The sequence below is a fragment of the Diplotaxodon limnothrissa genome, linkage group LG16, assembly GCF_057381915.1.
Source record: "Diplotaxodon limnothrissa isolate DT_005_m linkage group LG16, D_limnothrissa_male_GT1.1, whole genome shotgun sequence".
Taxonomy (NCBI): Eukaryota; Metazoa; Chordata; class Actinopteri; order Cichliformes; family Cichlidae; genus Diplotaxodon; species Diplotaxodon limnothrissa.
The window spans coordinates 27,572,975-27,717,153 of NC_140611.1; the positions used below are offsets into that span (position 1 = coordinate 27,572,975).

General features: G+C 40.0%; 3 protein-coding genes across 6 annotated transcripts; 1 reads left to right on the forward strand and 2 right to left on the reverse strand.

Annotated features, from left to right (window-relative positions):
• Positions 1 to 17,796: 17,796 nt before the first annotated feature.
• On the reverse strand, positions 17,797 to 83,974 carry cps1 (carbamoyl-phosphate synthase 1, mitochondrial). 3 transcript variants are annotated; one of them, XM_085373722.1, is made up of 39 exons: positions 83,492 to 83,974; positions 82,253 to 82,362; positions 81,830 to 81,974; positions 80,247 to 80,336; positions 80,108 to 80,164; positions 79,926 to 80,018; positions 79,713 to 79,802; positions 78,979 to 79,107; positions 78,684 to 78,790; positions 78,392 to 78,533; positions 78,073 to 78,150; positions 77,323 to 77,421; positions 77,098 to 77,193; positions 75,534 to 75,723; positions 75,087 to 75,244; positions 74,696 to 74,824; positions 73,400 to 73,544; positions 70,593 to 70,803; positions 70,130 to 70,328; positions 69,864 to 70,040; positions 67,356 to 67,477; positions 63,022 to 63,163; positions 61,967 to 62,032; positions 58,988 to 59,051; positions 58,566 to 58,747; positions 55,712 to 55,906; positions 53,371 to 53,438; positions 51,048 to 51,123; positions 49,881 to 49,958; positions 44,016 to 44,123; positions 43,189 to 43,278; positions 42,623 to 42,793; positions 31,807 to 31,885; positions 31,538 to 31,632; positions 26,411 to 26,470; positions 24,499 to 24,611; positions 20,467 to 20,596; positions 20,212 to 20,364; positions 17,797 to 18,824 (listed from the first exon to the last, which is right to left on the reverse strand). In XM_085373722.1, exons 1-38 carry the CDS (start codon positions 83,612 to 83,614, stop codon positions 20,251 to 20,253), a joined length of 4,521 nt encoding a protein of 1,506 aa, XP_085229848.1. In that variant the 5' UTR covers positions 83,615 to 83,974; the 3' UTR covers positions 17,797 to 18,824; positions 20,212 to 20,250. The 3 variants fall into 3 exon arrangements, with proteins under 3 accessions (XP_085229848.1, XP_085229847.1, XP_085229849.1); XM_085373721.1 differs by lacking the exon at positions 17,797 to 18,824 and having other exon boundaries at positions 19,033 to 20,364; positions 83,492 to 83,973; XM_085373723.1 differs by lacking the exons at positions 17,797 to 18,824; positions 20,212 to 20,364; positions 20,467 to 20,596; positions 24,499 to 24,611; positions 26,411 to 26,470 and adding an exon at positions 42,480 to 42,534 and having other exon boundaries at positions 31,576 to 31,632; positions 83,492 to 83,973.
• Positions 83,975 to 93,380: 9,406 nt separating this feature from the next.
• On the forward strand, positions 93,381 to 98,789 carry myl1 (myosin, light chain 1, alkali; skeletal, fast). The gene is made up of 6 exons (XM_085373724.1): positions 93,381 to 93,624; positions 94,260 to 94,287; positions 95,945 to 96,088; positions 97,148 to 97,321; positions 97,422 to 97,499; positions 98,219 to 98,789. Exons 1-6 carry the CDS (start codon positions 93,490 to 93,492, stop codon positions 98,245 to 98,247), a joined length of 588 nt encoding a protein of 195 aa, XP_085229850.1. The 5' UTR covers positions 93,381 to 93,489; the 3' UTR covers positions 98,248 to 98,789.
• Positions 98,790 to 100,443: 1,654 nt separating this feature from the next.
• map2 (microtubule-associated protein 2) lies at positions 100,444 to 140,860 on the reverse strand. Of its 2 annotated transcripts, XM_085374119.1 has the most exons (19): positions 140,650 to 140,860; positions 131,881 to 131,970; positions 130,574 to 130,648; positions 128,375 to 128,590; positions 125,173 to 125,454; positions 120,933 to 124,037; positions 120,593 to 120,835; positions 120,173 to 120,310; positions 118,759 to 118,820; positions 117,585 to 117,716; positions 117,242 to 117,383; positions 116,767 to 116,823; positions 116,313 to 116,620; positions 112,781 to 112,915; positions 110,776 to 110,868; positions 107,061 to 107,153; positions 103,599 to 103,680; positions 101,901 to 102,013; positions 100,444 to 100,665 (listed from the first exon to the last, which is right to left on the reverse strand). In XM_085374119.1, the coding sequence occupies exons 1-19, from the start codon at positions 140,858 to 140,860 to the stop codon at positions 100,444 to 100,446; spliced, it is 5,799 nt and encodes a 1,932-aa protein (XP_085230245.1). The 2 variants fall into 2 exon arrangements, with proteins under 2 accessions (XP_085230245.1, XP_085230246.1); XM_085374120.1 differs by lacking the exons at positions 107,061 to 107,153; positions 110,776 to 110,868; positions 112,781 to 112,915; positions 117,585 to 117,716.
• Between the last annotated feature and the right edge of the window lie 3,319 nt (positions 140,861 to 144,179).

Below are 144,179 nucleotides of genomic sequence, written 5' to 3' on the forward strand. Positions count from 1 at the left end.
ACAATTAATTATATGCCTCTAAGTATACATGGTTAAACATTTCCTAATACAAATAACTACAAACAGCATCCTACCATAAGCAAACTTATATCACTAAAAGATTATACTGACTACTAAATACAATTTTCCATTGACAGGGTACTTCACGTAATCTTGGTAACCGGCTACGGGGGATCCAGGTTTCAAGCTTGGCCATGAAGGGGCCCAAGCGAGCCCCAGGCTCCAGGCCCCGATAAGCGGCCGCCAAGGAGTGAGCCGGTGTGTACCTGGACGCCCACCCCCAGACACAAAGAACCACCAACGCACCGACACCTGAGGGAGTCCACCACTGGCAGGGGAAGTGGTGGTGGGCGGAGATAGGCCTCCAAAACTTGGAGGGCCTGAGGTGTCCCCAGAGAGGTGGCGTCTGATACCCAACCTGACATATAGACACAGACATACAGGCACACAGGGTAATTATGTCATTGGCATCGGTGAGCCACTGTCAATATGTGACATATTGAAATCGCGTTTGAATTTGCGCTTGTTTTTTTGCTTTCACTTTGCAATCGTGCGAACTGTGTATAGAGAGCGACAGCACTGATCTGTGAGTGATGATAATTTGCGCACCAATTCCTCTGACATCGTCTTATTAATCGTTAGCTTACTATGCAAACATGACAAGTGAAATCTCCCGCAGCAAGCTTAAACATGTGAGAGGTTGATCGCGCAGAGAATCGCTGAGCTTATGTGAGTGCGTGTGTAAAAGCAGCAGGATATATATTTGACTACGATGACCTGGATGACTGAGAACCTTCACAGACAGATATATATTTTAGTTCTGCTGAGCCAAATAAGACAGGTCAGGGTGAAGAAGTGACAGCCAAAGAAAAGCTTACCACAAAACGGAGAAGTTATGACAAATCAGACTATAAGGCAAAAAGAAAGTGCAGCTTTATGGTTTCATGGACAAAAGAATTTCTGTGGCTGCAATATGACGAGCTAAATAACCAGGGCTGCACATAAGTGGTCCGCAGGTGCGCATTCGCTGTCAAAATAAAAAACACGCACAAGGGTTAGGGTTAAATTTAAAAACTGTACTTTTGAGTTAAAATATATATTTATAATTTTAATAAATGACAAATTAAAAAGGCATGAAAATTTTTTTGTATCGTAAAAATATCGAACCGTGACACCAAAGTATCGAACCGAACCGTGAATTTTGTGTATCGTTGCACCCCTACTAGATATCTATATATAGATCTAGATATCTCTCTCTCTCTCTATCTATCTATCAACCGGACATAGTGGGCTCGAGAGAGGATGTGGAGGGTGAAGGTAACGGTGGTCCCCGTGGTAATCGGAGCACTAGGTGCGGTGACTCCCAAGCTAGGCGAGTGGCTCCAGCAGATCCCGGGAATAACATCGGAGATCTCTGTCCAGAAGAGCGCAGTCCTGGGAACAGCTAAGATACTGCGCAGGACCCTCAAGCTCCCAGGCCTCTGGTAGAGGACCCGAGCTTGAAGGATAAACCGCCCGCAGGGGCGTGCTGGGTGTTTTTGTTTTTTTTTTAATTAAAAAAATAATAATAATAAAAATAATATATATATATATATATATATATTTACATTTATTTATTTATTTTATTTTGAATACCTTTTGAATGATTCCATCCAGTGTTCTGAATCTGCTAGTACCTTCATAGCACAGTAATGTGGTTATACTTAGCAATTGAGCTTCAAATCTTAGTTTTATTTATGACTTGAATTGATGGTATAACTCTAATGGTAAGAGTTGTCCAGTGAGAGTTCTATGTGAAACTGTAACACTAGTCATGTTAAACCAATTCTTAGAAACTCTAAGTAGAGACATTACCTAGAATTGACCACATGACTATAACTCAAAACTGCCATTATCCAGGAAACTCACTGCAGTTACAACTCATCCAAAATTCAACAGTCTGGCTTATGTGTACTGACTAAGAATTGGCTTTACTTTCTGGCTTACCTCCAGCCTGGATTTCAGTTGCTTTATTATTTTATAGCTAGAAGATTTGTCTGCATCTGCATCCACTCACACAGTATCACATGTGATCATATGATCTTCCCACATCTAAACTAGGAACATGGTGGGCTGCCTCTGAAACATAATTAAAGGATGCAATCAACTGTATTGAGAGCTAATCAATAAGTGATATTATACTCCTTCTTTCAACCATTAGTAACTTATCACCCAACCACCACCTCATACCCTTGCTGTAGTAGATGTTATTGTTCCCCTTTGCCAGGTAGTGTCAAATTGAAAATGGCTGACACAAGCTGCCAGGCATCGGATCACAGAGCAGACCTCTCTCATCATTTAGTTAGCTTAGTACAAGAAAATACTGTGGCTGTCATGTGCTGAGACTGCTAAGGAGCCAAAAGAGAAAAAATAAATCAGAAAACGTTGCAAATCAGCTATAATAAACTTTAAAGATGCTTAACATGATCTGATTTAAAAATGGCAACAGCTTGGGTTTTTAGACTGCAGACTGCAAGCTTCATCAAAAGAGGTTGAGGGATACTCTCAGTGTGCCTCAGAAAACAGAGGAGAGGCTAGGGATCAGACTTAACAGTAGCCTATGGTGAAATATTTACATGGCCTAGATTCATATCTAATGAGCTTAAAGAAAACCAGTTATGCAACATAGCCAAAGTTAAATGTTTTATGTTGTGTTGTTGTGAAAACACTGAAGAGACCTACACTCATCTTTTTTTTTTTTTTTTTTTTTTTCTTAAATGACATCAGAAACAGCAGTATGCGACATTACGTGATGGCAGAGCTTCAGTTCATCCTTTGTCATTTTTTTTTTTTTTTTTTTTAATAAATAGGACAGGGGGAATGAATGAGAGAAAGAGGGGGAGAGAAAGAAAGAAAACCAAAGGGGAGAAGAGACGGTGAGAAGGGGGGGGAAGAGAGAGAGAAAAAAAAAAAAAAAAGAACTCCTGGGTCACCTGTATGGAGAAAAAAAAAAAAAAACAAACAAAAAAAACAAACAGAGGAGACAGCAAACAACAAAGAGCAACATAATAATAGAGAAAACAAAGCACCATCACAATAAACTAGCTAGCCATAGATATCAATATTTACTAAATAATAAACGATATTGTGCAGCACGCAAGATAGACAGCGCACAGTGTGCTTTGAGGTAGCAGCCAAGAAAGCTTTAGTCCGCGTCTGTGAATACCCATGTGTGCATACCTGTGTGGATCAGCATGCTTGCATTCCAAAGGTTTCTCCATGTAATGATCTGCTAGGGAGTGTGGGGGGGCCACAGCCCCGTCCTCCAGGGTGTGAAGCGGGTATGGAGGAGATCAAAACTCCAGATATCCAGAGGCCCCCAGAACACAAGAGACCATGGAAGACCAACAGAGGGGCAGCCGCGCCACTACACTCATCTTTAAATGGGTTCATCTCTCTGGTTTCATACAAGAATTTTGCAGGGTTTAAAATGAGCTGCGCAAGTTTCCTTCTTATGCAACACTCAGTCATCCTCTGGTATGACGTGACTTAATAATCAATGGTTCATATTCAGACTTTTGCTTATTCACTAATATAACATCTACTAAATGACTTCAAGTGTTTTACAGTGTTGTTGCTATTACTAATTATGCAATGTCAGTTGAACTTCTATAGTTCCCTGATAAGTTAGAAGTTTTCCTCCATATGTCTATGAAGAGTATCTCAGTGGGAGCCGTTTGGTGATATGAGCAGCACTGAGCCATTGTTCCTACACTTCTCTAATTAGCTGTGAATGTACCAGCTCTATTCATGTAGCTTGTTTTAAAGTCCCACACTTTACAGGACCCATCCAGCACTCATCTGTGCAGATCTGTACCCCAGGGCCACAGAAAGAAAGCAAGGATAAAACAGAGACCCAGCTGGTGGCAGAGCTTTTGATGAGGATAATAATCCAACAAAATGTGTCATTTTCATGAAAGGTCTTTTTGATTCTGTTTGTGAGGCCTTTTTTTGCCTGGGCCATGTGTCTGTGTCACTAAAGGCAAACTGGCAGAAGATGAGGTGCTTTGAGACTAATAAAGCCCTATGGTTCCTCAGGAAATGTAGCTAAAGTGATTCTGTTTTGTAAAATTTGCTTTTGTTGTGTCAGTCTCTGTTTCGAGTCTGACTTTGCTAACCTTCTTCAACTATAAAGCACTAACTTATACAAAATCTAATCAGACTACATTTTTTGGCTTCGGATCATCTGCCATGTGATAATAATATGCAGGGCTTAAATAGACTAATTCTTACCTAAACTTAACTTTGCCCTGATCAAAAACATGGATGATACAGCTGCCACAGGTACATGGAGCCATGGCCTTAGACTTGGAGGTGCTATACCCAAAAAGTTACCCTCTTGCCTTTTGCCTTGAAATTTTGTACATCAGTATTAGAAACATGAGTGGAGACAAAGGACAACCCTGGCTTATATGATTCACACAAACATAAATATGTAGCTGGGATGGTTGCTGCTAGGAGTGTTGATTAATTTGAAATTCCAGGAGAAGATGTTGTCAGGACAAGCACTCAGTTGACATTGGTGGATGTACAAAACAGTGCCAAAACTTTACTCATTATCCTGACTATTTAGAGCTGAACTCGAAATATTTCTGCTCCTTAATGATAAGGGCATTTTGATGTAATGGAGCAGAAATTAGGTGACATTAACTTAATGTGGAGCATCAGCAGGAGAGAGAGAATCCCAAAAAGTGTCTTGTGTTCTGTATTTCAGAAAGCCAATATATTTTTTATACTTAATTTTTCAGCCTACAGTGGTAAAAAAAAAAAAACAGTGGAAAAAAAAAAGCATGTGCTGCACTATATCTGTCTATCTATATAAATTAAAAATAGATAGGTATCCATATTATATACACACATTATTTATAGATATAGATAAAAAATACACTCATACATAAATTTACCACAGAGGGACTCCAATCAAGTTGTAGAAACACCTAAGGTTGTAACATGACAAAATGTGGAACAAGTGAAGCATTGCAGATACTCAATGCACAACTCAAAATGAAGGCTCCAACACACGAAAACATCCATAAACAATATTATAGCCAATATTGTCCTATATTAATAGACATAAAACCTTCCCATCTCCAGTAAGCTGACTAAACAACAACAGGTGGTTATGAGCTATATCAGTTAATATATATTGCTTCCCCCCCCCTCCTTGTATATTGTTTTCTTTTCTTTACTTTGCACCTTTGTGGTCCAGCTACCCAATTTCGCTGTGCAAGAAACCGCACAATGACAATAAAAAGCTCTAAGTCTAAGTCTCTAAGTCTAATGTTAGAAAGTCTCACTTATGTCAGCTGTGGTGGCAAGCCACACATAGTAAGCTCCACACCTCACCACTAGTTGCTTCACTTTAGTTTACTTTGCAGTCACTACTTTAAATATATTTTTCTTATTGTCAAATATATTGTTTCTTTATTAAATTAGTTTAATGTTTATCTATCACACCTTCCAATGTTTAAATGGAGTACACACATATCTACAGTGCAAGGTCAAACTTCTGTTCTATGTTATATTAACAGATCTTTTTTTGGTTGAGTTACCTGGTGGGTCTGGCTTCTCCTTCCTGGTTAGCAAAAGGTGTGGCAAAGGGCCGGGGGATCTGAAGTACTGCTTGCTCACAGCCTCATTGGACTAAACCACATGCTTCATTGCCTGCCTGGGGGGTGTTTGGGAGTTTGTTTAATTGTTTTGTGTCAGTTGATTATATGGCAGCCATTTTGTTTTCCCCTTGTGTGTCATATGGTTTAGCTAAGCCATTATTTAAGTTCCCACATGTCAGTTGACCTCTTTTCTTTTTTTTAGTCTGCCTGTTTAGGTTTTAGCTTTGTTAATTATTTTTCATATTTTTGGGTCAATAAAACCCCCATTTTTGAATTAAACAACTGTGTCCTCTATGCTTTAATGCTTGGTCCCTGACATCCGCTAACAGTGGCAAAGACAGCAATGCTAGCCAACAGAAAAGTTCAGGATATCCTCAGCAACTCACCTCAGTATCGCTGTGAACAGAAAAAAGATGAGCTTCACTGATTCATCGTATCTGACTCCTTTCACAAAGTTATATTGCCTCCAGAGTAAGTACATATTAGGCTAGCGTCACCTAACAGCCTACACTCACAACAGATGAACAGCGACCAGAGTTGTTTGCAGTGTTGCCAACTCCTCAGTAAGGAAAATCGCTATTGGTTGTCCTAAAAGTCGCTAGAAGTCGCTAAATGACGTCATCGCCTAATTTGCATAATTGGTCATGCTAATCTAATTGTAACCTATGTTGTTGGAGAGAGAAATAACATCTTGGAAGAGACAAAGTGAGTAAAAAACGTCCTAAATGCATTTAGAGTTTATTTAGAACTACATATTGTGGCGTGTTGGGGGAGCGGCTAGTTCTCTCCCATCATGCCTTGGGACTGCTGTTTGGATGTTCTTGTTTTGTTGTTTATGGTTACACTGCTTTTAACTGTTATCTTGAATGTTGTGTTTGTACTGCGGTTCAAAGGCACTTACAGTTGTTGTTTTATAGAATGAATGCAACCATGGGTGAGTTCTGTTATGCTGTTGATGACCCTCGAAGCACAGTGTAGCATCAGTGTGTGTTGTAATAAAGAGCTCCCCCTACCAGCTTGGGGTTGAATAACAATCTCTGTGAGCTTCTTTGTAAAGATTCCTCTGCATGCCACATTGGTGTCAGAAGTGGGATTCCAAGAGCATGGCCACTATTCTGAAAGAGGAAGAGGAGCTGAGGAAGATTGAGGAGCTTATCACTCACCTGGAAGCAGTGAATGGAGCACAATCGAAGAAGTGGGGAGAGCCCCGGGCAGAATCAAGCCAGCCAGGGGAAGATCTGTGGGGCTTACCAGATGGAGCCTCACACCCCCGCCCACTGGGGAGCTGTCGTAGCCGCCAAGGCATGCTGCAGGCTCCAAGACCACGAGCGACCAGCCAGCCTCCACTCAGGGTGATGCCTGGGAGCAGCACACCCTCATCGTTGGCAGCCGAGGGGGACAACGCCAACTGTCTCCAGGACCAAGTGCAGCCACCACTGCCATCAGGGGCTCCTGTCCGGGGGAGCATGAAGCTGCCACGCTATAATGGGGAGGCACCTCCAGAGACCTACCTTATCCAGGTACAGCTGGCTGCTCAGCTAAACGGTTGGTCAACAGAGGAGACAGCTGTCCAAGTTGCCCTCGCCTTGGAAGGCAGGGCCCTGCAGATACTCACAGATCTTCAGCCAGAAGAGCGTTTAAGTTGGCCTGCTGTTGCCAGAGCAATGCAGAGCAGGTTTGGCCTCCGTACACATGCAGATGATGCCCGAGATAAACTTGCTAGCCGCCCACGGAGACAAGAGGAGAGTCTGGGTGCCTATGCTGCTGACCTACGTCTTTATGCACGTAGAGGGTACCCTGCTTTTGATGCTGCAGCACAAGAAGAGCTTGCTCTCCAGGCTTTTGTCCGGGGTCTCCAGCCAAACAGACTACAAGAGCACATCCGTCTGCATGCACCAGAAACCCTGGCGGCAGCTCTAACTGAGGCCGAAAGAGTGGAGCATGTGCTCAGCCCAGGTGCACGCAGCCCTGGCATAAGTCACCAAGTGCGCCAAACGGACTACGAAAGGAGCGACCAGGAGGAGGAGGCCTGCCAAACCACCAACACACCACCCTGGCGATCTCGGCGAGGGAATAGGCGAGCAGGAGGCCAATCCAGGGGTAACTGCCATTGGTGCGGAGAACCAGGCCACATCGCACGCTACTGTCCAGCACCAAGCCCACAAAGCTTGGCACCCCAGCAGCCGTTAAACTAAGGCGGGGTGGCACAACGGAGGAACTGCCCCCTGCCACCCCGCTGTCCTCCGAATCACACTTGCGGGTTGGCCGGCTCGGCCAGACACGGGGACTGTATCTGGACTGTGACCTTGCCGGCACCACCTGTAGAGCCCTGATAGACACTGGATCCACGCTCTCCTTAGTACAGGCTGGAGTCCTCCCTGGTTCTGATGGCCCAATACCGCAGGGTTGGCAGCCTACTCAGCTCCACATCACCACAGTCACGGGGGAGCGTGCCAAAGTTAAGGGGGAAAGATCCCTCCCGGTGACTGTTGCTAACTGCACCGTGGACCACCAGTTCTGGCTAGCCAGCATCCAGGACCAATGCATCATTGGCCTGGACCTGCTAGCCAAATGGGAGGCCACAGTGGATGTGTCCCGAGCAATCCTTTACCTGGGCACGGAGGCTGTGAAGCTCCACACCACAATGGAAGTCCCGCTGCCTGCCTCCACTTTTTCAGCCAGCGTCAGGAAGCCTGAGGACCTGTCACCGCTGGCTGGGGAAGGGGCCTCGCCTTCACCAGCAGTACCGCAACTGTCTGCAGAGACCAAGCAAGCTGTCGAGGACCTACACCAGAGGAGCTGCGAGGGTCTCCAGGCTGATCAGCGACGGCAGCTGCGAGAGATACTAGACTTGTTTGCCGACATCTTTGCAGCCAAGGATGAGGACTGCATGCAAACCAGCCTGGTACAACACGACATTGACACTGGGGATGCACGGCCCATCCACCTCCGCCCTCGTCGCCTTCCCCTTGCCAAGCGTGCCGCAGCAGAGCAGAAGATCAGGGAAATGGCAGAGGCGGGCATCATCGAACCCTCAAACAGCCCCTGGGCAGCCCCGGCTGTACTGGTTCGGAAAAAGGATGGTACCTGGCGGTTTTGTGTCGACTATCGTCTACTCAACAGCATCACACGCAAGGACTCCTACCCATTGCCCCGGATTGACGATGCCCTCGACGACATTGCTGGGTCCTGCTGGTTCAGTTCCCTCGATTTGCGCAGTGGCTACTGGCAGGTGGAGCTGACACCAGAGGCCCGCCCAAAGACTGCTTTCTCCATTGGCCAGGGACTGTGGCAGTTTAAGGTGATGTCCTTCGGCCTCTGCAATGCCCCAGCCACATTCGAGCGCCTAATGGAGAGGGTTCTGGCTGACATCCCCCGCGACCGCTGTGTGGTCTACCTGGATGACCTCCTCGTCCACGCGACAGACTTCGAGAAAGCCTTGGCTAACCTGACTGCTGTTTTCCACGCTATCCGCCAGGCTGGCCTTCGCCTCCACCCCAAAAAGTGCCATCTCTTCCGAAAGGAGACGACCTTCTTGGGTCACGTTGTGAGCGGAGCAGGGGTTTCCACTGACCCTGCGAAGGTGGCCGCTGTGAAAGACTGGCCCATTCCGGGCAACACCGCTGAGTTGCGGAGTTTCCTTGGCCTGGCATCATACTACCGGCGTTTCGTCAAGGACTTTGCTACCATTGCAAGCCCCCTGCACTGGCTCACACAGAAGGGCCGGGAGTTCCATTGGAGTCAGGACAGTGCCGTGGCATTTGATCGGCTCCGATCTGCACTGGTTGAGGCACCGGTGCTAGCCTACCCAGACCTGCAGCTCCCTTTTGTCGTGGACACCGATGCCAGCAACACAGGGGTGGGGGCTGTACTGTCGCAGGAAGGCCCTGAGGGGGAGCGGGTCATCTCCTACTACAGCCATTCCCTCAGCAGACCGGAGAGGAACTATTGTGTCACCCGTCGAGAGCTGCTGGCCATCATCCTGGGTCTCCGCCATTTCAGACCCTACCTCTACGGGAAGAAGTTCCTCCTGCGCACAGACCATGCGTCCCTCACTTGGCTGCTCAGCTTTAAAGAACCGGAGGGACAGCTAGCCCGGTGGTTGGAGACGTTGCAAGATTACCACTTTGAGGTCCGTCACCGGGCGGGACGTCTCCACACCAATGCAGATGCCCTCTCCCGACGCCCTTGTGAGGAAAAACAGTGCAGGTACTGCCAACGCTTGGAGGACCGGGAGGGCATGACTTCAGTGATCGCGTCACCACAGGGCGGCCCTGAGAATGACTCTGTTCCAGGTGGGCATTGTAGCAGTCTTCAGGTTCAGTCCGCCGCAGGGGATACTGAGGGTCTGGAGGCCATGGATCCCTAACAGCTGCAACACGACCAGAACCAGGACCCTGCCATTTCCCAGGTTCAGTGTTGGATTGGAGCCGGTCAGAGACCATCATGGCCAGAGGTATCTGCACTGGACCTCGAGACCAAGGCTCTCTACTCCCAATGGGCCAACCTCACAAACCGAAACGGCCTCCTCTATCGCCGCTGGCAGGCTCCCGGGGATCACCGAGAGGTCTTCCAGCTCGTGGTACCTCAACAGTTGCGGTCCAGGGTGCTCCAGCTGGTTCATGGTGCAGCGGGGGCAGGACACTTTGGAGTTACCAAGACTCTGCGGCGACTCCGGTCTCGGTTCTACTGGCCCGGGTGTCGCCAGGACGTAGAGCTCCATGTCCATCGGTGTGATGCCTGCACGGCTCAGAAAGGGCCTTCCCAACGCTCTCATGCCCCCTTGCAGCAGTATCAGGTGGGGGCTCCCATTGAGCGGGTTGGTGTGGACATCCTGGGACCCTTCCCCACCACTGACCAGGGGAACCGCTACGTCCTGGTTGCCATGGACTACTTCACTAAGTGGCCTGAGGCCTATGCAGTCCCTGACCAGAGTGCTGTTACCACTGCTGAGCGTCTGGTCAACGAGATGTTCTGCCGGTTCGGGGTACCAGAGGAACTGCACAGCGACCAGGGCCGGAATTTTGAGGCTGCGGTGTTCAAGGAGGTCTGTCAGCGGCTGGGTATCAGGAAGACCCGGACGACGCCACTGCACCCCCAAAGCGATGGGTTGGTGGAACTCTTCAACCGCACCCTGGCCACCCAGCTTGCTATCCTGACCTCCCACCAGCAGCGTGACTGGGATCAACACCTTCCCCTGGTCCTAATGGCCTACCGTTCTGCAGTCCAGGAGTCTACTAAGTGCACTCCAGCGGCCTTGATGTTTGGTCATGAGCTTCGTACCCCAGTGGACTTGGTGTTTGGATCTCCCCCCAGGCAGGAAGTGTGCGGGGATCCCGGGTTGGACTACCTCCACAACCTCCTCGCCCGGCTCCGAGAGGTGCATCAGTTGACCAGGCAGGCTCTCCGAGATGCAGGCTCCCGGCAAAAGCGAGCTTATGATACCCGCTGCAAGGGGGAAGGACTTTCGCCCAGTCAGCATGTGTGGGTCTACAGCCCGGAGAGGAAGAAAGGGCTTTCTCCCAAACTAATGAGCCAGTGGGTTGGACCCTGCACTGTTCTTGAGAGGCTGTCTGACGTGGTCTACAGGGTGCGGCTGGTCAAACGGAACAGGGTGGTCGTACTCCATCGCGATCGCCTGGCACCCTATCAGCCCTTGAGTCCATCCAGGGAGACGTCAGGGTCCCAGCTTCAACTGCAGGCCCCCAACCTGGCCTCGGAGGCAGCTGGGGGACCCACGGAACGTCCTCAACGAAGCCGTCGCCTTCCCCAACACCTCAGAGACTTTGCTATGGACATGCCGGTTGCTGGGGACAGCTAACCACTCAGGTGGGGGCTGTGTGGCATGTTGGGGGAGCGGCTAGTTCTCTCCCATCATGCCTTGGGACTGCTGTTTGGATGTTCTTGTTTTGTTGTTTATGGTTACACTGCTTTTAACTGTTATCTTGAATGTTGTGTTTGTACTGCGGTTCAAAGGCACTTACAGTTGTTGTTTTATAGAATGAATGCAACCATGGGTGAGTTCTGTTATGCTGTTGATGACCCTCGAAGCACAGTGTAGCATCAGTGTGTGTTGTAATAAAGAGCTCCCCCTACCAGCTTGGGGTTGAATAACAATCTCTCTCTGTGAGCTTCTTTGTAAAGATTCCTCTGCATGCCACAATATTAAATTTCTTTTAGCAATTATTGTTTTTTTTTAATGTCACAATTACACAAACCTGCTCCTTTACCCGGGCTTGGACCGGCAAAAGTGACCCGAAATAGGCACTCTGGTGGAGTTACTTTGTGTGTGTGTGTTTATAAGTAGTTTTAAACCTTGTGATCCACAAAACAGCATATGAGTAAAAGAAGAACTGACTGCGTTACAGCACCTGCTGCTTGTTGAGAGTAAAAGCGATACGCGCTTTCACGTCTTTTTTTTAGCGACTAAGGGGTCTGAAAACTCGCTAAATATAGCGACAAAGTCGCTAAGTTTGTAACACTGGTTGTTTGTCCTATAGTTGGGAGGGGTTAAAAAAAAACAAAATAGAATTCAGTTCATCGCAGTCTGCGAACTACTGACATCTAGTGGTGAGATTTTACACAGTGTACCTTATGTGACACCAGATGTAATATTGACTAAAAAAATACCTCGACCCTAAAGACACACAAGAAAAACAAAAAATTTAAAAGGATGGTGTGTATATTTACACTCTTAGTGCAGTAAAAGTAAAACATACAATGTTTTGTACTGCTCTTCTACAAACCCTATAGGTCACCTGTTGCACACGCAATCCAGGTTTGTTTGGTAGAAGAGTGTGCTGTAGAACTACCTTCCTCTGGATAGATGTTGTGCTTCTCCTGAGCTTTCAGATCCAGGGAACTACCGTCTAACATTCATACAGTCCCCAGCTATTGCTAAAGGAGTTCTGCCTTGTTTCAAAAACATTAATTTTCCTTCAGGTGCTTCATGGATCTAAAATTTCATATGGTTTCCAAAGAGAATCCAATGCATAAAGCCTCCACTAATGCATTACTCACTTATCAGGTCTGGTAATTCCTGAAAAAATTAAGTGGTTTAGTCTTTGTAAAATCATACATTGTTAATACATTACCCACAGAACTTTGTGCAACTGCAACCTCATGCTAATTTGCTCTGCTTAATATATCTGGCCCTAAGACACCTACTCATTCCTAAAATCACATTTCCATTCACTTGTTTTGGATGAAAGTTCCTCCATAGTTTGCACAACTGTAACAGCTTAATGTACAAGTAAACCCATGCTTGAGTGCAGAATAGTTAGAGGCTTGGAAAGATAATCCTATGATACTTTGAGTAGAGCTTCCCTGGGAGCATGTTACAGAGGTTGGCTGTGAGTTTTTAGCAGACTACACAGGTTTCCTCGAGTTGCACGGTTGCATGTACATTTGGGGGAGTGTGTGTGTTGAACAGCACACACCTCGTCTTTGACATTCCAGACAAAGCCTCAGTTACAACCTTCACAGACTGTGCAGGGAAATCTCCTCTCTACCACTAGAATACCAACACCCTTCCACATTGACATTTAATTGCCACCCTCTTTCACTAAACAAGGGGCGTGATTGAGCTTAGAGGAAGTTCTGTAATACTGATTGCAAAACATACTCATTAAAGAACTCAAAGTCCTCCCTTGAAACCTGCAAGGTGGGAAAAAAAATTAACAAAAGGGAGTTCGCCATCACTGCCGTTTCTCTTCCAAAGTGTTTCTAATTGTGTGTTAACAAGGAAGTAATCTAAACGTGGGCTCATCGGGGAAGCTTACAAATACAGGGATCTGATGTGATTCAGGGCTAGAGTAATTAGTTTTTTAGGCTTGCGATACATGTGCATGTCAAAACAATGAAGAAGAATGTACAATTTACAACAGACACCTTCTGCTAATCAAGATTTAAGAGATAGTCACACTGAACCGACTCAAAACACCTTAGTTGTATGAAATCACTTGACAGTATTACACTACTTAGTTGCACCACACTTATAGGTGTGACAAATTGTGCTTATTTGCTGGGACTTGCCATTGCTAAGATAACATTGCTTCACTTATTATCCTGGGTTTTTCTGTATTCAAAACATCAAAACAACTGAGCACGTTAAAGCGAACAGACAATCAACTGTTACTTTTATTTTCTTGCAGGTTTAAATCCTGTTTGTTTCTTTGTCTATACGTACTTCTGTTTTCTTGTTCTGAGGTTCCACGCAGGTCAACAGTTTATGAAGTGACCTGTCCGGCTTTTCTTGACTTTCATGGTGCTGGTGATGTCATGTTCAACATCACTGGGCTAAACCAAGCAGGTGAGTTTTCTTTCTGGAAATGTCCTCTCTTTTTTGTTTTTATGGATTTTGAAATAATTTTATGTAAGTGTTTGTCTTTATAAGGAGCCTTTTAACTATATAAAAGAACTAGTGATGCATTGGTAAGTTTTACTGGCTTGAGCCAATAATTGGGTGTGAATTGGGTGAACTGGGTGTGAATTGACAGCCCTATAGTCAGTCAGAGGTTGCTTCAGGTAAAGAACCACTGGTAGCCAGGACAGGCTCCAGTCCACCCAATCACCCTGGATTTGTAAAGTGGAAGAAAGTGGATGGATGCATTATTGTAAGCAGGACTTATGTGCTGTAGTTGGTTAAAAGTGAAACTAAGATTAATTGCTGTATATGGGGATTAACTAACTATCTAAACAGAAAAAACTTTGACTTTGTCCTAGTAAAGTCCATCCATTATTGGAGGCATGGCAAGCGATTTAAACTCTCATGAGATGAACAGAGGCTGTTAAACAATAGGTGACTATGCTGTCGCAGTGTGGGAACACATTATGACAATCGTGTACTTACAGATGGCAACTCGAACTGTTTGATGGCCTGGGAAACAATTAAGCTGCACAATCACAATTGAATTTGAAAGCTACTACAGCTAATGGGGTGGTGTCTTGCTGACAGAATGGTATTTAACACTCATCAAAAGAGAGCAGTTGAAGAAATTAGACTCTGCAAAGCATTAAGAAGACTTTCTGGGCTGATTTGACATCATTATTTGTATTATACGATTGAAAGTTTGTATATTTGTGTTAGAGAAAGATAGAGGAGGTGAGGGTGGAGAGCTTATGTGTATTTTAATAGATAAAAGTTGTCAGCATTTGCTAAATGGTGTGTTAAAACTACAAAATGTAATGCAAGAGAAATCTAAAGAAGAAAAATGTCTTTTTTTTAAAAAAAACAAACAAAACAAAAAAAAACTATTGCTGTGATTTATCTAATCAGAACAACTGAGTCCCTTGCAAATCTTTTGTGCACACTTGGCATGCATGGCTCTGTCTCCAACTACTATATGACTTATCCCACTGTGATGCACTGTCTTCTAAGCCCTGCTTGCTCCTCACCTCCATAAATTATTCATTTAGCACAGCATGAAAAACGCATGTCAATTAGCCAGGTTTATTTTTTTTCCTCCAATGAAAAACAGCGGGTTTCTCCTCATGCCAGCTAGAAGAATTATGTAGTGAAACAGTGCATTATTTATCATTTTTGGACATGACTGCTCAGGCTACATACCCTCATTCTTCTTTAAAAGAAAGGAACAAAGTCTGACAATGTCAGTTATTCTGTTTGATTTGAGCAGACATATATCTATATGTTTGCAGATAGATACAGTAGATGGACAGATAGATGGATTTTTTCTTAAGTTGGAGTAGTTTTTAATTTTGCCTGTTGTATTAATGCTGTGATTGATTGAAATCAATGCTGGCTGATGAACGCTATGACTGAAGATCTTTGATGAACTTCCTCATTTCGTCCTTGTCCGCCTAAGCATGCGGTAAAACTGAGAATACATCACAGGATCCTTTTAGTCAATGTAGAAATGTGTATATAGTACCAAAAATCCACTATATGGAGGAGTACACCCAAAATACTTGTCAGTTTATCCCCATCCTAGTTGAAACTATATCTGTACACAGTGAGATATTTAAATAAGCCATAGAGCCCTATGCACAACTGCTAAGCAGTAATATTTAGTTGCCAAAATCTAAAAATGTTTTAATTTCAATATGTTCATGTATGTTTACATAATTTGCATTTTTATGCTTTGATTCAGGTTATAATAACCCGAAGATCCAACAAAATACAATGCTATTTCATCTTTAATTAAATTATCAATTAATATCAGCTGCAATTTTACCTGCAGGTCAACTTACTATTTAAATTACACATAGCAGAATTTCCCCAAAATATTAAACCTTTCATTTGAAACAGATATAAATGATTAAAGAATTTAAAAACATTATTCAAGCATTGGAACAATGGCATGCTCAACAGTGTGATCTAGCAAACTTTCATGAGTTTAAATTTAAATTAAACCTCATTATTTATGATATTTAAATACTAAATTAGCTATGTAAAATATGCCTAGTTTAATATGTATTAATATGTGGTATGTCTAACACCATTCCCAGGTAATTAGAAAAATAGAAGTTTCAAAATCTGGCTGGAAAATATTTTCTCTCAGTTTGTAAAGTGGAAAAATACAACCTTCATGACGCTTAAATCTAAGTTTTAACCTTCCAAAGAACATTTTTGTTTATGGTCTTCATTTGCTGTCTTTTCTTTCATTTTGTGCACTCAAGGAAGCACTTGGCCACATATAGAAACGAACACCTTGATACGCTCGTGGATGATTCAGAGTCAGCAGACCCAACACAAAACAACCATGTTTCAAATAACAGAGTGAGGTTAAATTTAGCAACACTATATTTTAATCAAAGCAGGATTTGGTGAAATACTCCTGAAGACACAGGGGTCTGTGTGGAAGTTATTGTCAGCAATGAGCACCACGCGCAGTCCTGTTGCTTAGATACTGTACCTGCAGTGATTCATGACTCTGATGGCTCTGGGCTGCTAAGGTAGTATTAGCTCAGCTGAATCAGAATTGAGATTTTGCTTATAAAGACCGAGGTATTTTTTTTTATGTGAGACCCAAGTGTCGTTGGGTTTTTGTTTTTGCTGTTTTTACCCCCGAGAGTCAAAAACATATTCTCCCCATTTCACCTTTTCTCTCCCACACCAAAGCAAATAAAAGTAAAACTATAGCCCTGACATTGCACTAAACCAAATGTTCAGCATAGGGTGACACTATAAAGCATATGTTAAACCCCAGATGTGCTTCTCCATCAGCAGTAAAAAAAAAACCAAAAACAAATAAATGCTTTTTCCCCCTCTCTTCTAATGGACAAATTTGGTTGTGCATTTTTCCCATACTCTCTCCACTGACTGCCAGCTATGGGACATTTTACAACTGCACTATAAACAAACACAATATGCCCCAGGCTGCATTTATGAATACAATTCTTAAAGTGTTTGCTTATTTGTGGATATTACAGTGCTGTAGGCAGATGAACAGAATGGTACTTAAAGAAAAATGGTGAGGTATTTTAGTCACCTGTAGAAGCAGAGGCACAGGAGAAAAAAAAACAGTGTGGGTCAAACTGCAGGAGGAAGAATATGTAGCAGATCAATATTAGCACTCTTTAGAGAGTTTAGTCTAGAGACGAAATCTGTAGCAGTTAACCTCTTAAGCCCCAAGCCTAACTGATCTCCTGCCTTTTGCCCCCGTATCAGGGGGCGTTGGGGTTTAAGAGATTAAGCTATAGGGGTACAAAATAAAAAAATAAAAAACTGCATAGTCCAAGTGTGTAGGCCCTATAATAGCATTATTGTGTGAGTCTTTTGGACTTGATGTGCAGGTTACCTCTTTGTTCAGCTGTGCTCTTGTGTGGAAGAAAACCTGGAGGGTCTCAATAGGTGGTAAATGCAGGTGTGGCAGCTATTCATACATTTACAAATACATTAGTCTATATTTGCAATATTTTCTCTCCTGCGAAAGTGGAGGAAAAAAGTTTGGAGGTGTTTATTATAATTGTTATACCTTGTGGCCCTTAAGGAGAACACACACACGGTACAAATGCAGTTCTCATCCACCTTCATGTACCCGTCAGTGATTTTTCCCCACCAGTCTCAAGGGGTAATAATGAGCACATTATGGCTTGGCACTGCACAATGAACAACACGGCACAAGAAAACCCATTTAGGAAAGTTGACACTAAAGAAAGATTTATACTTTTTTAAATTGCGTTTTATTTTTACAAGAGAAAAGACCATAACAAAGCTCCTTCCCTGAGCTTTTCTGCGGGGATGATGAACTGCACTAAACCTTTTGTTGTTCCTTACTTCACTGAAATAGTTACACTCCGACTCACAGCTGTGATCAAAAGTTTGCATACACTCCTCATGGCATGAATGCCATGATAATTTAGGGGTTTTAATAATTTGTTTATTATTTATCACTTATTTATAACTATTCTTATTCCAGGGTGCAATGACTTTTTCAGCATACATCTTTAATGACAAGAATTGCATTTTCTTCTCATTTAAAATTGCACATCGAGTCAAAATTACACATAAAAGGTTCAATTATATGCATACACCCCCACTAATATTTGGTTAAATGTTTAACAACTTCCATCTTGACCAAATGTTTTGGTAGCCATCACGTTTTTGGCATAAGTCCTGTTGGAACACCCAATTATGTCCAAGTTTCAACCATCTAGCTGTTGACATGAGGTGAAGTTGAAGAATTTCGAGGTACTACTACTTTTTGATTATCCCATCCACTTTGTGCAATATTATCAGTCAACAGGTGGAAAAACAATGCAGAGTACAATGAATCCATGGCTATGTTGTACAGTGTTTTTAGGTTTGAAAGTCTCACCTTTACTCCTTCAAACACACTTTGTGGGCAAATACCTCAATCTTTCTATTATCCGACAGCAAAACTTTTCTTTTCAGAAGACATTTAGCTTGTCTGTGTGGACAGCTGTAAATTTCCGTTGAGCTTGTGTATTTATTCTGGAGCAGGGGCGTCTTTCTTGATTGGATGGATTGAGAGGATGCCAACGTATTGTAAAACTCATTTTATTGTAGTCATCTTTCCTAACCAACTTATTCTCATCTGAGGGTGACAGAGAGGGGGAGAAATGCAGCAAAGGGCCACGAGTCACACTGGAACCCGGGCCGGCCACTCTCAGCCGTGCGGCATATGGTCGACTGCATATCCAACCAGCGCGCTTCAGCATCACTTCATGTATGCATGTCTAATTTTGAGCCTGTGTGGATGAAAGAAAATCCCAAATAAATCCAAACTTGTACATGACATTCTGACATTAAAAGTCATCTTATTTGTCCATGTAAGAACTGTATTAACACATATAATAGTATTAAACAAATTTAACATGTAGTGTACAGTGCCACAGATATCAAGCCTTGTTATAAAGTTGGGATTTTTGCTTTTACGTCATACACATTTGCAGTAAATATGACTTAGATGATCTGATCACAAGCTAACAACTGGCCTTAGAATTAACTGTCGCCATTATTAGTCTTTCTCAATTTGACGTTTTAGTGCCAAATTAATTTGTGTGTGTCTGTGTCCGACGGGGCTCTTAAAAGCATCTACACTGATGTTAGAGTGACAGTCATTTTAATGCACGACCATCACAAGCGCACTGAAAAACACCAACACAAAGAGCATCCATTATGTGAAATAAGTCTTTATTGTGTTTCACTGATTGTTAAAACAACTATTACCAAAAGCACGTAACAAAATATGAGACTATTTCAACACAACGTCTGGTTGAATGCGTTTTCACTTTGATGCATTAAAATGCACAGCAGGTTCACATGCAGACTGAATTTGAAACATATGGCATATACAGAGATCGATCCAAATATATAAACAGGGAGGTTGCCATCTTCTTCAAACTTCAAAGTTTGTGTTCCAGACCGATGCCCTTGAAAATAACAGTGATTTCTTACCAAAATGGGGGAAAGTCTATTATTTCAGTTTGTTTATCTACACTTATGTTGAAAGTTATGGATATAGTACATGCTTTACATACAGTACATCTTTAGCACCATCCAAACTACAATAAAATGCCTCAACAAGAGCAAATTAGTAAAGTCTTTTGGCCAAGCCAGTAGCATTAAAATTTACTGAGGGGAGCTGAGAAATTGAAAATTTTCATTTCATTACATCCAGCGAGAGCCATAAATGAAACAACAAAAGAACAAACTCTCCTTAGGGATTTACATAATTGAAAATCCAGTGTAATTACCTTCGCTGGTACCCCTTTATAAGTCACCCTTTAGAATTGGTTTTGCGCTCCAACGAAAGGGCTTTAATTATTAGTAATTAGTTCTATAATGCTTTTTAGCTTGCTAGCTATTAATATTAACAGTTTTTGAATTGCCAGGTTATGAAGAAACTCGATGGCTGATGTTTATCCTAATTCAGTACAACACTCATCTCTTTCCTAGTTCGGGACATTTATTCTAATGACCCGTCTGACCTTTTGGGAAAGGCAGAGTTTAATTATTGTAAAAGCCCTGACTTTAGGAGAATTCTGGTTTATTTAAAATGGGCTTATTTCCCCATTAATGTGGAAAGCTTGGCTCCAAGTGTTATAAGAAAATAGTACAAAATATTGCTCTCACTTCATATTGCTGTTTGGCAACAGGACTGGAGAGGAAATTCTAACCCTGCTGGCCAGACCCTCTTTGTTGGCTTTCTTTCTGTCGGTAGTGGAAAAGACTTGTAGTGTCCAGCTGAGCTGCATAGTGGATCGCCTCAGCAAATAGCTTTACCACCTAACGCAGAAAGAAAAAAAATGAAACAGAAGTCAGTCAGTTGTCACAGTGAGTCAGATTGTAAATAAAACCACAAGTTTTAGTTGGCAGCATAGTACTGACCTGAAAATTGGTAATGAGTGGGACTCCATGGTCAATGGCCATTCTGCGGATGAGGAAGTTATCCTTCACGTGTCGAGTATTGTTATTGGGCAAGTTGACCACCAGGTCGATATGACCCTCACTGATCAATCTATAAACAAAAAAAAAAACAAAAAAAAAAAAAAACACATGCAAAAAAAAAAATTAAAAGAAATCATTCAATTTAAACCCAAAGCACAGAGTAAACTTTGACTCAAACAAAATGTGATGGGGTGGATGCAGCTCAGGTGGTGGAGCAGACTCGACTATCTGTAGGTTTGAAGGTTTGAGCCCTGAACCTTATGTGCCAAAGTTTCCTTGGAAAATGCAGCAAATATTTCTACACCCACAACTGATGTGTGTGAGAGTGAGTGTGTCAATCTGTCAATGACTTAACTCCTTTGCATTAACTCTTAAGAAAATTAAATGTTAAGATTCTGAGCTGCTACATGTAAGAATATTATGAAATTTTTTTATAATTTAATTCAGAAAAGATTTTAACCTATTTTTATTTATGTAAAATGAAATATTTCATTCATTTTGTGTTTTAACTTTGGTTATGGATTATAGAGGACTAAAATCAATAATTAATCTCAGATTATTAGAATATTAAATTTTAAATTTGATTAAATTACTATTCAAACATTAAGAAATGATATTTACAGTCTAGTTCAGTCTTGCACATTGAAACAGTCACTGGGAAGACAAATGAAACCTTCAACAAGGAGGATTAAGCCACAGAAAGTCCACAGATTGGAGAGTTCACTGGAACAGGAAAGTGTTGTTGGGAAGGTGCACAAGCAACCAGTGACCATTTGATTCAAGAACTTGGGTTTCACAACTGGTGTCAGTGTATCACAAGCCACCATGAACAGATGTTTTCAGGAAAGGAGCTACAACCGTCACATTCTTAATATTAAGCCACTCCTAAATCAGAGATGTGAGAAGCTTCTTACTTGGGGTAAAGAAAAAAAAGAAAAAAAAAAAAGAACTAGAGTGTTGTTCACTGGTTCAAAAATCCCCCTTTCAAATAAAAGTAAATTCTGATTTGATTTGGAAATCCAGGACCTAGAGTGTGGGGGGAGAGTACAAGAAACAAGAGTTGAAGATCATTCAAGTTTGAATTGTCCACAGGTCGTCTGCCAGGAAGTTGTAGAGCTTCCAGCTGCTGACGAGCTTTATGGAAATACCCATTTTTGTTTTCTAGCAGCCCTTAGTACCTGCCCATAGTGACAAAACATCTACCAAATGGTTTGTTATTACTGTGCTTGATTGGCAGCCAACTCGCCTGACCAGAACCGCATAGCTTTAGGCCATATACCCCACAGATTCTCTACAGTGGAAACAGATTCTTGAAAATCAGATTAGACAAGATGACTTGACTTTACATTCTAAGCAAAAAAGACAAAAAAAAGGAATCAGTGAAGGACGAAGACAATTATACAGAGATGCAGCAAGTTGAAATGACACAGATACTTTACAACTAGGAAAAGAACAGAAAGAACAAAGAGAGCTATGAAGAATTTAAAAAAAAAATGAAATAACTAAAATCAGGTTTGACCATGTTGCTGACAATGGCATTTTCTCCTGCCTGACTGATCAGTCTGCTTCAGATAATCATTATATCAGCTCTTGATTGATAAAACCATAGTTTAACAAATATTCAAACACAAACACAAGTCCACATTGATCACACAACTGAAATACTCATAATGCAAGTAGAAAATTACAGCTAAAATTATAATCATCAGCAAAAGCTGAGTTACAAACTTGCAAACATAAAGCCCAATCATCAATGAAATCAGCTTGAAGTTGTGGGAAGATCTAAGATCTCAAAGTTGTATTTGCTGTTGTAATTGCTGACTTGTATGAAGCTGGAACAGTTGATGAAGAAAGTCTCAGTCATCAGTTTACAGGTGGATGTAAAGACAATTTAGCAGAGTCTACTCTGTGGGAATGGTCACCCAACTATAATACAATATTTTTAACAACTTAAAACAAGAATCAGAGACAAAAAGTTGGAGATGAAGAGGAATCAATACAGGAATATTTTTCAGTGATTGAGCTTTCTGTACTGTATGCAAGTTAACCATAGTGTAAAAGAGGGCTGCTGCCAAAATGAAATCATTCACCCAAAAGTCAAACACAGTGGAAAGAGGATTTGGGGTTGGTTTGCTCCTTCTAGACAGCTCAAGAGCATTTTACAGGATAATATCAGAGTGGCTTCTCCACTAGCTGAAGCTGTTGTAGAAATTGGTGATGCCGCAGAAAAGAAAAAAAAAAAAAAAAAAAAGGACTTTAAACATAAAAGTAAATACACTGTGAAAAGAAAGAGACGCTGAATTTGCACATTGGCCAGACAGAACCCAGACCTTGAGACTAGAAATGTTACGGAGCTCAGGTCAGTTGTTCACTCAAGAAATCTTAACAATGTGGCCGAGATATAGGAACGCTGTAAAAAAAAAAAAAAAAAAAAAAAAAAAGTCTAAAATACCTTCTGAGAGCATAACAGGCCTGATGTGAAGCTACTGAAAACACTTATTTGAAGTTACTGCTGCAAAAGGATGTCCCACCAGTTATTAAATCCAAGTGTTAGATTTTTCCTGCCAATAATCCAAATGTTGGACAAGAATGTTCAGAAAAGACAAAAAACAAAAAACAAACAAACAAATATTATAATTATGACCAAATAAGCAAATTGTGTTTGTATACTTCCAACATAAACAAAGATCAGACCAAATTTTCTCTGTCCCCACACACACACAGCCCCAGTCTCTTTTTACATTTTCACCTGAAGGCCTTCGACAGACTGCATAGAAATAAGGCTGAATTCTAAATGAACGTGTGTGATAGACAGTGACAACAAAGGTTGTGAGTTTTTTTCCTTCTATAAAGAATTGGCCTCTATGCCACCTTGCACAGATGATGCCAAATAGTGTTGTGTACATCTGTATGTGTTTGTTAGTGTTGGTCTAGGCTTATTACATTTTTCGTACCTTCTTTTTCACTAGCTGACTTCCGAACATATGGTCCAGATGGCTTCATTGTGGCATGATCATTACCCGTTTGTGGAATCGTTACCTGAACACCGTCACAGTCACGGCTACTGTGCTACAATAATTCTCTCTATGTAGAACTTTCTTAACAGGTTGTACTACTGGCAACTGAGCAATTCAATAAAAAACAGACCAATGTTAAAACAATGTACAGCAATTCGTCGCCAGACATGTCCTGGTTAAGATACCAAGAAAGTGAAATGCTATTAAAGAATGCAATCTATAATGTTCAAAGTTTTGCAACTCTAATTAAGCTTCCACTGCAAGTTTCCCTACAATGTTTCACAGGTGTGGCCAACAGCAAAATATATCACTATCTACCTAATTTGTGCTATTTTTGATTTTCTTTGGTTGTGATAGTTTCTCTCTGTGACCAGACTTCAGTGTCAGTATTTTACAGTGTGCTGTGTGTCTGGAAAGTGGAGCAGTAGTACACGAGAAAATGATAATTCAATGACAAGTCATTAGTGTCGACCAACCAAAATCAACTTAGGAGACACGCTATAGGACCGTAACAAAGTGTCAAAAAGTGGAAGAGTAGCAGCGCCATTTATGGAAGTTGTGCAAAATATTTGTTCAATTTTTGTACTTTATTATTGCCCATAACTGCTTTAACTTTATGTTACCCTTATAAATAATTTCATCATTCTCCCTATTCAAGTCTTATACTGGTCAATGTAATGACTCTGGACTTCAGAGTCTGCTAAATCTTCTTTGATCTTTTCACATCTTACAACGATAATGAAGAGGCTTTAGATCTTAAGGCAGCATACTATGCTGATTAGACATCTTGTTTTTAATCTAATATGTTACAATTCATTTAATGCTTAAACACTTCCTCTGAAAACCACAAGCTTGGCTTCAAAGTTTAAAGGCCAAAGTTTCACATGAGCCACTTCAATAAATGTGCCAGAAGGGTTTAACATCAATTTAGTAATCTAAATGAACATTTACTCACCTCTTAATACTGGGCAAGCTGTTGTCTCCACCCATCCCAGTGGGCCAGGCTACTGGAATGGCAGGAACGTCATTGGCACACAACCAAGCGGAAGTGGCTTCAGTAGCATAGAGCTAGAAGAGCAATATACAGGGAGTGCAGAATTATTAGGCAAATGAGTATTTTGTCCACATCATCCTCTTCATGCATGTTGTCTTACTCCAAGCTGTATAGGCTCGAAAGCCTACTACCAATTAAGGTGATGTGCATCTCTGTATTGAGAAGGGGTGTGGTCTAATGACATCAACACCCTATATCAGGTGTGCATAATTATTAGGCAACGTCCTTTCCTTTGGCAAAATGGGTCAAAAGAAGGACTTGACAGGCTCAGAAAAGTCAAAAATAGTGAGATATCTTGCAGAGGGATGCAGCAGTCTCAAAATTGCAAAGCTTCTGAAGCGTGATCATCGAACAATCAAGCGTTTCATTCAAAATAGTCAACAGGGTCGCAAGAAGCGTGTGGAAAAACCAAGGCGCAAAATAACTGCCCATGAACTGAGAAAAGTCAAGCGTGCAGCTGCCAAGATGCCACTTGCCACCAGTTTGGCCATATTTCAGAGCTGCAACATCACTGGAGTGCCCAAAAGCACAAGGTGTGCAATACTCAGAGACATGGCCAAGGTAAGAAAGGCTGAAAGACGACCACCACTGAACAAGACACACAAGCTGAAACGTCAAGACTGGGCCAAGAAATATCTCAAGACTGATTTTCTAAGGTTTTATGGACTGATGAAATGAGAGTGAGTCTTGATGGGCCAGATGGATGGGCCCGTGGCTGGATTGGTAAAGGGCAGAGAGCTCCAGTCCGACTCAGACGCCAGCAAGGTGGAGGTGGAGTACTGGTTTGGGCTGGTATCATCAAAGATGAGCTTGTGGGGCCTTTTCGGGTTGAGGATGGAGTCAAGCTCAACTCCCAGTCCTACTGCCAGTTTCTGGAAGACACCTTCTTCAAGCAGTGGTACAGGAAGAAGTCTGCATCCTTCAAGAAAAACATGATTTTCATGCAGGACAATGCTCCATCACACGCGTCCAAGTACTCCACAGCGTCGCTGGCAAGAAAGGGTATAAAAGAAGAAAAACTAATGACATGGCCACCTTGTTCACCTGATCTGAACCCCATTGAGAACCTGTGGTCCATCATCAAATGTGAGATTTACAAGGAGGGAAAACAGTACACCTCTCTGAACAGTGTCTGGGAGGCTGTGGTTGCTGCTGCACGCAATGTTGATGGTGAACAGATCAAAACACTGACAGAATCCATGGATGGCAGGCTTTTGAGTGTCCTTGCAAAGAAAGGTGGCTATATTGGTCGCTGATTTGTTTTTGTTTTGTTTTTGAATGTCAGAAATGTATATTTGTGAATGTGGAGATGTTATATTGGTTTCACTGGTGAAAATAAATAATTGAAATGGGTATATATTTGTTTTTTGTTAAGTTGCCTAATAATTATGCACAGTAATAGTCACCTGCACACACAGATATCCCCCTAAAACAGCTAAAACTAAAAACAAACTAAAAACTACTTCCACAAACATTCAGCTTTGATATTAATGAGTTTTTTGGGTTCATTGAGAACATGGTTGTTGTTCAATAATAAAATTATTCCTCAAAAATACAACTTGCCTAATAATTCTGCACTCCCTGTAATGCAGCATTACAAACGCATACATATATAGAATGTAAAAATACTGAAGGAAAGAAATTCTTAGTTCTTTTCAGTAAATCTAAAGAGCAGGAATCAGAAGAGCTTCATTAACCGAAGATCATAAAAAGGAAGCCATTTCTGATTTTCAATGACCGAAAATCACAAAAAGGAAAATATTTCTGATTTTCAATAACACGTCTCGTCTCTTATGTTTGAAATTGCAGTCACCTTGAAGCCTTCCTCTTTCAGCTGGTTTGCTGTAGCCAAGAAACTGGGTCGGAACGAATGCTGGAAGGGAGGGAAGCAGACGGATATTTGAAAAACTGATACTGATACTGTATGAGACAAATTCAGCACTGTATCATTGAAGGTTTGTTCTTCTTTTCTGTCTCACTTTCCCTTTCAAATCACAATCACACTGTATTCATGATACTTCCCTACAGAAAAGCGGTTACAAAATAAGGCACAACTTGTAAAATAATTGAATTTTTAGATGCCCAATTAGGACTATATAAATATTCAACAATAATACAAATATTGTCATCCCTTTGGAATACCCACATTCCCCCCCCCCCAATTCATTTAACATTTACAAAGGCAATAAAGGGTTGTTCCAAATTAAGACAACATAATGACATTCTGGTTTGGTAGGTAGGTGTGTTATATCAGTCAATTTGAAGTTAAAAAAGAAAAGAAAAAAGGCAGCATTGCAATTTCTAGACAACAAATCTAAACAACAGATTCTCTGATAAGGAATATGATAACTGAGGCAAGCTAAGGAGCAGTTTTGTTTTTTTCTTTTAAAGTGTGACAGTCTATTTACTTCCTCACTCTGGTGGGATGACTTTGCCATCTGTCTTTTGGCAACAGTCAACCAATGGAAGATTTCTCAGAGAGTACATGTGTTTGCTATGACAACAGACACTGACTGCATAATTTATTTTCAAGCTTACCAGGAACTTCAGTTGTGCTTAAAAAATAAATAAAAAATACTGAGAAACCATTGTTTTAAAAAAAGAAAAGAAAGAAAGAGACAAAACACAAAAACAACAATACATATTTCTTGAGGTATCCTTCTAGATTCAGAACCCTTGATAATGCGAATCTATAATAATCTATAAAACAAGGTATGAGCAGGACAACTACATCTAAATAGACCAAACTGCTCTGATCTTAAGGATGTGATTGTAACTAGGTGTTCTTTTTCCTTGGAACAGTCTGACACCACTGATGCTAAAAATGACCTTGAAGTCATTTTTAGCATCAGTGGTGTCAGACTGTTCCAAGATTGGCACAATATGACCTACCCTCCATTGACCTGAAGGAAAAAGAACACCTAGTTACAATCACATCCTTAAGATCAGAGCAGTTTGGTCTATTTAGATGTAGTTGTCTTTTGTAGATCTATAAAAGGAAAACACAAACCAGCCCTGAAACGAGGTATTCAGTTAAGTATTAAAAGGGTTACTCTTGTTGTCTGCAGATGCTTGTTTGATTGTAACTGTGGTAGTTAAGACTGTTCTGTCAGAGGATTATAAACATGTTCAACCATACAAGCAGTTTACATGATGTCAGTTTTGTTATGCAGTACACATTCATTCTTGTGTGTTGCTCGAGTCTGTTTTATGTAACTCATGGACATTCGGTACAGACAATGCTGTGCACTTAAAAAAAAAAATCTATTATTTAAACAGAAAAGAATTTCAATTGTTCTTTTTTTCCATGAAACAAGCTGACGTAAAAAAAACAAACAATTTTGTTGGAGATCAACTTCAAATGACCCACTTAATGGATTCTACCAAGCGCACAGAAGAGTTTTCAGCACTTTCAGAGTGTTTGCTCCTGATTTGCAACTGATTATGCTCACACTGGGTGCCCTTCAGCTTAGTAAACAATGCGCCTGCTGAAGTCACTGCTGTCTCATCAAAAGCATTGTGATATGGTTTGATTTGTGTCATGTAACTACATTAAGCCTTATATAACACAGAAGTCTGTACTTAGATGGGCAAATCTGACATACAGCTAAAAATGAGGGCATGACAGGTTAGGAAAATAACAAACTTTACCAATAGTTATTGTTAATATAAGTAGTCTGAGTGATTAATCTAATTTTCAATAAAAACTTGTTTAAACAGCCTTAAAGAAAGAGTATCTTGAACACAACTGTTTAGTTTTTGTCTGTTAAGACAAACTAAACAAAGTAAAACAAAAAAACTTTACTTTTGTAGATCCTGCAAAAATACTGAAATGCTGAAGACATTTGATAGCTAAGCAATCCATTTCTAGACAAACAATTTGTAAAATGATCTGCCGTAACACAGAGCCGCAGACAGCGGTTATAATATTTTCAGACCTACATACATATTTCCAATACAAAACCAGATCAAAGAACTTTGTAGAGTTTGTGTAGAGTTGCAAGAAAACATTTTTGAAAACCATCGGTATTGTCAGGGTTTACGGATTAATTATTCAAAATGTTTAAGCCTTTATTGGGGAAAAACAAAAAAAAACAAAAAACCAAAACTAGTATACCTCACAGTACATGCTGGAAAAAGTAAACGCCTCAATTGAGCAACCTGTGGAACATCCATTAGCAGGAATGACCTCAGACATTTTCTGTATCTGCTAAAGAATCTTGTACCGTATCTCATGCAAACGTTTAACATTTCTGCATCGTCTTAGTTGAAGATCTTTCTTCTAGTGGTAATTGGTGTGTGCTTTTGGAGTGCCTTTGTTTATCATTTCACTCAACATTTTGTAAGATTGGTCCTTTTTTTCTGTAATTTCTTGATACAATTTGGAATTCAGGGTGTACACGCTGGTAGTAAAGTTTTCAAGCCTAATGTAGCAAAGCATCACTGTGGTTAGAAAGAGGCTTTGATGGTGCTGTGCATTGCCTTTTCTCCCTTTGTGGATTTTTTCCATTAAGTTAACTTACGTCTGCTTTGTGCATTTCTTATAAGTATCTAGTTTCTTTTCTGAACCTTAGAAGTTTCCCCTTTTTTTAACCCAATAGGGATTTCTTTTGCGGTGTCCTTTCACCGATTAACACCATTCTTATTCAGTGTTTTTGTATATTAAAGACTGTCCACTATATGAAAAATTGGTATGCGTGCTCAGTGTGAGTACACAACCCATTTAATTCTGTATTTTGTAGATATTTTTGCACATCTTTCAGGACTGCTTATTGTGCTCTTGGTGTGGTCTTTGCAGGACAACGACTTCTAGGGAGAACAACCATCCCAAAACAACTCAGCTCTGATTTTTATCTTGTTGTGGATTCATCCAGCATCGATCACAGCATGAGAACAGCAAACCTTGTCAGTAACCAGACGTATGTGCTTCTTTGTAGGGAGGGGCACCTCACTTCCAATTTCATCTGTTCACTTACTCTTTCCAGCCTGCACCGTGAGCCTTGGCTCAGACTGTTCCATAAGAAAAAGGTACAAGTCTTTGTGTGTTTGTTTAGTTAGATTGTGTTTATAACTGTCACTTAGTTATCCATCAGACAACATGATACGAGTAACCAAAGGAATTACAATAGAAATAGAACCCTAAAGGGTTTTTGCCACTGTGCTACAAGTCAGAGAAGCTGCAAGTTGACCTCCTGCTGGTCCTAAGGTAAAGCTACAACCATTAAGTTAAGCTAATGTGAGGAGCGCAACAGTGACTGCATACCTTTTTTAGGGCCTTGGTTCCAGAAGGGAATTTTCCAAAAATATTCCTTACATTTCAGAATTTTTTTATATAAAAGCTTGAAGCCTTCAACTAAGTCAATCACCTACAAGGTGAATCATTAAATGTTTGAACATGGAATAAAATAAGTAACAAAAATTAAAAACAAAATGGTACAAGATTTTGTACATATTTACTTTGAACAGTGACAGAACTGCTAAGCCATTTGTTTATTGAAAGTACCACTTCTACCTTTTTAAATGTAATACTTTTCATTATTGTAGTATTTTAGAATTATAATTTGGAAAATACTTTGTAGTGAAGTATAGCCTAGTTATCGATATGGTATAGTGCTTCTTTCCGCTCATGCAATTTCTGAAGTTCCACGCTCACTCAGCTTTCTCACCAATCAGAGACAAATTAGAAATTTGCCTAGAGCAGTTATTTTCCGCAACACGGAATAAAAAGCTTTCGTACTGAAATACGGGAGCCCATGTCATCTTTTCACAATGTCATAAGTTAAGTTTTCCTTTGATGGTTACAATTATATTATATGACTATTATATGTTATATTCATGCTGAAAGAAAAAAATAAACGTGTGATCTTTTATCTCTCTGTTGCCATCTCTGGCATTTTAGTGGATCCATTGTTCTTGTGTTACTGCACAATAGGTGATTGGCTTCAATATGGAGGATTGATAATGCTGCATGAGAAGAGCACAGTATTAAATTGTAATGAAGCACTGAACTCTCCCATCCCCCGCCTCCTCTACTGCAGCTGGTTGGGTTTAGGAACTTTTCTGCCAAAAAACTGTGATAGGCAGAAACCAAGAGTCCACTGTGTACACTGTCAGCAGAATATCCATTAAAAAACTCATATCAGCATCACAGAAATGAGCCTAATATGAGTACATCATTTCAGAACTCTGTGTGAAACTCAGATGTTTACCCCACCCTCCAGCAGACTTCTTCACAAAGATTGCTCAATCAAAAAGACCATTTTAAACTCCCCTACAACTAAGTTTTTTTGTTTTTTGTAGTTCCATGTGTCTGCATTCTCTGGATCCGTCAGCCAAAATTGCTGCTGTTTGTCAGCCACGTTATAGTCTGTATATGACCCCAGGCACTTGCCTTGAAGTGGACCTGTTCCCCAAGAGCACCAATTACACAGCTGGTGCTGTGAGTGCTTTGTTAAAGCTGCATTAGTGAACTCGCAGTTTGGCAACTCTGGGTAGCAGCAAGACTTAATTACTAGAAATCATGTAATGCAGTGGCAGAAAACAGTCCAGCTTAACATTTTGTTCTTTTCTGTGACTGCAGATTGGAAAAACTTCTGTGTTTTGCAGCAATTTTTTCATTCTGACATAGCATTCTGATAAGTATGTAAACAGTTTTCTCCTTAACTAATGTGACTCTTATGTCAGTGGTAGTTCTTAGTCATTTATGTAAAAAAGCATCAGCTCTATAACTAAGAACTTTTATCATTTCCATATTATGTATTGCAGCCTTACTGGGTCATTCCCCAGACTGCCAGAGTTGGTCATAGTTTATAGGTCAGTGAGAGTAGTTAGACCTGCATGAACCCGATAGCCTGAAACACTTGTCTACACATTTGATGTCTTGTAGGGGAGCACCTAAAGGAAACAGAAAGAAGTAAAAGCATAATAGTTGGAGCCTTACCTGAATCCCAATCAGGATGCCCTTCTGAGGCAACTTAAAGCCTGTGGACAGCATAGCTTTCAGGAAGGCCGAGTAAATGTTTGGTCCAAAACAAGCTACCTGCATCAGAACACAAAAAAGGAGAAACATGAGAATGTCTTTGAACTAATTCTACAATTGAAACACAATAATAAAGAGAGATAGAGATATCCACACACATCTCTATATCCACACACATCTCTATATCCACACACACACACACACCATTGAGTTGTATATTTGCAAGGGACCTACTTCTCCAGTGGAAGCCATCTCACAGCGAAGTACAGGATCTGCATCTCTCAGTCGTGGCCAGGAGAACATGGGTGCCTGGTAAAAAGATCGAAAAGAGCAAGAAGTTTATTTTGACAAGATTGTGAAAAAAGAAAAGAAATGTCACCAAATGTGAGCTAATACTAAAGCTCTGTCACTTGTTTTTTTGAAGAGACTCCAGTTTACAGCTCTAACAAGCTAGAAGATTAATATTAGGTTTGTGGGATAAGTTTCCAAAAATAAATCAGTAAAATCTTTAACTGAAGTTGAAAAAATGGTTTCCAAAGAACAGAAAAAGAAAACTACAAAAAAGTGGCAGTCAATTAAGAATATTCTTTAACATTATTGGTCAGTATCATGCATTATGGTTACAGTCTACTGAAACCATTTCAGAGATTTCATGACGCTGCCACCTACAGGTGGAAGAAAGCTTGTCATTAGGAGTAACAGCTAAACCACGCAACAGCTGTTTGTTTATGGACTACAGAAAAGAAAAGGCAAATACTGATAAATAGAGTGTCAAATTAATACCAAGTAGAAACAATTCTTTCTACAGAAATGAGAAGAGGAGGCATGGTATAATACAAGAGAGAACTGCTATGACTACTGCCGTGGACAACATGAAAGAGAAAAGTAGTGATGCTTCTCAAACTGCAGACCACCACGAATAGGGTTGTGGCATTGTCTGTCCACACACACACACACACACACACACACAGGCAAGGGCCACTTGGGGGGCGGGGGATTCATCCTTGAAGTGAGCTATCTAATCAGTGAATGTAATGTTAGCATACTAATGTAAGAAGGGACGAAGAGAGGGGAATGCAGACAAGGGACCAGCATCTTTATCGTGCCTTTGTTCAAAGAGTCAGAGAAAGGCAGGGAAGTATGCAGAGATAAAATGGCAGAATGTAAAGAAGAAAGAAAATGAAATGGAGAGAGGGCCATGTATTGAGAATGAACAACAACGAGGGAAGTTTTAATGACGGAGACAAAAACAGATATAAATTCAGAAAGACTGACAAAGACACATTTGAAGGTTTCCGAGTAAAACGGTCCATTTGTGAGTCAAATGAAGTACCAATTTTACCTGCCACAAAACTGTAAAGACCCAAGCAACATCATCCAATTCTAAATCATTAACACTAAGAAGAAGAAATGAAAATGGAAATATAATGTAGGCGCAAACAAAAGGGGAAACACAGGGACGTGTTTAAAAAAAAAAAAAAAAAAATGCACTCACCGACATCTGTCAAGATTTAGCCGTCACGAGATACGAGAAGACAAGCCTTCATAAACAGAGTTCTTAAAAAGGCTGCCCAGTTTGGCCTATAATTGCTTGTTCTTCAAATGCAATTGAGTGTGTGGGATTGTATGATTGTTACAATATTCCAGCTTTTCCAATCTCAACATCCTACCACTCGAAACAGAGTAGAACTGTGAGTGTCCACAACATGAATCGTGTTATCTTCGGGCACCAGCTGAGCTCCAGTGGAGAAGGACATGAATCTAGCAAGACATTTTCATGTAACATTGCTGTTGTTGTTGTCTTCTTTACTAGAAAAAGCACTTGTATGAATGTCTTTATACTCACAGATAAATGGAACTCAGGAACTTGGCAGATTCAGGATTCTTGGAAGACATTTTAACAAATACGAATAATGAAGACAGTTTTCTGAAAGTTGACGGCATCTTCATTCTAAGAAGTAAAACGACTGCCATTCTGAGTAAAGTGCTTTTTCTATTACAAACGCAATTATGTGGTAATTTTGAAGTTTTTAACTGGCTCATGCTAGTTGGTTGCATGGCTGTAAGGATTCTAGGAAACAAATAGTGCCTGGATAGTGTTCTTGGTAAAGCTGCACACTTACTGCCAACTAGGGGTAGGCCCTCTGAGGATTGTGTTATAAGTAGATAACTGGGGTGGTGTCAATACCATTAATGGGCAGTACCAAGTTACATAGCATTGGATCCTAGAGAACTTAATTGTTGCTGGTGTGAAACAAGTGTTCCTCGGTGCCATTTATCATTAGAACAGCTATAACACAGTAAAAGTTTCATCTTCATGGTGATGACCTTTATATTTTGGATATTTAATATAAATTTTGATGATACTGAGGGATTCAAATAATATAATTAAACGATTAAAAAATAAGAAAAGACTTTTTAAAACTTTGTGAAATGCAATTTAAAAAGAATGCAATTTCTGGTGAGGAATAAATTAGGACACTCCCACACATAAAACACTTAAAATGGTTAAAATCCCACCGGTGTATCACGTCAGGTGCACATGATCAGTACGTCATTAACCAGCATTTTAAAGGAGCCTTGCCCTATTTAAACCTCAGATTTAGTTTGGTGTGCTCCTGACTGTTGAAGTGAGCGCTATGGTGAGATCTAAAGAGCTGTCTGATGCCCTCAGAAGATTGTGGCCACTTATGGGTTTGGTAAGGCATTCAAAAAGATCTCAAAAGAATTTGACATCAGCCATTCCACCATCCAAATGTTTACAAGTGTAAGACATTCAAAACAACTGCCAAGATTCCCAGGGCTGGCCGTGCGAGCATATTCATCCCCAGAGCAGAGCGCAAGATGCACAAAAATCCTAAAATGTCATCACAGGAACTGCAGCAGGCTCTGGCTACTGTCGATGTGAAAGTGCATGACTATCAGAAAGAAACTACACAAGTTTGACTTTCATGGTAGGTGTGCAAGGAGGAAACCTTTGCTCTCTAAGAGAAACATTAAGGCCAGACTGAAGTTTGCCAGAGCGAACGTAGAGAAAGACCATGACTTCTGGAATTATGTTCTTTGGACAAATGAGTCTAAAACGGAATTATTTGGACACCATGTTTGGCAAGAACCATCGCCTTAGATCGAAAAGCGTGGAAGATAATCGTTGGTCAAGCAAGAGAACCTGCGGCACCTACAGCAGCGTACTGGTTGCGCGGCAGACCACCGCCGCTGGTCGCCCGCTAAGGACAAGAAGAAGTACGGCCTTCTAAGAAAAGAACCTCATACCAGCTGTGAAGCATGGAGGTGGCAGTATCCTAGTTTGGGGATACTTTGTAGCAGCAGCACCTGCAGCCCCCCATAATAGGCTTCTCTCAATGACTATCGCCCTGTAGCCCTCACCTCAGTAGTGATGAAGTGCTTTGAACGCCTGGTCAGAGACTTCATCATTTCTTCACTACCAGACACACTGGACCCACTACAGTTCGCTTACCGTCCAAATCGTTCCACAGACGATGCCATCTCTCATCTCCTCCACACATCACTCACTCACTTGGACACTAGAAGGGGGAATTATGTTAAAATGCTCTTCATAGACTACAGCTCTGCATTTAACACCATAATTCCCTCCACACTCACCACCAAGCTGGAGCATCTGGGACTCAGCTCATCTATGTGTCAGTGGATCTCCAACTTCCTAACTGGCAGACCACAGGCAGTAAGGATGGGCGGACATGTCTCAGCCTCCACCACTCTCAGCACTGGAGCCCCCCAGGGGTGTGTTCTGAGCCCCCTGCTGTACTCTTTGTACACATATGACTGTGTGGCCACTACCAGCTCCACCACCATCATCAAGTTTGCTGACAACACCGTCGTGGTGGGCCTGATCTCTGATAACAACGAGACGGCCTACCTGAAGGAGATTAGGAATCTGGAGAACTGGTGCCAGAGGAACAACCTCCTTCTAAACGTCAGTAAGACAAAGGAGCTGATAGTGGACTTCAGCACTGAGCAGGAGAGGAACTACCAGACCCCCGTCATCAACGAGTGCCCAGTGGAGAGAGTGGACAGCTTCAAATACCTCGGAGTTCACATCACGCAGGACCTGTCATGGTCCTGTCACATCAACACCGTGGTGAAAAAGGCCCGACAGCGTCTCTACCACCTCAGACGCTTGAGAGACTTCCAACTGCCCTCCAAGGTGCTCAGGAACTTTTACTCGTGCACCATAGAGAGCATCCTGGCGGGAAACATCTTAACCTGGTTCGGGAACAGCACCATGCAGGACAGACGAGCTCTACAGAGGGTTGTGCGGTCAGCTGAGCGCACCATCCGCTCCGAGCTCCCTGACCTGCACTCAATCTACAGCAGGCGGTGCTGGACCAAGGCCAGGAAGATCGTGAAGGACCTCAGCCATCCCAACAACAGACTGTTCTCTCTGCTGAGGTCAGGAAAGCGATTCCGCTCCCTGAAGACCAACACAGAGAGACTGAGGAGGAGCTTCTTCCCGCAGGCGATACGGTCTCTCAATCACACCACCACACAGTACTGACCCACACATATGGTTCTTACACACACACTGGACTTTCTGGACATTGTTTTTGCACACATTGTTTTTTTGCACAACACTGGTCACTATATTCTTCATTTCCGGTTAATACTTGTACAGCTGCTGTTATTGTGTATATATTTATTTAGATTTAGATTTCTTCATACATTCTTATATAGTTCTATATTGTGTATTTTGTTGTACAGTTATTTTATTTTCAACTTTAATTTATATATTTTATCTTATTCCTTCCCAGTTAAATTTACCCTTCATTCTAATTTGTGTTGTACAGTTATTTCATTTTTAACCTTAATTTATATTTTATTCCTTCTTAGTTAAATTTACCCTTTTTAATTTTTCATATTTATTTCCTATCTTATTCATAGCCTTTTCCTTTTTTGTTTTCTTTAGGTCACGAGCAGTTGTCCAAGCATTTCACTACATATCGTACTGTGTATGACTGTGTACGTGACAAATAAAATTTGAATTTGAATTTAATAGAATCCATCATGCATCTGACTGTGTATTGGGGGGTGCTTATAGAACATGTGAAACCATCTGTTAAAAAATTAAAGCCGAAGTGGAACTGGACACTGCAACATGACAGTGACCCAAAGCATACCAGCAAATCCACCAAGGACTGGCTAAAAACTAAGTAGAGAGTCCTGGAATGGTCAAATCAAAGCCCTGATATTAATACCATTGAGATGCTGTGGGGTGACTTGAAACAGGTTGTACATGCAAGAAAACCCTCAAACATCTCACAGCAGAAAGAATTCTGCATTGAGGAGTGGGGCAAACTTTCTTCTGATCGTTGTCAAAGACTGGTAAAAAGCTACAAAAGGCGTCTCACTGAATTTATGTCAGCCAAAGGGGGCAACACTAGTTATTAGGGGGTAGGGTGTCCTAACTTTTTCCTCCATTAAAATACAAATTTTTGTTCATATCTTTTTTTGATGTGTAAAATGTTTTTAATTATTGTTGTTTAATTGCAATTAAGTCACTTTCTTTCCCAGTAATACATGAAAACATGATTGGACATTGATATGTGAACATTTCTTTAGAAAGAGCCACTTATTTAATTGGGTGTCCTAATTTTCTCACATGACTGTATGGTGCAGGTTGGCTCTGTTATGCTGCACCTCAGTCACCTCAGTGGTAAAGCTTGCTGGAAGGTGCTCTGACTGATCATCACTACCAATAAACCCCAGTTAATATTATTCCTGTGGTTCTCCAACCAGTAGTTGATATTTATACACATGTGTGAATAAAGGCAACACAACTGTGAAAAGCTGCACAGTCTAAAATGTTCTTTTCTTCTTTTTCATAAAATCACGCCACCAGCAGGGGAAACAGCAAAGCACACTTCTAATTTGAGAACCGTTTTTAGTTGAAAAGCTTGGAAGCATATAATTGGGCAAACTAGAAACCATTATAAGTTCTTCTTTTTTCTTTTAAAAGAACTGAAGGAAAAAAAATCTGTTTGGGCAAGATTTTTCTTACACTCACACACAGAAAAAATAAAAAACATCTGCCAAAATCAGAAGGGTAGCTGCTGTGCGTCTCAGTGGCATGCAAGACTTAAAAAAACAAAACAAAAAAGAAAACCACAAAACAAGTTTCTGCTAAGTTCAGGCTAAATTGGGTCACTCTCATGTTGAAAAAAAAATGAGCATGTGAAAGAAGATGAAAAAGAAGAACTATTTATCCCCCCCACCCAGAAAGCTGACCAGAATTCTTAAGGAAATCAATTAAAAAAATAAAATAAAAATCTGCCCTCGCAGATCACCTTATTATTAGGTATATCTGTTCAATTGCTTGTTGACATAAATCATTATTCATAATTATGTTACCATCTTAATGTATTTAGGCATGTAGACGTACTCAAGACGACCTGCTGAAGTTTAAGCGGAGCGTCAGAACAGTAAAAAACTATGGAATGGTTTTTGGTGTCTCACAGGCTGGTCTGAGTATTTTAGAATTTTGCAATGTACTGGCATTTTTGCACGCAGCCAACTGGTTCAAAATAAGAAAAAACGTCCAATGAGCAGCAGTTCAACTAGTTATTTTTACCTAGAGAAGCCAGGAATCAGAGGACAATGGCCATACTGCACAGAAGACATCTCTAAACGCACAACATGCCAAACCTTGAACCTTGTTTTCTTAGCACACTTTGGGGCCCTTAGTTCCCTACTAAGCATCATTTAAATAGCAGAGCCTACGTAAGTACTAATCCTGGCCATGCACACTCCTTTATGACCACGTTGTACAGATCTTCAGTTTCCAGCAGAATAACACACTAATGTCACAAATCCCAAATCATCTCAGACTGGGATCCAATCCAAGGGAGCACCTTCGGGCTACGAGGTGTGTCTTGGATGTGCAATTGACAAATCAATAGCGACTGTGGAATGGCATCATGAGAGCATGGTCCAAAATCTCTGAGAAATGTTTTGAGCAACTTGATAATTTTATGCCATGAAGACTTGAGGCAGTAATGAAGGCAAAAATGGGGTCCAACCCAATACTAGCAAAGTGTCCCCAGTAAAGTGACCTTTCTGAGGTCACTTTCTGGCCAGGACTTTAAGATTGGCCACTCCTTCAAGCAGTCTCCACAACAAACCATAATCATTTTTGTACATTTTTAACAGTATGGACTAGTCATGCATGATAAAGGAGTAGACTAAAGCGTATATGTGGCCCCAAAATTCTGGTACCTGCATGTACCTAAAAATATGAAATATTTTGGAGCAGTTTGCACAGCACTTTAAAAAGCAGGAGCAATATTTGAGTGTTTAAAAATGACATAAAAGTAACCAAACACCAACTGGCAGATATACCTGTGCCACATGCTTTGGTGCCAGTATCATGAGTGTTACTAACATGACCTCCTCATATTTAAGTGTTTAAGAAAAGTGTAAGTCCAGCATGCTGTTTCAAGTGTACATTTTTCTCCTGGGTCATTAAGCTCACAAGAATTTGTCTTAGAAGTTACCATAATACAGTAATTCCCCATGGTCAGGGGACCAAGCGTGTAGCAGCTGGAACTTACATTTCTTCACTAAATGGCTTTGAACCGGGGAGCGACACCAAACCATCATATCCTGCTCAAATGTTGTTTTCATGCTCTTTCTCCTCCTGGTATCATAAATACAAATGTGGTGTTATTCCTATGAGTTTGTATATGGAGACAGAAATGACACAATAGGGACTTGTTAGTGAAAATAAAAAAATAAAAATAAAGAAACATTGCTTCAAATGAGGGGCCTTCAGAGGGAAAACAGGCTGCAAGACTAAAGCTTGAGAGGGAATAAGACAGATAAATGACAGTGGTCTCTCTGGTGGTAATAACATGTGTCTTGTGATGATACAGTGAGGATAAAGGTGGTGAGAGGGGATATACTGATCAAACACACTTTAGGGCACTTTTGCTGGATAAGGTTGTTTTTTTTTTTTCGACAATCACTCTGTCTGCAGTCAGGTTTGATGTTGTGGAAGAAGCATGTTTAACAGGAAAAAAGAAAATTAGCTCTGCTTTGTTAAAACAACTCAAATGCACCGAGGCAAGGTTTCAAAGAAGTCCCATATCAGTCAGGGGGTATGAAGCCTGTGTCATATTCTCCAAATAAACTCTGGAAGTCTAAGCCTGGCGCATGGAGAATTCAGAGCTCTGATTAATATTCCTTACCACCGCGCAGACTGGAAATTGAAAACTTTAGGTGGTGGGGAAGAGTTGGGGATTATGCCTGCGTGACTGGTTTCAAACTACAACCATTGTTACAGCAGCTCTGTTGTAATTAGAGAGAGAAATTACTTCAGAAAAAATAGCTTTTGAACAGCTGGCGACACGTAAACGCTCTCATACCCAGTCTAAGAAGTAAGCCTCCCAGTTGGTATGAGAAAGCCAGGTACTATTCTCCTCATCATGCCTAGGTATAACGATGAAGGAGTAATTGCTGTCTTTGTTATGTGAGCCAACGCAAGCTGTATTAGTGCAGCCTGCAGTACGTATAACAATACCATACATGTAAGGCTCTAAACGCGAACTCATTTACAAACCACACAGGATAAGGATATGGCAGTTAGGTATTTTTAAGGAAAGGTAAATGACTCTTTCACACAAAACACTTGTTCCCTTTAAAGTCACCATTGTGTTTGTGGTCTGATGCAAACTACAGGGGTTATAGGAGACCGCTAGAGAAATCTGTGAAATAGTGCAACCTGAAGCTCAGTGACAGCGAACTACCACAGTATCGTTGACTTGGCCTGCCCATTTGCAAAACAGAGAAGCTTCACCTCCATTTGTCCAAACTGGTGTTTCTGAGACAGCCAAAATATGCAATATACTATACTCTATCAAATTATACTGTTTGTTCATAATACAAGATGATGTTACAAGATTATACCTTGTAATGTTAAAAACACTGGTTTCTCTCAGCACTGTTGCCTCACAGAAAGACCCCGGCCTGATGGTGGAATCGAACTCAGGACCTTCTTGCTGTGTGGAGTTTGCATGTTCTCCCCATGTTTGTGTGGGTTATCTCTGGGTACTCCGGCTCCCTCGCACAGTCCAAAGACATGCAGTTAGTGGCATGCAGTTAATGGTGATAGACAACCATTCTCACTTACATTCACCTGTGTCTATGTGTTAACCCTGCGACAGATTGGCAACCTGTCCAGGGTGTACCCTGCCTCTTGCCCTAAGACAGCTGGGATAGGCTCCAGCCCCCCTGCAACCCTGAATGGATAAGCAGTAGAGAAAGAATGAATGGATACTATTTTCTTATGGCCCTAAAACCCAAAAGTCAGGATTATTAAGTGAAAAAAAAAAAGGGGGGAAAAAAATGAAAAAGAAAAGAAAGCTGGTGTTAAGCTTGATCTCAAAATAAACAGCTGCATTTTATAACACCACAGCACAAATACTGTTGTTACTCAATTTAAAGAGGCTTTCAGTGTGCAAATAGAATGAAATTCAGAAGAACTAAATCATTTTTAATTCATTTGTTGCACTTTAGAGTGTTAACAATGACTGTGTAATTTCTCAAGCCAGAGAGCTAACAACATGTTTTGGCCTGAAGTGTCAGGCGACTGCTTTAATGTACACACATAAACACAAAAGTGACATCTGAAGAATTTCCTGCAAGCGCATAATGGAACCATGGTTAAATTTCTATTACATTAGTGTGTACAGACTCTAATGGGCATGGGCTGAAATAATGAAAAATAAAAGCGGTTCCTTTGTCTGCTCAGCTATTCCATTTTTTCCTGCACAGAATGACACTGAACACACAATTACACAAGTGCGTTGGCAGCATTTGTGCCCACTGGCAGCAAAATGGGCTGAGCACAGGGTTCCATGGGCACACTGAAGAGAGTCCTGAGTACTGCCAGACTGGAGGGAAAAAAACCAAAAAACCAAAAACAAAACCACTACAAAAAGCAGAAGGGCTGAAAACAGGGTCACCCGACTCTTCGCATTGACAGCTGATGACCAAAGGAGAATTTAGGGCAGGCACTTAGGCTGACCGGAGCAGCACTTGGGACATTTTGGCTGATCACAGGAGCTACTCTGTGGCCTCCTGTGGGTTGAATCACAGGGCTACTTGGGCTGCTCAACAATAGCAACAGTTTATGTCAAAACCTTGCAAGCCTGGTATCCCAGGTGGTTAATTTTGTAGAGCTCCTTGGACAGAGGCACCGCTTGGCACCAGGCAAACTTTACACTACAGCAATGGAAAAGTTTGCAATGAGAATCAGAGAGACCACACATCCCTAAGGGGGCCCCACCTGACTCCAGTCGCTCCCACTGCAAGTGGCGTTTCTGATTCTGTTTAAACGAACGTAATGAGTGAGGCTAGCCAGTGAAAAAAAGAAGAAGAGTTAACCTTCTGAGAGTGAAGAAAAAGGAAGACAGCAGTGAATAGAGCTGATAACAATTAAATATAGCTTTAAACACTGAATGGTCGTACTCTCTCCCGCTCTCCATATTATACATTATTGAGCTACACACGTCTGTTGCTACCACGGACGTCGCACGCTCGTACGTCATTGTCATGAGACACTCTCACAAACAAAATCACGGTTTAGTAACGCAGTAATGCAGCATGCTTACGGGAAAGTAACAGTATTCTAATTACTCTTTTAAAATAGTAATCCCTTACTTTACTCATTACTTGAAAAAAGTAATCGGCCCATCTCTGGTCCTAACACCATTTTACTATCAGTACTTTATTAAAATTTATTAATACTATCAATTAATTCGACCAACTATGAGAGGTTAGTAAGCTGTTATAGCCTACATTGCTTTTCCATTCTTCATGCTTGGACACAAAGACTTACAGAGAGTTGCAATTGTGTTTCCTCACTTACGCTTTCTTTTTTTAAAACTCATTTTGTCTATAATCCAATCCATTCTCCCTGCACCCTGAAAAACATCAAAATAACAAACAAAAACATTCAAAGAAAGCCAGTCGTGCATTTCCCAGCTGTAAGCTGTAAGTTTTCCTTCTTACTTTGATTCCAACGTAGTGCACGGGAATGATGGGTTTATCGAGCGAGGGAAGGCTGGCCTCATCCAAAGGCTCTCCCACCATCACTTTGGTTGCCACGTTGATAAAGTCGACACCAATTGTTTTGGATACAAAAGGGAAGGAGCGTGACGCTCGCAGATTGCATTCGATCACCTACAGGATGCAATATACAAAAATATAGTCATCTGAAAAAAGTTTTTTTTTCTTTTTTTTTTAAAAATAAAAATAAGAAAAACCGATTCTTTCAGTATACCATTAACTTTAAATTAAGGTTACTTAGATAAATAGAAATATATAGATTACAAATGCATAAATATACTATACAAATGGCCAGATTAGATACACACACATACACACAAATAGTGGGCGTGCATGTGCGCTGTGGCTGAACACCAAAGCTGAAGGCAAGGTTGATTATTAATTCGGCCAGCTTTGCCAACCATTTTAAACAACAGGGGATTTCATTTTGTGAGTGAATTGCATTAGCTGAAACCAGGTGTGAAAATGTCAATCTGTCTTTTTAGTCACACACTGAGAGATATACCTACCATGACATCATTGCCTTTAACCAGAAATTGAGTGTTAAATGGCCCAGAAATTTCAAATGCGTGCGCGATTTTTCGGGTGGCAATTTTAACCTAAAAGAAGAAGGAGGAGAAGACGAAGGGGAAAAAAAAACCACACACTTAAAAATCAAATAAGACTGTTTCAGTTTGAACACAAATGGAGAACATTAAAAGCATAAAGTGCAAGGTAAACTGCTTACTCAACATGGATTAAGAAAAAAAAAAACCCAGTTTGAATCACTAAAGCTGCTTTCCATTCTGCCAGTTTTGATTTCCTTTTTTTAAATTTTTTTTTTATTTATTTATTTTTTAATGGACAGATGCACCCTTTTCATCAGGATACATTTTATTGATTGGTTGCATTTTCTGCTTATTCACACTGTTGTGTTTGTAACAACAAACAGGGATGGCAGTACCAGCTCTGGTTCTAACATAACGACATGTGCATGGGGCTGGAAAAGACCTAAAGCAAGAGACACACATGAAAAGCTCATTTTGTACCTAAAACTGCAGGACTTAAAGTAATTAGTACAAAAGAATATAATATTCCAAGGCACATCCCCCCTCACTTAGCTATAAATGTGAAACTAGCTTTAAATAAATATCATAAAAAAAAAAATTCAACAGATGATCGACTGTTTTGTAGACTGTTTCTTAAACCATTTGAATTATGGTCTCAATCTGGAAATTTGTTGAACACTAAATAATTTCTTTATATGTCATTTTTTGTGTGTCTATAACACACTGGACACTTTCTACAAGGGAATATGCAATGTGCACCGTGTCAACTTTAAGGTGACTTAACTGACCTTTTCCTGTGCCCCTTGGCTAATGGTCTGTGTTGGCAGCATTAGGGTAGCATCTCCAGAGTGCACCCCAGCATCTTCCACATGCTCTGTTATGGCATGAACCAAAACCTAAAAAGACACACCCGAACGCATGCAGAAACATTAACGGAGTAAACTGGGCACAGAATAACATTTGCAAGCAGCTCACAGCTCTAATAAGACACAAAAATGTCTGTTCAAAGCAAATACTCCTTTCACAGCCTTGGTCTGTTGACCAAGAGGAAGTTTCCAAATTTAAGGAAAATCGCCTCCAGATTTGATGTTTTCATACATACAGTATGCCACAACAGAAAACTGTAGCATTAACGTACAGGGAGCCACCTTGACGATGACGACTGCTGCATTGTGCATGTGGGAGAAACAAATAAATTCAGCAAGGTCAACACTGTTTGAGACAAAGGCTTTGTATTTGTTGAAACAATGTACATTGATATAACTATGTCTGAATAACTTCCAAAATTTCACCCAAAGGAAAGAAGATCTATATTGCCAAGCCACTCTGTATGTGTGTGAGTGCGTGTGCGGGTCTGTAAATGAGCTGCCGTGTCATTAGCTCATTTAAACTGCTGCTAACCACGGCATTCATTAACACTCTTCAGATAGAGCCTGTAATTAATACGTATTATCTCTGACTTTTTTACTCTCCCCCACACATACGCACACAGTCTAGCTTCAAGTAACGAGTCCTGTTTGGTATTCAATGAATGGACAGCTTGTTAATGTGATACTGAAGATAAAGGAGGGTCTGTATTCAGAGAAAGCAGAGTGAGAAAATCTACCATACAACTGAAGAGCCCACGTTCAAAATGACACCCTTTAAATGACTCTCACAGTCTAAACAATAGAAAAATAGACAAGGCGTTCAGGACAATTACCTTGGTGGCTCCTTCGCCTACTGCAGCTTAAACTGCAGATACAGTTATACAAGAATTAAAAAGTTAGACCACCAGCTTGTACTTTAATGTGAAATTACTGTAGCACTATGTAGTGTTTTCGTCTGCAAGGTCAGATTCATATGTAGGTGTCAGAGGTCAACGCTCACCTTACGTTTACTTTAAATGGGGTGACGTCATGCATTGTGGATCCATTTCTCCACTCAGTGGTAATTAATAATAATAATAAAAAAAAAATCTTTTCAAGCCAAATTGCTTGTATTCAACTCCTCTAGCTTCATCCCTATACAGTCAAATTACCGTATTAAATAAGGTGCGGGCAAGTTGGCATCAGCATGGAGGAGATGATCACTTCAGTGAACACTCAGAATAATATGATATGAAAAATTACAGAATATGCAGGTCAATGTTTGTTTTTTTTTATTAGGTAAATGCATTAGAGAAACATGCACTCCAGGCCTCGAGGGCTGGTGTCCTGCAGGTTTTAGATGTGTCCTTGATCCAACACAGCTGATTTAAATGGCTAAATGACCTCCTCAACATGTCTTGGAGTTCTTCGGAGGCCTGGGAATGAGAATGGATTCAGGTGTGTTGACCCAGGGTGAGATCTAAAACCTGCAGGACAAATGGTCTGAAGAAAAAAAAAAAAATATCAGGTGAGCAACAGTTCTCTGGAACACTAGAAAAATGTTGCTTAAATGGTAGGGTCATGTTGCCATAAACAACATGAAAGCATGGATCCATCCTGTCTTGTATCTTTTTCAGACCATAAATTAGTTTTATTCAATGCTAGTCTCCCACTATACAAAAATAAACAAAACCGCTCAATTACTTTTAGAAATATTAGGGGCATTGATCTATCAGCTCTTTCCCATGGCATTAATAACTTACCTACCATTGATGCCTCAGCTTCCATAGACGACCTGGTATCTCACTATAACAATGAACTCATCAACCTCTTAGATACCTTGGCTCCCCAAAAAACTCGAACAGTTTCTTTCTCTCGCTCTGCGCCATGGTACTCATCTGAACTTCGCCAACTTAAAGCTACTGGACGCCGCCTAGAACATCTCTCCAGGAAAACGGGACTTACTATTCACAAGGACATGTATCTCAGTCATATACAACACTATAAAGAAGCTATTCATCCTGCTAAATCTGCTTACTACACCTGTTATTGAATCTGCTGAAGGAAACACTCTCACTTTGTTTTCTACATTGCATAATATTGTTAAACCCCCAGATACCTTTGCCATACATACACACTCTGCCACCGTTTACAACAAATTTATGATTTTTTTTTTTAACACCAAGATTGAGAATCTTCATCAACAATTGCCCTCGTACTGTGAAATGGTAAATTGTTCTATCTGCATTTTTTGTCCTTCTCAGCTGTCATCCTCTCTATCCAATTTTGAACTTCCCACAATAACTCAGCTATCTTCCATAATTACTAACTTAAAGTCATCATCACGTAAACTTGATCCACTGCCTACAAATCTTGTTAAACTCTTATTCCCGTCTCTTGCCCCACTGATTGCTAATATCGTACACTCCTCTCTTATATCTGGTTCTGTTCCTTCTTCTCTTAAAACTGCAATAATAACTCCAATACTGGAAAAAAAAAATGGTTCAGATCCCTCCAATCTAAATAATTTCAGGCCAATTTCAAATCTCCCTTTCCTAGCAAAAATTCTTGAAAAGATAGTGGCTGCACAGGTTCATCATCATCTCATTGGAAATAACTTGTACAAACAGTTTCAGTCCAGCTTCCGTTCATGTCACAGTACAGAAACAGCCCTAGTAAAATTCACCAATTATCTTTTGCTTGCAGCTGATTCTGGATCTCCCACCGCATCCTCCTTCACAGATTAGCATCTATTGGCATCAATGGTACAGTACTCGCCTGGTTTACTTCTCATCTCTCTGGCCGCTCATAGTTTGTTCAATTACTCCCTCACAGATCAGTATCTACTCCAGTTAATTCCGGTGTATCCCAAGGCTCTGACCTGGGTCCTTTACTTTTTATCATCTATCTCCTACCCCTAGGTAATATTTTTAGGAAGCATAACATCCAGTTTCACTGCTACGCAGATGACACCCAGCTCTACCCATCCTCCAAACCCACAGCTACTCTCCCACCCACATCCATTTCTGACTGTTTAATTGAAATCAAGGTCTGGTTTACTCACAACTTTCTTAAACTTACTGGCAATAAAACAGAATTCATTTTAATAGGCACCAGATCAAAACTGACTACAGTTCCAACCAGTCTTTCGTTATCCATTGATAACTGTTGTCACACCCTCCCCTCAGGTTAAGAGTCTTGGTGTCATTCTCGATAGCACTCTGTCCTTCACAGCACATATAATATCACTCGGTCTTCCTACTTTCATCTCCGTAATATTAACCGTCTTCGTCCCTCACTCACACGACACAGTACCGCCATACTTGTCAATGCTCGTCACATCTCGGCTGGATTACTGTAATTCTCTTCTCTATGATTTACCTCATAAATCCCTCCATAAACTGCAGTTGGTTCAAAATACAGCTGCTCGTATTATTTCCAGAACTAGATCCACTGAACATATAACACCTGTTCTTAAACAGCTCCATTGGCTCCCAATTCACCTCCGTGTCAATTTCAAGATCCTGCTTCTCACTTTCAAACCGCTTCATAACTTTGCTCCTCCATATCTATCCGATCTTCTCCATACATACTCACCCCCTCGTACACTCCGCTCTTCTTCAGCTTCCCTTCTGTCAGTTCCACCTGCTCGCCTGACTACCATGGGACTCAGAGCCTTTAGTTGTTCTGCCGCGAGACTTTGGATGCACTTCCACTTGCTCTACGGACCACACACTGTCTCACCACTTTTAAATCACTACTCAAAACCCATCTGTTTAGAATTGCATACACCTGATCTGTCTTAGGACATTTTTACCTTGCTCAGTTTTTATATTTGCTTTGATACTTTTATGACTGTTTGTGTCTAAATTTTATCTACCGTGTTTGCTATATATACACATTTTTCTTATGTTTTTATGGTATTGTTTACGTGCTACTGTAAGGTGACCTTGAGGGTCTGAAAGGCGCCTAAAAATAAAATGTATTATTATTATTATTATTATTATATTACTTTGTACAAAAACTGTTTCATTATATTTCATATATATATATAAAATTGTATTATGTAATTGTAATAATAATATAATATAGCTTCATAATGATTACAGGACATCAGACTACTTGTTCTTATTGCTTAATAATGCAGAATTATCATATAGAAATAAAAAAAAACTTGAAGTTGTGCCTGCCTGCAGCACTAAAGGACTCCGTAAGAGACGTCTGTCTCACCCTAGCAGCACCTGTCTCTCTCCTCCTCTTCAGTTCGCCTCAACATACGCTCGTCATATTCTGTGATATGATTTACTCTGAGGTGTTTGACAAGGTTAGTGGTGTTGCCACAACACCTCACTGTCTTGCCACATGTATCGCAAACTGCGTCTCGGCTGTTTGTGGAGGTAAAATATGTCCACGCATGACTCTGTTTACGCTCAGCCATTGTTGTTCGTGTGCACGCCAAGGGGCTGCGACACATTTATACAGCCGTATTTCGCATATGACTATGAAAGGCGTAAGAGGAAGTAGTTCCTTCCAATATAGATGATCCGAATGATATAGTTTCTTTCCACTGTGTTCCTGGTAATGATAAACTACAAATTTACCCCAAAGTACTAAAATATTGATATTTTAATATGAGAATCGATTCTAGAGCATAAATTACTGGTATCGGAAGAATCAATATCGATCCGCACACCACTAGTAATATTTTCTTGCCACACTCCGTAGTACCAGCTAAATATTGTTTAACTGCCACAACCTACGTAAATGTTTCTTATTGACAGTTTCCTTTATGACCACTGTTTACCTGATTACTGCTTCCAGCAAGATAATGCACCATGTCACAGATCTCAAATCAACTTAAACTGGCTTCTTGAACAACGTAATGAGTTCACGGCCTCTATACTCAACAGATCTCAATCCAATAGACCACCTTTGGGATGTGGTAGAAGATTTGTTGGCTGCACACAAATCTGCAGCTGAGGAATGTTTCCACAACACTGTTGAATTGATGCCATGAAGAATTAAGGCTGTTCTGAAGGCAAAAAGGGGGTCTAACACAGTACTAACAAGGTGTACCTAATATAGTGTACATCCAGTGCATAACTGACCTTTCTGATATTGCATTAACTGGACTGCACTTTGAATTAGAGTTTTCCTTCAAGCAGTCATTGGAACAAGCCAAGTTGTGCATAGTTATTGTATGTGCATGTCATACATGACAGAGTAACAACGCAGCAGTTCAATCCAGTAACAAAGCAATGGAAAACTAAATCTGTGTGAACTGTCAGATTTAAAAGTCAGTATGTTGAAGCAGAATCATTTAAAAGTATCCTTAACTGATCCAATATAAATAGAAAAAATAATTTAGTACCACCATTTTCCTGTACTTTGGTTTTAATATATTCCATTCTTCCCATCAGATCTATCTGGGCTGTGATGTTTTTCATACAAGATGAATGAGATTAGCTCCACTTTATTTTTCTTCTAAGCTCAATATATCTGTCCTACCTCTCAGTTTAAACTAAGGAATAATGGAAGACTGAATAATGCCAGGCTATAGAGATGAATAAAAATGTTGTGAATACTATAAATGAATATATGTTTTAAAAAAAAAAAAAGTACTGTCAATATAAATAAAAAACTGAGTCCAGAACATTAGGACAGGTCATATTTTAAACAACACCACACACTGTTTAAATAGTCGGGTACTTTGTGTGAGCACTGTAAGAACCTCATAATTAAACACTTAGCACATGTTGTATATTTAGCCTGTATTGCCAGTAATGCCTTTGTAGAGTAAGCCACCTTGCCATTCTTGGCCACAGCATCTACCTCCACCTCCCTGGCACCACGTATGAATTTGGTGATGACAACTGGATGCTCCTGAAAGAGAGTCACGAGCAAGGTTATTCATTTGTGGGGGGAAAACAAAACGCAGTTGTGTATATTTATATTGAGAAGATATGAATCTTATGAAGAGAACTTTTCAGTTTCTGGCCTAGTGCCAACATCAACATAATTTTAGTTTTTGGATTCTACCCAGTTCTGAGGAAAGTCTCTCTTCTCCTAAATGCTTTACCATTTTTTGCCATCACTTGAGAAAGCAGTGTACAGTGGGTTATGGCAGTTACTTTTGTTAACAGCTAGCCATCTGCCATTACATTACACCACATTGTACCCCGAAGAGGTGATGGTGAGTCACTGTAACATCTGGTCTGCCTCATTCAAACACAAGAAAAAGAGGTGACACTGCCCAGGTGTTGCATTTTTCTTTTATACACCGTAATTTCAACTTCTTGTCAGTCACGTTGAAGAACAGGCAGTCAATGAACAGCACAACAATAATGTATTTCTGGAGAGATTTGGCTGACTAGGGTTTGTTTTTAGCCAGGCATGGATGTGTACCCTCTCACCATGCTTCAGGTCCCTAACACATTGCATACAGCGTCCACTTCCCTGGCCACCATCAGCATCAGGCGACACAGCAGACTGAACACCTGATCCCCGTAGCTTAAGTTCATCCATGTATGCAGATAAGATATTTCTATTCTTGCACACATTTTTCCTTATTTTGCTTTTAACTACAAGAGGCTGTGATTATTGCCTTGTTCCAAGTCTATTAAAATGCCATGAAAAGGTTTGCTTTGGTGCTCTGAAGGTGTAAAATGTGCATGTGTGTACGCATATAGCCCTAAGCAAAGGCCCTTGGAGGGGCCAACTGCCTCCAAGCTGCCTAGGTGTTCAGTGGAGTAGAGATGGGCACATAATACTAGTCAACAGCCGTTGCCAGCTGGTAGCATTAGTTAATTGAAAGCAAAGGGACAACTTTGTGCAAAATTAATGTGATTGTATATGCTAGACAGAGACAGAGGGACCAGTAGAAAAAAAAAAAATAAGGGTGAGACAGAGTTTTATCGCAATATGTCTCTTTTGCAGGTGCAGGTAAGTACAAATAGTTAAGAGTGAGCTCACCTGGGACACGTGTGCAGCCTCTTCCAAGAAGCGTTTCATCTCCTCTTCACCGTACACAACGTTCATAGCAGAGCCACTGGCACGATGCAGGCGAGGGAGAGAGAGTGGGGAAGGGAAATCAAAAGGGCACAGGAGAGGATGAGAAACAAGCAAAAGAGGAGAACATACAAGCTTCAAATGATTGTTCAAAAACACTCATTATCTCTCCATTGCATCACTATTACCATCAGGAACAAGGTCTGGAAACAGTTGAAATAAGGAGCGAGGGAGCGAGAGAGACTGGGAGAAGAACAGCTATTTAGGTCGAAAAGCACTCCAGGCTCTAGAAAATGAGTTCAGATCTTCATCATTAAAAAACAATGGATTTAGGCTAGTTTTGTTGTGGTTGTTGTTTTTGATTTTAGACTGCTAGCTGGGCTATCCTCCTGATAGAAAAAGCGTGGTTGAGTGAAACAGGACGAAGGAAGGCCTCATGCTTGGGTCAGAGCTTTATACCGTAGCTCTCTGTAGCTTAGAGGCAGATATACTGTATGTCTAAACCCCAACACAAAACTGACCCTTCATTCAGGAAACCAGTGATATATTTATATCGCATTTAAATGAAGGCATATAACTTCATTTAACAGGATTAGTAAAAGTTGTGATCACAATGAGTTTTAGTTCTAAAGAGGTGCACATTTGCTGGATAATGTAATGGTAATCATCATACTTTGAAAATTCAAGACTTTTTTTAAGGAGTAAGTAAAAATGCTGTCTTAATCTTAACCAACTTTCAGTAAAAGGCCACATGCCTGATGTAAAATGATCCTAATGTCTGACAGACAATACGTTAGTTAGGGTTGGCCAGTTGGAAAGTGGCAAGTATTAATTAGGTGCTCAGTTGTAAACCCTCGTTTGTTTACTTTCACATTCTGATGGGATTTCAACTTCCAAGACTTCCAGCTAGCTCCCAGTCAGAGACGTTTCACCATATCAGACACTTATTAAAACAACTGGAGTGCAATAAACTCACTTGATGCTTTTTTTGTCCCCTCTCCCCCACTAATAAAAGCGACTATGGTAACTCACCCACACAGATATTTCACACGCGTAGCAAATCTTCAGGACTTTGCATTTGCACTTTGTATTTTCAAGAAAAGCTTTTGCAGCATTTGTTAAAAGCAAAGAACAAGACGATGTCTCAATCTTTCTGCTCTGGACTCACATCTCAGATGCATGTTTAAAAGACGCGACCTTCATAAAATGGTAAAACTACAGACTAGTTTAAAGTCTGCTTTGCTTGTCACAGCAGTAACAATACTAAGCAAATGTTTACACAACTAAATGGAAAGATTAAGTTAAATATGCAAATAGTATCACTTTTGTCGTTTGTGTGCACATTTTACTTCTACAGAAAACTGAAGTATGATTCCGACAAGGATGAGAGTGTTTAGTGTGTAAATCTGAGTATCTCTGCATATGTACTGAGGCTGAGCAGAACACTCAAAATATATTAGCAAGCATGTCAGAGGGAAAAAAGTGAAAAAAGCTGTAGGGATGCTAAAGATCAGGATGAGTTCATCGAACACTGATGCTACGGAGAAGAGAGGAGCTTCCACTCCACTGGTATTCAACAGAAGTCACTGTAAGTGGATTATTATTCATTTCATTCGATCATAAACTGTATGATTATAGTTCCTTCAACATCAAACAGAAGCACACTTTAATACTGGTACATATCACTTGACTGAATTACATTAATATTGCCTCGTGCACAAAACTCATGGGTTTCCCACAGTCCCCTGCAGTGAATAGACAAATCCTGTTTAAAACAACATCACAGCTTGAATGTAGAAACATACGTTTTCGGTGACAGCAGACTGCCTGCCGAATCCAGGGTGCCATCATGACACCTTCTGGACAAAAGTGTCACTGCATGACTGAAGCAGCGTTTGAGTGAATGCAGTTCATTAATCATCATAACTTAAAATCTGTTTTATCCATCTAGTAATTACGCTGTGAATTAGCTGTTAAGAAATTCCATTGATTTCCCTCTCAAGTCTCAGTAAAACCAAGGGTGCACTTAGTGTGTATTTATTTAGGACAGAAACGTGGCACAAGATAAATTCTGATTAGATTTTATACTTGCAGGCCACTACAGTCTATATTTTTTGGAAAAAGATGAAGCAAATTATCTAAAAATATCTATATATTTTAAAGTATTAATGATTAATATGCAACATTTACAGTTAAGAGACTGCTGATGGAATAAGAATCTGAACTACCGCAACCTTTGTGATGGGAAACAAGATTAGTCTGGTTGTTATGATATATTAAAACCTACCTCAGAACATAGGAGGGCCTCAGCAGACAGGGGTACCCCATCTGGTTAGCGAAGGCAAACGCGTCTTCCTGTGAGGAGACAGAAGTGCACAGCAGACGTATTATAGTTGGGCCAGAAATCAAAGGGAATAAGCTGCCACAACTCGGAGCTCCACATATAAATGTGCATCTTGAAGCTCCAGTGACACTGCACTAAAATTTTAGAAAAACACATCTGTCAACTGAAGTGGGATTTTTTTTTTTTTTTTTTTTTACATTTCTGCAATTTTACATTTTGTAGTAAACAACTAACTGAAACATAAAGGTTTTAAAATCCAGTTGATATTAGGGGAAGGGTTGGGGTTGCTAATATAAAGTTGGACAGGTGCTTTCAAATGCAAACGTTCATCAACATCCAGTGCAATTTTGCTTTTTATAGAATAAAAGTTCTGAAAGGTTCTGCATATTAGCTGTTTAGGACATCTGTGTAAATTACAAATACATCGGTTTTGGAGGACACAGTGAAAAAATATTTTATTCCTTTAACATACTAAAATGTGTTAACAGTGTTAAAAACTCTAAATGAGGGAGAATATTTAGTCCAGACATGACAGTTTAACCAGAGTATCAAAGTACATTTAATAATACCTAGATTCATCTGACTTGTGTAACTACTATGTTGTTGCTGCAATAAGAAAGCTTATTGATTACAGACACTTCAGATAAAAGACTAAATATCAAAACAAGGAATTCTTGTGCTCATCCTCTTAAATCTTTTATACAGCAAGCCCCTGTTTTACCTTTTCTCAGTTCAAAAACACACATACTAGTGTCTCATGAACAAAGGGTGTACTCCCATATCTGCGAAGAACAGAACAAATCAAGCAAATACAAGGGGGAAGATAAATGCTCCAAGAGTGAAAAAGCATGGGGCTTACATTCATCTCCCTTTTGAACCCTCCCTCTGTCATGAAAAGAGTGAACGAAGAAATTGTCGGAGTTGTGGACAGAGTCTAGAAGCAAAAGCAAGGCTGAATGTCCTCCTCCTCCTCCTCATCATCATTATCATCATCATTCTCTCTATTCTGTTTCACCGCATGTCTGGTCTTGTTCTCTCCATCATTACCCACTCTTCACTCACCAGGTGAAGTACCATTTACCAAACAGAAAATAGCTTCCCAGAGATGCAAGAACCATCTCCCTGAGGCTCTCCTGGAGTTATTCCAGCCAATTAAAAACGAACCGTTTCTCAAAGACTGGCATGAATATAGAATATACGCAAACCTTGGAGAGAAGGAACTCTATCTGTGTGTGTGAACTAGATAATCACTCCTCAGTGGTAACTGAATACAAGAGCAAAGGTAATGGAAGAGACATTTTAGCACCGACTGCAGACATATTTCCACAGTGCTCCGCATGTTCCACAGAGCAGTCTGCCAGTGTTTCATTCAGATGGAGCCAGGAGTGAGTATAGCCAGCCAATTACAAGAAAAAGACTAAAAAAAAAAGACATGCACGTAGTAGTGAATAGTACCTTTGTAAGGAATATATTTTAGAAATAATAAGCATGTGTGTAGAAAATTCTAAATATAAAAAAATAATGCTAATTGATAAATCAGAAAAAAGGCATTTCCATGGTCAAATATGTGCATCAGTACACTCTGTGTGGGGTTTGATGATCTTAATATTTTTCATAGTTTTGAAATTTCTCATCCAAACACTGATTGATATTCATAGGAGTTCCCTGTAAACCATCAAGATCGTCTTATAGAAACGAAGTAAAACGCTAAATTTCCAATCACTTTATGTTCTCTGCCTCAGCTGACAAGCAAAATCTTGTTACAGTTTCTCCAGGAACTGTTTTACACCATGTTTTGACTCTAAAACTCTAAAATATTAACACACTTTCCACAGCAGAGCTGTAATAAATCTAGCAATGTATACAAGTAAATGTCTTTACATGCCTTGACTCAAAATATTGTCTTAAAATCTTTGCCTCAAAATTGTTAACTGCAGTTACAAGTCGCAAATGTCACTCTTGCATTTTGTGATGGTGAATATAAGAGAAAGCATGTACCACACAAACTGAAGGGAAAAAAAAAGAAGAAGTTGAGAATGCTAACTAGTATTTGAAGTGCCATTATGTGTTAGGGCAAGTCTCATATATAAGCACCAACTCAAAATTAAAACCTCTTTCAATACATTTTGATTTTTTTTCCCCGTTATCAGAAATAATTAAATGGTATAATACTGATCCTTGGGCCACAGGTAAAGAGTTTGCTGAGAAAAATCTGCATCCCAGCATTGTACTACTATACAACTTTGTCACATCAATAATTCAGAATTTGCGAGTTTCCTCTCACCAGGGAGCTCAGGGCCCTCCATGGGGCTTGGGCAACCTCGAGGTCATCCAGGATACTGGAGAAGACTGAGCGCTCTTCAGCTCGGTCGATCTGCAGGGGGCTCGTCCCGAGAATCTTCACCCCACTCATGTGCAAGGGGACGGCTAGGTTGTTAGGAATCTGACCTCCCACTGATACGATGCAGCCAGAGCAACCCTGGAGAGGAGTAAATAGAATAAGAAGAATGCAAAAGAGAGCAGGCACTAAATCAACTAGAATACTAAAACAAGAAGAGGAAGAGGGGAGAAAAGACGGGAGGAGAGAAACCCTGCCTATAAGCCAAGATCTACATTCTGAAACCACTTTCAATTATTCTGACCTCTGATCACAGTGAAAATATGAGACAAGCACAAAGAGTTGATCTTGGTCGTGCCATGGGTTTAGTTATCACCGGGGAAGATAGATGTGTGTGTGTGTGTGTGTGTGTGTGTGTGTGTGTGTGTGCGCTCCTTTTAATAACAGCGTGCAGCCCCTTTTCCTGTCTAGCTGATCCAAGGGGGATGCTGTTTCCATGGCAATGCCAGGTTGTATCTCTTCATTATTCATGGCCTTGCTCTCCTGCTCCTGTCCAGGGTTTATCTCCATGCTCTAATGCCATATTTATCACACACACACATATACAAACTGTAGCTGTGAGAGAGGGATTGATGGTAATGCTATCTCCCTGAACAAACAAACACTTAATCACACTCTGATCCCATCTCAACTTTAACTGGATTACATTTCCCCTGCAAGGGAAAGTCAGCGGACGTAAGTATACAAACACAGAACACGACATAAATACACAGGTGCCAACAAACCTATACACGGAAAATAGCAGGGAAACGTTGCCCTTGAATATTCTTTGACAACATCTGAGTCACCTTACGCCACACACACACACACACACACACACACACACACACGTTTCCTCATTACACACGGCCAAATGAAGAGGTCGGTCTGTGAGCCAAAAGTTTTCAAGCAGTTTTTCCCCTTTCCTACTTTTGAGTCTTTATGACATCAAAGAGTCGGGACATCCTTAATATAGGCATCTCAGGCACATCGCTCTGGCGGAGGGCGCATCGCTCTTGCTAGGGACACAGTAACCCTGTCCACCTGTTGTTCAAATTGTTTGTTTGCAAAAGGGCAATGAACCAGAAGAACGTTGGCTTAAATGGGAGCCAAAATGGCTCATTTCAGACAGGATGAGGGGCTGTATAAGATATATAAAGTTAAGAATCGTGCAAAGTACTTTTACTCCAAGTACAAAAATATGGAGATGGAAGTGAGCTACATTTAGGATGCTAACTGTCAAATAATTTATTTATAAAAGTCCACAATACACTGTTCATTTGTTTTTGTTCATAAAATCATCAATCCAACAACCATTTACCACTTCTCCATGTCCAGGTTGGAGGGGTAAGAGTCTACGCAGAGCCCCCAAAAATCTCCCCCTGCCTAGCCACTGCTTCTACCTCATCTTGGGAGTTGCCAAGGCCAAGTTAGTCCATAGTGCCCTCAGACTGCCCTAGGGTTTATTGATGGTAAGGCATGCTTGAAACACATCACCTACGTGGGCTCCGATAAGATTTCCTAGTCCTGATTCTCAATCCACCTCAGCTCTTCCTCGTAATGTGGAGCAGCAGCATCTCTGACCAGGTTCCTAAAAGACCTAGCATCACACCCTAACTTGAGCTCTACCACTTGTATGACCCATCTTTTTTTTTTTTTTTCCAGTTACTGCCCACATCTTCTAGTCATGACTAAGAGTAGGATCATAGATCAACCAATAAATCCAGAAATAACCATAAAAATAAAAAAAAATAAAAAAACTTCATTATGCAATGTTGCATTATGTAAACCAAAAGCAGAGATAGATAGATATCTATATCTAGATATCTATATCTCTATATACACATACACACACATATAAAAAATAAAATAAAAAAAAACAACCCACGCAAAACAACAAAAGCAAAATGTCCATTCACTGCCAATTCCCCCCCCCCCCCCCCATTTAAAAGAGTTATGTTAAGCTGGTTTTTGAGGCAAAAATTGGTGTGACACATAAAGAGTGACAAAGCTGCTTGCTTAACCGTCTTCTGAATTCATATATAAGAATAAGAGAAAATTCAGACAGTGGTGGTTATGTTTCATCCATGCCACTCTGAGCAGAGAAGGTATTTTTCCTCCAACACTGCGGCGATCTACTCTGTGGGTAGTCCATGGTAATAAGTCACAGTCATGCTGCTAATGTTTGATTTCTATATATTTTTCAATAAAGAATTATTCTTCAGCAGTGCAGAGAAGTTATTATGCCATTATATGAGTGCTTGTGTGCTGGTCTCGGATTATAAATCTACTTGCCAGTATTATCGGGCAAACATTTAAGTCCACGAGTGCACTCTGCCTTTGATATAGCTGTCAAGATTGATTTCTTTAATAAATATGCATCATGTACTTAATCAATATAACTGTTTATGGGAAATTTAAATTGGTTGCAATGCAATATTTAAATCAGATTCCACAGTTTACATATGAATATAATCGTTTTCATTGACAAAACCCTTTAACATATTGGTGACCTGCCCAGGGTCTACTGCCTCAACACTGAGCTGTGATAGGCTTAGAGTTTTAGATCAAAGCAGGGCAGTACATTTATCTTTGGTATTTTCAGTAATTCAGCATTTAAAGTTGTAGTATGTTTGGTTTGGACAGTGTCTTAATTGTATTGCATTAAAATATTTGTTCGTTTACAAAAAGTAGAGAAATATGTGTATTTTGTTTGAATTTCCACAAATGAAAAAAGTCACGTGTTCGGTAGTGTTTTAACCTCCTGCTGGGTGATATCCAGAATGCGTTCCAGGGTCAGTTCTTCAAAGTAAAGGCGATCACACTCATCGAAGTCTGTGCTGACCGTCTCTGGGTTGTGGTTTACTACAACTGTCTTCTTGCCCATTTGTCTCAAGGCTCTGATGCTGGACACCGCACACCAGTCAAACTCAACACTGCTGCCTGGTGGTCAAATGGTTGATAAATAGGTTGGCCATCAAAGGAAGATCACAATTTCAAAATTTCATCCTACAAAGTTTTAACTTGAAACAAAATGCAGCAAGTTTCAGTTATATCCCTTCTGGGTAAAAAACACTAGACAAGAGAAATAATGAAAAATGTACATCTTAGAAGTAATGGTGCTATTTTTATTATCACATATCGCAACAAACAAACAAACAAACAGTTTATTATTACACTCACCTATGTGGTAGGGTCCACAACCAAGAACCATAATTCCCTGGTCTTTAAAGTCCAGATCATGCTCCTAGTGAAGCAGACAAATCAACGATAGACTCTTGCATACATAAACCATGTTTTAGCCTTTTTTTGCTGCCAAATTTTCTTTCATTGTCTTCTCAAAACAAATAAGAAAGTCAGCCAGTGGATTAATATGTGCATTTACTAGTAAATATACTAGTGTTTGGTCATGCTACAGTATTGTTTGGACTGTGATTTTATTCTATTGTTAGGTTGATGCTAGGCAACATAGTGATATAATTATATATTTTTGTGGATTTAAAATTAAAATGATGTGCTTTTACAACATATTCAAGGTGGATAAATGCTACAAATGGGTAATTTTAGCCCATTTGTAGCAGTGGCGTGTCTAGAAAATTTTTGTTGGGGGGGCCAGGTAGGGGCACAGATTTGGAGAAGGGTGGCAGATTTAATTGGCAGATAATGTTTAAAAAAAAAATTCTACCAACCCTTAACCATAATTCAATAATCCTATAAACCTAATAACCAAATGCACTTTTAACTCTTATTAGAATGAGATTTTAACCACTACGGTGCAAAGTTTTTAGATACTGCGTTGATAAAGTACAAGAGATACAATCAGTGCTTTGTCAGTGTTTACTCAGCATTCAAGGACAGCAATATTTGCATAGTATTTTTACTGACATATACTGCACATATGTTTTGGGCAAAAACATTTTTGAATATTAAAATACGAACATTTGTAGCAAACAATTGACAAATTAGCCAGTTCCAATGTAAAACTTTCTCTGCCTGTTAAAAAAAGAAGATAATCTTCTCACAAACTGGTGTTTGATTTTGAAACAGGAAAAAAGTGGAGAAACAACTGAAAAGACTAATATTTGAATAAAACCTGAAAGCAAGTAAATACTTTCTATGCTGCCTTATGGTAAACTTTGGTAATATTGATAAAGAACAGCACTGGCTGATGATGAAATACATTCAGCTGGCATGGTGACACTGCCAGTATAACCTGCAGGGCTGGACTGGGACAGAAAATCGGGCATTTTGACTACAGACCGACCCACCAGGTATTAAAGCCATAAAGCCTTTGAATGAAAACAAACCCTGTTGTGACAGTGATGTACAGTCTTTTTGGTATATGTATGATTTCTATACATTTTACGTCAGATAAAAACTTTGGTTGTAAGATTTAGATAATTATTTAATAAAAGCTAGATATTTTAAATGAGAATAAGAAAGAAAAGTATTTCTTTGTGCCTCCTTTCCCTGTTAATGCCCTACCTGGCCCCCTGGCAAAACTTTGCTAGACCCGCCCCTGCACAGTTACCAGCTGTCAGCTACATAAAAAAGGATCCTGGTGGGTGGTCTTCACGTTTCCCTCTCACCAGATATCCAAACCGACATCATGACCAGCAGCTTTACAGCTGTGGCTCCAGCAAACATCAGCTGATACTAGAAATTAATATTAAATAAATTCTAACAACAGCTGATCAAACTTAAACGTGCTGCTGTTGTTTAGCGCAACATCTGCTGGTTTCGTCTTTCTGGCGCAAAGTGGGCGATAAACAAACAAGAGAGAAAAGCCGATCAGCTGATCATCGATCAGTTTCATGATTGAAGTAGCAACAGGAGAGGCAGGATGAGAGAAGAGGCAGCTGTGCAGCGTAAAGACAGAATAAATCCAGCTTTGTGTCTTTTTCTATTCTAGCTGAAGTTAGGGACAAACTGCGTCTCTTCTCAGCTCAATACGAAACGTGTAATATTTTCTCTGATTGAGGAGCCGTTGGCAACTCTACTAACTAACCTTATGAATAAAATAAAGTTCACTATCAGTAACATCATAGCAACCGAACAGCTGTATAAAAACTCCAAGCTGGCTAGAACGCAGTATGAGTTATTGCAACTGACAGTAAAAAGTCAGCACAACGAAAATAAACTCCACCTAAACTTAGTTCATATCTGACCCAGATAGACTGCAGGTCATAACTTCTTACCTGAAGTTCAGTTCACCTGACACTCGGACTGGCGGCTGCCTCGGGGCTCTCCTCCTGCCTCCCCTTCCCTCATCCACCTGCTGCCTCTGTGGAAGCCCCGTCATAGCCACCACCAAACAACGGAGTTATTTCTACACATCGACCTGCATCTGGCCAATCCACCACCTCTCATTGTTCATGCCGTTACAAAAAAAATAAAAAATAAGTCAAATAAGCCCGATGGCCAGTCCAGCTATGTTAACCTGCAACCAAATCTGCAGCTCCATACAGCAATGTTACGACTTAGATTACATCTTATAACTCATAACTCTTATGTTAGCTCCCCTCTGTAGCATACTGTCTGAAATATTCCACGGCTGCAATAATTGTGTTATTTTTTCCTTGGTATTCTAATTTCACCGAAGTTTACTAAACTCAACAAACTTAATATTACTTACCGGGACATTTATTCTGTCCTCATTTTCTTTCACCGAAAAATTGTTTCCTGCAGTGACGTCTTTCGTGCTTGGCTCTCCTACCTTTGCTAACGTGATGCACATAGCGCAGAAGCCGATGCTGCATTCACTTACACTCGGATATCTGAGCGTCACCGTGAAAACATAATCGGACATTTGATATTTGATTGAATTTTATTGTTTTGCCTTTGGGGTGGCACCTGGGGTGGCCAGTCTGGTTGGGGGGGTGGCCTGTGCCCCCCCAGGCCACCCCGCTGGACACGCCATTGATTTGTAGATGCCTACCAGGCCACACGATGACATCATAATATCAGATTTAGATAAGAACCTTCACAGGCCTAAGATGTTCCTGTGTGTTCATTTTGTCTATTCAACTCCTGATAGTTAAAAAAGTTTGTAGGCAAACAAATAAACTGTGTGCCTCACATAGTAAGAGATACAGTAATTCAATTTTATACATTCAATAATTGTATATTTACAAACGACTTTGTTTTTCCGAGACCACATACCTGACCGTGGTAAGTACAATACAGGTAGTTGGTCATTGCTGGGTACTCTGCAGCCAAAGTGTCAATCTAAGATGAGAGAAAACAAAATGTTAAAAATGGGGCATTTAAATAAATAAATAACTCAACTACTACTCTATAATGTAATCATCCATCCATCCATCCATCCATCGTCATCCGCTTTGTCCGGGGTCGGGTCGCGGGGGCAGCAGCCTAAGCAAAGAGGCCCAGACCTCCCTCTCCCCAGCCACCTCCTCCAGCTTGTCCGGGGGAATACCAAGGCGTTCCCAGGCCAGCCGAGAGATGTAATCTCTCCAGCGTGTCCTGGGTCTGGCCCGGGGCCTCCTCCCGGTGGGACATGCCTGGAACACCTCACCCAGGTGGCGCCCAGGGGGCATCCTTGTCAGATGCCCGAACCACCTCAGCTGGGTCCTTTCGATGTGGAGCAGCAGCTGCTCTACTCTGAGCCCCTCTACTCTATAATGTAATCATAATGGCCAAAATGGGAGTAAACCAGTTTAAGCATTTGAAGAGCATGCAGACTCTCTCCAGAACGAAGAAATTTGCTCATTTTTACGAGGTTTACCACGATACCGCATAATTACAGATTATCATGTGTATTAACTTCAGTATGTGGTTAAAGACAGAACATGTACTAGCTGATGATGTATTAAATAAAAATAAATTTGGACTACTAAAAAGTTAGCCTCTGAAGCTGATACAGCTTCATCCCTTTACGCTTATGAACTCTGCTGTTGTCCCAGCCCTGTAAAAAACAGATTTCATGCCAGGCTGGTGAATTGGATTTGCAGATGTTAATAATTTAGTCACCTGCTTCAAGAAATACAATTTGGACAAAGGACATGTCAATACAGACTGAGATGCAAAGACAACTTTACTGACTCTCTCGCTATATGCACTTTTTATGCTTATCTTTTAAATATATTTGTAGCCAGAGGATACTTCTCTGTTGAGGTGTGTGTATATATCGATTAGCCAGAGTCAGTTATCTGAGCCCATCTGGTCTCTACTAAAAGGATCAGCCCAGTAATGCTCACCTGTTTGACCCAAGGTCTGATGCCATAATTGAGCCTCAGCTCTCTTGCTACTCCCTCATTGCAGCCTAGAATCTGACCAACCTGCCGGTCTGAGAAGCCGTCCTGCTTGGCCTTTAGCAACATCCCCTTGGGGACTGTGCCACTGTGGGAAAAGATAATCAGCAGAGGTAATTAGGCAATTTTGCTAACCATTCTGAATCTTAAAGACTGTCCACAGTTTGATGCATTTTAAGTGTGAATCCCTGCAAATGCCAGACATTAGTATGAGAAAAAGAGGAAAACGTCCATAGAACCATAGAAATAAGAAGGTGAATCGAGTAAGTGGGTCATGACTAGCTCACTTACCCAGCAGCGGAGACCACAGGGAAGCGTCCACCTCAGAGCAATCAATAACAAATTGACAAACAAGGTGCAAAGTTGTGGGAGCATTAGGCTGGCAAGTGCAGCCATTTAAAACCCATTTGAATCAATAAAACTTCCACGTGAGCTGTAAGGTTACACAGATAAATAGCAGTGGGAATAAAGTTGGGAATCGGAAGGTGAATTCTGAATCGTGGTAAGGCGAGTATGTGGTTTGTGTGCAGAAAAGTCACAATCAGGAATACAACCCGTAGAGCGACGTCTGAGAAAGGAATAAGATCTCTTTTATTCCTTTGTTTATTTACATTTTTACTTATTAAGTGATACCATGCCTTGCACAATTTACTTGCACTGATAGTCTGCATATCAATTTTCTATTGATACAATAAATCCTCTTTAATAATAATAATAATCCCCTTTTAAAATAATTTTGATAAAAGAATTTATATCAGTTGGCATACTACCTATTGTGATGGTAAAACAGTTTATAGTCTGTCAATAGCAATGTTTTACACATTAAGACAAAAATTCTCTTTAGTCCATATCAGGTCTTAAAGATGAGGTAAAGGCAACCTGAGATGTGTGAAATCATGACACATTAGTGTTTGTCTAAAAAAAACATTGTAAACCAAAATTCAGGGGGAAAAAATGAATAAGAAATAATAAGTACACCTCGTGCTTCAATAGTTTGTAGAGCCAACTTCAGCAGAAATAACTGTCAGTAATCATTTTCTGTGTGACTGCTAGTCTCTCACATCATTGTGCAGAAACTTTTGCCCACTCATCTGTTGCGGGGCGTGGTTTGTGGCGCAGCTGCGTAGTGTTAAAGTTTGGAAGATGTGGTCCGTTCAGTCATTCTCCTCTCACATTATCTTTACCATGTTACTTCAGTTCATAGGGGCTTTTGGGTATTTTTTACACAGCTCTCTTAAAGTCAGGTTGAGTGTTGAATCTGGGCCATTATAACACCTCGACCCTTTTCTTTTTCAGCCATTCTGTAAATATGCTAGTATGCTTGGCAAACTTGTTCTCTTGCATGACCAGTTTTAGCTGTCCAACAGAGGTCATAATTGACTCTAGAATACTTTGGTACACAAAAGGTGCTCGTGGATGTCCATGTACTGTGGCTCCAAAACAAACCTTAATCATCAGCCCCCCACCACTACTCTTGACAGCTGGTATGAGTAGTTTATACCAATATGGGTTTTATTTGTTTGTTTTCTCTGCATGTGGTGCTGTGCATTATAGACAAACATCTCCATTTTGGTTTCATTTCCTAAAAGGACATTGTTCCTTGTCTTGTGGTGTGTTTACATGCAAACTTAAAGAAGAGGCTTTCCCCTGGCAACCCTCCCTAAAAAGCCATACTTGTTCAGTTTTTTTTTTTTCCCCCTAATTGTACTGTCATGAACTTTAACATTTAGCATGCTAAATGAGGCCCGTAGAGTCTTAAGATGCAGCTCTTGGGTATTTTCCAGTTTTTCTGAGCATTGCACGGTCTGACCTTTGAATTTGCTAGTACGTCCACTCCACTGTTTTGTTCTGTTTTTTTGCTGAAATAATTTTCCACTTGTGAATATTCTCACTGTAAGAAAATGAATGTCAAACAGCCACGTAACCCTTCCCAGATTGATGGGCAGCAAAGGTTGACTCTTTCACATCATTGCTGATGTCTTTCGTCCTTGTTCACACACACACACACACACACACACACACACACACACACACACACACACACCCTCTGAATGGTCCAGACCTGCAAACTGCTTTCATACAGGTTTGTCCACAGGTTTTATAAACTGTTTTATAAACTTCATAGATTCGGCCACACCTGATGATGACCAATAATCATGTGCAATGGCAAAGTAATATATTTAGTATTATTCAGTTTCTTTTTGGATTTGTATTTCATCTGAGGTTGCATTTACCCAATTTTAAAACTGTCTGGGGAGAATTCAAAATATGTCCTGACACAAAACCTTAGAATTTAAAGAGAATGAACTTTTTTACCATGACTCTGTTAGCTTATCACAAGATCTGAGGTAGTGTGACGGATTCTGTTATTAGTAAGTACTCAAGGAAAAATGGTCCTTTTAAATTTGTTTTGTTTACATGTTGTATTGAATTTTCTAGCCAGCTAAAAACCAATCTAAAACATGAACTATAATTGCAACATTACTGCAGTAAAATGACAGAGGAGGTGGTAGGTAAAACCGCTCCAGTGCATGATAAAATATTAAACTTTATTAAAACAATACAACATTCCACACATTAAAAAAAAAAACATAATATAAAAACACCACATTGTAAGTGTTGAAAGTATTCTTTTTAGGAGGTATGCAAACTTCCATTTTCTTCCTGATTCAGTAATGAGTTAAACTGAACAGATGAATATGCTGCTATAAAGTTGATATTGACTTTATCATCCAACTCCCACATACAAAGCAACAAGCAAATGTAGCAGTATTTCTTTAACTCAAGGTAGAGACAATAAGGGATTCTATTTTCCTGGTAAACCACTGCCTTTTCTTCCTGCTCCTTATCTGAATTATTTATAACCTTATAGCGTAACAATATTGGAAATGTCAAGTGTGTTTTAACTCCCACTGCACGTGGCTTTGCTGAGAAATAAACCCAAGAAACGGGAGCGGCAAGTCAGAATCAAAGGAAAGACATTTGATCCCAAAGCTTGGCTGTGTTGTGAGCAATTTTGTCTGGAAAAGCAGTTTAAAGAATGAAGAAAGCCCCTCGCATGCCATGAACCGATGTGAATAGACCATCGCGCACAAATAAAACACTCCACCATATACTTGCCCGGAGCCATTGCGGCTATGTGTGAATAGAAAGTTGCTATGTATTCTGACATATTGCAAAGACACATGAACACACAATATGTTTTAAAAACTCACTTTCCCTTGAAGTTTAAACTTTTAAATGATTATATTTACATTTGTGTGCATAAATCATTAAATTGCTAGGGACTGTCTGTGGTTTATCTATACCCAGGTATCCATGGCAGCATGATGCAATTTTAATTTATAGAAATGCAAGTACCAATAAAAAAAAAAGGACTCAATACTATATTCATATTGACTTGTGCAAACAACTTTGGAAAAATAGAACAAATGGTCAAAAGTAAGCTTTCTTTGGAAATGTTAACACCATTGCATAAAAGCATATAATGCGTAATGTAGCAACTTTTGCAGAAGTCTCAACATGTTCTGTCTGAGCCCGACTCCTCCTTAGAGGACTGCAGAGTTACATTATGCAGCCAGTGTGTCTTTTTTCACTAAGCCAGCTGACCAAATAAGAGAGCGTGCAGTACGTGATGCAGTGTACAAATAAGGATTAAAATATGTTGTATTATATTTTTTCCTTGTGATTTAATTGTAATTACCCTTCAATCTAGAGGAAAAAAATTCTTACGCACACAAAGACTGCTGAGCAGCAGAGCATGAAGCCCACCCGTGCTCAGCACCATACTCCATCAGTCTGGCAGCAGACTAACATTTTCTGCCCATCCCCATGTCCCCTGCTCCAGAAGAAGTGAAAACTACAACAACACGCCGTGTGTCAGGCTGTAGCAGTGGGTGCCCACCAAACGGCCAGCTATTAATTATTAAACAGCAGAGTCGGAAGAAAGCACCAGGTAACCTGTGGCTGAGCAATGATAATTCACAAAGGCTTGGATTTGGGCTGTCCAGGTAAGAGCTGAAGGGCAGAAGGACAGGAAAGAGAAAGAGGGGGAGAAAGGTAGTTGCGAGGAACCCTGAGAAAGAATGAAAGGAGACAGACACAGAGACTAAAGAGACTGGGGCTTATCTAATTTGTGGGCACAGTTTTTCATGTTTCTATCCACACCCATAAACAAATAGACGGCACATCTACTTTTTAAAAAAAAATTTTTTTTATTAAATGTACATATCTATTTAAGTAAGTTCAAGTTACTTGAATAAACACTCCGCATGCTTTACCTGTTGTAGTTTGCAAGATGTTGCTCCACGTTTGTTATTCCATGAAGTTTGTGGAGGAACCACTTGTCTATGGCTGTCAGCTGGTGGATCTGATCAACACTCATCATGCCACTGTAGAGGGCCTGAGAAGTAAAAGCAAGAAACAAAGAACGGGATCATCATGATCTTCCATTGTTACGACTATTACGAAACTCGGACATGTGTTTAATTGGTCAGAGTTTTAAAATTTGATTTTATTCTGTGATCGGCTGCTCATGAGAAAAACCACGCAACCAATAACCCAGTGATCTCTAGTGTATTATAAGTAAATCAAGTGCATGAACAATACAGAGTATTATTGCAACATTTCATCTAAAAGAAAAATAAGTATTTTATCTGAAATAAAGTGTCTAAAGTGTCAGGCTGATAGTGTGCAAGCTCCTTGTACTGAAAGCTTTTTATTCACAGCAGCGCCCCAGGTCATTTACAGCATGTCGTCCCCCTCTCGCTCTTCCTACCTTCCTGTCTTCCAACTGTCACTATCTAATAAATGCAAAAAGCCAAAAAATAAATCTTAAAAATCTGCGCACACATACAAACAGTTTCCAAGGACAACTTGCCAGAAAGTCCAAGGTTATCTGTAACAAACCATCTGGTGCACCAAGTTATCAACCATGAGAAATACCTACAAAGAGCAGACCAATATAGTCATTTCCAAAACAGGCTGGGATGCCTTGCAAAATTTATGTAGGCTGGAAAGTCATCTATACCCTACCCTTGAATGTAGTACATCGTGAAGCAAGGATGCCAAAAGTAGAAAAAAAAAAGAATGTTTTCAGTTGTTGCATTTGTGCATGCAGACAAAAACACTTAGGAATAACAAAAGTATAGTTATATTACATTTGCAGTGAAGCACTGAGAACTGCTCACCTAACAGTTGATGTGTCAAGACGGCGTACGTAGCTGAGGTTCAGAGGCGGTCAGACTGGTGTGTAGACAACAACCTGGACCTCAATACCACCAAGACAAAAGAACTGGTAGTTGACTTTAGAAGGTGGAAGTCTGAGCTGCAGCCTGTCAGCATCAATGGGGAGTGTGTGGAAAGGGTCTCCAGTTTCAAGTTCCTGGGTGTGCACATAGACCCAGACCTCCAATGGAGCTCAAACACCTCTGTGGTTTTGAAGAAAGCCCAACAGCGTCTCCACTTTCTGAGAATCCTCAGAAAAATGGACCTGAAGGAGCTGCTGAGCGTCTTCTACCACTGCTCCATTGAAAGTGTGCTGACATACTACATCTGTGTGGTTCTCCAGCTGCACTATGGCACACAGACAGGCAGTCCAGAAGGTCATTAATATGGCCCAAAAAACTCATTAGGCATCCTCTTCCCTTCCCAAAGGATCTGTACAGCACTCGCTGTCTCAAGAGGGCACGCAGCATCCTACAGGACTGTGCATACCTAGGACACTGGGTGTTTAAGCTGCTGCCGTCTGGTAAGAGATTCAGGCTGCTGAGGTCCTGGACAAACAGACTAAAGCGCAGCAAAAAAAATTCTGGCACAACTTCACCTGCTTCCAAGGTGCATGGAGAGGATGAAAGAATTCACAAAGCAGGAACTCCAGCAACACTTGAGGGAAGATGAACAACTTTGATAATTGACCAACGCGTAAGAAGGAGTGCTACGAATATACACAAAAAAATAAAAAAAATAAAAAAAGGACAGTCTTTAATGGTAAAGGTACGTTTGAATTTAGAAAACAAGATTACATCATAACATGATGTTAACATTTCATTATTACTAAGTTAAGTTACTGTGTTGTGTTGCAATGTGTCGTGTCTTGGACCTTTACATCTGGCTGTAACTCTCTTACAGTTGATGCAATTTGTTTTTTGCTTTACACACAACAAAGAAAATGTCCCCAAGATGTACAGGTGTAAAACTAAAACCATTCAAACTGTTTGAGCTTCTAACAGTCTGAGATCATGTGGATAGCAGGCAGTTTAGCTTTGAGTGACAGTAGCTATGCTTACCACCCCGCAGCATTACAGACTCATGTAACAGACTAGAGATCAAATGTGGATCATCAATCCCTGACGCTGTCACCACCTCAATTATCTCATTCAATACTTAAGGAAATTGATCCATCTACACCGGTGATGAAAAACATGTTCATATGCTGGAGCCATAAATGTTTTTCACCTTGTAAGATCTTTGTGCCTGAAAAATAAAGCTCAACCCTGTGCTTATAAGTGCTGTCTCACCTTCATCTGCTTCTATGAGGAAAGCTACAGACACATAGCAGTATATGTTTGCGCGATCCATCTTTCCTCTCTCTGGAATATATTTGAAGAGCCCTACTGTCAGCTCTGTTTAACTGAATCGAAATTTAAATGACGAGTACAGCCACAGGATTAAGCATTCATAGCTAGGCATGCAGGGACTTTTTTTTCAGCAACACTACAAAATGTGATTTTAATGAGCAAACTATAGTGAGTGTCATTTATTATTAATGTAATGAAGAATAATTGTACCTTAGCGAGGGAGAAGATGCGGGTGCTAGAGGGCACAGCCAGCTCCTGTTCTAGATCGTGGGTGTCGGACCACGGCTTCTTGAGTGGCAGCCGGGGCACAAAGCCATCTACTGATGGATGGCACATCCTTAAGGCCTTCTGCATACTCTCCTCAAACGTACGGCCTATTGCCATCACCTGGATGCAAAGGAAGAAAACACACGATGGAATAATTGGCTTGCCAGAACGCTGAGTAACCGAGTGAGCGGTTAAATGTTTAGCCCCACCTCTCCTACACTCTTCATGGCACTGCCTATTTCACGAGACATGCCGTGAAAGCGGTCGAGGTCCCAGCGAGGAATCTTGGTGACGATGTAGTCTAAACTGGGCTCAAAGCAGGCTGTGGTCTTCTCTGATACAGCATTCTTGATCTCAGGCAGGGGGATTCCCAGAGCCAGCTTAGCAGCCACAAATGCCAAGGGGTAACTGAAACCAGAACCGGAGTGCAGGGAGACCAAAATCAAATAACGATGGGCAAAAGTGCAAGAATATTTTATCAAACATAATTTGTTTAAAAAAAAAAAAAAGGGTTAAAAAGTGAGTACAGTGTAAAATTATTGTTTTATTACCTCAATAGTCTGTCATACATAAATATCTAAGATCTCTTGATGTGTTAACGTGCATTTTTATCTTCTGCCGCATGAGTTCATAACTCTGCCTTAAAAGAGCCTGTTTCAGGTGTCAACTTACCCAGTTGCTTTGGATGCAAGAGCTGAGCTTCTCGATAGCCGTGCATTCACCTCAATAATGCAGTACTCCAAAGAAGATGGGTGTAAGGCATACTGGATGTTGCATTCGCCAACAATGCCAAGGTGACGTACCACCTTGATAGCAGTTTCACGGAGCATATGGTATTCCTCATTGGATAATGTCTGGCTTGGTGCCACCACAATGGAGTCACCTGTAAAAGAAGTGTTGTTCAGAAGTTGTTCAGACTAAGATTCGCTTTAACGAATAATAAATATATATCTAAACTTGGCTTTAGTTAAGTGAAAGTGACAGAAAAAGTAAACGTGTCACTTAAAAGCCATGGAGTGGTTGTAGCGGGGTTGTTTTCTTTTCTTTTTTTTTTAAATTAGAGAAACTTTTACATACAATAATTTTAAAACATTAGAGACTGTAAAAATTATTTACAGTCATCTCATGTTTTTCCTTATTCATTTTTAGAGGAAAACAAAAAAGCCATGTGACCAAAAAAAGTGTGTCTTAAATTGAAAACACACCTGTTTGCCTGTTTATACAGTGGACTTTGTGAGAAGCACTTAAACCAGCCTTAATGCTGGCAATAAGAGCAGAACTCAAACCCAACACTTTTTTTCCTCAAAATATTGATACTCTGTGCTCTCCTACCAAAACAGGACAAGGACAACAGCTCTGCAGAACGTCTACAACTGAGTGCACCACCGTGCATTTTCACTTCAATGTCAGTGATTCAAAAAAAAAAAAAAAAAAAAAAAAAAAATTGTATCACCTCCCAATGACAATCACTTCTGAATTGTCAAAGGGAGTGTTTGTTTTTTTTATCAATTCAAATTACACACCTGTAGTTACAATCATACATCATCTCATGCTAAATGTAAATCACACGTGTTTTGCATCTAATTGCATAAGCATAACTATAAAATGATCTGTAGAGCACAAGTACTCTGTTAGTTTGGGACGTGTGTATGCATTATGGATCCACATGGAAAGGAACAGCCAGAGGACCTGGAAAATCTGACTGATGTTTAAGAGGTGGGAGGAGGAGAAAAATAAATAAATAAACACACACACAACAACAACAACAACAACAACAACAACAACACAGGAAGTACAGGAAAATTAGTCAATCATAAATGGGGGGGGGAAAAAAAAAAAAAAAAGTAGTAATATGGTAATCAGAACTACCATGCATAGAGAATGAGTCTAAATCACACTAATCACAAAAAAAAAAAAAAAAAAAAATCCATGTAACATGTGGTATTTGCATAATCTAGCGTGGGAAAAAAATAAAATAAAATGACAGGCAAATGTACAGAGGTTATCAAAATCAGACTTCCTGCGACAGCTCAGACAGCATGAAGAACACTGCTTGCACTTCAGTACGGCAAGGTAAAATGAAAGGATAAAACACCTTAATCTTATAAACTAGCACACCACAAGATTGGCCTTAGGATAATCTCAAGTGACAAATCTGAATTGCAATGGAATTTGGGAGGATCCGCCCAAATTCTGCAGAAGGATCAGCGTGAACGGACACGCAAAGTATGTGCAGGTCAATAAAGAGCTGCGCAAACACAGACATCTGTTTATGCACCCAACATAAGCCTGCATACCACAAGTGGACAGACTGCATTGGCTTTATTGAGTTATCATCATCATCATCATCATCTTATTTTGCAATTTTTCTATTAAAATGGTTAATATTTCTGTAATCCTGCCAGTCCCTACAATTCTTTATATATTTCAGTATATCACTACCAATTTACACTACCATATATTACTACCAAGAGTAAAAAGAAAATGAACATAAAATACAATAAAATTATGTTGCTGTAATTCCAAAGACATGCATAACTATTTTAAGATAAACCGTGACTGAACCATGAGAATTCACAGAGGCTTTGATTTGAGCTACATGTGTTGGTTGATCTCATAGGCAGAGCGAGAGAGAGAGTGAGAGAGAGAGTGAGGGAGCGAGAGAGAGCTGGTGAGCAAGAGTAAATTTAAAATGTTATTCTTTATACAACTCACTGTATGTCAAATTGTTCATTTACCTTCAGTTTATTGGATCACAACCAATAAAGGCATATGTACAAATTATCCAGTGACCAACAGCTGCTTGCTGCCGACCAGCATTGCTCCATCAAATCTGGCTAGAGTGCCAAACTACCTGAATGACTACAATAATATAATTTGAGGCCTGCAGACCGCATAATCCCTAAGTGAAGACCCAGTGATTGCTACACATCTCAGCCCGGCTCTGAACTAAGCCGGAGAAAACAGTTAACCAACCGAACTTTAACTTGAACTAACTTCTAATTTGTTTACTCTCAGAAATTTGATTATCTTTAGTTTCTTTTATTCATCAATAATCTGGGAAACAAATATCTCTCTTTTGTCATTGCGTCAATGTTTTACGTTTATGCCAGGTGAATAGGGAGCAACTGTGTCGTTAGTTTCAACCAGTGTGCTCTTGTAACTGTCCAGCTTCAAGGTCAGTATGTCCTTATTGTGCTGGCTCCCAATGGAGTACCAGTAAATACCTCTGAGTGCAGTTCTTTATCGACCTGCACATAATAATTTGTGTGTCAGAGCACAATGATCCTTCTGCAGAAGCTTTAAATTTCATAAAATTTTTTAAAAAAAATAAAAATTAAAAATAAAAAACCCTCAAAAGACAGGTGAAGTGTGCTCAAAGATATGGAGATTGAGAGAGAAACAAATAAAAATTTTTTCACAAAAATAATAAGAAAGAGCCTTTCATGGTTTGAAAAGGGCCACAGATTAGTGCCTACCTGTGTGGATGCCCAGTGGATCGAAGTTCTCCATGTTGCAGACGGTGACACAGTTATCAGCAACGTCTCGTACCACCTCGTATTCCACCTCTTTCCAGCCAAGCAAAGACTTTTCCACGAGGATTTGATTGCTCATGGCCAGAGCCTACGATACATAAACAGCTTAAACAATTTAGATGTGTGTTTCACTACAATCATCAAACTGAAGCGGAAAGAAATTAATACCTATATATTAAAGTTTAAGTAAGTAAGTTTAAGTAGTTAGTAGTTTAAGTAGTTAGTAGTAGTAAATGCAGTAGAAGTAAATGCAGGACATCCATACTGAAATGTATCAAACTAAAGTTTGTGTTTTGTGTAGTAAGGATTTTTGGTCTTTTTAAATAGTGTTTTATCTTTGTAATGCAAACTTCCAAATCACAGTGACAATCACAGAGAAGATGCTTTTCAGAATGCGATAAATGTGCCCTATAGCCGGTCTGTCCTTGTCAGTTATCAAAATAAGGGTTAGAATTGTTTCATTGCAAACTGTCCTTCTGGTTTGTCGATAGCTAAGATGCTTTGTTGAATCAAACTAAATGTAGTAATCTATTAGGACAGTTTGCACCGAAACAATTATCAAACTCTTTTTGATAACAGACAAGGCCAGACCAGGTTAAAGGACTGTCTACCTTGGGGTTTTTGTTTTGCATTCTTGTCTTGGTGAACTGCCCTTGATACAAACCAGGTGAACAGCTGCTGAGTATAATTGGTACCAATGCACTTGCCATTGAAACTTCCAAATGAAACCAAAAATAAATAAATAACTAAAGTAAGCTTCAAAGAAATACTTAAAAAGAGCACAAACATTAAGCATAAAAAAAAAAAAATTTAAAAAAAAAAGCAAGCACGCACCAATCTAACACAGTCTGGCACAAGCGGTTCATTTTGAAGCCTGTGATCATAGATTAGAACCAATTGAGCTGTCAGACATAATGCTGAAAAGGGGAAGAGCACAAAAGAATGTTGCTTAGCAACAGAAAACTATTCCTTTCTTGGCACAGGACCAAAGAAATGTATCTGAACAATTTCAAAAGGTATTATTTCTGTGCAGGTTCATGCTGTAAACTCGAGAAAAGGTATAAAAAGAGGAAAAAACATGGTAAGCCTAGGTATAAATGCTCTGATTGATTTGGACAAAAGATTTTGAATGTTTGCTTAAATGCCAGGAGAAAAAAAGGACCAGTGAGAGAAAAAAAACAAAAAAAAAAACAAAAAAACAAAAACATTAGCTATTGATAAGTGTCTGCTTTTTCTGACCTTCTGGGCAGTTTCCTCCAGCTTTTCTTTATTGGCACACAGACCAGAGCCCAGACCCCCCAGAGCGTAGGCCGATCGCAACATCACCGGGTAGCCTATCTGCTCTGCTGCTCGTAATGCATCAGACACCTGAAGGATGCACATAAATGTTACGCTTCCCATAACAAAAACTGTTGATACGGGCTTTAAACCACTATAGAACTATTACAAACACAAGACCTTCAATATAAGTAATGTCAATGACTTCTTTTTTTTAACACTAACAAAATGCTGGAATCAAGAAATTAGTGGTAGACTACAAGCTGACAGGATATTTTAGTATCTTCTATACGTAGTTACCAAACGTATCGCTCAAGAACACTTTTTTCGGCAACTGGACATGGGTCCTTACCGACTCAACAGCAATACTAGGTGCAATTTTCTCATTGATCTCCATTAGTTTGTCAGCAAAAAGCTGCCTGTCCTCTGTTGCCATTATGGACTCCACAGGGGTTCCAAGGACTTTCACCCCATACTGGTCCAAGATCCCACACTGGAATAACTCTACCCCTGAAAACAAATTAAAGATGCATGGTTAAACACACACACACACACAAAAAAAAGATATGTCTAAATAAATTACACACATATGTATATATAACACATTTATATTATATATGTTTTACCTTTTTAAGGTAAAAGATTTTTAATATAATATAAAATATATAATACAAAAGGTTTTTAATATAATAGAAGACTTAGACGTAACATTTGAACTGAATTTCAAAGGGACACATTTGCATTTTTCATTCCCTTTGGTCAGTTACACGTACTAATCAAGCAACTGTGCACATCTTACCACAGTTGAGTGCAGTTTGTCCACCCATCGAGAGCAGGATGCCGTCTGGACGCTCTGTCTTGATGACCTCGGTTACAAATTCTGGCGTGACAGGCAGGAAGTAGACTGAGTCAGCCTGCTTGGAGCCCACTTCATTGGTCTGAACGGAGGCTATGTTTGGATTCATGAGCACAGTCTTCAGGTTTTCCTCCTGTATGACCGCAAGGGAAATTATTAAAAGCAAACTCACCCATGACAAAAAGTCTTCAGGGACACTTTTACATCATGTCTGACATTTTAGATGTTCTAAAGTGTTTTCCAGGCCTGTCACATATCTCAGATACAAGAGGCAAGTGTTACTAACAACATTAGCAGCTCTGCTCAATTCTGTGCCCCAATTCAAATGCTAAATAGAATTCAGTCCTCATTAATTTTATCATTGTCATATTGCTGTCATTTATATTTTATTATACCAAACTTTATATTAAAAAAATGATTCCCTCTATTTTTCATAAAAGTCCATTCAAAAATTGGAACATGGGGCCCAGAGATAGTGACAAATTACAGTAAAAGCAAACACCTAAGACACAGCACAACAGCATCAATGCAATTTGGCATTTATTTTTCAAGTCTCTGGAATGCTACAGAGGGAAGGAAAATCATTCCTTTAAAAGATATTCCTTTTACAGGCTGACCTCTAACAGGTTGGTCAAAATGTCCTGTGGCCATTTAATTGGGTTAAGATCTACTGACTGCAAATATCACAGCATGAAATTCATATTGCTGTGCCCTATGTCATCATAGAAGAGAATAAAAATGTTACATCCAAGGATAAAGGGGGTCACTCAGGACAACTTTGTTTTCATTTGCAGTGACCATTCCCTGTAATGGATAAGTGGAGCTAACCTATGGCACGAAACGGCCCCCCACAGTATAAGCACGGTGGCACCAAATGCTGTCATTGTTGGGGTCAAGCACTCAGGCTGCCACGGAACTCATCTGGGTATAAACCTTTTTCACGTCTCTGCAGATCACTGCCTGTTGTTTTTGTTTTTTTTAAATTCCACTAATTCCTCAAATATGTTTTATTTCTTGAAGTGAGCGGTTTATGCAGTACTATAGTGTTGGTCCCTATGCAATTATCAAAAAGTCACAGTTATCTAAGGAGGATTTATTGTTTTTTCAATGCATACCAACTATAATGCACAAGAATTGCAGTTATCAGCATTTTTAGATCTTAATTAGATAAACTAAAATCCCAGTGTTCCACGTAATTAGGGAAAAAGCTGCCAAGCTCATCGATGAAATAAGCTACAGCATCTTAACTACCCAATATAAGGACAGTATAGCAGAATAAATGACACATTTAAAAGTCCATGAATTAAAATGCAGACAAATTGGATCATCACATCACTTTAAAAAAAAAAAAACAAAACAAAAAAAAAAAAACAAAAAAAAACAAAACGTCTGCATCGACTCTCACACATAAAGTCACATGAAACACACTTCTATGCCTTCATTCACAACCATATTAAAGTATTATTAATTGGCTACAGAAATGATTAATTCATCCAGATGCTCTGACCTTCATGGCCTTGATGGCTTGAGATCCAGAGTAGTCAAACTCACCAGCCTGACCAATAGAGAGGCCACCAGAACCCAATACAAGCACCTTTGAAACCTGCGTCGACACAAAAAGGTGTGATTGGCACCATTTAAACAGCAGGTTCCACTAAATGACTGATATAAAAGTCTCTTATGTTCAGAATATTTGAAGTTGAACCTGCTCAACCTGGGTGAAATACTCTACCTGGGCCCTGGGAGGGATCCTGGGTTTTATGGGCATGACTGACGCTATGCTGATATTCTTTCCTTTTTTGATCAGGGACAAAAAGACATCAAAGAGAAACTGTGGGGGAGAAGAAAAAAAAAAAAGAAAAAAAAAGCGCCTTATAATCACAGTTTAAGTATTATATTAACGATATTGTTTTTTTTAATGGTCTCCTGTTAATCGTTTTGGAGCCAAACCCCTATATTGGTTAAAACAAAAGGCTAAATTCTGGCTAAAATGTACATGGAATCTGAATTCAATTTAACTAAAGTGACAGATCTTTGAGATCAAGACAAACGTGCTGAATAAATGATCTTCTAATGCAAAAGTGTGCCATTCGTCCATCTATCCATTCGCTTCCGCTTATCCTTTTCAGGGTCGCGGGGGGCGCTGGAGCCTATCCCAGCTGTCATAGGGCGAGAGGCGGGGTACACCCTGGACAGGTCGCCAGTCTGTCGCAGGGCTATGCAACTAACATCACCCTCAGCTTACTTAGATCAGATTCTAAGAACAGTTAAAAGATCTGCACCTGATGACTTCTGAGGTCTGACTGATTATTGCTACCTGGACACCACATCACTTTTCCAAACCATTCACAACTTTTACACAAGTACTATTTTAGAATAGAGCTCAAAGTTTTACGCAAGTTCCATTTTGTGAATATACTTTAATTAGCTGGAGTATAGTGTTCAGGTACTTCATGCAGCACCATCAAGTTTTTTTAATTACCTCTGTGTCCGTGGGACCGCCCTTAGCCTCAGGGTGAAACTGGGCTGTAAAAACAGGTTTAGTGCTGTGCATGATCCCCTGGAAATTGTGAAATAAAAATCATGAAATTATGTATATATTAAAAAAAAAAAAAAGAAAGATACTGTTAGCATTTTGAAAATAAATGCATCTTTCCAAAATATTAGTGTAAACATCATACAGTCCTGTATTTGCTTCAGTTATTGCTGTAAAAGAATTGTTTATTTCTTTATTTTTATAGCCAAAGCCTAGGGAAAAAAGTCCTGTTAAAGACTGAATATTCACACAGACTGAAATCAACCTCATTGGTGCCATCATTTGCGTTGATGAAAAGCGGGCCCCACCCTGGGGGCAGGGACTCGCTGTCTATGCCATAACCGTGGTTCTGTGCGGTAATGAAGGCCTGGCCCGTCATCACATTCAACACCGGCTGGTTCTGGCCTCTGGGGACCCACAGAAATGAATAAAACACATCATCTACTTCATTACATTTTCTGTCGGACAGGTTACACTTTAGACTGAAATCTTTATCTGAATGCAGAGCATATACAGCACGCTGTATCATATTTATGATTGGCTGTTAAATTGGTCACCTGTTGCCCATAGGTAGTTTGTATGACTTGGCTCCTGCAGCCAGGGCAGTGATCTGATTGCCCATACAGATCCCAAATACTGGCTGGGGACGATCGCTCTCCAGCACCTTCACAAAATAAATATTATTACAGAAACAATGGTGGAGCTATAAACACAGTTATGAAAAGAAATTGTTGAAACAAATATATTAAATATTATATAGATAGAGCTCTGCAACAATTTTAGTTCCTTGTTAAACCTGCGAATCAATACTCAAGTCTCTCAGTTCACATAAACATTTGTGAAGCATCCTACCTTGTGCACGTTATTGATGAGTGTCTTGGCCAGAGATGGATCTCCTGGTCCATTAGATATGAACAGGCCATCATAGTCTAGACTAAGCAAGTCCTGGTCCCACGGCACTAGGTGGACTTCTGCACCTCGCTGCACAAAAGCACAAATGTAGTTATTTTGTAATCTTCTGAGTATACTTAAAATGTCAAATGAATGTAAAATCAAAGTAGCAGAAGATGACATTTATTTTATCCCCCTAGCTGTAAAAATAACTACAGACAACACCAAATAGACATAATGTCATAATGAGAGCTCTGACATTTATGGTTTATAATCTCCAAACATGTAATGTTGTTTAAAAAAAAAAAAAAACAACTGAAAAATAGAACAAAAAGAAAACATAGAGAAGGGTCAACGCTGAGTGTAACGAATAAGAGCAAATCGATGAATACAATGTTATAACCAATCCAATTAAAAGCAAATATCACAAGTCATTAACTTTGAGTACAAACATGATGAAAACCCACTCTCTTACCAATCTCCATGCCACAAACAAATTTTACATTTCTGGAGCTCATTAGGCCCAGATTTACTTTCTCAAAATTTCTAGGTCAGGTTGCAGAAAGCATGTAACAGAGCGCTGACTTTTTTATTCTGCGTTTATGCAGAGGAGGTCATTTGGGGCTAAGTCACAAAAACAAGGTCTCCAAATGGAACGCACACAGTCGAACAAGGATGTTTCACGCAACTCTCACCTTAACCAGCAGTCGAATTATGTTATGTTTAATGCCACAGTCGACAGCCACCACTTTAATTGGGTTGCCTTTTCCAAAAACTTTGACTTCCTGGTGAGTATAGAGGCATGACAAGAAAAGGTTAGTGCCATTTCAAAATATCTAAACAAAAGGAGTTTTTAAATCTGATATTATCGTTAAATAAAAAAAAGAAAAAAAACTGGCAGTTGTTACCTTGGTTGAAACTTCTGCTACTAAGTTTTTCTGATTGGGGTCAGTTATGTCAACAGGCTGACCATCAAATTCAATCTTCCCCAAAACTGTTCCCTTAAGAGAAACCACAAGCCAAACATATCAGAAACTGACCGACTCATTCATTAAACGTGAAACAGATACAGTCTTTCTAATTGTGGTACCTTATCTCTGATGACTTTGGTCAGCATCCTGGTGTCTATCCCAAACAGTGCAGGAACCTTTTGAGGGTAAGATTTACATTAACAGAAAAGTCATATTCATCATTCACGCATTCTCACAGCTTCTAATTTGCAATCTAACCTTCTCTTCTTGCAGCCATTGACCCAGAGACTTGACAGAGTTCCAGTGGCTGTACTCGTGGCTGTAGTCTTGAACCAGTAGACCAGATACCTAGAGAAACCAAAGCATTGTATGAGCCTTGGAAAAAAAGTCCAATTTAAAACCCCTCCAGTCTATTAACTGCAGTTACACAGTTTTAATAAAAGGGTCAGCCATTCTGACCTGATGCTTCAACCACTTAACCCTAGCTGTAATTAAACAAAAATTCGGTGAAGTAAAAAAAAAAAAATAAAAATGGCCATGAGTGGTCAGTGCCAACTGCAGTGTTAATTCTTTATTTGCCAGAAAATTAAAGCAGCTCTAATATGATTCAACATTAACAGCTGACATTGTTATCAGTGAGAAAACTGTGGTGGATTATATGCAGTTAGGTCCATAAGTATCTGGACAATTTATGGCTTGAAAAGCAAACAGACTGCCTTCTGGCAATCATTTTCATAGCCAAGTGAAGCCGTGCACAAAGCCAAACACATAAAGGATCCAGAGGTGAATTTAGTAGCCATTCACTGAAAATCTCAATATGAAGAACAAAGAGATGCCAAGCCAATTTAAGGAAGCCTTAATGAGGTTGAGATGTATCAAAAACTTTAAGAGTGACCAAAAATAACCATCATTCTTAAAAAGAATGAACGCACCACCAGCTCAGCAACACCAGAAAGCTTCAAAAAATGGAATGAGCACAGAGTTTATTTTTCACTTGATTAAGTAAAACCTTTCACATCTATCCAAGTCAAGAACTCTTTACGCGGTAGCTGTATCACTGTTAAAGTCTACATTCAAGAGATGTCCTCAAGACTGCAAATAAAGCATTTGCATCAAGTTGCAAACCACTGGTTACACTTAACAGGAAACCCTTCCCATGCTCTTTGGGCAGGTCGGAAAAAACTATTTAGGCAGCTAAAACTTAGCTTGTAACAGAGAGATGGGAAGCGAAAAGTTTGAAGAAGAAAAGAAACAGATCCAATATGTCACATCAGCTGTCAAATATGGTGGAGGGAATGTTATGGGCATGTATTGCTGGAGCGCCTATAATGGATTGGGCCACTAGTTGAATTGGCTGTAATGGATTGGCTATAGCATTTGCTCGTATTAGCGAAATACTTCAAAAGTGATCGGACAGAACTTCTAAGTGCAAATGGATAACGAGCCAAGCATACTGCAGAAGCATCCCAAGACTTTTTCTCAAGACAAAAAAAAGTGATATTTTCCAACTGCAAAGTCACCTGATCTCAACTCAACAGAGCATGCTATTCAGTTATTAAATACAAAACTGAAGGCAGAGAGAGACTCATAAACAAGCAGCAACTGAAGGAGGTTGCAGTAAAAGCCTAACAGAGCATTTCAGGGGAGAAAATGATATTTGTCTGCATTAGTCTGGTGATGCCCATGGGTTCTAAACTTGAGGCAGGCATTGTTTACACAGGATTTCTATCCAATTATTAAAAACAAAAGAATGAGACAAACGCTTGTACAGTCAGATAATTACTCAATGTAGCGGAATATGAAGACATGCTTGTAAGACAAGCCACACCTTAGTTACCTACTTGAATGCGTTCTGACTCTACATGTTTTCTCAGGCCTAGCTCATCCAGTTCCTCTGTATTCGGCACACCATAGTTCCCTACAATAGGATATGTCAGCGTCAGTATTTGACCTCTATAACTTGGGTCAGTCAGGGCCTCGGGATACCTAAAGTAGAAAAAAAACAGAAACATTTTGTAAAGATTTTTATTGAAGTGATTTATTGGTTTTAAAAAAAATGCACTTAAACTCACACTTCTATTTAAAACTATATAAATGTGACTGATGCAGAGGTTATCAAATTAAAAGCAAGTTTCATGTCAGATGTCAATGCCTTTTTGTTTCTTCAAATATGTACTGGAATTGTTGAAATGTGCCATGCAAAAGAAATAAATAAATAAAAATCTAACGGTGTTATAATTTCAGTCAACATTTCTCCCTCTTACCCCACAAGACCAGTATTGAAGACCAGCTCTCCAGCTACAGAGGCATCATGCCCAAAAGAAATCCCTTTCATCCTGGTGCCATCCTCCAAGACCAGGTGGGCTGTCTGGGCCTGGGAGTTAAAAGTAAAGTTAAAAAAAAAAAAAATCATCACACCCCAAAATAATATATTCTCTTTTTATTAAGAGACTTTGGAAGAACCAAAGGAAAGACTTTGAAAAAGATGTGTTGTAGATTTTGAGTTTAGATGCAATGGCAACCAGTGACGCTCTGGGACATCATGCTGAAACTGCAGGCCTGTGTGAATTGTACTGCGAATGCTGAGACAGACAAATCTGTTTTTCTGTTGTGTAGGAGTGAGAGAGTGCATCTGTACACGTGTCTAAGAGAGAGAGAGCTGCATAGATTATTAAAGAGGCTGGTGTGATGCACCATGACCTCCAGATAGCAATCAGGAAAACAGTGACCAATATTACTCGTACTCGTCACAGATATAAAAATATTAGCATACCACCGATTTATTCACAGCCTTAAGATCTTTTAAATAAAAAAAAAAAAGTAATTTCTCAATTAATGCATTTACTTACTAACGTTATTTAGCAAATTAATGCATGTCATTTTAAAAACTAGTACTTTATCTACCACAACCCTGACTCGAAACAAATAAAATTCTCGCCTTTTCCGTGAATGTTGCAATCAGAGATCATCTGAAGCATGACGCAACACTCCTTCTGATTTACACGTTGTGCATAGTTGTGCAGCTGTTTGCCACTTTAGCCGAGACAGGCATGTGAACATCTCACCCACTTACAGCAACTCATTTTACAACTTCTTTTACGAATTGTCACACTAAAATTTCACTTGTCCATGACCGCTCCAAACTGCCTTGAAAAATCAGCCAATTTACTAAAATGTTGCACAATGAAAAACGTCAAGCTCTACCACAAACAACTCAGTGTGTTTTATAGAATATATTCGTGTGTGTATTCGCCGTATGCAAAGCATGCCTGACGCCATTTATTTTAATACACTTGCAGTTTCTACCCCCCCCCTCATCTGGCACGGATTCCTATTTGCCAGCCACCATGTGGATCAGCTGTTGTTTGTAAACTTCCACATTTTTTTCCTGAACTTCAAGGGCTGAATAAAGTAAATTACTTTCAGCGAGATCTTTAAAACAGTTCAGTTCTTGGATTTATCGCAGACAACAGTCCTTACCGGTCACACTTCTGTTTTCTTACCTTGACACTAAAAAGTTTTGCAGTGTGAAGTCTCAGGCAGCCCGCGTTCCCCACGTTTCTGCCTAACACGCATCCTTGTCTCAAAGATTTCACAACGCTGACAGCTTGGAGGATTTTTGCCATATTAACCTATAAGCAGACTTTTAGTAAGACGGCGCAGACGTGGTTGAGAAGCTACTTGTTATAACAAATAACTGAGGGAGAAAAAGTGTGAGCGAGATTTAAGCTTTCCCTCGTGTCCACGCCGCAGGATTGCAGTATAAGCAAGTGAGCGCTTGAAACGTTGATGTGGATTCGCCGGTGGGGAATTGTTGAAGCGCGCGGTGTTTAGGGCCTCGGGGAAAGCCGAATGAATGTAGAAGTAGCATGTGTTTAAATTTCGACTCACGGGTAAAGTGATCACATCCCAGCACTAGAATGGTTGTGGTTTTCTAAACAGTTGATGCAACAATATTGTTTAACCTGTTGTTGAATTGAAGATGACAGATATCACAATACTGATATTGTGATTTTAAATGTTCAAATATTTATGGACCTAATTGTTTATGCATACGTGCTAATACACAGTTGTCGAACTCCAGGCCTCGAGGGCCGGTGTCCTGCAGGTTTTAGATGTGTCCTTGGTCCAACACATCTGATTTAAATGGCTAAATTACCTCCTCAGCATGTCTTGAAGTTCTCCAGAAGCCTGGTAATGAACTAATCATTTGATTCAAGTGTGTTGACCCAGGGTGAGATCTAAAACCTGCAGGACACCCGCCCTCGAGGCCTGGAGTGTGACACCCCTGTTCTAATACCTCTAATTCCTTCATTTTTATCAAATTGAAAATTCAAAACAATCACTATCACTGCAAATACAAGCTACAACACAGAGGTGTACTTACTGAATGCAAGGAAATCTAAACACACGTGACCTTTGTAACATTCAATTTGGGATCAAGGCCACACCTTACTTACCTAGCTGCACTGTGAGATGTCAAAAATATATATTTTGAATTGACTTTAATTGTTTTGAAAGCATAAAGGAACACTCATTCTTTTCATTCTCTAGTAGAGCCAAACAAAAATAAGGTCCACTGTCTCAATACGAGGGAGGAGGGACACAAAGGATAAAAATATAGTGCACGATTAGCAGGAAGTGTTCAGAAATGTAGCTCTGTAGTGTATCAGCGTGACTTAACCTGTGAACTATATAATCACAGTCACCTGTTGGTTTTCTAATAAGTTGACCTTGGATGTAGCTTTTGTTCTAATCATTTGGCCGTGTTTCAACATTATTATAGAGACTAATGTCAAGCTAAAAACAGGCTTTTGGCAATTTTTTTCTTAGATTATGTTTTTAGTTTAAGTTACAATGGAAAAAAACAACAACTGACTTTTTAAAAAATGTCTACACACAAGACATTTGTGATTAAATGCACACCCTGCATTTTAGAACATTAAACACAGACAGAGCTAAAAGAAAAATGCTTTCCCACTGGGAATAAATGTGCCCACTTATAGCAAACTTTTGTATAGTGCTTTCTGTGCAACAAACTCTATACAACATTTTCTTTGAGGCCAATTGCCTGCAAAAAAAAAGGCAAACTGACCATGGAGTGGCTGCATGGTGGTAGGATTAGAGTGTACTGTGTATTTGCTGATCACTGCAAGACTGGTCCTCTGTGGAGAAGGCTGTCTGACTGCCACTCTGCTGTGTTCAGCAGTCTGAACAAAGTGGGTGTGAGTACTAGAACCTGTTTAGATCAGGAAATACCTCCACACTCCAGAAAATAGACTTGGAACTATAACATGTGCTGTATAGTTAACTTTGTTGCCATGTGCCAGTCTTTAGCATTAAAGAAGTGCTCTGGTGCAATATGTCATTGCATTGTACATATATGCCTCATTTCCTGTGCTGAAGCTTATTTTGTTTTTATTTTTATATTTTTTTAGTTCTGTGCATTTTGTGTAGTTCCTTTCTATTTGATGAAACTGCCCTCCTCTCCCTGCAAACCACAATCATTTCCCCGATCAAAATGAACCTAGTGAGCTCCTTCTGTAGATCTGTGGAACACTGCTGACATCCAGTGGCAGATGTTGTGCAAGAGCTGCGGAGGGATCTTGAGTCACTGAATAGTGTTACAGCAGCTCAGTGAGTGGGTACACTTGATGTGTAGATTTGCAGCTCTCTGTATATGCATAAGTAAAATAACACCTTCGCTCCTACTATGTTGTAAAAGCTTTGACAGCTTTATCGGTAAAACGACAACTAAATTTAAGTCAGAGGACATGTCTTTTTTGATGTAATAAAGGATGTGATGCATAGTCTCTGTTTATACTGCTGTCTAAACCTCACTTAATACCATTACAGCTTTTTTAAACGGTTGATGTTGTAATCCAATGTAGTGAACTTTAACATTTAACAGGGATTTAAAAGGTTGGTTTCATGTTTTTGAGAGCAAATATCCAGCACAAGCTTAGCCATTCAGGTTAATATTGGTTCATTTTCATACAGTTCGGTTTTATTTATATAGCACCAAATCACAACAACAGCCACTTCAAGGGAACTCAAGCTTCTGTCTCTCTATAGTCAGACTGTTTATTTCTGTGATCGTGCTGTAGCTTATGCAGTAGTTTACATTTACAGTACAGTATTATTCTGCATATTAAAATAACACAGAAGAGCATTTCATGTGCATAGAACATTTATTTATGTATCCTTTTAACAACAATAAACGTGAGCTATGCAAGTGCAAATCTTCCTTGAGTGCATGGGAGTATAGCCTACTGCAGAGCCCACTGCTGAGAGGATAATTAAATATAATGGTTCAACCATATAAAGTTCCACTATGTGGAAATAAATATTCTGAAAAAAAAGAGGCATGAACAAGTAAGGCGTCTGCAGGAGATCTGTTAGTATGTAGTGAAGAGAGACAATGTCACATTGAAAATTAAAAGGTTAAGTGCACCGGTTGAAACTGATCAGATTGTGAAACTCTAACATTAACTCCTACAGTCATTTGGCCTGGAGTCTATACATTACAGACCTCATTACACATCAGTTTTCGTCCTGGTGCTGAACCGTTACAGTAGTAAATCATTTTATTTGAAGTTGTCCTTGAGAAAAACCCGTCATAGCAGATCCATAAGCCCGAGAATTATTACTGGCATTAAAAAGCTTTATATTAAGTCTGTAAATATTTTTATGAGACTATGAAGCCACTCAACACTTAATTGGGCAATAACTTTGTTCCTCTGTCACTTTTAAATACACAGGTCATTTAAACAGTGCCATCAAATATCCGATTTGATGCTGGGTCGTTGTTTTTCTGTTTTAAAAATAATGCGGTAAAATAAACATGCACTCAGCGTTTAGAGATTATCACTGCACTATATTAGACCGAAACAACTGATTGTATAATTGTAATTATAGGACTGTATTCATATACTATATTCAACTGTATTCAATTTCGTCCTCTCATCTTCTCTGCTGAATGTTTCCATTTACAGATAGAGTGCCAAAATTCAGCCTTAGCTCTTTTCTATCAATAATGAATAAACTGCATCTAGAAAATAACTATGTGATGACTGCGAGAACACGAGAAGCCTGGGCAATGTACTGTATGGCTCTTTATTACTGGGAGGGCTGTCATTAGCTGCCTTTTAAATTCCTCCACTGATTGGCTGGCGTACGGCCTAATGAACTCTAGTGTCTATCCTCGGCGGAGGGATCCCACATTGTCTGCAGTTTCAAGTGTGAGTTTCAGATGAGTTTCAGATGGGGACCAAGCTTAAGAGAGGACTTAAATAGACGCCCCGCTAACTCTCCCCGCTGTTTGCCAGGTTTCCAAGTCTTGGCCCTGACATAAGAGAGATAACTGGTGCTTCGTTTCAAGGATGTATGGTGGGGTTTGTTCGCCGTCAGTTCGGACTACTTAAATTGAGCAGTTTGACTGACAATACTTTCACTTTACATATGAAAGCAAGTTTGTTTGTATAGTGTGTTCCAACAATAAGACTAATAAAAAATGCTATTGAAAAATATAAACAGGTCGAAAAAAGAAGAAGTGTGTGTGTGCGTGGGATGATTTTGGAGGTCTGAAAGGTTCATAAAGTAGCAGCAGATGAGAAATGTACAGCACCGCAGGACCAAACCTCTCAGTTACAGTTCACAGCATACAGAAAGCAAATGCACGGAAAGCAGTGATTTGTTTCACATTCATGGCCGACCTGATTTTGTTCAAGTCATTGCACACTTAGGCTGGATTTTATGCATACAGCACTAATGGCAGGAGAGCATTAGTAGTGACATGTGTATCAGTTGTTGCAACAGTTGTAATGACTGGAAAATTGTTTGTGTGACTTTCTGAACCAGTACTTTGAAGCAAAACGTTCCATTATTTAAAAAGAAAAAATAGTAAAACTATATTTTAATGCTTTCATTTGAATTATTCTAAATGAACAGTCGCTGATTTATAATCATTGAGTCAAGCCTCCGTATCTATAATGGAGTTGTGTTGTATACTGTTAATACAATCTTTTGAACAAGGTTTTGCTAGCATCAATCAGTGCCTCAGCATGAGCTGTCAAGCTGGTACAAAATCCGCTTGACAGCTTTGAGTGGCATTGTGACAGTTTAGCAGTCTTGCTGTGACAGCAAATTCAACCTCTGGATTATTAAAGAAAGTTATCGTCTGGAGAGAAAAGAAGGAGCAGACTTTTCCCTTTGGCTCGTATTAGATTCCCATCCTCTGTAGTGATGCAGTGGCCTCAGTAAAAAAGGCAATAGGTACCTTTGTTTAGCCTGAACCCATCTTAAGCCCTGTGTGGCCAGTGTGGGGCTTTCTAGAGAGCGAGGGAGGGGAAGAGAACACATGGGCCACAGAGGCTGCATCAGACCCCTTAAGGAGCCATGGCTCCCGCTCTTTGAAATCCCAAGAAACTTCACACCTCTCTGTGGGGACTATAAATAGGCACCATCTGTCCCCCAGGCTCAGTTACAGCCTCATTCCTTTTGGCATGGACGTAGGGCAGAGAAGGAAGCACTCAGGGTTTAAAAAGAGGGGGCAGTAGATGGAACCAGAATCCAAAATTTACTCTGCTCATCTCAGAAGACTGACTCAGTGACCTCTGCTGAATATTTTGAAGCAAAGGAAGTCCTTCGCTACGGTCCGTCATTTCCTTCTTTTCAGTAACCCTTTCAGCACTGCAGCTCCCCACCGAGCCAAATGCCAGTGACCAAGGAGCTTCTGCCATCTTTGGAATCTTACACCACACTGCACTCATCGCATGATGTTTTTCTCAAGCTCATGTTCTCAGCATTTCATTAATCATGCTTAACGCAGGAGTACTCCAAGGCTAGGACAGGTGCTATGTCTTGAAATCAGTACCTCTGTCTTTCCTTCTTCGTGGAATCTTAATTGCACAACTCGTAATTTCACGGCTGTTTTAGTTGCAGTACTATAAAATCCAGAATTTCCAGTACGGATACAAGTTAGAAATACTTTGAACTGCAGAATTTGACAAATTACTATGAACGCAAAGTAGCAAACATTCATTGCCACTTTATGTCACAACTCCATTCCTGAGGTGAGACTGTTATAGCACCTGTCCTGAAGCAAACCTTGGAGTGATAATACGAAATGCCTCTCTTGTCCCCACCAAGGGCATAGCTACAGAGTGCGGAAGTGACCCAGAGAAGACAGGTTAAAGCAAGGTAGCTGCAAAAGAATGCCCATCAAAAGCCCCCCACTCACATCTATCAACTGCTTTGTTCAACTCTACTGCAAACAATTTCTTTGTCTTTCTGTGATCTTTCTGTGGAACATAATTTGGTTATTACTAAGTAGGAAGATAATAGGCTTTCACTTCAATAAAGACTGTTTGTTTTACCCCACTTTTGGTTATTGCTTCCTATTACTGTTTTGCTTTAACATCCCAGATCCTCTATAATGTTCAGTGATGATTTATCTTATCCTATCCACTTCAGACTCAAAAGAAAAGCTCTAGTAAGAAGAAAGTTGAATAAATACAAACATTTGTGTAGGGAATGCACCATGGCTGATTCTAACTAGTGATCTAGACTTTTTGTATGCACTATTTCTGTTATTTCTTTAACGGGGGAAACAACCACTAGCAAAATTGTGGTTGTAAGAGCTAAACCTTTATAGTGCTTGTTGACCAACTGGAAGACCTGACTACCAAAGAAGGAATACGAGGCACATAAGAAATATGAATAGCTCTGACAGCTCACGGTCTTCACCCTAACTAGGATAATTATAGCTCAGTATTGTCTGAGCTTGGAAGAAGATTGGCTAGCTGGTCACTTTGCATAGCTTATTATATGATCAGAGAATATATTCAGGGTATTTTAAAATAAAGTTTAAAAATAAAAGAAAGAAAAAGTACTTTTTAAATTACAGGTACATTATGTAGACCTATATAACGGTAGCGACATGGCTACAGGGCATGTAGGCTGGTCCTCCAAGGAAGGTCCAACCTGAGACTGGAGAAATGGAGTATGGGTGAACTCTATATCAGCAAAAAAAGAGTCTTACACTTGTTTATCAATATGGTACAAAGGTCTTAAGCTGCTCCTTTTCCTTTATATTTTGCTAAGAAAATGGGAAATAGGTGCAAGCATTTAATAAAATATGTGCAACCACAGGTGGAAATATGGCATATGAGGCAAAAACAGTCTATACAATTCTAATGAGCTTGAAAATCAATATTTGCTATGACCACCTTATTTTCAACAGAGCCTGAACTCTCTTAGTTAAGCTTTGAGATTTCTCTAAGCAGGTTTTAGGGTTCCCCAAGCTTCTTGAAGGACATTCAAAGCTTTTCTCTGAATGTTGTCTGCCTTTTATTCCATTCTTTGTCAAGATTATCCTACGTTGGTTAGGTATCCAGGTATCCTTTTACTTGGCAGTGTATTTGAGAACATTGTAATAACTGCCAATCAATTGCTTTCCAGGTAGTATTTCATGGTAGACCCAAATCTGACCTTTTCTGTCTTTGAAATTCCATCAATTGTGATAAAATCCTCTTCACTCCATGTTAGCTACAAACCATCACAGAGACTTCACTATGTTTTACAGGCTGTAGACACTTACCTTTGTACCTCTCTCTTGACCTCCACTTTACATACACAAGATTATTTGATTTTCTATCAATAAAAGCCACTCCGCATTTAATCATAAGGTTATCTCTAGATCTCTTCCACAATCCATCTTTTGACCTGTCTCCCTTTCCTCACCAGCAACCAGTTTTGGCCAATGGCTGCCTTTGCCCGAGCTTGGACTGGACTGAAAATGACCAAAATAGCAGCCATTGTCAAAGAAAACCTGAAAGTCCTTCAGAAGCCTGTAGAACTATTGCACAAGACCACGTCTGGCTTCTTTTGAGCAAAATATAAAGAAATGAGGGTTATTCAAGACTTTTACACAGTACTGTATGCTACGAAGAAGCTCCACATACGATCTCTCTTAGATAGTCTTCCTCATGCATAAATGTAACAGCTCCACTCCATCTCCACAAAAATAAGAAAACACAACTCATTGTAACATTGGATACAGGTTTTTTTTTCTCCCTTATCTTCTTGTTCTGTTACCGTGAACGGCATCGTGAATCACCAAGGGGGGCTGTTATATTTGTTCTTCAGATGTCACTGCCGTGCCATGCACTGTAAGGCTGAAGCTCATTCTTCTCTCCAAAGGTCTGACCTCATATGTCTTCTATGGCATTCTCAAAGGAACTGAGCACTGAAGATAGCTAAGTAAAGGTTTAAGCATTTAGTCATGAGAAGACAGCACTGTATATATTCACTAATGCGATTCTCAGTAACAGTAAACCCAAAGATATTTAGACACCCTTTTTCTTCACGCTGCTGGAGCAAATGACACAGAACTTATTTGTCTGGATTTTAATTTGTTACGGGAGTGAAATTGAAACATTATGTAGGTTTGAATAAGCAAAAGGAAAAAAACTGCCCAGTATTTTACTCACTAAAATGTTTCTATAAATGTTAGAAATGACATTGCTTGGTAAATTTTTAAAGATTATCACCTCATGAACTTGCTCTGTCCATTTTTTTCTCTTTTCATAAGCTGACCTGCCATCACCTCCTAATAAAGCCCAGCTCTATCGTGCTGCTGAATCCATTAAGGTTCTATAGTGGAGCTCAGTTTGGACTGCAGCACAGGTGCAAGGACTGGGGCAGAGTTTCTATAGGGGGAGGGAGTAAAGGGAAGTCAGACTCCAAGAAGATGAAGTGGAGTGCTGGGGGTGAGCCTAGATGACAGCTGAGGGACTGAGGCTTTCTCTGGCTTACCCTCACGGAGATGGGGTCAGTGAAAGCAAGTGGGTGGGGAGTGTGTAGGGGTTGGGGGCTGTGGGGTGAAGGAATTTATGCTGTTCCTTCGTCACTTGGCCCTGTCATGGTGTTGGGGGCAGGGCGGCACCGCTGGCACTGGGAGACAGATATAGACAAGAATTAAGGAGGTAGAATTTGCACTCTTGGCCTTGTCTGGGTTACTGGCATCAGCAGCTGAAAGCTCCACTAGGTCGCCATCTCCCTGTGCCTTTACGTCACATCCTTCCTGTGGTTGTGGTGACCCCTCCTCCCCATTCACCTCCCTCAGTAGAGAATCAAACTGACCACAGCTGCTGATCTACCCAACGCACATTATCCGTGACTAGAAATAAACAATGGCTCTTTATTAGTTCTGAAAGACACTCCTTCCACCACCTGTTCATCTAAAAAATGAGATATTGACACTGACATATTAATTTGAAGTAGTCCGATCAGTTAGCTTTTTTTTCTGACTACAGCCAACAGCAGACATATTTCTTACCATAAAACGTCATATGCATTTATTCCTTTTTGAGTTTTCTACACTCTTAGATACACACATATTCCAAATGTATTTGTATCAATACTCCACTGGCACCACATATAATAGGGTCATCTCAAGCTAAATATTAAAGCAAATGTGCCATGTTCTTATGATTGCACCATCGTGATATCAGTTGCACATATTCTAAATATGTTGTGTAATATTTTAAAGGAATGTTAGAAATATCGTCACCTTAAACTCACTGGAAACACGGATATCTGTGCTATATTTCAAATAAATTTCTGTGCAATGCTTGGATACACAGCTGATGGTAAAAATGAAGCCCCCCGAAGAGTCCATCAGAGATGTTGTCAAAGATCAGCTCAGCTAACATTACTAATATTGTGGTAAGCAGAGATGTGTTTAATGAAACACTGATACTGCAGTTCCTAGAGGATATGACCATGGACGTCTTTTTCTTTTCAGAGAAAAAAGTCATTGACGTATTTCTGCTCTCACACTCATAATCACTCACATTAACTTCTGCTTGACAGCAGCTGATTTCATTTTCCATCACATGTCTAATATTGCAGCTCCACGGGATCTGCTCTTTAGTTTCCATCAAATTGCTTTATCTCTCCTCTACTCAGACACATTCCCATTTCTTAGGTCAGGTTTTAATGGTCTGATAGTCGCTGATTTGTGTTAATGTATCCATATCATCTATTGGATTGGCCTGAAAAACATTTCAGAATATATTACCTAGATAGTGTACGCAATGAAGCGCAAAGCTGTGCGTAAAAGTGGGGGCAGTGCGTAAAAGTAGATCCTTTAAGAAACGATCCAGCGGAAAGATCACGTGACCCCGGATAACCTTTCACGCCGTTTCAGTGTTTTCGTTTGTGATTATAGGTATATGGCTAAACACCTTCTGGCTCGTAGCCCTATATTCCAAGTTTAGAGAGAACCCCTTCACATACACACACCCCTCCCATCCGCTATCCAATCCTTACACGGGGATAGGGTTGACGGGTGGTCAAGAGGAAAAATAGTCACATATATATACGCCCCAACGGTGATTTCTTCCTCTGTGCTCAGTCTGTGCTACAGTCTTTGTGTGTCACCCGATCCGGGAATTGTCTGTGCTTCAGGGCCAAAGTAGTTCTACTATCAGCAAAAATGGCACCCAAGAAGGACGCTAAGGCTCCCGCAAAGAAAGCCGAACCTGCGCCCGCACCTGCACCTGCACCTGCACCAGCGCCCGAGCCAGCCCCTGCTCCCGCAGCTCCCGCTGTCGACCTTTCCGCCATCAAGGTACAATGACCTGTGAAGGCCTAACCAGATCTACACTGGGGTGCTGGATACCGAGGAAGGAAGAACTGGGATTTATCTCTCTCTTCCTCTCTACTCATAAAGTTGCATGACAGAAGTAGACGGATGCAGTGTTTTTGCTAAATGGAGTAAGAGCTTGGTGGAGTGGCGGGGGAGGGGCAATCACCATTTATTACATTTATATGAATGATTTGAATATCTATAAGCTTATACGCACTTGAGAGTCAGTGAGAGCAACTGCGGGTTGGCAGGACCACAATAAAAGGTGTGCAGAGTATTGGGGAGAATGAGTGGGACCATGGATAGCGCACCATGTCTTAGATCTCTTAGACCACACCCTGGGCTCTCTGGATTGGACTATCAGAGTAGGGACTAATATGTGATGGCAATGCAGAGTGACACCAAATGTGGACATGTTAACGTAGCTAAAGATGGACCTACATATGTGGCATAATATGAAGCTAAATTTGGTTTTGATGTGATTGTTTAGGGCACAATAAATGGGAAGTGCCTGATCACGTTGTTTGAATACAAATGTGATGTTAATTACATGGCAAGTGATAACTTTTGCCTTTCCATGTTTTTTACTAAAATGTTGCTTTTATATTGGCTTGTAGGTGGAATTCAGCGCAGACCAGATTGAAGGTATGTAAAACTTAATTCACCTCAGTTCTATACTGTTACTTACAGTCCACAAAACTCAGCTGGCCCTCCATCAGAGAAATCTGAAAATCTGCCTTTATCATAAAATGTGACTTGCAAATTCCATCAATTAAAAACATACAGGGAGCAAAAGAGAAATAACAGAGTACAGCAATGTAAAAAAAACTACAATAGACATCATAACAGGTCTCAGCGTATCCATGACAGTTGGACACCTCATTCATTTTTGTATTTTGAAATTCCACAAAGCCATCAAATCCATTCTGAAGCCCATTTGTGGCTAATGAAGCTCAGAAACACTTCATGCGTACAGTCAGTCTTAGGAAGACTTTTACGGTTTCAGAAGCTTGACTGATTTGCATGCTTGAATAAGAAACCGCATATGTGGTTAAACATGTGGCTTCTTGCATGGAAAACACTGGCAACAAATGCATCAACTAACTGAACTTGTTAGTAAAAATAAATAGGACAACTGGTGTCAAGTTAAAAACACTCAGATTGCATTTTAAAAAGCATTTTGATCACATCACAGTTTGGCTGTAAAGAGTATCATTTAATAACGAAAGGGTCGCATGTCACAAATCAAGCCAGCAAATCCCTGTGACCAGATATTAACTTTAGCTTGTTTACATGCTTTTTAGAACTCTGTGTCACTAGATCAGCGATATCTCATTGTGTTCCAAGAGCCAACAGCCAAAAAAAACAAGAAAAAAAAAAGAAAAGATCGGAAGATTTAAAGATTACAGATGGAAGCACAGTAAAATGATAGTGTAGTGTTTGACAGATAGAAACACCTGTGTGCTGTTGGTTGGAACCACATGACCAAACCTGAAGTCTGGCAGGCTGCTTGTTACACTGCAGTCAGCATTCCCTACTTTTACTCAGCTCGCCCACAGAGGGCCTTGCCTTTAAAAGGAGGAGCTCATATTCTCAGCTATGTTTATCAATTCCAAGGTGGTCTTTTAAAAGAGCCCATTGCCCCGCTGACTGAGAGAGAAGGAGACAGCTGAGATGAAAATAGTATGAGGGGTGACGAGATCGGCAGGAGAGACTCTATTCAGCCAGTAATACCACAACCTTTTGAGATGTCTTGCACTTGTTAGATATTTTCCTTGTCAGTTTGTAGCATAGCTGTCTCCACCTGCTGACAGGCAACAGCTAAGGCTGAAATATAAACTAGTGACTCGGTTTAAAAAAAGCATTTACACAAACTATAACTTCAATTTTTGAAGTAAGATATGTTATGTTTGCATATACATACAATCAGATGACAATGCATATCACATATATTGATGAGCAACTGTGCTAGTCTATAAAATAAACATCACAAGCTTCTTTTTATACAAACATAAATGCAAAAATATTGCAATACCTCAGGTTAGTGCTATTTTTATGCAATTAAATGTAAATGTGCCCCAAATGCAGTTCTTCTTCTTTAAATAGGTTTTTGCATTGCTGTAGTTTCTGTTTAATAAAGAAATTCTACAGTTAGAAGGAATATAACAGAAATGTCTTACTGTCCATGATAAAGACATAACAAACTATAATGATTATAAACTTTACCAACTTTGAGATAAAATAAAAATGGAAATTATGGATCATTAAGCTGGCAAAATCCTCTCTTGCTTCTGTTAAACAGACTACAGGGAGGCCTTCGGTCTGTTCGACAGGGTGGGTGACAACAAGGTGGCTTACAACCAGATTGCTGACATCATGCGCGCTCTGGGACAGAACCCCACCAACAAGGAGGTGACCAAACTGCTGGGAAACCCCTCTGCTGATGGTACAGTAATGACATTTAGTAACTGCTCCCTCACTTGATCACTTAAAGATTTGCTACAGAAGATGTTAGGGAGCATGAAATACATGACTAGATTCATTCTAATCCCAATAAAGATAAGTTAGCAATTTGCTTTTTGTATTGATGCCAGTATGACATGCTGTCGTCACTGGGCTAAAACAAGGAACATTACTAACTGAGGCATAGTTCAAAAGGCTAATTTGTCTAAACTGATTTTAATAATATGTGTGGTAAACATTAATGGATAGCTCTGGGTTTTTGGTAAAATATGCAAAAGAGGTGTACAGTGCTGCTGTCAAACACAAACGATAGCAAGTATGAGAGAGAAATTATCAGTAGCTGCTTTTTTGACTGGAAGCAGTCATGTTCAAAGAATTGAGAAATGATCGTCTGCTCATCAAAAGTGTCTTATATTGTGGTCAGGTCTGTGCCTTTGAGGAAATGGCATAATAAATTGTTTATGCTGCCAGCTAGTGGTCAACATTGTCATATTCATTCATAAACTCTCCCAAACTGTGAAGTGTAGCACAGAGCTATGCAATAAATGCTCACGCTTGTCCACGTCTTGTATTTTTCAGTACAAAACGTAGCCTGATCTAAAACTTTTTTGTTTGTTTTTAATCACACACACTTTGTATTCTAAACTAACAGAAGAACTATATTATTATAGTGGTTAACATATTTGCCTAAGACGAGAAAGATCCCTGGTTCAAGACCAGGAGGAGACACAAATCCCTTGAAGGGCATGTGGTATAAAAACCTATGCTAAATCCAATATGTGAATCTGCCATGGCAGCCCCTTTAAATAAGGGAGCAACTGAAAGAAGACAAATGATGGCGTAGGTGCAGATTTGTGCAAACTCAAGACTGCAATCAAGATCAAAATGACAAATGACCTAATAAATAAATAAACAAAGTAATAAATGTGCCTTAAAATAGGACTGCGCTGTGCTCAATCGTGAACCTGCTGAAGCTCTAGAACTCTGAGCCTCCCTTTAGTGTCACCTCTAGATCCAACTTACTCTACCTCCTTTCATGCAGACATGGCCAGCAAGAGAGTAGAGTTTGAGGGCTTCCTGCCCATGCTCCAGGCCATCATCAACAGCCCAAACAAGGCAGGATTTGAAGACTATGTTGAGGGTCTGCGCGTCTTCGACAAGGAGGGCAACGGCACAGTGATGGGTGCTGAGCTGCGTATTGTCCTGTCAACACTCGGTGAGTCAGCCTAGGATGCGTTTCCTTTGATCTGTTCAGGTGCGTGCCCGAGTCGCTTTGTGTGTTGTTAATATCAGATGTCCTCTGCCTCCCCCTGCAGGAGAGAAGATGACAGAGGCTGAGATTGACGCTCTCATGACAGGACAAGAGGATGAAAACGGCTGTGTCAACTATGAGGGTGAGCCACACAGTCCAACAACAGCTACATAAAAACATGATGATACTATTACTGCTGCTGATAGTATTCACACTGTTCAAAATAATTATTAACTCTATTATTATAGATTGTTTTATCTTATGTGAGAATTACTTTACAAGTTTTGCTTAATCTAACCTGTGAAAACTATTTGACTCCTTCTGTCTTGGAGCTTCACATCCCTGATGATGTCATTGCTTTTCTTTGATATTAATAGAAGTGTTGAATCCAGACTTTTTGGAGTTAACACACAGTATCTTAGCCTCGTGTAAGTCTCTCTTATAGTCTTAAAGAAGTGACTGTCAAACCTTTTCTAGTGTCATCTGTCCTCTAGACAAAAAAGTGTAGTTTAATAGATGAAGCTATTATAGACAGTACAAACTCTCATACTTTAAATGCTGTGAATCACAGAAAACAATATCTTAGAAACAACCACAGCAGAGATAGTTTCTTACTTTGCGATTTGCTCATAAAATGTAAACAGCAAAGAACAAAGTGCTTTTTATCAGCAAAGAAAATGTAATGAATGATGAGGGTGTTAACAGAGAAACTGCAGTGTCAGTCTTCACATTTAGTAAATTAAACATATGTTTATTTCATGGAAGTTTGAGAATGTATTTTTCTTCCAGTTCACTCAGTTTTCCCTCTCTTCCTTTCTTGTTTTTTTTTTTTCTGTCTCCCGCCCCGGCCTTCGCCCGCAGCCTTCGTCAAGCACATCATGTCTGTGTAAGGACCCTGCCACCGTGGTGGTGAGCATCGTACATGTGCAGACCCCATGGTGTCGCTGCATTCGCTCGCTGCTTCCTGTACCATCTGTGGAAGCAGGGGGATCAAAGGACTATGAGATATCATTTCCTGAATCCTTGTTTTATTTTTTCAACACTTTCTTTTTCCTCTTTTGTCCAAACTGGTGCTTTTTATTTTCCTCTCTTCCTCCTCCTGTCACTTGGAAAGCTATCCTGATTACTCATGAGGTGCTTCTTTCGTTATCTTCACCAAAATCCCGCAGTGTCATTGGGGTTTATATTCGTCACAGAGGAACAGTGATGGATGGGAAGGCGGAATAACGATGACCATCCCTCCCCACTTACTGCCTGTCTGGCTCTCTATCTGCCAGTAAAGTGACTCGTTTGGCCCAGGACTGGCCATCAAAATGAATTCAATCCTCTTCCAATCTAACCCTCCCTAAGTCTTAACTTATTGTATCCTCTGCCATTTCACAATAAACTTTTCACACTCCCATTTAATTTCCCTCTTTTTGACTCCGTGTGTTGTACGCTGATATTTGGACATTTATTTTAAGCCAGATGTTTTCAAAAGGAAGTGGTTTGACATTTTGAAGTTATATACGCGGTGCTTTTTCTGGTTAGCGGAAAACAAAACAAGTACGTCACTTTTTTTCCCATTTTTTGGTCGTTTTATTGTCATTAATTATTGTAACTGGTGTCATATCAACAAGAGAAAAACTGCGTACATCTACTTGACCTTTTAAATACATTTACAGTTGCTGTAGGTTGGAGTAGGAGGTGGGGAAGGGGCACACAGAGATGGGGAATGCAGAAAAAACACGGAAGCAAACAAACAGTTGCAGGTGAGGGCAGTAAGTAGTGGGCAGGAGGGCAGGGCATACCACAAATGGTGTCTGAAAAAGAAACTAGATCACCCAAACACTTTTTTTTTCCTAACAGACATAACAGGAGTTGACTGAGTCTTTTTAACTTTTAGGATTTTTCAAAATATTTTTGTCCAATTTATTCTCCCGCATATTGCAACAAAACATCCAGATACGGTAGCGTCCGCTGTAAAACAGCAGGGGACCTGCACCAAAAAGCACACGCACAGACAGATTTCAGAGTAGCTGCATCTTCTGCTAAATATCAGGTCGCAAATTGTAGCATCTCCTCTGTGGTTCCGGCAGTCCCGATGAGGGCAATGTCAGCCTGTAATACTGGAGAAATGTCAGTGCTGTTTATTCTTGTGAGCTGCGTCTGAACAGACTTTCCTTTTGAGGATGTTTGTCGAATGAGTGCCAGTGTTTAATACTGCTGTGATGTATGGACAGGCTTCTGCGTTGAACCGCTGAGCAGGTGCAAGTGTGTGATGCACTTTGACATGACTGAGATGCATTCTTTAGCAACACCAAATCAGCTGTCTGACATTGTCACCAAGCATTACACTGTAAACAACTATTAACTACAAAACATGAACTTGTTTAATTTTTATCCAATAAATGAGGAAATAACTTACTAAAATCCTTATTTTAAATTACAAAATAGCCTCTTTTAAGACTTGAATCCATACATGCTCGTGGTAACATGACCTAGTTGCTTGCATAAATGCAATTTTACAGATTTTCAAGCCATTTTTGTCACTTCCTTTTAAAATGTTTTCAGGACATGTAGATGGCAAAGAACCTTTATTTTATACATGTTTCTATATATATTTGATAAATATATTATATATTGGATGACAAGAATGACTTGCAGTAAGGATGCGTGTTTTGATAGGGTGTCCATGCACGTTTACTGAACAAGAGCAACACGTGCGGTGTGGTGGTCGTGGCGTTATTTCTTATTCAAAGTAGAAAAAAGGCTGTTGCTTCTTCAACACTGATCCAAGACCAGTAAAGCCAATCTTTTGTCCCCACTATTTAGAGGTTACAGCAAACTTTTCTTTGCAACATCATTCAAAACGAGGGAGATCAAAATCAATCAGAAATAGGACGTTTGGGTTTAAAATAGACAGAAAACAGAATAAATAGGACCAAAGTACAGTAGCTCCTACTTTGAGTCTCTACTTAGAACCGGTTTAGCTGAGTAGTAGCGGTGATCAGTCAGCCTTAGGGTGGCAGGAGAGGGCAGAAAAGTTTGAATGGATCAGGATGAGGACGTCTTGGGTGCAGAGCAGCGATCCAGAGATCCAGTGTTCACAAACCCTGCTTGGCCAGAGCTGCAGTGACATCCTCCGCCAAGGTTGCTAACTGTGGGGAATCCATCATGTTGAGACTCCCGGAGGATGATAGATGGCTTTCGCGGATGCGGTGGGGAGACACTGAGCCAGAGAGACCTGGTGACTGGATGATGATCTCGGCTCCATGATCTACTCGGGCCTTGGCATTGTCCCGAAATGTCAACCTGTGGCTTTCAATCTGTTAAAGGCAGATGGTGTGATGTGAGAAGCGAATAGGGAAAAACAAATATTACTATCAGACGTCATATGAAATATTGATTCATTTTAGAAACGGCTTTAGAACAAGTGGAAAAACTCCCATGCCTCCAGAGGATTACTGATCACTTATTAAGAGCAGTCATGTATGGACTGATGTATATACTGTACCTTTACTGCTAAAGGAATACAGCAAGTTTTTGGAAGATTGGCCTGGTGGAAACACCGTTTTGTAAGATTTAAACTTAATTGACTACAGAACTATGGAAACAAATAGTTAAGATGCACACACACAATGACGTGAGAGACTGATGGTCATACAGAAAATGATTATTTCAAGTTATTGCTACTACAGAAAAGTTTTCCAGGACTCTGCAGTCATGTGAAAAACCAAGTACAACCCATGGTTTAATATCTTCTAGAACCACCTTGAGCAGTAATAATCTTAAGTAATAATTTTCTACACGACGTACTCTTCTTTACGTTGCATCAGTTCATTGTGGTTTTCTCAGAGATTCTATTACCAATTTTCTGGTTTGCTTGTTCTTAGTTTTTCACATGACTGCAGAGTCCTGGAAAACCTTTTTTCTGGTTTGCAATGCAACAAGATAGTTGTCTAGTTGCATTGCCCAGTTTCAGCCAAGCTTTAACTGTCAGACAGATGGCCTCACATAGAGTACTTATACTGAGGAGTTCACGGTCGACCGACTGAGTGCAAGGTGCCCAAGTCCTGTGGCAAAAACAAACCCAAATCATCACACCACCATGCTTGACAATTGATATAAGGTGCTTGTGCTGATATGCTGTGCTTTGGTTTTGACTACATGGAACAGTGTATATTACAGTTAAACATCTAAATGATGTCTGATTGAAAAACACGCTCTAGAAGTCTTGCAGGTTTAGATGCAACCTGAGCTTGGTTGCTATGTTCTTTGTAGAGAAAAGCTTTCTCCTGACAACCTTCCAGACAAGACGTATCTGTGCAATCCTTTTCTAATTGTACTGTCATGAACATTGAGTCTGAGATGTAGGCCTTGGGCTTTTTTTGCAATTTCTCTGACTACTGCACAGCCTGAGATTTGGGTGAATATTGAGTAAAGGGAGAGTAAAGGCTATTACTTATGAGGGCTTATATTTAAATTGATGAGTAGGACAATCTCTCAATAACTTGATGTTTTCCCTTAAATGGCTGATTAGAAGCATGGAGCTGACACTCACCGTCACGTGGCCTCCACCAGGAATGTGGTGAGCATTTTCCAGGGAACCCACCTTTGCTTGGGCTTTGTCTTTGAAGTCCAACTTCACACTCTCGATACGCACATTACCACCTCCTGTTTAAAAGCAGAAGAAGTGTAAAAACTATTAAGTGAGAAGAGCGCTATATTAATTGTAAGTATTTATTTCAATTTTGAAATTGAAACAGCATCAAGTGAAAAAAAATGCGAATACTTAGTCACCAAATATCCACCTAATATCTACTCAAGACACGCCCACCTTATTAAGAAGTTATTAAAGGTCAGATGAGAGAGTGAGGTTAAAAATTGTGCAGAGTTAAAGTATGAAACCCCAGTAGCTTCTCAATGAGAGTTTAGGAATAGATGAAAGACTGTAATAAACATGGCAGAATGAACAGCAGGTGGCGCTGCAGGACAGTCCAATACTCTCTATGGGTAAATAAAAAGGGGATTCCATATTTCTGCCTGGGGCTTTGCTGCCAAAGTACTGGTAGTGCAACTAAATCTTTCCAGTTCTGTAAATTAAGCTGGAAATTCAGAAAATGATTTCAAAGGCCAATTCAGATAAATATAAGCACAAGTTCTGTGCAGTTATCCGGAAGAATAAAAAACATAAAACCACTTTTATGGCATCTAATAATTATGATTTATATTTTAATTGTAGAGCTTTTAACATGACTGTCACAGAGCATCACACTGCCCTACAGCATCAGAGAATTTATTTTGTTGTATTAATGGAAAAGAAATTTCAAACTTACCAACAGCAACCCCTATAACCAATATGCAAGTTTTCTTTTAGTGCAAGTCCTATGGACTTAGGAATGTTAAGGGATTACTGTGAAGGCAATTTATTACTTTGCATTTCAGAAATTTGGATGAACAAACATTAAATTGAATGTAAAACCCTCTCCAGGTTTGATGTAACCCAATTTATTAACATCATATCCCACACTCTAACACTCAAGGTATAAAGACAAATTTCAGAAAATGCTGCCAGGAACCAAAACACCTCCTACATGCGGCCACCTGCGGACACATCTATCAGGCTGTCAGTTTACTGCTTGCTTCCACTGTTGTTGCAAATTTAGATACAGACTGGTCCAGGAGCTGCATCTGATTGACATGTTATTTCAGGAGTTAATAAAAAAACTGCCAAATGAATACATACATTCAAATAGGGCAGGAAATTCTTTGTCTAACAAATACAAGAAAACCGGTCTTAGAACGTCTAATCTGTGTCCCTTGGTATTATCGTGTAATGATAAGACCAGGTGGAAGCGCACAGGGGTTTACCTGGCATTGTAAGCCAGCAGCATCAAACAGAGTTGGGTGATGAATGTTGAACTCAACACTGTTTACCTGTCTGGCTTGTCTACTATGCACTTCCTTATGTCACTAAAAGAAAAAATGGGAGCGTGCAGTTCATCTTATCTACTCACATTTTTAGCTTCACATGCAGTCATACCTTGAGGCTTTCCAGTATAACCACAGTCTGAACTCAAAAGCTCATGAAATTTAGATAAATTGCTCAAGTGTATCTAAGCAGTTCGACGGCCTCCTGGACATCCCACATATAAAATTCATATTTGAAAGTAAGGGACTGCAGCAGCAACCTTCTGGTCACAGCACACTCACTGCAGTGCAGTGTTGCCCTCTTTGTAGGGGAACTGCAAACCTTTACCTGGCCGATGATGGATGTTGTCTAGAGAGCCACACTTGGAGGTCACATGGCTCAAGTCAATCTTCTTGTTCTGTATTTGTACCTGGAAGGAACACAGTCAGGAAAAGGCAAGTTTAGAGCCCACAGTTCAAGGCAAGATCATCAGGTCCCCCCCCCCCTGATTTATCAAGAGGAATACATCTGATCTAGATTGTACCTGTAACCGAAGCAACCTGTTTTCAAGCTGTAAGTATGTCTTGAAAATAATTTGTCCCATTTATAAAACTGAACAGATACACATAACAGTGAGAAGTGTAAGGCAAAGAGAGGGCAAGGACACACCGAGGAGGTCTGAAGAGCAACCCGCAGAGAAATGTGTAAGGAGTGAACTGATGAGACAGCAAACATAAAGCTTTAATCACAGCACGATGAACAAGGACAGATACACCACATCCTGAGATGAATCACGCAGACACGCCTGTGGTCAGCAACCTTTGCCATGTCGCTGATTTAGTACAAATGTCTTTTGTAACCAGTGATTTTGTGTCCCGTAATTTCAACCCTCTTTACAAGGCCCGGGACACAAAATGACATAAAAAGTAAGATGACACATAGAAAGTCACATAAAAAAAAAAACCACACCGCAAGCACACAATACTGTATGCAGCCTTTACCTACAATATATCTTGTTGTGGCCTTATTGTTTTGTGAAGCTGTGGACTGACAAAGAACACCAAGTCTCTTACACATGCAAAAGACTAGCAAAAGTATACCATATGAGTTTTAAAGAGAAGAGATTATAAGTGCTTTGTGTCAGCGTGGGTGAACATCAGGCTACTGTTTGGCACATCGCTCCTGTAGTCATGTCACTTAGGCATCTGTTAACCCCACTGTTGATGTTTTTCATTTGTATGGTATGTGTTGATTTCTTACATAACACAGTACCTTCTGCAAATGCAAATTCTTGACCTATTCATATAACTGAACATAAACCAGATACATGCATTTTTCTTCAGATGCGCATGATTGCTTAATTTATCAGTTCTACTAAGAAGTGAAAACACCAATCACACACAACATTAAAAACCATCTTTCTGAAGGTCTTTGTACAAAGCACCTTGGACCCATTAGGACTTATGGAGGCCCTGTATGATGATGGTAGTGGGTCCTTTAGGGTCCTTTAGTGTGCTGGAGTCTCTGTGGATCAAGTTTCTTCTGTGTGCTGCAGATCATCATTAGGGATCTTGGAGCCAGGATCGTCACCTTGGACTTTTGGTCTCTTAAAGTCATTGCTGAAGAGTTTTTGTGGCCTGGTGGAGCACATTGGTCTGCTGGGAAAGGCTGCTACCACTGAAAAAGGCTAGTATGCCTTCTTATGTAGGTTATACATGTAAAAGTATCATTGATGAACACAAGGATCCAAAGTCTTTAACAGTAAGAACCTTCATTAATTGCACATTTTTCATAATAAGATTACTAAACAATTATAACACTTTTCGTAATAACACTGTGATACATGTTTTTTTTATTTAAGCAATCAGTGGGTTTAATGTTGCCGATGATTGGTGTAGATTTTACACATTAGCAGAGTAGTACGATATCCATTTTTAATTGTTTCTCAAAAGAGAACTGCAATAATTGAGTGTTTGCATGCTTAATTTGGAGAAATGACATTGTTTTCTTTATTTATATCAAATGTAATAAAGATTTTCTGACTAATAGTTAATTATGGCTTTAATTTTTTCAAACCTTTGCCTCAGTTTTCTAGTGAGTTTTTTTAAAGTCTAATTTATCAGAGGCAATACGAACTGGCTCTTTTATACACTGACGGGAGCTGATGTAATCTCCAAATATAATAATTTGCAACAGAGGGAAGAGTAAAGAGCACTTCTCATGAAATTATGCACAGTTATATGCAACAACTTTTAGTAATGTTTGATTGCAAATGTTAATCTGCAATTTAATGTCCTTACGTTCAGCAACTCAGCCAACCACCGCTCTCCACCTTCGCTCTCCTGAGCGACCTTGACTTGTGCTGGGCTTGTCCTAAAAATCTGCAGGAACTGTCAGTTGAGCGGCCTTTGCGCTATTCTTCACTTGATGTGTACTGACACTCTATTTGAGACTCTCAAAACTAAGATGCTGCAATATATGAGCAAATGTGCTACCACGTGTTTCTTTAGGTTGACGGCGGTTTTCTGCAGATAATTAAAGACGAGCGATTACAAGTAACATGTAAGAATACAGAATAATACACACAATGCCAACTCTGATTTCACTACTTTGAGGCCGCTATTGTAAAACTGGGCACAGAATAATAGCTGTTTCTTGTTACACAACAGATGAATTTAATCACTACAGTCACCTGAACAGATAATATCTGCTGTGCCAAAAGCACTGACCTCATAAATGTTCCTGGCACTACTTTTTTCAGCTGCTGTAGCAAGAATCAAATAAAAAGAGGTTTTATGGGAACAGATCATTCTGAGGGAAGTGATATAAAGTCAAGAGATAAGTTTTAACTGTCTCATTGTTATTAAGCTTGCATAACTGTGCATTGTTAATGTGCATTATTCAAATCAGAAACTGCAGATGGAGCGCACACTATACCTGCTGCCTTCAGATGGCTGTAATCAGTCTTAATCAAGTGCTTCATGCAGCGTGCTACCTGTTGTGGATGAGAGATGCTGGCAAGAGTTTTGCTAGCAATGAGTGGGCTAATTTTGTTAAGCACTAAGTCTACTTTCTCTTCTGTGTGTTTCTGCATATGAAGAAGAAAGCCTTTATTAGCTTTATTTTCATCGTACATAAAGAAAATTCATTAAGATTTGATGAGCTTCTCTGTCCAGTACAAAATACAATATAGGATTAGAAAAGCATTAAGCAGAAAAGTGTAACAAACATGAATATGTACAAGCAGGAAGGAGCTTTTGGTACCAGAAGCTTTCTGGGTTTATTTGTTTTGTTTTGTTTTTGAACTTGTAGTCCAAGCAGGCTGTGTCTGCATGCAGTTACAAAGTCAAGATGGGGATCATAAAGACATTGCATTTGGTAAAATGCAATACTGAAACCACTGGCTATCATCTGACGAAGACTTAGCTTTTTTTAACATGCCCGCATTTTAAAAAGGATATATTTTTTCTAATCTCCTGATAACTTGGCTACATCCTAATATTAGCTAGTGCCCTTAGAAGCTAAGTCAGCAGACTAGTCAAATGTCAGGTTCTGGAGGCAGACACATTCAGCCCTTGGTATCATTACTTGCAGGACACAAACCACTGGTGGAGAATAATGCAAAGATGAAGAGCAGTCTAGTAAGAGCACTGCAAATGAATGAGTGACTTAACTATTAAACTGAGAAACAGTAAGGCAAAATAAAAATACAGGAAAACACAGAGGAAACAGAGGAAACACAGCACAGCACGGCACATAAATAATACCGACAACAACACTGACACAATGGGCTTGCAGCACAAGACTCACGTTTCCACCTCCTGCCGAGTAGCCACGCCTGTCCAAGGACCCACACCTAGACTGAACATGGCTATAGTCCAGTTTAACACTGGGGATGAAAACCTGCAGGGTGGAGGTGAGGAATGAGGTGGGAAAACGCTTGGGCTTAAGTCTTTTAAACAGTTTGTATACTCCCACTGTTTAAATAGATGTCTGACTGTGTTTGGCGGTACAATTGGACTAGTAGTTTCCCTGTTGCCCAGGACAAACATCATTCAACTGATACGATCACTTTAAGCTCAGAGGAAAAGACAATTTGATCTGACTCATGGCGTGAGCTGTGACAGTCTGTGAGCCTTGGTTATGTACCAAAATGCAACAACTGATGAACCTTTAGAAGCTAAAAACACAATTGAAAGTTCTTTGATTTGAGGCCACTACTTTAGGGATTGAGGATGATGAACATGTGAGTGTGCTGTGACGTGTGCTGACTCTCTGTAGCTGCAAGGAGAAAAAGCAGGAGTGAGATGCAGACGAAGCAGAGTTGGAACAGTACTGAAACAACAAATAAATAGCTTTCATTTTTATACGACAGCACAGCAAAAGCAATGGGGGTTTACACCAGATAAAGAAGTGACAGTGCATACACTTCTTACACATTTTGTGAATTAGAAAAGATGAGGACAACGGAGACTTTCGGGTATGTGGCCTCTGAACTGTTTTCCTTTTCCTTCACCGCTTAATGAAACACAAGGAGTGCTTTCAAATATGTGGACATCTGTTCAAAGAATATGGAAGACAATCAGTCTCGGTTCAAAACACTGCTGGAACAATGCTTATGTGCCGATGGGCTCAAGACAACCAGAGGCAATAAAGAACATATAAAGAATATCTCATTTGTGGGGGATCAGACGTCCTTTCTTATGCTATATTGAGAATTTCTTTAATATGCAACAGACATAGACAAAGAGGAAGTGTTTTCATTCAGTTCTCAATTAGCACAAGGTTTTCTGCTGTTACTTCCCTTCAAACATCGGGTATGCACAAGTGGTCTCATTAAACAGCTCCCGTGACCTATAAATGGACATCGAACCATAACTTTCCACCCACTGCCAGTAAAATGTTACACTATCAATAAATTTTTAATAGCTAAATATAACAGAGAATTTATTCCCCTTCTTTAAAAGAGGAATTATTTTTGTCTTTCTTCTTAATGCAACCTAAACACAAGGTAGCAAACTAAATGAATAATGAGAGCAGATTATTCATGCTTGTAACACCACAGAATATCCACAAGATATGCAAACCTCGTCTTGCCACAAAGCACCATCACTATAGCATAGCATGTGACCTATTATATCTCATGTGACCTAGAATTGTGGGATAAACTAAAGTGAGGAAACAAGCATTTTATGTACCCTCAGAAGGAAATAAATGGAGGAAAAAGGGGAAAAAATAGAAGAAGAGGATAGAAAGAAAAAGAGAACTCAACTAGTGGGAGATTTCTGGGGAAGGAAAAACACATTTAATCTATTGTCGACTCACTATTATTCGTGTTATTCTACACGAAATGTAGGACTAGACCTAATACACACAATAGTGCAGGATTAAATGTCAAACTAATCACAGATACATGACGGGGGTTTTTTGGGGTAAAGTGCTAAAGAAAAGTTAGGCTACAGTATTCATATGGATCCAACAGGACTGCATGTTCAAGTATACTTTAGCATTTTAGCTAAGGCTATAGTCAACTGAGTGGATCTTTCTCTTAACCATCAGGTCATTTTTGTGCTAGACAGTCGGCTAAATATTAGAAAAAAGTCAGAAGCATGCATCCTCCTTGCTATGTTGTTGTTGGTCATTCATAATGCCAGTAATATATAACCTATAATACAAGTGACATTTGTCACCCCTTGAACTATAGTTGAAAAGAGACAACTGTATCTAAAATTAAGAACCGAGAGCCAAACTACAGTGAAAAGGGGGGTAATATACAAACTAGCTCACTTTGATACTATTAACCTACCCATATACTGCACAACACAACAAGAAGCAACATGTTGTACACTACCTAAAGAGATATGAATCAAAATATTTATTGGGAATTGGACTAACTAGAATTATACAGGGAGTGCAGAATTATTAGGCAAGTTGTATTTTTGAGGAATAATTTTATTATTGAACAACAACCATGTTCTCAATGAACCCAAAAAAACTCATTAATATCAAAGCTGAATGTTTGTGGAAGTAGTTTTTAGTTTGTTTTTAGTTTTAGCTATTTTAGGGGGATATCTGTGTGTGCAGGTGACTATTACTGTGCATAATTATTAGGCAACTTAACAAAAAACAAATATATACCCATTTCAATTATTTATTTTCACCAGTGAAACCAATATAACATCTCCACATTCACAAATATACATTTCTGACATTCAAAAACAAAACAAAAACAAATCAGCGACCAATATAGCCACCTTTCTTTGCAAGGACACTCAAAAGCCTGCCATCCATGGATTCTGTCAGTGTTTTGATCTGTTCACCATCAACATTGCGTGCAGCAGCAACCACAGCCTCCCAGACACTGTTCAGAGAGGTGTACTGTTTTCCCTCCTTGTAAATCTCACATTTGATGATGGACCACAGGTTCTCAATGGGGTTCAGATCAGGTGAACAAGGTGGCCATGTCATTAGTTTTTCTTCTTTTATACCCTTTCTTGCCAGCCACGCTGTGGAGTACTTGGACGCGTGTGATGGAGCATTGTCCTGCATGAAAATCATGTTTTTCTTGAAGGATGCAGACTTCTTTCTGTACCACTGCTTGAAGAAGGTGTCTTCCAGAAACTGGCAGTAGGACTGGGAGTTGAGCTTGACTCCATCCTCAACCCGAAAAGGCCCCACAAGCTCATCTTTGATGATACCAGCCCAAACCAGTACTCCACCTCCACCTTGCTGGCGTCTGAGTCGGACTGGAGCTCTCTGCCCTTTACCAATCCAGCCACGGGCCCATCCATCTGGCCCATCAAGACTCACTCTCATTTCATCAGTCCATAAAACCTTAGAAAAATCAGTCTTGAGATATTTCTTGGCCCAGTCTTGACGTTTCAGCTTGTGTGTCTTGTTCAGTGGTGGTCGTCTTTCAGCCTTTCTTACCTTGGCCATGTCTCTGAGTATTGCACACCTTGTGCTTTTGGGCACTCCAGTGATGTTGCAGCTCTGAAATATGGCCAAACTGGTGGCAAGTGGCATCTTGGCAGCTGCACGCTTGACTTTTCTCAGTTCATGGGCAGTTATTTTGCGCCTTGGTTTTTCCACACACTTCTTGCGACCCTGTTGACTATTTTGAATGAAACGCTTGATTGTTCGATGATCACGCTTCGGAAGCTTTGCAATTTTGAGACTGCTGCATCCCTCTGAAAGATATCTCACTATTTTTGACTTTTCTGAGCCTGTCAAGTCCTTCTTTTGACCCATTTTGCCAAAGGAAAGGACGTTGCCTAATAATTATGCACACCTGATATAGGGTGTTGATGTCATTAGACCACACCCCTTCTCATTACAGAGATGCACATCACCTAATATGCTTAATTGGTAGTAGGCTTTCGAGCCTATACAGCTTGGAGTAAGACAACATGCATGAAGAGGATGATGTGGACAAAATACTCATTTGCCTAATAATTCTGCACTCCCTGTATAAGGCATTCACCCATCCTCTTAATGAGGAAGGCAAAGCTTGAAGGGTACATACATTGGCTCCACGAGGAGAGTGCTTCAGATTATCCTTGGAGCTGCACTTTGACAGTGATGGGGTGAAGTCCTGCCTCTTGTTTAAAATATGAATCTATGGAAACATGCAGAGATATATGGACCTCTTAAATGGTAGATAGGAATGACTGTGTATTATCTTCGTATGCTTGATCGCACTGTCTAATACTCTAGGGACTACAGGATACTGATGATCAGCATACTGAAAAAGTGTCAGTGCACACATTTCTATTGTTCTGGAGCATGATTAATGCTTTAAAGAATGAGAAATCACAAGTTTGTGTTTTCTTTAACTGTTTTCTGTACCTCTTGCATTCATGTTGAAACAAATAGAGTTTTTCAATTTTCTTCCCATGAGTCATCAGTCTGCCAACCAGAGTATTTGTTTGACTTCTCTTTATGAAAAGTCTCAAGCCAACGCACATTTCTTCACATTTTCTTTCACTTTGAAGCCAGACTTTCTTGTAATGTTTAATGGTCCTGCGCAATAGTTCACCAGGCTTTCCAGAGATCTTTCATAGTTTTAATGAATAATTTCAGCATAAATAAGGCACCTCACGCAAGAGATGGACCCAGGTATTATCAACAAATAACAGACAACTTTTCAAAGAATAAATACATAAATGAACTGATAAATAAATACATGAATTAAATTGTCTCTTTAGGCTCTTTGTTACTAGCAGGCTGTCACAAAAACACATCTCAGCATGGTGTGTAGTGTGTTCTTAAAAAGTTTGAGGAAACTGCACAAGAAGAAGACTATTTGAACACATGAACAGTATCGGAAAGTCAAAATTCCACCAAAGACCTGACACATGACCCGAGAGATTCATTTGATCTTTCAGTTGATCCATCTACTGTTTACTGATTACTCATCAGAATTGGTCTCAATGAAAGGTTTGTTGCCAAGATGCCATTCATAAGGAAGAACATGATGAACACGATGAACCTATTGGTTAAAATAGTCAGTAGGTACAACAGTGAGTTTCTATAGCCATCTGTAAAACTTCTTAGAGGCTCCATCTTTGTTTGAGGCTAAATTTTTTCTTATTTCTTATTTAGCTGGTTGTCGGTTCTTGTGTATTATGGACAGAAAAGTATCTTAGCATTTTGATCCACAATGCCATAGCATCTGGAAAGCATTTGATTGGCAATGGCTTCCTTATCCAAAATGAAAACGATCCCAAACACAATGCCAATGCAATAAAAGCATAACAAAATAGAAAAACACACAATGAAACCCAATCAATCAGGGATTGGCCTCCCCAGAGTCCAGACCTCAACTTTATTGAAGCAATGTAGGATCATCTTGACAGAGATTAGAGCAAAAGGCAGCCAACATCAAAAGAGGAGCTTTGACTGTTCTTCAAGAAGCCTGGAGAACTATTCCTGAACACTACTGAAAGAAAGGTTGCCTTAGAGTTTAGGCTGTGTTGAAGAATAAAGGTGGGCATACCAAATGTTGACTTAGAATTGTACAAACTCAGTTTTTGTTTTTTATACTATATGTTTGCACACATTTCAGTAAATCATTGTACATATTTCCCAAATGAGGGGTGGCTTAAGACTTTTCCTCAGTACTGTACAATTTCAACATGATGATTACTAAAATATTAAGAAAAAAAAAAAGAAAAATACTGCCTTTTGATTTTTTGATGTGACTGGTTCGATCCTATGTAAAGCAGCTACGCAAACACGTTCTGCTGCTGCTCTGTGCGATGGACTTTCTTCAGCACTTTAAAATTCAATAATCAATCAAAAGACAAAAGGCAGTGGCCACGTAATAATTAATTGGCTCTAAAATAGTTTTTTGTATTGTTAATATTAATGGCTCATTTGAATTTAAATTTAATCAATCAAATTACCTTTTCAAGATATTAATGAGTAAAATTACACATAGTAAATGCTTTCTTTTTAATTATTCCACTGGGACAAAGGTTTCCAGACTTTTTATTCAAAGTGCTATAATTAAAAGTGATAAGGTATACCAGCAGGTCCTGCGTCCAGGTCACGCTGTGTACCGCAGACAGACACAGAGTAACAGAGATGAGGCGCAGCACTGACTTCCAGATCAAAGAGGCCCTGCGTTTGGCCTCTGTTGGCCCATCTGGGTCCTTCTGTTTCTATGAGGACAGTCATTAGACAGGTCAGTAGCTGAGTATAGGCTTGCTATATTGCTGTGGGCTGGGGGAGGCTCACTACAGGAGCTGCTTATAGTAACACTATTTGGATCTTTGAGGGTGCTGTGAATATTAAGGTGAGGAGTACACTTCCATCATGTCATGTGACTACTGTCTATAAATATTTGCAACAATATAAATGCTGTCACACTAGTTTGGCTTTTTAATTTTCATTAAGTTTAAAAAAAGAGGTAAAATTATGCGCTATCTATAATTTTGTACTACTTCAGTGGTACAATAGTGACACTAGAGGACCATTTCAACAATGAATGTTTATAACACTGTACTGCAATAAAGGCTCCAGTTAAACAAATACTTTAATCAATCATTTGTTTCATTCAAATGTCCTAAAGTTTTCTATTTGTATTTCCATTTTTCTCTTATAATTAACACTCAATGATATTCTCAAGTTATTTGCTTTTGTTAAAAGAACCTTGGAGACATTAACAGGAGCATTAATGCAAGTGTTAAAGATCATTATATATGATAATTCTTTGCCAAGCTTCTCACTATATAGCAGCCAAGGCAGGTAAGCAGGTAAGAAAATAAATGGATGGATAGATTTGTAATTGTATAATTATAAATGCTTCTATTAATATGCATCAAGGTGTCTTTTAAATCTAAACTAAAATGTGAAGATTAATACAATTTGACCAATGTGTCAGTAGGCCCGACATATAGCCCGAAATTATAAAAAGTATCACTCTTTATAACTGCTGATAAATTAACATTTTAAAAAATAGAGATGAGACAGGAGAAATATCCTTTAACAATGTTATGGGTGTTGATGGTCCACCAGTGCGCACTCTGCAACTTCAAGATCTCAGCTGATCTGATCAGAGTCGAGCTGAGCGTTGAGTAATCCATGATTTGCTGTGATAATAAAACAATGACAAATAACTACACAAAACAAATGTTTTGTGTGGCTAAAAGAAATATTAAAGAACATATTTACAGTATATTAGCTTTTTAAATCACCAAATATCAGTACTGATATCAGTCATTATATTCAGTTTCATTTATGGGCATAAACATAGACCTCTGAACCTCAACAACTTATCAAACTACCACTGAAGACGAATAACGCACTGCATTAATCTATGCTGATTCCAAAAACAAAAGACTTTGTCTGAAGACAGCATGCTCATGTGTGAAACAAACACCTGTAATCAGAAGGAACAACTACACAATAAGGAGAATAATTCCCATTAAGGATCAGATATCTGTGCAAATTCAATAGATGCATTTGATAAATAGCCGCGTCTATCTAACAGGGAGATAACCCCCTAGTCAATGTATCTGCTATCTGTGTTACAGATAAGAAATACACAAAAGCATGACGTATTCAAAATCACACACAAGCAAACTAACACACAGTGGAGCAAAATCCACACTGAAATATTGGCCAAGCACTTCCACATCCACAGTGAGTGATGTGACTGTATAATTGAGTATTTACATTGCAAACACTGATGAAGCTAGTTATGAACACTTTGACAAAGCATAAACAGTAATGCTGTACACATGCTAACCCCCCCCCAGAGAAGCTCAAGCGTGTTTCTCCTGCAGATGACAGGCTGGCATTTGGAACATGATCCCTCCCTATTTTATGGCTGACTGCACAGAGCAGCTCAGAGGCCTGCTAAGTCATAAAGATGCCAGCCAAACACTTAGATTCCTAATCAGGTCATCAGCAAAGGCTTGTAGGAACTGATGGCTACAGACACATTGCTTCCTGGTGCAGTGCTGCCTTTGTGTTTCAGACTCGAGACATTTGTCAAAATGTAAGAAATGTACCCCGAGACACTGTGCTAATGCAGATTCTGTGCAGCAACAGAAAACAAGATTTGTAATTCTGATTTTGCTGAACTGCTGTCTTTGCTTTAGAGAGCCAGGAGGAACGCTTACGGGACAATACTGCTCAGAGTTCAGACTCTCGCTCAGGTGTCATAGTCATGTCATTTTCTGTTTACTGAAATCTCTAGATGGAGAACTGCTTGGTGGTGAGAAATCACAGGTAAAAATAAAGCTGACATAACATAAGCTAGCATTTACTGCTTTAAAATTGTAAAAAATGTATATATACATATTTTGAAATCATTCTTTAGACCTTTATCTCAGTGTTTATCTTTGGGATAAACTCACAATCAATCACAACAATGTTAAAATGACTTTTTAACCTGCCATCAGGTGGCAGTCTATATTAGTCTATATTAAACTCAGAGAAAAAGAGCCTCGGTCTACTGTGTTGATGGCAACAGATATATCAAACTGCTTTCATCCATCAGACACAGAGCAACATTTACAGCTCTTGAAGACAAATTTTTCTGCAATCTGATTAACGCAAGCATACTTTTACTTTCACTGACAGCAGCAACTGATATCTGAACTAATGCTTCACATAGAGACAACAGAGGAAGACAGCCACAAAATCAGACTGGGAACTGAAAATATCTAGAAGTGGTAAAGAACTGCTAAGCTGCTGTAGGTCTTGATTCACCATATAAATAGTTTAGATGATAAATCATATGTCCAATAGGTTTATATATCATTAAAATCAACATTATAAGTTGAAGTACATTTTAGGATAGTCTATCAGGTAAAGGAAAAGTTTAACACGCTACACTTTACATTGTATACATTGTAAATTTAACCAATGGACACGTGTAATTACGTGTGATTTTCCTTTTTTCTTATACAAAACATCATTATGTAATATTTTGTACTCTTTTTTTTACGATGATGGATGGGCAAGATTATTCACGAGCTAGCAGCAGGCAAGGGAAACTAAAAGACTAAAGCAGGACTTTTAGCGAGGACCTAGAGACGGGAGGAAACATATGGGAAATAAGCATCTTAAAGCAGAAGAAAAAGACAGAAGATGTTAGACAAAACCTTATAATATTATTTATACGAGGAATGGTAAAGCAGATCTCATCACAGATCAGTGGTCTGTAAATATATTGTACAGATTTTTCTTGCAGATCCATATGAAACAGTTATTTGACTCAATTTTTTCCTCCTATTGAATGTTTTGTTGTTGCTTTATGGTTCAAAGGTCAAATCCTGAGTAAAATCTGCTAGGAGGCAAGCATTAAGTTTCTTTGCATGCTCAGTAAATCTACCTATATATACCTAATATACTTTTTATTTCTATTACATGTAACTTCCTGAAACAAAAATAAAATACATGGCAGCTTCTGTCTCTGAGATCAGTGCAGAAGGGAGAGGTAGGAAAAAAGGAAACTACAATAAGCAGTAAAACCAAATGTGAAGATGGAAGAAAATTAGCAAGCAGTTAAAAAAAGCTGCAGATTTCTGGACAAAGTAAAAGTGTTACCTGTCCTCCTTTAGGCTGATACTTGATATTCTCTGTGGAGCCAATCTTAGACTTGATATTCTTGAAGTCAGGGAGTGGCTGGTTGATAATACGGAGCTGCTTGGGTGTTGTTGCAGGTGACTTGGGTGGGGTACGGACCACAGCCACCTTCCTCTCCTGACAAATCAGACTGAGGGAGCGTGGGGTCCCGGGGGTCCTCGAAGATGATGAGTAACTGGGAGGAGTTCCTGGGGTGATGGCTGTTGAGCCAGGGGTGCGTGGGGTGGAGTGGCCACTGCGAGCTGAACGTGAGCGCACTGATTCTGTAACTGGTAAGATGACAAATACAGGTGATGGAGGTGGAGGTGAAGACAGGCTGCAATTCCTTTTATTCAAAATATTTTGAGTCCACAGCACAAAATTACAAAATGCTCTTAATTTATATCTAGAAATAGTAGAAATAGTCTGTAATTACCTGTCATGCTAGGAGCTCGCCCTGTCCTGTGTTCTGCCCTCATCTCAGTGCGAAATGCTGGAGAAAGGGAAAAATCAAAAGTTTTGGATTTAGTGATGGAGAATGAAGAAAAAGAGGAGTTTTAGTGCACGCTAATAGTCCAACATAACATTTTGGCTTTGTAATAAAAGTAAATTAAGTATTAATATAAAAAAACAAATGTTAAAGATGCCAGAAGACAGACAGAAATAGAGCGAGTATGCAAAAATCACTCATTAGCAGATGTCAGCTGGGACTTCTTAAAATAATCAAGCATAAGGCCTTATGAGTGTGCTTTTCACTTTCTAGAAATATTTTTCTAAAATTGATCAACAGTAGTAAAGACTGAATTAGTAGCATTTATCGCACACTGGAGGCTATCAAGAGTTTCGTTTTAGACAACCTAACGTAAACTAAATGCTGATACTTTGTACAGTTTAGGGGAACTGGACCCTACATGTGGGCCTGCGAGGAGCCGTAGAGCCAGAGCTAGTGATAGAGGTAGAGCTCTCTTCATGGTCATGGGGCCCACGGCGACTCATAAATGAGGTGTGGCGTGGCACTGAAGACCTCTTCTCTGGGCTCCGTGACCCACCATCCTGTTGGAAAGCATACAGGGAGCGCATTGTTAGGCCAGTCAGGCAGACCGAGGTTTATCTTTTTAATTCAATGTGAAACAACAGATATCGTTTGCAAGCAATATTACAAAATTAAAGCAAATAATATTCATGTTTGCATGAAAACATGTATGAAATTTCCAGGACTTGTGCAGGAACCCTGTCACTCTTCCATCCACCTACCTTAGCTATTTGTTTCTGTAATTCTGTGGAGCCCTGAGGCTCTGCTGAGGATGGACGAGGTCTATCTAGCGAGGCAGCCGCTCTGGATATGAAGGTGGGGATCTTTGTAAACGGTAAATGATGGGCATGGCACTGAGATGGTACAACAAAGAGGCGTGGTTGGTGAGGCGCATGAAAACAAAATAAAGAACACAGGATGACAAAAAGTGGTGAAAATACCACTGCTACAACATGCATCATGAATGCACATGATCTCATGAATCATGTGGAACAATTTACTATGTAATCTATTAAAGCAGCTCCTCTTGCACATTCATTTTAGTAAGAAACTGAAAACTCATGGGACATGAAAATATCAAACAAATAAACAAAACTTAAGAACGTGAGGGATACTCTTCATCATGCCCATGCAACAGCTACACTGCAGAGCATGGTATTAGAAGACACTTTCAGTATGCTGTGATGACATGACATTTAGGAAATATAGAAAGCATGTTCTTTTAGACACAATAACTGTCATTACCATGGCGGAGGAGTGAAATGGAGTCACGACCACAGGCACTGGAGAAATGTCACAGGTTGGTTCAACACCCACTCAGCAAAATAAACACTCCAAATGCGTCTGTCTTCACTACTTGTGCAAAAACCCATTAAAATATGCCAAGAAGAGGAAACATTTTACAAAATGTAACCACCATTAATAATTTTCTTCATGAAATATGAACAAAAAACTAATGCAACACCTGCCCGTGTTAGTGTGTAGATGGAAGGACAAAGCATTTGCGTTATCTGGATGTGATGTGTTATTGTGTTAATGTCTTTTGAGACTTTTTTTTTTGAACTCCGCAAGTCACCCTAGGAAATAACATCATTTTAATGATTCTACTGATAATTGTTTTTTCAAAATTACCGAGATGCTTTTTGTTTCAGATCCTGCAGAAGTCAAGATGTGTATTAGCGGTTTCATATTAATAGCAAAAAAGCAAAAGTTTCAAATATGTTGCACCAAAAAAAGGTTCTGCCTGTTTATAGTGTTCAGTATCCATTGAGTTTCTCTATGCCTATAATTTAATTGTTCATTCATGCTGACTGCCAGCAGAGTTTTCTTGGAATCTCTCTCAGTGTTTTTTGTGCCAGAGGTCGTGCCATTGTTAGGTTTGTTGAGTATACTTACCGATGCTCTGTCACGAGACTGTCTGGCAACGCTGAGAGGCTGACGACTGTCAGGTAGGACCTCTGAGGGACGGAGACAGACAGAGAAGTTCAGGGAAACAAAAATACTTCAGAAGAATTTGTGCGTTAACCTTCGTACATTGAAGGAGAAGGAGTTAGGGCTCTCTAAATGCCCTACTTTGGAGGATTACCCCCATATTTATATCCTTGCAAGAATATGTTCCCATTACATAAAATGTAAAAATTACAGACATCCAACTTTGCATTCTTAAATGTGGCATGGTAAGCAATATGCCAAATTCAATGTTCTATAGGAGCTGGATGTTTCTCTCTTGACAGCTTTGTTCTGCAAAGATTTGGCAAGATATCACACAGAATGGGGGATTTTGTATTATGTAAGGCAACCTTGGAAAAAAAAAAATCGAATTGGGGCATTGCAGCAGTATACTGAGCTTTCCTCATCACTGACACAGAATTCAGTCCGTCAGGGGAAAATGGAGAGCAAACTGCCTCTGGGTCAGAGCAGCATTAGCAAACCTAGTAATAAGTTAAAGGGTGGCTGTCACTTAGCAAAGTCTGTCTACCATCCGGAAGGTCAGTGGTTCAATCTCTGGTACCTCTGGTCTTCATATTGACGTGTCCTTGGGCAAGATGCTGAGGCCCCCATATTCCCCCCGATGCATTGATCGTAGTGACAGTGTGCGTGTAATAGAAAATGCTTCAAGGCATAGACTATATTAAAGTAGCTTGTAGTAAAAAGTGCTTTCAGTACTCAGAGTGGAAAAGTGCTTTTAGCACCACGGAGAAGATACCACAAGTTGGAAATGGCTAAACTGGATATGTAATTTAAAAGACCATCGAGGTTGTGAAGGTCTATAGTTTCTTTACTGACAAGATTCATTATTGTGACAAGTCAGCTGGACACCAGCAGCTGACAGAGAACCTAGATACAAACTGCAAAAAAAGATTTTATGAAGGAAAGATGTATTCATAAAGAATAACATCTTTATGAATGTGTTAGGAATTAAAGTATTATTTAAGTTAACAATACTGTAGTTAAGGGAAGTGTGCTGTGCCTTCTTAGACACATGTATATATGAGCATAGGTGTAAGCACAAACAAATGCTTAAAACAGAGAACACAAGTGAGACAGTATTTGTTAGCTCGGAGAACGAACAAAAAACACAAAAAAAGCAAAAAATACACAAATGAATCCAAAGAAAATATTAATGAAAGTCAATCTTTATTATGATGAAACACAAAATAAATGCATTTGAAAACAAATGACTAACAAAACTAATAACATTAAACAACCAATAAAACAAAAATGAAGCGGAGGCGAGACAGGGAATGCTGTTGCGGTGACTGTCCTGCAGCAAGCACCAGCTGTGTGACAGACCAAGGCAACGTGTCACCTGTGGTTATTCTCCTGGGGCAGGAGTGGTGCTGGATAGGACGGGTCTGGCGGACTGCTGCTTTCCCCGCAGTCCTCTTGGACGGGGATTGAGTCCGAGTCTCCATTTTTTTGGCCAGGTCAGCCTTCTTTATCACTGCTGCATTATCGGAGAAAAGAGGACCAGTGACAACAGCAGAGGAGTGCAACCACAGACAGAGACAGTCGTGTTATAATACGGAAAACACCACAGAAAGCCTGTGTACGGTTCATGCATACTGAATATTAGCTATCTATTCAATAAGAAAGCCTGCATACAAAACAGTCAGATACACAGAGTGCTGTGTTTGAGGAGCAGCTGACTTGAACATTATTTAACAATGATTATTGCTTCAGTTATTGACTTTATTTTACATACGACGAAAAATAAAATTACAATAACCTTTTTTCTTCTTGAGTTCCTCTTTGGGGATGTAGGCAGGTTCTTTGCGGGTAGGTTTGCGTTCTGGAGTCGAGATTCGTCCCTTAGGCCGCCCCCCCTTAGTCTTGGCTTTAACAGGCTTTTCCTGTTTCTCTGTCTTCCACTGTTGTGCCAGTTTGTTCTGGACCACAGCAGGTTTTTTGACCGGACTAGACATCTTGGGCAAAGGCTCAGTGTGCTCCGTTACCATACTCTTATCGTCATCTGCAGTGTGGAAAATAGGGCATGAGACTTTATTCAGTTTGTGTATTTGAAGCTGACAAGAGGGAATAAAAAGAAGAACCAAAAAAGGTGATCTCACCTTGAGTGTCAACCCAGGAGCTGTCCAGAATGGAGTCATCCATTGTGGTTTCATCTCTATCATAGCTTTCTGTTGGTCCTTCTGTTTCTATGGTCTGAGCCTCCCTCTCGGGGGAGCCGGGAATTTCAGGAACATCTCCCATTTCCTCTAAACTGGCAGCCTCTATGTCCGCTTCCTGAGCCAGCTCCACAGACTCTTCTTCCTCTTCTTCTTCTTCTTTCTGGGCAGCAATGCAAACTGCTTCGGCCTCAGGTGGGGCAGAGAAACGAACGCTGTGGCCCGGCTCTTCGGCTTCATCAATGGTTTGGACCACAGTAATGAAATCATCTTCAACTGTCACCACAGACTCAATGGCAGCATGAGCCTCGGGTATTTCCTTCGTCACGTCGCCTTTGTCCTTCATCTTCTCAACCTCAGCAGGCTTTATTGCATCAGCTTCTTTTTGTCTTGCATCCACTTCAGGCTGGTCTGCAACTTTTGTGTTCATCTCTTCTTCCTTCTCACGCTCTTCCTTTTCTTTCAGCTGCCTTTCTATTGTTTCTTTCTCTTCCTTCTCTCTCAACTCCTTCTCTATTCTTTCTTTTTCCAGCCTTTCTTTCCTTTCTCTCTCCTCTTGTTCCATCTTTTCCCTCTCTTCTCTTTCTTTTCTCTCCCTTTCTTCCTTTTCCTTCTTTTCTCTCTCCTCTCTCTCTTGCTTTTCTTTCAACTCCTTTTCTTCTTTCTCTTTCTTTTCTTTCAATTCCCTCTCCTCTCTTTCTTTCTGCTCTTTTTCTTGTTTTTCTTTCAACTCTTGCTCCTCTTTCGCTTTCTTCTCTTTCTCTTGCTTTTCTTTCAACTCCCTCTCCTCTCTCTCACGCTGCTCTCTTTCTTGTTTTTCTTTCAACTCTCGCTCCTCTTTTTCTTTCTGCTCTCTCTCTTGCTTTTCTTTCAACTCCCTCTCTTCTTTCTCCAATTTCTCCCTCATCTCCTGCTCTTTCTGTTCTTTCTCCTTCCTTTCTGTTTCTTCCTTCAATATCCTCTCTGCCTCTTCTTTCTCTCTCCTTTTCTGCTCTTCCCTCTCTTCCATTTCTTGTTCTTTCTTTTCTGCCTCTTCCTTGATTTTCTTTTCTTCCTCCTCTTTAAGTTTCTTCTCGACTGCTTCTTTCTCTTGCTCTGCCTTCATTTTCTTTTCTGGATCTTCTCTCTCATCTTTGTTTATGCCTAACACAGGTGAAGCTGATCTTTTCGGGGAGCCATACATTTCTCTTTGTTTAAGTTTGGAGGGTGAGAGCACTGGGGAGAGCAGCTTGTCATCATCGATATTGCTCTCCACAGATGAGGCAGATGAAGTTTTAACAGGCCTGGCAATTCGGTCCTTGGCCACACCAGTCAGCTGGTACACATCTTCAGCATCCACTTCCTCATAGGCTTCCTGATGCACCAGCTTCACCTTCTCTCGAAGCTCCTGCAGCTCTCGCTCCTCCTCCAAACTGAGAGGCCTGTCCTCCATCTCCAGTTTCCGGATCTGCCTCTCATAGTCAGCAATCTCAGTTTCTGACGCTGAGCCTTCACCGCTGGCTTGCCGTTCAGTCTCGCTCACTGACCTCCCACCTTCCTCCAGTGTCACAGTGACAGTTGGTGTCACAAAAGGCTCACAGGGCTGAGCAAGTGGTGTCTCGCTTACAGAGGTAATCATCTGATCATCTTCTTTGTTCTTTTTATTTTCTTCAGCTGAATCTTTTCTCTCTTCTTCTTTCTGGTCTTTTTCTTCAGCTGCATCAGCAACTCCTGATGGCTGTGTCTTATCCTCCAAAGACACATCTCTGACTGCTAATTTTCTTGCCTGCTCAGCTACCTTTTCCTCCAGGACAGACGGGGTGAAGACTTGTGCAGAAGTGTCTGTAGGGCTGAACACATCTGCAGGGGACGGCATGGGCCCTGAATATTCACTAAAAACACAATAACCCATCTCTTCCAGCTGGCTGTCACTCTTTCTAGCTCCAGGACTCTGTTCCCCTGAAATTAGGCTAGCCAGTGGGTCATAATTTAAGGCAGAAGAATCAGATTGAATCGACTTCCTCCGAATGATTTCTGGGTCACTGTTTTCTGATTGCAGTCCCGAACGGTTACCAGCAAGGTCAAGCATTTCGGGCAAGTCTTGTGCCATTACTGTGCCATTTTTATATGTATTCTTGGGAGGCTCAGGGGATTCTGGAGATTCCGGTTCAGGACTAGGTTTTGGAGGCTGCTCTGTGATCCTTGGAGGAGATGAGGAGTCTGAAGTAATGGAAGCTGCCGTCTCAAGTATGAGTGGAGGGAAAGATGGTGGCTTATCTGCAGATGGTGTGGTAACTGGAAGGTAGTCTGCTGAGTCATCTAAGCTTCCACTGGTATATGACATGATATCTGTGGCCAGTGGGGAGAAGTTTCTTTGTCTACCTTGGCCACTTTGATCCATTGCTCCTATGGTGATGTTAAGTGAGTAACTCCTCTGCTCTAAGGCAAGTTTACCTGGGGAAAGCCTGCAGTCATTACTCCTGTCAGGAACTGTAAATACCCTAGTGTCTTCTGTTGTACTTTTTTTAGCTTCAGGTTTATCTTGAGCTTCAGCAAGTGTGCTGTAGCTGATCTCAGGAGAACTGGTATCATCAGTACTCTGCTTTTCACCAGCTCTACTCAGTTCGTAATAACCCTCACCTTTACTGTGAGGACCTTCACTAACCTCCATGGCTGATGTTTCAAAATAGGCTGACATCCCAGATCTGTCTTTTGTGTCACTTGTTGAGTCTCCTCCTTGAACTTTGGCTCCCACTGATGTGAAATCAGCAGGAGAGCTGATGCTGCTGAACTCTACCAGCTCCACTGATGGCTGCTTCTCTGACACTGTAATCGGCTCACCATATGTAGGCTGAAGTGTGAGCGATCTGACGGGTTCCTTGGCTTGACTTTGAACATCTGGGGGTACAAAGGATGGCATATCCATGGTGGGACTCTCTGGTACAACTCGTTCACCAGCAAAGAACCCTTGGATCTGGGGCTCATAAAACTCCTCTGGGCGTTTCTCTGATCCAATGCTGTCAGGGCTCATGGATCCACTGTCCTGCTTGTCTGTCTCCATCTTCAAAGCTGAAAGGATATCTGTAAGTTGGCTGTTCGATCATTACAGAAATGCATTGTTTTAGCATGCTGTGAATGAGATATCTATTAAGCCAGGGTCTGGAAAAGCTATGACAAAAACAGGCAAAGCTCTCCTCAGAAACTTACAGCACAATGGTACGGCCATCAATGAAGAAGTACGGCGAGATTACGCGGTCCACCAAGTCACAGATGGATGATAAAATGGGATGGTGGCGTGACGGAAACCAGCATGAGGCAACTGTGATGTTGCTTTATGGGAAACAAGCAATAACAGATGGGAGAAATATCCATGCTGACCTTCAAAACCATCAGATACCAAGTGAAATAACATTTCTGTCATTCAGTAAAATGAAGTGTTTAGTCAGTTTGTCAAGTTTAAAGCTTTTAATATTTAAATAGTTTTCACTATTGTGAAAAATCTAGGGTTTAAATGTTCAGATGTCAGTTTATTAGCACAATCATGGAAGAACTTTACTGGTAAATGACAGATAAATGCTATATGCTGTCACCAGCTAAAGGTGACAAAAACAACCCAAAAAAGAGAAATAATTAGGAATTAAGCTGATACAGAAATGCATTTGATGAGATGGTTTTACCAACAACTGCACCACACTGAACATGAGACAGCCAACACAAAATCCCCTGCAAACTCTGTACTCAGATTCATGATACCAATGATTTATGCACGTGTTGCAGGAATGAATCATGGCTACAAAACTGCGCACAGCACTGGCATACCAGCACTAGGCAATGTATAAACACAATGAAAAATCTGGAAGCTTATAGCAGGTGGAAAAAATAAAACCAGCAACCGTCACGATTAGCATCACTTCACTTCATCATACCACTACGAAAACGGCCGGCCCCGAAAACCACAGCAAGTAAAAGAAAATATAAGCAAAAATACACAATAAAACCAGGTTAAGTTAAAACAATGTGGCTTTTTTTCACCAACAAGCCTGTGTTGCCTTGCAGCCGCAGCAGAGCGCAGGGAGGATTACTTGCCATTCCACTTGAATTATAATGCTTATAAGTTATACATTTCCTTTGTACACATCTTGCGTTCTTATACAGTGGGCAATGCAGGAACATGCAGGCAGGGAGAGCAGAGGGCAGGACACACCTGTCTCCGGGCTCTCCTCACCCTCTGCTTCCTCCTCCTCTCTGTCCATAGAGCTCTCTGCAGTAGCACTAGCTGCCTCAGCCGGCTCCAGGTCTAGATCCTGGGCCTCGTCTATGGCCTCTGCCTGCTCTAAGGGCTCAGCTTGGGGGCTGTCCAGCTCGGGCTCTTCCCCACTCCACTGCTGCTCATCAAGAGCTGCCTCGGACTCTGCTGCCTCTGCACTCTCCTCCTCATCTTCCACCTCCTCCTCGTATTCAGCTGTAAGAGCCTCCATGGTCTCTTCTTCCCGAGAACAGGGTGAAAGGGGGACACATTAAGACTACAGGCAACACAGACTTGGGTTATGTGCGAACACAACTTATGACGGGACACTTTCAGCTCTAGGGAAAGATGGCCTAAAATATTTATTTGTTCACACATATATGTACATTACACATACAGTACAGACTGCTGTTATTTATGCATTTTTTGTTTTCTTTTTATCATATTAGAAGAATATGTTTTTTCCCCCCAAATATCTGTCTTTTTAAAATATTTTTTCCAGTCCATAAGCAAATCCTTAACAGATACTGACCTTTGATCTTTTACGACTAAGGTCAGTTGTTTAGTGGTAAAGATAACAGGAAACAACACTTCATGGCTTTACACTGCATGGACAGGATACTATATATGCAAGTAAATGAAGGAACATTGTATTCATTTGAGTGAAAGGAGAGTTAGCTGCAGATCCACCGTGACAATGTCGCATCTTTCTAAGGATTTGCAGCTGATCGTAGGGCTGCTCAATTAATCGAATTTTAATCACGATTACGATCTGGGCTTTCAACGATCATTAAAAATGACTGAGCCGATTATTAGCCCCTCCCTCATTTATCCGCGACACCTTAAAGGCCGGTCCGTGAAAATATTGTCGGGCATAAACCGTCCGTGGCGCAAAAAAGGGTGGAGACCGCTGATTAAGAGGACCCGAGGGAAGCTCGGAAAGCTAAGCAGAAGTTATTTGGAGAGGAGAGTGACTGCCGTTGGTTGAAAAGAGAGGTAAAAAAAAACTTCAGTGGTGTTGCACACTATTTTATATTATTTTTTAAAGTCATTGTTAACCCTTTAAAGCCGGTCAGAGCAGCACGCTCCGTTTTGTGTAACTATTTTTAAATCCCTTTAGAACCTGAACCGTGTAAGCTAGCGCAATAATTTGTTTTGCATATGAAACCGGAGGAGTTGTACTTACATCTTATGCCATCAGCTTGTCCTCAGTCACGGTTTCGTTCCACATATAGCTTTGCAAAAATTGCATAAAAAGCGCTTGCAGGAACAAAAGCATAATATTCCAGAAACACGCTTTGCCGTTCCTATCAGCTGTTCGTAACACTTCCCACAGTGAAATGATGCACATGCTGTTTTCTTTGCAAATTTGCATCATAGGATTGTTTTTTGTTTTTCCTGCAGTATATAAAAATTGCTGTATCTCCAAAATAAAACTATGAAGACACTCAAAATAAATTTCCTGTTGTTGTAAACTATTTTTTGCAACTTTATTGTATTTAAAGTTTTGAGGGATAAACCTCTTGAATTTCTCCAAGTAGAAATATATGTAAACAAAACAAAAGCGATTTTCTATTTTTTTTGTAGTTTATTGCACTTTTTTGCAATTTATGTAATTACTATGGACTTAATGCATACATATTATTAAAATATGGGCTATAACAGTTGTATTGATGTATAGCAACTTGAAATGCTCCCACAAATGGCACTACAACATGTAAAAAAAATAATAATATAAGCTCTGGTGGACTTGGTTCTATAGTAGGTCTTAAAGGGTTAAATAAATATCGTCAAATAATCGTGATCTCAATTTCAGTGAAAATAATCGTGATTATCATTTTTGCCATAATCGAGCAGCCCTAGCTGATCGTACAAAGTGGTTGCTAATAGTCATTAAATATGATCATTTACATTAGTTTACACTAACTAGAAGTTAATAAATGTCTTCAGTATTACACAAATGTTAAGTTCAGCTGAGATCTGTGATTCCAAACAACGACAGTAAAATATGTCCTGTAAGATAACTTCTGAATCCCTAAGCTATGGGAGTCAAGAGTTCTGGCTTTTCATTTCATTTTAATTTAATATCTCTGGAGAAAGAACTTTCTTTCCTGCACTCTTTTGAGCAAGAAAAAAAAAAATCAGCAGCATCAGGAAAGTTTAATAACTGAGACAAGTTGAATCGGTTCGAGATGGGCTCTTGGTTTCTCTATATTACTTTTTTTGTATATTACTGGATAGGGATTTGGATTCTGCCATTAGATTTCCAAAGATTTATTATGCTATTTTTACAGCACCTTCACAGCATTACAGTCATACTAGACTTTACACTTATTTTGTGCTGAATGACTGACAAACTTGTTAAAAAATGCCAAAAAAAACATGAAAAATCAGCTGATTATTTTTAGATTGGTTTGCTTTTTTAAAAGGTTATTTATTATGCTTACTGATGACCCCGAATAACAAGAACAAATGAATGGAATGATTTTTTTTATAACAGAGTTGATAATGGGTGTTTATTAAAAAGGCAGAAGGGCCTCATAAGACTGCATGTGCATGACGTCCACATTTCTGAACCACAAATGTGGGTGAATATGTCTGAACTGAAAGTCTTCCTTGTTGCCACAGTGAGAGTGTAAAGGTAGGTACGGATGAGTGTAGAGGGTCTGACATAGCACAGTATGGTTTAGGGGATGAGAAGTAGTCTGGAGAAAAGAACCAAAATACATCTCTGGGTCTCCAAGACATCTATGAAAGGCTTATGGTCATGTTCCACAAGTCGGACTTGCACGATGGTCTGACTGATGAGCGAATGGCAATAAAACACTGTTATTTATATAACTACTTTGAACCGTCACTACTATGTGTTAGAGTTAACAGCATGGCAAACACGGATAGCAATGGGCTTGGGTAAAAGAAATTTAAAACAGAAGAGAAATATGGCTGTTAAATTAATATGCTGTTTTGATTGAATAACCAACACAAGGACACACAAACGCACACAAAGACAGACGAAGAGACGAGCTGACGGACGGAGAGACGGAAAGACGAAAGGAGAGAGGAATGGGGGAAGGGAGTCAAATCACAAGAGAAGAGAGGAAAGAAAGAGAAAGGAGATGGAGGGAGGGGGGATGGCAAAGAGGAACCATGCGTGGTTCACCTTCAATCTGTCTAAAGGCCACGGCTTGCCCTGTGGGGCGAGAGCCCGAGTGCGTCCACTCTGGGCTGAACAATGGGTGCTCATAGTACTCCTCTTCGGAGTGGTAGGGGTCGTCCTCGGGCACGGAAACTGAGATGGAGGGGGCGAGGAACTTGCACCTCTCACGAGAATTTTGGAAGCGGCGGAGAGGGCCCGCCTCCTCCTCATCCCCTACATCTACAAACAAGACAGACACAAGGAGAAGAACTGCAGGGAAATCTGGACACGCAGACTGAAAGAGAGAGTGAAAAGGATGGAGAAAAAAAGATAAAGGAAAAGGGAGAAGAAAGCAAAAAACTGGAAAAAAAACCACCAAAGAATGGCCATCTTAAAAGTGACTTAACATGCAATTAAAGATTTTTTTTTCTATAAGGAGCTTTGGTCCAAACTTTTTCCATTTGGTCTTGACTTTATTATTTCATCAGCCAGTTCAACTGAACAGCAGTCACTTTGCACATGTAACTTTTTGAGACTGGTCAAACGGCAGAATTCAACTTTATAGATATGACCAGGAAAATATATTCTGCATTTATTGTATCGTTATTGATTTAGCTACTACTGATACTAGACTGAACAGAACTGAAAGCAGAACAAATATGGGCCCAGCTATGGTCCTTTAACTTTTATGAAATGCTAAGTAACCAGCAAGTTCAAAACAATTTTTGCCTGACTATTTAAGATGGACATTTTTTGCAGTGAAAAGAGAGATAAAGCTTGAAGAGAAACCGACAAAAGAAACAGAAAGAGTCAGCAGAGAGGGGAATGCCAAAGAAGAAGAAGAGAAAACTTGTTTGAGAGCAAGAGAGACGTAACACACAGAGGACAATGACAAACAGACAGTGACAAGCAACTCAAGATAACAAAGCTTTGGGGGCCAGCCATTCTTTGAGAGCAACAAAACGGGCATATTGTATCATTTGTGAAAGATATCTGCTTCACATACGAATGATTCAACCAAAAATAAAATACATACAACATTAAAAATAAACAGCTACAACAGTTATAGCACTAATACAGCAGAAGTCGCTAACAAACCTGTAATGTTTTGTGGGGGTTTTAAAAGCCACAGTGAGAACAAACCTCAACACTAATACAAACTACTCAGTCCTGTAAAACACTCCACCTACAGTAAGGAACCTACATCCCAACAGCTTTACAGCGGTTTGTCATGAGCACACAACACATAACAACACATGTCACAAGGCTTTGCAGCTCCTAACCTTATTTCTTTTAGTTTTAGTTTTATAGCCCAGTCACTGCTTAAAAAATTAGATCAAACATAAATAATCAAACTTTATCACAGCTCTAACTGGGATGTTCAAAATCACAGGATAAATCTACACTGTGTGATTCAGAAAATGTAAATTAAATATAAAGTATTTTATGTGTGCAAACGGCATTCATCATCTTCCAGTCTCAAGAGGCAAGCTATACTAAATTATGTAACTAGATTGCATTTCTACATTGGGAGGGGCTTTTTTAATACCCAATTTATTGGCTTTTCTACACCTTGCTGCAGCTTTCTTAGTCCTTAAATGTATAATTTGTATAAACAGAGCTAGATCTCTGTCACCTATAGCCACAGCCAAAGACACAGGGTACAATGACCAAAAAACGCAACACAATGATTAGACAGGCAAAACTGAAGACATAACTCAAGTAAAATCACAAACAACAAGAAATCAGAGGGTTACCTAAATTGGCTGTCATATTAGTGTGTAGAAGACAGTGAAATGAAGAGGTTAGAAAAGGAAATGGATGGAAAGGATGACAAAAAGAGTGCACTTAGTAGAGGTGGAGTGTTCATGCATGTTATTGCGTCTTTGTCAGGATAAATGGGGATCATAATGAAGATATTCATTTTATCTGTTTCAGGCATACAATGATGACACATATGCAGTATTCCAAAAGAAATGGATGACAGGAAAAAAGGAGAAGATGTTTCTGCTTATAGCAGCTTAAGTAGATTTTCTGAACGTTTATCAACGTGTGGTTCATGCCCTTTAGGCAGGGCGTGTCCGGAGAGGTGGGGCACTTCCAGTGCAAGCATACACCAAGACCCAAGTCTTGGTGGTCATAAAGCATCAGAAGCCACAGTCAAAAGAAGAAGTCTCTCTCTTTAAGAGACATACCGAGTATGTATTTATATTCTTGGCCTACCTTGTTCTAGAGGTCCAAAGTGCTCTGCAGCAGGTGAGGGGGGAGGCGAGGGAGGCAAATTGGTGGTGTCTTCAACTAGAAAGTGTGACAGAGATAAAAGACTGAAGTTATTAAAAAAAATAAATCACATATTATAAAGGATACTTTCCACTAGCAGAAAACACTTCTTGCAAGGTAACATGCCAAGCATATATATGTATAGCAAGGTATTGCAAGGCTGAAAACTGCTAATTTCCATTTTCACATGCATTTTTACAAGCAAAAAAAAAAAGAAAAAAAAAAAAAAAAAAAAAAAAAAAGAGTAAAACATGGAGTACAGGTGCAGAATCCTGTAAAAAAGTGCTGTGAATAAGCAATAGCTTTGTATTTTTCTGTTTAAATAGCAGAAAAAGAAAGGCACTGCTAAATATGAACTCTGGCCATCCAATCGGTACCACATCTGGCAGCCAAACAGGATTGCTGTCCAACCATTGCTTAAATCATCAGTTAATACCAGTGAGTGCATATTCCCTGTTATTTTTAGTTTCAGTGTCAGTTGCTCACAGTTTTCACTGCAGCAGTAATTAGAAACAATTTAGTCTTTTTTTTTTTTTTAAATCACAGTTATAAACTGCACAGATCATATATCCTTTCTGTACATATACACAGGCACATTACACTATGCTTATGCACATTTTACTCCTGTTATGGGTATTATATATGTGGCTGTTCCCTGCTTGATTCTGTTGCCAAAGACGGGGGTCAGACAGTAAGAAACAGGCTAGGCAACGTGGGAGTTGAAAGTGACTAATTAAAGGATGGAGGTATGAGCTACTCTTGTTACTACAGGTACACTGTTCCATGTAAATGTTTGACAACCAGAAGCCTGGTTTTCAAGTGTGCAGGTTATGAGACTAATTAAACAAAATATACAACTGGTCTACTGTTTAGAAAGAACTACTAGAGTTGCTGAGGGAAAATACAGACATTTCTGTGTCTCCAACATATTCTCTTTTGCTGCAACATGTTTTTAACGTTCTTCAATTAGCGAGTCTTTTCAGGTTAGTAACAGTCTGCTATATTGCTCCACTGTTCACTTATTAAAAAAAAAACAGGTATAACAATAGGACTAAAGATTAATAATTTCAGCTGTCTAGCAGATGGATTAGGTGCTCCGACTCCTGAAATGCTGCTTTTAGGGATCTGGAGACATGTCCTCGTTACCCAGGGTCAGGTCCCATGTGAACAGGGGCCTGCATATTATAGTTTTCCAATTGCTACTGCTCTCTAGCACCATTAAAGAACATATGTGCATTTTTATAGCTCACCTGATGGCAGTCTTTGAGTCTCCTGCTCTCCCTTCAGTACTGCCACTGCCTCTGCTGTCACTTCCTGTACAATCCGGGCTGACACTTGCTCTACCCAGACACAGACATACAAGGTCAATGCAATATTATTAAACATGTTTCAACCAGACTAATTCTCTGTCCATTTTGCTTTACAGTAGCTCTTTCATGTCACTCAAAATGTGAGACGAAAGGCAGCATGAGGGGGCTGAGATTGTCTTCATAACACCATGTCTGCTAGTGAAGGCTGCAAGTGTCACCATGGGAACACAACATCCCATGCAGACACAAAGTATGAAAAAATACCTGTAATACTTTCTCTATTTTCATCACGACAAAGGAAATTTTACATTTCAATAACACACAGTAACATTTATAAAAATACTGCCAAACCTAAAAGTAACATAAAGAATAAAGAATGCAACAGCTTTTTACATAGAAATACAAGAATGATACCGCAATGTGTAATACTGTCAGTTGTTTACTATTGTTTTTGATTTTTTTTAATGAATGATCAAATGTGAGCTGAATCCAGTTCCGTCGGCGCAGACTTTTTTGTAATTTAACTATCAATCTGAATTCATTTCATTATCCAGGAAAGAGTGCTGTCTCAAGATGCAGTTCAAAGATGGACCCAACTGCAGGCCAGCACAAAAAAAGTGAGCTTTATTTCTAAGCTGGTAAAACAGTCCAGAATGAAAGCAAATACGGAACTGATTAAACCAAGAATATAAAAAACCTGACAAAAAGCAGGAACAGGAAGAGAATGACAAAGAGAGAGGTACACAGAGGACTAACTGGGAATAGGAAACAGAACTTAATCAACACAATAAACAGACAGAAAGTGAAACAGCGGACATGAGAGGAAAATGAGCCACAAGAATAAAAGATAAATGAACAAACTGGCAGCAGGAGGACTGAAAGGAGATAGGGAAACACTGAGGGAGCTAAACACAGGTAACAAACTCAAACTAGGAACTAAAGCTGAATGAAAAGCAACAGTAGAGCAAACCATTATCCTAAACAGTATTCAGATCCCATAACAACGCACTCCAACACTAAAAATTAACTAGACCTGGAAGGATAAAGATACTGGAAATACAATAAAATCACAACAGGAAACTAACAATAATCAAAAACTTTGAACATTAGAACACCAATGAAACCAAACAGTAAATATTTAATTTAAAAAAAAAACAATCCAAAAGCTCCAAAAATGTGGCCAAACCCAAGGAGAGTTTGTCATGGCCAGGTGCTGAAGCACAAGGCAGTTTGGTACTGTTTGGTATTTATATATCAGAAAGCCCAGCAACAATTTTGCTTTAGGGTCCATTAGCAAAATTAGTTCCTGATAATATAATGTCAGATTGGGTTTATTGCAAATTTAGATAAACTCTCTGCAATTCTTTTTTTTTCTTTTTACCAGCTATACAGTAAAGTAAGAAATAAAAACAATGTTAGATGGTAATACTAGTGTTAGCATTTAGCAAGAAGCTGTCAACACAATATGCCCGTCTAACACTTGTAGGCAGTAGGTGTTAAATAACTACAGTATAACAGGAAAAGCCAGCGTGCACACAGTTTTCAATTGTAACAAAGGGAGTAAGTCTGTGACAGTTATGTACTCATGCGCTAATATAGTGTTATCCTAAATCAGGACACACACAAAAGGGCACCATACGAAACTGGTCAAGCAGTCTGCATTCAAGCTTTCATCAGTCTGCCTGCATGCATGTACGAATCAGAGAGGACGGCAGAGTTTTAAACAAAACCATCATTTCTATAGTAACAGCAGTTATGTATGGCTGGATGGCATTGTGATGTTTTTTTTACTGTTGCCGTTTAAGAACCTTTTTCTTTCCAGCATCACCCACACATCAACACACACAAGCTGGCAGGGACACACACACGCACACACGCGCAATAACCCACATACATTCACTTCTTCCGGGAACACTTAACACAGCCCACTCACCAACTCGAAGCCACCATTTCCCATTTTCAATAGCAAAGTGCAATAAATGTGTACCACCTTTTTCACTGCTTCCAGGCAAAATCCTTTCATCTGATACTAAAAAGTAGAAGAGAGGCGTCCTCGTCAAACCTGCTCAATGGTTGTAACATCAAATAACAGCCCCTAAAGCTAAAAACGGGCATTAAAAGAAAAGCCTGTACATTTTTGTGAATGGTTTAGAACCACACTGCCTTTGTGTCATTTTTTTTTTTCCCACATTAACAATTGCAAAGATGATTTTAACACTGAGAACGACATATTTTATTCAAACTAATGCTTGGCACAAAATTCCAGTTACGTTCATGTAAGCCACTTACAAATGTCCTTACAAAGTTTCTGAAGCAAGCATAGGGATCTACTGAAGATAGTGCAACTATTACAGAATAGGGAAGTAGCTTAATTGCACAATTGCAAGATTCAAATGAAAACTAAAAAATATGGAAATGTCAACTTGACTACTAGAGCAGTATGGAATTTATGTGTAAAAAACAACAACCACTTTTTGGGAAATTGTGAATTTTGTGTGTGTGTGTGTGTGTGTGTGTGTGTGTGTGTGTGTGTGTGTGTGTGTGTGTGTGAGTGACAAACAAATCTAGACAAATGCACAACGACAAAGCATTAGCAATGCAAAAAAACCCAACCTTGTCACATCCATAAAGCCAGCTGGCACTGATGAAAACTAGCCTTGTATGGCTGTCTCAGCATTCTCTGATGAAGTGATGTCAAATGACAGCCTGTCTGTCACTGGCTGTGACAGCAGAATCTATCTTACTACACCACTAAACAAAAGTAACACGATACGTATAAACAGACCTGCTCTCACTGTAAAAGAAAAGCATGCATTACCTGTATGACAGGCGACCGAACCTCTGAATGCTCCCTCTTTGAGCAGAGACTGTGACTGGAAGCCCCAAAGTCGACGCAAGGCACAAACAGTGCACCACACAGAGGCACGCACGCACGCACGCACGCACGCACACACACACACACACACACACACACACACACACACACACACACACACAGGGCACAGAGAGAGCAGGACTGATGTTTGGCATGATACCAGCAGGCACCCAAAATGTGTAAAGCAAGTGGTTGTCATAGCAACAGACCAGTGGGCCATTGACTTGGGTCCATACGTAATTCAGATGCGAGCATCCTGTCATTCGGTTTCAACCTCCATGTCTAAAGCTACCAATCAAAAGAAACGATGACTTATTTCCTTTTTTTTGACACATGATGCAAGTCTGAGCAATTTCTATTTTTAAATCATCTGATGAAGTAAAATAAATGTTAATTGTTTTCATTTTCTCAATGAAATCGCAGTGGAACAAATTGTTTTGTTTGTAGCTATAAAGAACAGATATTTGAACAATTTCTTTCAAAACAAAGGTTAAATTAAACCCCTGTTTTCATAGTGGTGATTACCTTAAAGTATGTAATATAGTTAAGTAAGCCAGGAGTGACAGCTAACAGCTAACTGTCACGGACCCGGCTCTGGAGGACTCGGGGGTCCGTGAGCAGGATGGACCGTTATTATCATTATTATTGTTATTAGTATTATTATTATTGTTTTTATTATTATTATTAGTGTTGTTGTTGTTATTTGGGGATGTGTGTCTTTCTGCACTGTGCTGTGTTGTTCTGTGTTCCACTCATTATATGTAGAGGCGGTGTGTGGGTGTGTACAAGTGTGGCTGGAGGATGGAGAACAGCCACATGCGGGCCTGATGGGTGTGGCCCGGCAGGAGGACTGGCCACACCTGAAGTTCCTACCACACACCTGTTGGTGATCAGGGCTCGTCGGGGGAGCTACTTAGGAGAGTGTTGGAGCTCCCACCAGTGCGGGTTCATTGAGTTATCCTACCAGGAGAAAGAGTGGTCCAGAAAGGCTGCACGCACGGGGTGTGCGGAAACACAAGAGCGGGGAGCACGAGCACGAGCACAGACGTCGGAGGGAAGCACACACACGGGATTCAAGGGAGCAACGGGGAGTTATTGTGTTTACAGCTTCTCACTGTAAATAAAAAGCACTGTTTGCATCGCAGAGTCTGCGTTTTGGGTCCTCATTCCCCATATCCCCACGGTCTGCCTGCCAGAACACAAGCAAGCTCAGTTTGTAGCTACGTAATCGGAGACAAAAACCTTCACAAAATATATTATCCTCGGCAATTAGACCAATTAGTAGGGCTGGGCGATATATCGAGTTTTTTAAAAATATCGATATATTTTCATACGAGATATAAGATGTGACAATATCGTTTATATTGATATAGTCTATGTTACGTTATAATTATACTTGTGGAGCCGCAGGTTTGCCTCTCTTTCGTCCACTTTTGTCTCTATGCAACGTTACTCTGCCTCGCCTCTCCTTCACTGAACACAACTCCGCCTCCCCCATAGCTTCACCTGACAATGACAAGGCAATGACAAGATGAAAGCGGAAAATCTCCGTTAGCGAATTACCGCGGATGGCCCCGTGCGTGGGGCTGGACGGTGTCAACGTGTTAGCGAGCTAACCGCGCTAACGAGCTAACCGCGCTAACGACATGCAGCCCGGAGGGGCTGCACGGCCTAAAATCCTTTCATTTTCTCAAAACTCGACAGTGCGCCTTATGTATGAATTCTGGTTGTGCTTACTGACCACGAACCGATTTTATGTGGTACACAGCGCTCAGCAATCTGTCAAAAAAAATTTTAATATGACTTTGCTAAGCTACGGAGCTGCACGGCTTGATGTCGGAGGATTATGGCTACCGGGAAGGAGCCTCGCGGAGTGATACGTACTGTGTGTGTATAAGGACCACAAATGGCACCTGTTCAGAGACGTGGTGCAGCTGTGAAATCTGTCTCTTTGTTATTATGCTCAGCGTCTATTAGTTTACATTTTGACTGCACAATTGTGAGCTTTTTGTTATGCACAAAAACAACATTTTCTTTTATTTATGGACCATGATTATTTAATAAATGCTGATAATTTATTTTTGAGTAATTTCTTCATGTACATCTACGCTGTATGTAAATAAAAGTGCCCGTGTGACATCTGGGACACAGTGTGACTAAGAACTCTCTTTTTGTTCTTAACTTATGGCTTTAAAAAAAAAAAAAATCGAGATATATATCTTATATCGCCATCCAGCTAAAAAATATCGAGATATGAATTTTGGGTCATATCGCCCAGCCCTACCAATTAGATTTTGCTTTCTTAACCCAACACATACAGATCAGACATACACATGTAGTGGAAATAGGGCAGGGCAATATGGCCAAAAATATTTATCATGATATATATTTGAAAATTTGCGATAACGATATAACTGACGATATAATTGACACGAGACAAAATACTCCTCAACTTTATTGGTGCAAAAAAAAAAAAAAAACCCCATCAATGTATTTTCACTTAAACAAGCAGCTGTTTTTTATGTGCATTAAAGCTATATAAAAATTTAACAGTGCAAATGCAAATTCCTTGCTGACAGTTTAACCAAAAGGCATTTCCAGCATAAAATGGCCGACATATCCTTAGCATAAAGAGGTTATACACACACTATGCAGTAATATTATGTTGAAGCACAGTATGTATCACTCCGCAAGGCTCCTGACTACGGTACTCGTAATGCTCTGACAATCCATCAAGTGATGCGGCTTCGCAGCTTAGCAAAGTCGTACTAAAACATTTTTTGACAGATTTTTGAGAGCCGTGTACCACATAAAATTGTTTCGGTAATAACTGTAATAACGATGGCCCCCTTGCATGCTCTACCAAAAAATGTGTATCTGATGGACGGAAGCCAAACCAGTTCTGCACCACTGAAGTTTCACCGCTTTCGCCCTTCTCATTCTGCGTCGCCGCCATGCTTTTTCTGCCATGTGCGTATGATAACAAAGGCACTGCGCATGCACGTTTTACCCATATTCTATCGCGATATTTCATTTTCTTATCATTGCCTAACATTATACAGGTATTACCATGAACGGTATGATATGGCCCAGCCCAAAGTGGAAATATTTTAAAAAAATAATCTCCTCTCTGATGCTGCCAAACATACTGATTTAGGCTGTTGCTATGGATGGACATTAACAACAGAAAATCTTGTCCAGGATTCTTGACACTATGCCCAGTTATTCACATCAACGATATAAATGACACAGACATCAGCCAAAGCAATAGCCCTAGCATAACACCAAGGCTTCCTTGATTTATGTAAGCCAAGCACCCCCTGTAATGAGCTCAACAACGCTTTGTATTCTTTCTGTTTCTATTAAGTCTGACTCTTTCTCTCTCTTCATCTCTTTCTCTTGACCGCTTGTAGAATGGCCGACTGGCTTTTTTAACTTTGTTTCAAAGAAAGTCAAGAGGGCAATTTCATGCTTCGGTAGTTCTTGTTGTGTCTGAAGAGCTTTTCACAGCGAGAGAAGGCTCACCAAGTGCCAGTATCAGCCCTTCTGCCACCTTTCCTACCCCACTTATCCCCCAGACTGCTCTGTTCTGTGGCAATGCTAATGTCTGCTGACAAGATGCTCTGCAGATAAACACAGCTTTGGTTACACAGCTGGGGAGAGAATGTCATATTTAAACAGAATGCACTGTGTTAAAAGTATTGATATACTCTTAATTATCATTGTTATAGACCAGCATCTATGAAAGCTGGTATAGAAGAGGAATTCTACTTGATATTTTCCGTTTTCACAAATTGACTTAGTCCATTTGTAACTACAGGCTACCATTATGTAAGAATAATGGTAGCCATTACTATTCCACTGATAATAGAGCTATTTGTTGGTCATCATATTTTAGAGACATCCTCACATTAATCTTATGACCTTGATGGATCATTCATTCACTCAAATAACAGGATATCCCATCAGATTATTCCCTCTGAATCCTGCATGTGACTGGATCAGATTTGCACGGGTCTGTCAAGCTGACACATTATAATCCTTAAACTCCTGTGAGATACATTTAATCTCAGTGACAGATGAAAACTGCACACACTGGAAGTATACAAGTCATAAAGACAAAAAATAATCAGATCTGGAAAGGGTCACTAACAATTTCATTTCCATCACAGTAGGTATTTGATTCGCATATTTTCCGAAAATCTGGAAATTCTCTCGTGACACTGCAGGGAGCAAAACATTTTATTCACAGGCATTAACATGTTAATTTTGAAAACTATATTTAATATATTCAAAGGACATTGGTAAAAATGTGAACTGACTTAAGGGATTAATTAAGCACAGGATGTCAAACTGGAACGAAAGTACACTTTTGTAATTACAACTGATGATACGGTCCATTGCATGCTCCGCAGAATAACATTATTAGCTATAAAAACAGTGTATTAATATAACAACTATTCCGTTTTAGTGTTTGTACTTCAGCTTGCACAGAAAAAAAAGCAGTTGACCTGTACAGGCAAGTGCCCATGCATTATGTTTACTGAACAACTTGCTCACCTATTTATGGACAAAGTAAGCATATCAAAGATGGGCACTGACGACATAAAAACGGCCACTCAAAAACACCGTTATCAGAGCAAAAATTAGTAACTGCTAGGTCGCAGTAATGGGGAGATGGGAGGTTAATTGGGGTCTTGTCATTGCATGCTTTTTGGTCTTGTCAGTGGTAAGCTACAGTTGAAAAGAACAAAGGCCTGGCAAACTAAATTGTAGGGGAGCAGTTGCCATGGTTACACCATTGGTACGTTACTGGTCTTGTCTCCAGGGTGTAAGTGAGGTTGGCGATTGGAGGGGGTGGGGGGGGGACAGATTTTATGTGTTAATTATAGCATTGTTAATAACAGTATGTGTCTGCAGTGAGGACTTAGAAAGCTTAGAGTGGAGACAGAACGCAAACACACACAAACACATCGCTATCCAGCATACAAACCCAAGAATACTGTAAAGATACAAATACACATATACCAATGTGCAAACACAAACATACCAGTCATACAAACCGACATTTCACACACGCACTGGAGTAAAAAACCAAAATGAAACACACTCTTCAGACTCTATATAAAGCTGCTGATCGGACTCACCACGACTGACACCACCTACAGTACTTCTACAGAAATGTGTTTCTGATGAACCTTTGTGCCAAATACTTTCTTCAACAAAGAATACAATCTCTGAAATAAATTTAGCTGTTTCACATGCGGATCCCAACCAGATAATACAACACACAGTGTTGCAGACCTCACTTCGTCTTCATGAGTATGCTTACATCCACACAGGGAGAAAAAAGGTTTTCCTATTATCGTGTTTATTACTCTCCACTGGGTGCCAGCTGTGCTCTCAGTTTTAATGATTTAACTGAGCATTTACATCACAAAGCACAGCACAACACATTTACCTATTTGTACCGACGTGCTGTTGTCAAATGCAATTCTGCCCCTTCCCTAGACAAGAATCTTTAGGGTCTCTACTTTATTAACCACATTTGTAAACAAAACAATGCATTTGTATTGATTTAGAGCACAATAACATACAGACATCACTATATGTAGTGAGAACTGGCTGTCTTCAGACAGCCTGTTTTAAAATTGTAAAACTTTAATATGCTGACCTTCCATCATTTGTTCTAAGGAACATTTTGCAGGCTGTTACGCATTTTTCTATCTACTATTAGCTCAATAGACACAGCCATCATTTATCCTGCCTGTAGAAAATGAAACCTTTCAATTAATACAAGCAGATGCCTTTAACAAAAGGTAAAATTACATTACCTGCAGTTATAGCGTGAGCTCCAGTTAGTTCACCGTTGAAGCCGTTCTCCCTGGCAGAATAGGGGGCTGTGGCCACATGGGTCCCACCAGGCTGGCAGGTCCTGTAGGCTGAGGAGGAGTAGCCATTGGCTCCATGGGTGCCACCAGGCTCCTGCCCCGCTGATGGGTCCCACTGAGGGGTACCGTCTTCTGGCTGTCGACTGTCTGCCATGCTGATGCTAGCTAGCAGCCGAAGAGGTTTAGCAAGGGTTGGGGTCTCTCCTTCTGGGATACAGACAGGAAGAGAAGGAAGAGGGAGGAGCAAAGATGAGGAATGGTCAGAACGCAGCATGTCTCTGTTATTAACTGCAATTTTAGCATGGCAGCATTAAGGAAAATGAAGAGTGTAGGGACCAGAGGAGGCTCTAGGACATGTTACATCAGTCACATTTGCAAATCTCTTTTTTGTATGTTATGATCACTGCTGCAGCTCAACTCAACAGTTTTGAAAGTGCAGCTGTGAGTTTGTGTGTAGGTGGTTATGTGAAATACTGTCCTTGGATGCTGTCTGGCATATGACAACCACTGGATGAAACCCTATTGATTTGTGTGTTTGTGTGTAATGACTCATGCAGCCAGCGGCTCAGACAGAAAACACAACTGGCTGAAAATGAACAGAGAAGACCTTGGATTTTCGGTGAGTCGTGCTGGGCTGCAGGGTTTAGAGGTGGGTTCTGATCAATCTGACAAGATTCAGCCCAACATCTAACAAATAGTTTGAATCAGCTTCACTACAACATACTGGCTTCTATTATGTGAAAATCCAATGGCAAATGTTCCAGAAACAAAAAGTGTGTCATCTTTCCAATACTTTTAATGGAAGCATGATAGCTGATCAGCATGGTGTGAACATTTTAGGACTTATCTAAACGTTAAGTGCTAATACCATGTTACGTAGGGCTATGATTCAGTATTTACATGTCTTTTTCATGTTAAAATAACCAACATTGCTTTGTTATTGAATGCATTTATGTTTAAACTCCTAAATATTATGACCAGTGCCTTTTAAAATTCAATGACTAACATAGAAATATCTCATAGTGAGTGGATAACATTGATCAGATCAGGACAGAGAAGGATCAAGTAGAAGCGACAGGCTGAAACTATTGATCAGTTCTTATTATCACCTAAAGCCGGGACAGTCAGAGACAAGGAGTGAAAGTCAAGGATTTAACTACCTGGCCAGGAGAGATAAATGGGCTCAAAGTAGTACAAAATCATTACACTGAGCTGTTATTATTACTATTTTTATTTGGTATATACAGTTTTTTTATGCTCAGTTGAGGTTATTTACATCTCACAATAGTGGAACAAGTACACTGAGTTGAATCTGAGCTTGAAGGACAAAGAGAGAGGTAAACAAAGGGCTCAGTGAGAAGAAAGAAAATTGTGAAATACTCTGAAAGGGAATTGGTGATCTTTGCAGAAGGGCTGTTGATGGTAGCATTTACAGGGCAGCCTGTGCAGTTGTGCATAAGGGTGTGTGTGAAGAAGCAATTTGTCATTTAGCTCTGCGGTCCTCAGAGAGCCAGAGAGTGAAGTGAAGTCAGCTCGAGAAAACGGGAGTCAATAACTACAGCCGAAGACCAAGGTACTGCTACAGTGAGCACTAGGTACTACATTCACAGTACATTAAATACTACTACTCACTGTCAACCAAACAGGAGAACAGAATAGAGTGGAACAGAATATAATAAATGGAAAACAGAAGAGTGATTCCCATACAAAGGATGTATGAAAAGACTTAAAATACAACATGTCCATATTTTTTGTTAAGATGGATAATAAACACTAAGGCTGGGCTATATCATACCGTTCATGGTAATACCGGTGTAATTTTGGGCAACGATAGGAAAATGAAATATTGCGATAGAATATGGGTAAAACGCGCATGCGCAGTACCTATGTTTACATACACACATGGTGGCGACGCAGAATGAGAAGAGCGAAAGCGGATCGTTAAATGAAACACATGAACCAGAATTGGTTTGTAAAAATGCTGCAACGTCAGTGGTGTGGAACTGGTTTAGCTTTCATCCATCAGATACACAACAAAGCACTATTTTTGGTAGAGCATGCTAGCGGGCCGTCGTTATTACCGTGTTATTTGGAAAATACGGCACACTTAAAATCAATCCTTTGATTTTTCTGAAAATCGACAGTGCCCCTTATAATCCAATGGGCCTTATGTATGAATTCTGGTTGTGTTTACTGACCTCGAAATGATTTTATGTACACGGCGCTCGAAAATCTGTCAAATGTTTTAGTACGACTTTGCTAAACAACGAAGCCGCACCGCTTGATGGATTGTCGGAGCATTACGGCTATCGTAAGCAGGAGCCTCGCGGAGTGATACGTACTGTGCTTCAACATAATATTACTGCATATTGTGTGTGTTTAACCTCTTTTTAAGTTTTGTGGATATTATACATGGTTATGCTGAGGATATGTCGGCCAATTTCCACTGGAAATGCCTTTTGGTTAAACTGTCAGCAAGGAATTTGCATTTGCACTGTTAAATTTTTATATAGCTTTAATGCACATAAAAAACAGCTGCTTGTTTAAGTGAAAATACATTGATGGGGTTTTTTGCACTAATGAAGTTGAGGAGTTGTAAAGTATTTTGTCTCGTGTCAATTATATCGTCAGTTATATCGTTATCGCACTTTTTCAAACGTATATCGTGATAAATATTTTTGGTCATATCGCCCTGCTCTAATAAACACAAATGTCATTGCAAATAATGTAAATATTTGCATAACATAAATAATCAATGCTTAACAAATTTATTAGCCAATTTAAAAGGTTTATTCCTCAGCTGCTACATTATTGCTAACATACTCAAAAGAACTTTTCTGTATCTGTAATGATTAATCCACCAGTATTAATAAGGTCTTTAACTGAATTTATTGTTCTAATCCGTGGTTTTACAAAACGTACGAAACATAAATGCACATAATTATTTTTTAAAGAATAAATAACAATATAGATTTAACGTTTAGGATTTTGACAGGTTTCGGAAATATTTGTAGTTTCTTCTTTTTATGACTGGTGATCTAATACATTTGTAAAGCACTGCATACTGTTACAAATAATGTATGTGTCATTTAGGCTTAATAACTGCTTATTAATAAAAACTATGCTTATGTCCAAAGCTGCCTTTGTCACAGTCTTGGGTCTTGGACACAGGGTTTTGAGTTGTTGGCCTGTTGAGTTCTGTTCCTATTACTTTTGTGTCTAGTAATGCTGTATTAATTTATCCACTTCCATGCTACTGACTGTCCCATTTTGGGGGTATACTGTGGTCCAGGTTTACTCTTAGGTACTAGGTACTCTTTAGTATTTATGGAGGCTGTTATCTGAGTCTAGCCCCTTGCACATTATACTTTCCCTTGGGTTCCCCTCGTCAAGTTTCTCTGTTTATTAATCCTTGTTTTACTCTGTCAATTTCTGTCTTGTGCCTCAGTTTGAGTTATTTCCCTGCTTGTGTT

Excerpts from the sequence above, each read along its gene's own strand:
- cps1 (XM_085373722.1), bottom strand. The coding sequence starts at position 83,614 with ATGGCAAAAATCCTCCAAGCTGTCAGCGTTGTGAAATCTTTGAGACAA. Across the intron at positions 67,478-69,863 it reads GCATCTTCTCCCTCGCTAAG|GCCCTCTACAGTGGCATGAT; the intron begins GTACAATTATTC and ends TTTACTTCTCAG. Across the intron at positions 31,633-31,806 it reads GGCTTCCACTGGAGAAGTAG|CTTGTTTTGGACCAAACATT; the intron begins GTCCCTTGCAAA and ends TGATGCAGGTAG.
- myl1 (XM_085373724.1), top strand. The coding sequence starts at position 93,490 with ATGGCACCCAAGAAGGACGCTAAGGCTCCCGCAAAGAAAGCCGAACCT. Across the intron at positions 94,288-95,944 it reads CAGCGCAGACCAGATTGAAG|ACTACAGGGAGGCCTTCGGT; the intron begins GTATGTAAAACT and ends TCTGTTAAACAG. Across the intron at positions 96,089-97,147 it reads GGGAAACCCCTCTGCTGATG|ACATGGCCAGCAAGAGAGTA; the intron begins GTACAGTAATGA and ends CCTTTCATGCAG.
- map2 (XM_085374119.1), bottom strand. The coding sequence starts at position 140,860 with ATGGCAGACAGTCGACAGCCAGAAGACGGTACCCCTCAGTGGGACCCA. Across the intron at positions 118,821-120,172 it reads CCCCAGGAGAATAACCACAG|AGGTCCTACCTGACAGTCGT; the intron begins GTGACACGTTGC and ends TCCGTCCCTCAG. Across the intron at positions 110,869-112,780 it reads CCTGGACGCAGGACCTGCTG|ATTCATATTTTAAACAAGAG; the intron begins GTATACCTTATC and ends ATGTTTCCATAG.